At 40.8% G+C, this 121,896-nt stretch overlaps 1 protein-coding gene across 3 annotated transcripts; it reads left to right on the plus strand.

The window, feature by feature from the left end:
• Positions 1-51,991: 51,991 nt before the first annotated feature.
• NUDT14 (nudix hydrolase 14) lies at positions 51,992-114,929 on the plus strand. Of its 3 annotated transcripts, none has more exons than XM_056346141.1 (5): positions 51,992-52,196; positions 81,081-81,124; positions 96,009-96,073; positions 100,929-101,166; positions 113,011-114,929. In XM_056346141.1, exons 1-5 carry the CDS (start codon positions 52,116-52,118, stop codon positions 113,249-113,251), a joined length of 669 nt encoding a protein of 222 aa, XP_056202116.1. In that variant the 5' UTR covers positions 51,992-52,115; the 3' UTR covers positions 113,252-114,929. The 3 variants fall into 3 exon arrangements, with proteins under 3 accessions (XP_056202116.1, XP_056202118.1, XP_056202117.1); XM_056346143.1 differs by lacking the exon at positions 51,992-52,196 and adding an exon at positions 52,645-52,959; XM_056346142.1 differs by lacking the exon at positions 51,992-52,196 and adding an exon at positions 77,489-77,554.
• Positions 114,930-121,896: the final 6,967 nt, after the last annotated feature.

Genomic DNA, 121,896 nt, shown 5'->3' on the forward strand with positions numbered 1-121,896 from the left:
CATATTTGAGTTCCTACCTATCACAGACAAAACAGACATTTTGTTCTTCCTGCAGCTGCATCCCGTATACTCAGAGGTGCCCCATGCTTTCTCAGATTTTCCCTTCTTTTCTCTTTATTGGCACCATTTTCCTCATTGAAGAACTACAGCAACATTTTGTTTGCATAGGAAAAAATGACATATACCAGAGCTACTATGAACATCCTGTTATCTGTAAGCAACACTCCCTATGCTTGTTTTTCACAAAGAATATTTCAAAATTGCTTGAAATAGCTTGAAAACTCATTAGTTAGCATGAAGCTGTCCAGTCTTTATCAGGCCTTATATTCTGAATACAATAAGGCTCTCAAATCCATCCTCAGCAAATTATCCCTACAGGGCATCGAGGGCCCTGTAGGGAGAGAGGAAAGTTTACTGTACCTCACAGCTCATGATTTAGGCAGGGACACCTGTACCAAGTGCCCTGACTGGAAAGCAGAGGCCAGTCAGGCAGCATAAAGCACTCCATTCCTTGTGTACATCTGTTACATGCACAGTTGTTTCAGTGATGCCCCAGGTTCAGCACATTTTCTGCAAAGGACAGCTAGTGGAGAATACACTTCTGACACCTACACAGACTCCAAATCTTTAAAACCACGATCTTTTCAGTACGAGATGAGAAAGGGCATCTTAACGGATGTATGACTTGTGCCCAGCTTCTTGACACTATCAGTCTTTGGATGCCAAGTTAAGAAGTACACAGGTTAGGAAGACATGTCCATCTTCAGGTCCTACAGACACCCTGAGTCCGGGCAATGGCAAGTTGTCTGAGTTGAACACGTTACAGACAGAGCATCTGTTCCTGGGACTTACTCAGGGCAGACCTAAGCAGGGGTTGGCACCAAACACAATTGCTCTGAGAGGTTTGCTCAAGAAGCAAATCCTGGTCTTTCATACCACAAGCAAGTTTTGCCCCAGACAGTGCTTTAAAAAGCTCAGATCCACCTGTGTGGCTGGTGCCTCCTGGACAGGCTTGGTATAGCCCACTGCACATGGGCTTGTGCACACCACTGTCATCACTCAAGCTGTCCAAGAAGTTTGTCCATGAATTTCTGCATGCCAACTAATAAGAATCCACTGGATGGTTGCAGGTGATGAGTGCATTTGCTCAGAGTACAGCACTCAGAGGGTGACCTGCATCACCCTTTCAGCAGTGTGCTATTATGGGAATACTGTAAAACACTTTGGCAAATATGAGTGTGCCGTGTGTGAATGTTATAACCGCCAAATGTGTTCTGGGTCCCTGTGGCTAGCCAGAGCTCTGAGATTTCAGCCCGGACTGAATTTTGTAGCATGTCTCAGGGAAATGTGGGAAAGTAATTCTTGGGGTGAACCGAGACCTGTGTAGGTATTAACCCTAGGTAATTATTCTACAGGATTTTGCCACAAGAAGGTACAGAGATTTGATACTTGAGCACTCTAGGGCTAAGGAGAGCTAGGATTAATGCCCAGTCTTTCACAGACTCTGTTGCATGGGTCACGTAGATGGGCTGGGGACTGCTGCGTGACAGACACCATCTCTTCTCTTGTTATACCCCGGGAAACTGGCAGGATTTACATGGCATCCCTTGTCTGCCCGTCCCCTCATTCTTCTCCCTATCCTCCACCTTTCCAGCCCGGTTCTTGCTCTGTGGCCGGCAGTCCCAGGACCTGCGGCACAGCCTGCGTACTTCATGGCTGTACTCCTGGCCGTGCGCCTGGGTTTAGATGGCATGCCTGTAAAACACTGCTCTACCAAATTCATGTCACTTGCAGTCTTCCTCTCTGGCTGTGCCTTTTCCAAGGCACAGAGATAAGTTTATTAACACTGTGCTAGCTACCATGATTTTTTAAAATTCACACCTTTTGCCTTGTGCTGGGAAATCTGTGGGCGTTGGAGTGAGATATATATATATACACATACACACATATGTTTGTATGTATCTATGTAATATATATTCTGCATATCTATGTGTATCTATATCTCGTATCTACTTACATATATGTCGATATGTATAGCTTAAGCCTAGAAGCAGGCTAATATGCCCCTTTTTTTGAAAAACAAACATTTATTGCTGACTTGTCAGGCATATTCCTTTTTGTTGTTTTTTTAACTTGGCCAGTTCTTAGAGTACAATAGTACATTGGCCATCTGTGCAGAGGAGAAGAGGGGTTTAATGAATAGACAAAGCAGGGAATGATTGACTGATTGGGACTGTTTCCCAGTCTCATTCATACCAGCCATACAATGGAATCACTCCCCATTTACACTGCCAGAAGTGAAAGGAGAATCACGTCTGTTTTGAGTTCATTCCTCAGAAGCTCAGATCATCCTCCTGGGCAAAAGACTTAAAAGCACGTGCTGCTGAAACCAGGCTATCTAGTTTATTCAGAACATGTCCAAGCCTTTTATATGTGCTAGTAAAATTAGCTTCTCTTCAGCCCCTCTGATGGTGTCACGCAGCAGACGTGGCCTTTGTATAGGGCTAGGACAGTTTGTGTCCGGACAAACTTGTTTATGCAACCCGGTATGCCCCTTCCTTTTTTTGTCCCCATGTATAATGACAACGTTCTAGGCATGTGGGCAGATCACTTTCTTTCCCCTTTTGTCAGAGTACAAATTTACAACAGCCTGTTTGCACACCGTGCGCTGGATTTTAATCAAGTTCACTGTAAGGAGAGATAATAAAAATGAGAACCATGATTACTTCACAGTTGATTTCATTTGAATAAAGAGCTGCTCAATGACAGATGGTTTCTAGAGCTGCTCTATATGTGAGCTGCCATGATGTTGAATAGTAAGAAGAACAAGAAAGTATGCTGCTGTGGTCTTTGGGTTCTTACTTTGTCTTATCTATATTCATGTTTTATTCAGAGAGGAAATTAGATTCCACAGCATTTTTTATTCAGAAGAGAAGGTTGGAAAGGGATAATACCCAGTATGCAAACTTGCCAGCTTCTCTCAGATCAGGTCCACATCCCTGTACTCTGCCAACACAACTTTTAACAGTATTCTCCACCAGCAAAATGCCTTATTGTGAATGTAGCTTATATCAGGAAAACTGCGCTTTTGGCAGTGTGACTTGCTTCATGTCCACCCTCAGCCCACAGGCAAATGTGTTATCCCAGAAGAGCAAAGCAAGAAGGTTTGTCTGTAAGACCTGTGTGAGGAAGGGACACGTCTGTGCCCTGCCTGATGTGGCTATACCAGCAGACCTTTGCAGTGCAGACATGAGCTCTGAGTCTATTTCCACTGCCTTTGCATTTGGTTACTTCTGTTGGTTACTTTTACCATATTGCTACAGTATTACACAAAACTGTTGAGAAATTTATTTTCAGAGGTTTATTCTGTGGCAGCATTGCCCCTCTGGCATATATTGAGGGAGTATATAATCTACTCAAAACAAAGATACTTGCAAACTTTTCCTTGCCTGCAAAACCAGAGGTCTGCTGGTCACACTACCATTTTTTACCTGATCTTGTGACATCTTGATGACATATCCTTGTTGGAATAAGTAATTTTTTTTCTTCTTAAACAGAATGTTGTTTGTCCTCCCCCACCTTTTCTGATCTCTCCCTGATTGCATGCTTACCTGATCCCAGCTACATTATTCTGATAGACTGTCTTCTGAGCTGCAATAGAAAATCATTGACTTGACAAATTAAAATATTAGGCTTGCTTTGCATTTTGAACAAGTTTTCCAGAAAAGGAAAAATATCCACAATTTCTAAGCATCCAATAAATAGTTGGGAAGGACGATATTTGCAAGGAGAAGGCATAGCTTTTATGAGACCAGCTGTTGTGCTTGGAAGGGTTAGACAAGTTTTTAAGCACACCACCAAACTTCAGTTCAGACAGTACCAATCTTGAAAACTAGGTACAGGTTGAAAACTATGGCTCTGAATTCAGTTAATACATCAGGAAGCACTATCGCTTAAGGTGAAAGGTAGTTGGTGCCTGTGGGTTGTTGGTGTCAGAAGGGATTGTACTAACAGTGGAGTCCAGAAGGGCATTAGCCCATGTGGTTCAGAGGGAAAGAGGTGTGTAATTTATCACCTGAGGAACTGAGGAACACAGAGGTATTTGCTGAGAATTGTTACTGAGGGATTAGAACATGCCATAAACACCATCTTTATTCCATCCACAAATTTTGCATCCAATAATGATTAAAACCAAGAGGTAGATATTTCAGCTCCTCACCCCTCATTAATGTGAGTCTTTCCAGTGGCTTTAAAATGTTTTGAATTGTGTTCACATAGAGCACATTCATCTTGTAAGCTTTTGGACTAAACTTTTTTTGGCTGTTCAATCATGGGTTCAGCTAGTGACCACCTGTGACTCTTGAGACCACTGTGATTATTAGCTTAGGCAAATGCACTTGTTTTCCATTCCTCCTTCCTGTCTCCATTTATCCTACCGGGTTATTCACCTGTTGTGTACTGTCTAAATCCTTGATTAGGAGGTCTCCGGGTCAGGGCTTGTCTTTGTGTCCTTTGTTAGATCTCTTCAATATTAATCCCTTTCACATTGGCAGTATATGAAAGGTGGATTCATCACAAATTCTTATTAAGTGCCCAATTAATAAGAGCAAGAGCATGTTAAAAGCACAGCACAGAGACAATGCTCCATTCAGATGCTGCATGAAATCCTGATGCTGATACTGTCATTTGAGTGAAGTCTGTCTAGGACTGGGGATGAATTCCATGATGAACACTAGGAAAGGATTATTAACAGAGCTGAACATTATTTATTTATTTATTTTGAATTTGGTGTGTGCATGATGAAATAAAAAAATTATTCCTTTGTTTTTCACTATGTACCATTTATACAGATTTTATTTCAGAAATTCAGACATAATTCAAACCTGGGAAAAAGATAAATTGATCTAAATATTAGCCTTCAAACCTGAGCATAATCAGGGGCTTCATTCTGCTTTACACCTCCTCTCTTTACACCTCTTATTACAACACAGAGCCTTCTATGGCCATTTGAAGGAACTAGCATCCTCTTCTGGGATATGCCTGTGTTTCTAAGGGACTCATCAGTTCCCCTGTGCCAAAAGATTAATGAAGTTCAGGCATCACACACAAAATCTGAGTAGAGCAGAATGCCTAAGAGCATCAGTGGGAACCTTGTGGCAGGTAGGCACTGAATAAAAAGGGGGTTGTATTAGTCTGAGAGGAGGGCTGGGAGCGAGTTGACTCTTTGGGGTCAGTGACAACAGAGGATTGGCAAGGGCCAGCTGGCCATAAGGGAAAGCAAGATGAAGAAAAAGGTTCTGGTAGTCCTGGCTGGGACTGGAGATTGAGAGAAAACCCTAGATTTGACCTGAAACACCAAACTAAACAAGGTGCCAATATTTGCTTTCAGAATAGATGGCACTAAATTTCTGTAAGGAGGCTCACATCTGAGGTTTCCAGCGGGTCCATATTGAGAGGTGCTGAGCTCGGAAACCTGCTCTGCTTCCAGTCTCCTTCCCCTCACAGGGATTCAGACTTGCTTCTTCCCTCACTCCAAGCCTCCACAAATACAAATATCAGAAGGCATGGGCACACACCAAGTGCCTTGAGTTTCTGACCCTACCATAGCAGTGCCTTGAAAAAACATTCCCACGGTGCACCTCCGGTTGTGGATGTGAGGTGATAAAGACAGGCTTCTGTATGCTCCCAAAGATACTGGGTGCTCGTTTTGTCATTCATTGCCCTATAGAGCAGCCTTTAGGCTGCTCTGAATGGTAACAGGTGCTTCTGGCCCCATTGTGCTGCCCCAGCTGTCAGGGATTTCTGGGGACCAGTGAGTGAGATTGTGTAGGAGTTGCTTTAGTGGCTCTTTGCCATTCAGGAATTCTTTTGCGCCAAGGGAATCCTCCAACAGCTGTTTGGGCTGGCTTGGTGACAGCTTTGTGCTGCTGGAGCTGGGCAAAGCAACCCCAGCTGGGCCAAGGTTCTGGCTCCTTGTGTGTAACTTGCTTATTTAGGCCTGTCGCCCTGTTTTGTAGGTAATCTCTGCTACTGTTAGTGAATGCAGAAAGCTGCTGAAGTTGGTGGCCTCTGCCAAAGAGTGAAATACCAACTGATGTAATTGGAATGTGAGATCTGCAACGCTTGAAAATTCTGCCAGAAACTAGTTAAATGGAGATGGCATCTCATTAAAGGGAAGAATGGGGTCTCTGTGCATGTTTTCTGTTCTTAGTCTGGGCAATGGATCTCCAGCAAGTCTTCTCTGCAAAAGATGAGCATTTGAAAAAGAGGATGTAGAAGAGCTGGATCTGTGAGTGAAATGGGTAGATGCGGGCCTACTGTATTCAAGGATATGACATCCAGGTGCAACATATGAAGACCTGGCTGAGCGCTACACATCCCTTATGAACAAAGATGTACTTTGCCACGCCATACTTTTGGTTTGTGCATGTGCCCTGAATGTCTTTCCTCATCCCTTTGTGCTATAGCCTATTCAGTAGCCACAAGGAGCATATCATAAGGCCAGCTAGCGACAGTGTCTCCATATCTACTGAGTCACGACTGGCAATGCACGCTTCGAGGATCAGCTGTTTGATTATCCAGAGAACATGTGGCTTTACTCAGCTGCTCCAAGCAAAAAAAGCCAAGAAGGACAACTGACTGATTGTAAAGAAGTGTGGACAATGAGGCGGGACTAGGAATCCATGTGACTGGTTTCTGAGTATGGTCCTTCAGTATCCAGTCAAAACAGAATGGGCTTGAGCTGTCTGATGACCTGCATATGTAAAAATATTTGTCCTTATTCAAAAGGGAGTGGGACACCATATACTGTGAATGGAACAATGCATGCAAGCATTTTGAAATCCAAGATGTGCCTTGTAGCTAATTCATACAAAATGACATTTTTTCCCCAGTGCATTGTTCATGGGCAATCAGGTCCCAACAAAGCTGTGAGGAAAATAAAAATGGCACTAAACAAACTCCTTGCTGATGAGCAAGCCCATTATTTGTTTGCTGTTAAATACGTAAATACTGAAATAAGTTAAGCAACAGTAGCTTAAAAAGAGGTCTTTTTCTGTTCATTTTTCTGTATTTTGTAACCTAATAGATTAAAGTGCAAAGCTGACAGGGTGCTTTAAAGAGATATTCCTTGTGGGACATTAAAAAGTCTTCACACATTACACTAGACAAAACAGACAACCACATCACGATCTTTGATCTGAGTGAAAATGGGGCTGCTTTTTATATTCAGTGCTACCAAAGGATATGCTTTATTCCGGTAACTGGACAGAGGAAGGATATGCAATAGAGATAGAGATCATCTAGAAATTACAGTATTTGCCATTATTTGAAATACATCTCTCTTGGGAGGATGGTAAGAGCATTCACTCACTTCCCTCACCTCTGTTAGAAACACAGTTACGGAATTATGTCGCCTGGGTTCATCCACAGAAGTAATGCCTTGAAGGGACCTTCCCAAGGGAAGAGAGGTAAATGTGATCCCATGTTTCCCAAGTATTTCCTTCTGGACCGTAGTGAAGACATTGCCTGCAGATGGTTCCCCTATGGGATGCCAGGCTGGATGGGCCAAGGCAGGGCCACCAAGTGGTTCTGTCCCCAGAACAGCCTTCCAAAGCTTATCTGGAAAAGCCAGAAAAGACTAAAGCCCCACCACATCTCCTGCTCTGTCTCCAGGCTCTCTGCTGGGGAGCAGGGGGGGAGTCGTGGGGTGTCCAGCCCCTGTGGATGGGCTTAACTTTCTGCAGATCCTCTAGGATTTGTGATATCCTTGGAAACCTCTCAGATGTGAACTGCCCACCTGTCTTCTTTCTCCAGCCCCAGTAGTGAGGCTTCACCACATTGACCACATGATGGATGGGGGCCTGGGCTTGGATTACGGGCACCCTCCAGATGCTCACTTGCCTGGAGGCTTTGGCACCCCCTTTTCCTGCTATGGGGGAAGCCAGTGCCCACATCCAGGGAGCCGAGCTGGGGGGCAATTTCCCACAGGAGACGAGAGAGGCTGGGTGTGTTTGGAGCCAGGGCTTGCAGCTATTTGAATGCAGAGGTAAACTTCATCTGCACCCGGAGCCAGCATGTGTGGGGGTTGGAGGGAGGGAGGTTTGGACTCTGCCTGAGGTGATATCCTCCCTGCAAGGGACTCTCCAGGGTTTTTTAAGCGTAGGCTGCAGTAATCTCTTTGATTCATAGATACATGTTGAAAGAAACTGCCCCCCCTCCTCCTCCCCTGGGTTGCTTTAAAATCTTCTGCTCCCATGAGGACTTTATCCAAAGAGAGAATACTCCTCATTGTATTAAAAAGAGTCCTGCTGGGTGTGAGCCAATGCACCAAAATCAAAATAAACCTGGAAAATATTGCAAATAATAATAATAATAATAATAGAACCTGCGTGGTGTGAGAAAACATTTTGCGACCAAATTAAAATAGGAAAGCAAGGGGAAGCTTTCCTGAAGTGGAGCCCAGAGGATCTCTGAGGGCAAAGTCTGAACATTGCTGACCCAGCTTCTGCCCTTCCACTCCTGTTCTCATGCTACACAGTCCTCCACAGTCCTCCCAGACCTCCTGGCTCTCTGCCATCACACACAGTGCCTCTTTTGCCACAGGAACCAGCACGCCGGATCCATCCCACTGCCCTCATTGCCCCACACCAGAAAATGTGACAGCTCTGTGCATGAAACTCAGTGCTGACTACCCTGCTCCAAAGTTAAAGCATAGCACAGATTAGGAAGAAAAGCTTCACGCTCATCCAAAAGTCTAAGTTTGTGTCATTGCAACCTGCTAATGCAGGAAGAGGGCCAGCTATTATCTTTTCATGCAGTGCTTTTTGTCAGCTTGAGCATGAGTAATGTCAATTCACTGGTATTTTTCATGCTTTAATAAAATGCAAGCAACACTTTGGAACAGCATGCATCTACATTTTCTTCCTCAGTCTCAACCACCTTAAAACCCAGCAGTACCAAATGCTAGGCAGTTACCACGACCAACTTACAGTCACTGGTGATGATGGACCAGATAGGAGAGAGAATACTGTTTTCTCAACACCACTTTTATCTCTTTATACTTTAAAACCCCATCAAAGAATTTCATACATATTTCTCTACATCTTGCAACTTGTTGTAGGGGCTGGACTTGGATTGTCTTTTTGGTTAATTGCTACTTCACTTTATATTTTATTTAAAATACATCAGCTATAAGACGCTCTGCTAGGAGGTCAAAGTCTCCGGTACTGCATAAATGTCAGCTATGTTTTCATTTGTTCCTTTATTTCCTTTTTTTTTTTTTTTTCTTTTTTTTCCCCTATGATTTCCCTCCAGGCCATACCCTGTTGAGGTTCAGAGTCCTTGAGCCTCTGTTCCAGCTCCTTTACTTTCCAGCTCAGCATCCTACTGCTGTTAGTGATGCAGTTCCAAAATGTGCACATTTCTTACCACTGAGATAAGAATCTTCAGGGGTTTTTTTGAGTAGTCTTTGTGAAATTGTTGCCCTTCATAGGCAACTAATTTGCAATGCTTTGATTCACAAATTCATCTCCCCTGTCCTTGTGGACCTAATCCTGTAATTGGATCCAGGCACAGAAGCTGCATGTACATTGGTAAATTATACATGCCCAGCAGTGTTCCTGGGCGCTGTGGCCAGTTGGCATGTAAAAGGCAGTGTCTGTGCTAGTGAACTGCCTGGTTAAAAGTGTTCACATGGTAACAGCTTACTGGAAATGGTCCCTGGACTGGTCCAAGTGCTGTGCCCAGGAACAGAGAACGGGCCAAATTCATGTCAGGGATACTCTAATAGTCTGCTAGTGCATGCAGTCACAGCCCAGCACGTGGAGATGCTACTGCCATACCTGAATTTACTAGCACAGCTGTTGCTGCCTGAGTATCTTGCTACAGAAATGGTGCTGTGGGAGTAGGCCGTAAGGATGAGCCCCCTGCTTTATCTGGGCAGGTTGCTAGTACCATGGTGCAATCCGCAGCTGCTTTGTATGACAGCATACTACTGGGGGCTCAACTGCATGTCAAGGTACATTTGTCTTAATTACTATAAGATACACCATGTAGATTAAGCCTTTGCTAAATGATACACACTATCTGGATGGATGGATGGATAGATAGATAGGCAGGTAGGTAGATAGATCAGGATTTTTCATCCTTTGGCTTTTCTTCTCCAATGTTTAATTAGAGAAGATGAGGTGGAAGGGGCCTCAAAGGGATCTCAATTCTCACTGCAGAGTATCGACATAAAAATTCTTACACAAGGTCACCCACAAGTCCAGGTCCCCCAGGACCCTGTTTCTGACTGACCTGCAGCAGGTTTGTACAGAGTCCAAAGTAGGGCATGATACAGTAATCCTTCTGTGGGCATAGCCTCCTCCCAGCTTTTGGTAACCAACAGCTTCCTAAGCCTTTGTATTTAATAGACACTAAAGGAATTTTTCATCATGAATTCCTTTTCTGAAACTAGTTATATTCTTGGCCTTCATAACACCCTGGGCAAGGAGTTCCACAAATCCATTAGATGTGGTATGAAACAGTATTTCTTCTTATTTGAGTTTGTTGCTTTAACATTTCTTTGCATGTCTCCCAGTTCTTCTATCGCAAAGAACAGCTGTCTTTATTTACCTTTTCTATGCCATTTGGGATTTAAAACATTTTTTCCCAGATGTTGCCTTTCATCAGTGTTTTTTTCCATAAGGAAGATTCCAATCTATTTGTTCAGTCTTTGCATAGAAATTATTCTTCCATAACTATCATACCCTATTCTATAGTTACAGATCTAGTCTAGTTCTGCTCTGTGCTTTTTTGATGAGAGGACCAGGCTGTTTGAATGTATTTGGACTTAAGTAATGGCTTAATAACTCTTTCCCCGCCCACCCCACCCCCCACCCCCCATATTCTTTTTCCAATAATTACTAACATGCCATTTGCTTTTTTGATCACTACTGAGCACTGGTGGTGTGATAGTTTCATATCTCTGTCCCCAGTGGCTCGTTTCCCTTTCCTGATTGGCAATAGGTATATTAGAAGCCTTCATTACATATGTAATATTCATATGGGTTTTCTCTGAAATGCATTACTTTGCACTTTCCAACACTGAGTTCCATTTTCTGTTCTATCATCCAGTCACTCAGTAATGCCAACCTCTTCTGCAACTCTTTGCTGTCAGCTCTAGTTTTGACAGCCAGGTCTTACCAGATTCGGTGGAAACCCTCTATGCTGACGTTTTAATCCACTTTTGGTTCCTTTAATGAGAGGACTCTTAAAAAAAGTCAGTTCAGAGAAGCCCATCCATTTCTTTGCAGACTCTTTGCAACCTACATGCTGTTCCTGTTGTCCAGAAGAAGTCTTGTCATAGACTTGCCATTCCTCTCCAATTGAGTTTGAACTAATGAATTAAATCTCTTATGCATGGTGCTGGGAATAACATTGGACTTCTGCTACTCTATAAGTGATATACTCTGTTCCATTGGCCCTGCAGCAGTTTTCAGCTCCATGTATCAAAGTACTTGCAAAGATGAGGGAGTATCAATGTCTCCAGGTGACAGCCAGGGAAACTGATACCCCTTTTAGCAGTAACAGTATGCAGTGTTCTAGAGTGGCCTGAATGCTATTTGTTGAATAAATTAGTTAATGAGTAACAGCAATAGTTGCTAATTAACATACTCAATGAATATTTATGCTGGCATCTCGCCAGTTGTACATCTTATACAATGTGTCTTTCACTCTCACTTTCCCCTTATTTTATTTCATACCATGAGCTCCCATCGGAAACGACCTATCCTGGCTCTGCCTCCCCAGCATCTGTTGCAAGGAAAGCCAACTTCTTCTCACCCTGCAACAGCCAATCGTAATCAAATGTAAATTCAAAAATCGTCCCCAGCCTCACTGTGTCCCTACCTCCCAAGGCAGCAGTCAATCAGTGGGCCTTCCACAGCACCCCGAGGACCTACAGTCAAACTGGTATAGGGGAAAGAAGATCCCAGCTTACAGGATGACACAGAATCGACAAGTAACCTGTGGGATTCAAGGTTATACCTGCACATGTTTTGCACACCAGCATCAGAAGAGGTGTGCCTTCAAAATATAAGTGTTCTGGGATGTTTAAAGCTTTATAAAGAAAATCAATAGCTTAATTTCAACTCGCATAGCTCCAGGCCCATCACAGTACCCCACAGCCTGGATTAGCTCCAGTGCCTGGAATAGCCCCAAGCATGTGCATACGCTCATCTCACTCATCAGGCATTTCAACTCTTGGTACTCCCTGTAGTATGATGAGGTAAGGATTGGTGTTTTTAATTCAAGAAATGAGGGAGTCTGTTGGTGTCATCTATCCTTTTGAGATGTCCAACACAATTTTGGTCCAGAGAAGAGCATCATACAGGCACAAAACCCAAAGCCTGATGACTTGTGTCCAATACTACCCTTAGGGATGAGACTCTAAGCATTAGCCCTGTATTACTCTTGTCCAGGTGTTGTTAACTGTGAACAGTATAACAACTAATGCTGGTTGTGGTGAGCTGCAGGAAATCTCACTCTGCCGGTGACTGCAATCTCACATTAGTCAATGATAAAACAGCAAATAAAAATTTCATAATAGCAACTGCAAACTCATGCTTACAGGGAAAAACCCCACCCTAACAATGTCTATACAGTAATGGACATTACATTAGCTATTACCACTCAGGAAAGACACCCTGTAACCACTGTGGATAGTGCTGTTAAGTATATAACTCAGGGTCCAGCAGCACTCAGAAAGAAAAACTGAACATCAGGAACTGTTAGGAAAGAAACTGAGAAAAGAAAAAGATGCCTGTTCTCATCCCTGCATTGCTGTGTACACTGATGGTGTGTGCCCTCTTCACCACTGCAGGCAGGGCTGTTTGCTGTGCCTAGGAAAAACAGCAGGACCAGAAAGGTTCAGAAGAGATCAACAAGGATAATCAAAGCGATGGAAAGCCTCCAAAATAAAGAACTATCTTTGGGGCTAGGACTGTTCAGCTGGAAAAGAGACCACTGGGACAGCAGATGAGAAGTATGTGAAATCAGGAATGGCCTGGAGAATGTGATAAAAACGTGTCTCTCATAGTGTGAGGACTGGGGAGCCTTTATGTGATTAAGCATCAGGTTTAAAACAAGCACACCCAAGGCATAACCACATTGTGACACCAGTGGCCGCAGGATGTTGTGGAGGCCAAAAGTGTAAATGGGTTCCAAAAGCAATTAGAAAGTTCTTGAAAGAAAACTCCATCAAAGGCGCCTTGACTTCAGAGATGAAGATACAGCCCTGGCTCAGGAAGTCCCTAAACTCCAGATTTCCAGAACCTGAAGGATGAAGTGGAGGAAACATCACTGTACTTGCCCTACTCTTGTGCTTTTTTGCTAAGCATCCGCTACGGGCTGGTCAGAGACAGGATATGGTCTAGGTGACCCCTCAGTCTGACTCAGCACTGCTGTTCCTCCAGCCTGGCTCTTTTCCAGCTGGGCTAATTCACGTGATGGCTGCTTGGAGGCTCTATTTCTTCGATGTCCTGCTGTTGTTGTTATTCAGGTTATCCAGAAGAGAGGATTGTCTCTGTCAGTGGGGGCAGACCCTCTTTGGGATCAAGTCAAAGGGGCATAAGTTCTCACACACAATGACCAGACCTGAGGATCTTGGTACTATGAGGTCAAGGGTCCTGACATAGCTGCAAAGGAAAAGCGAGAGACCCTGTGCCTGCCATGGCCAGATCAGTAGTGGCTACATCACTCAGCGGGACCTCATTGAGCTGTAGGAAATCATTTGGATCCATTTCTTCTGAGACAGGCTCTGTTTCCAACCTCTGCCACACAAGTTGGGAATATGGATGTGTAAGGAATTTTGGATCCACACCATGCCCAGCACCTACTTTCTGCCAACTTCACCTTCTACCAGGGTATAACAGCTCTGGGTTTTGCACTGCAGTTCCTCACTAAACAAAAAAGGGGGTGAGTGTTGCTCTGGGCTTCTGCCAGGCTCTCCTCTGAGACTTCCTGGTCTTCCCATGGCAGATGCACAGAGCAGAGCTGCAGGAGGTTCAGATAAGGCCTCAATCCAAAAAAAACCCAAAAAACAAACTCAAAAAAACAAACCACTTGAGCACCCAGGTAATGAGCAGCACCTGTGCACCTCTAGGCACATGGCGCTTCCCAGTGGAGCCTGTGGAGCTGCTCCACATGCTGGAAATTATGCCTGCACTTCAGCATTTTGCTGTATCAGGCTGTAAAATTGTGCAGAAAAGGCCTCCTCTGCCTCACTTTGCAAAGCTACAGGATTTGTGAACATATTGCTGCAGATAAGTAGTTTAAGGGCATTGTAGCAGCATGGCTGTTTTTGAATTACTAAAAATTTCAGCACTACGAGCTTTGTCTGTGATAAGCCTAATCTTCTCTTCTCATCACTATCATGCTAGAAATCACGCTGGAGGCCTCTATAACCTGACTTCATTTTGTATTAACCATAATTGTGAGAACTTGCTTTCTACATGCGTGTTTGGGCAGAGATTGTTTGCCAATGACTTTATACAATTATTTTACTCCCAGAAGTATGCCAGAATTACTTTCTTCTGCTTGATTTAAAAAATAAAAAAGGAATTGGCCCAGGGGAAAAAGTAAAAGAGAAGAAAAGAAAGTTTCTGTATAGCATGACTCTGAAGTCCACAGTAACAGCCTTAGTGGCACAAATTACAAAGTTAGACATACAAAATAAAAAGGCTTTGCCAGTCAGGTTGGTGTACATTGCTTCGGTGAACATTGCTGTGATAGATGAAGTCCCAACACACCAGCTCTCAGTGTGGGAAATATGTAATGACATGTATTGCAGATGTATCATCACCTTTGTTTCTCTCTGATTAATACAGATACAGTGTTGGGTTTGGACATCCTTTTTTTTTTTTTTTCTTTTCTTTTTTTTCTTTTTTTTTCTTCCAGTTTCACCAAAATCCACACTGCCTGTTCGCTCATTACCTTTTCTCTCACAGACTGTCAAGAGTTTTCCTCAGGACCAATCCTATTCTTATTAAACCATCAAGAGAACTCACATGAGGTGTGGGACAGGGGTAGGGGTTGGAATGGGAGCTGCTGAGGAAGCTGTGCACTGCAGAGGGTGTGGAGGCTGAGCACAGGCTCACAGCTCTCCGAAGACAGTCAGGAGCTACAGGGCTCAAAGAGCAGAGCCAATATTTGCAGCTGCAAAACAGACCTGATGCTGATCCCAATCCTTTTAGATCCCAGTCTGATATGAGAAAAAAACCTATTTCATAGTCTTTCCATTAAACACCTTATCAGTGATGTTAAAGCATTTGGAGTGACTGAGTGCTAAGGAGGAGACACTCATCATGAGAGAGGTTTATAAAGAGGAACACCTAAGAACATGAAACCAAAGATATTGTTATGGCTAATGAAACAAAAGCATTTGATTAATTACTGACATTGCAGAAATACATTTTTAAAAGTGATTACTATAACTAGAGATTTCAAACATGATAATATGCACTAAACAACATACAATAGGGCTGGAGAAGATTTATAAGATTCCCCTCAACCTTGGCTGCGAGGTTAGTAAGGGTGAGTTCCTCAAGTTCCAGGAGTTCACAGGAAGAGACCCAAAGAGCTGTGAGTCTTCTCTGAGCCCCTGGAGAGCCCCATGAACTAACCCAGCCTGTCAGTGATACAGAAAATATACTGAGTCACTTAGGAGGGGGAGAAGGTGCTGAGGCTGCTTGGCCTATGGCCTGTTCCCAGTACAGGGAGCACAGTGGTTTGGCCCTGACCAGAATGCCCAGGGAATTGTCTAATGGGGGTCACATGGGGCAGTCATGTTCCTCATGCTTTGGTGAGCCACTTCTTCCCGGTAGTTCCCATGGAGCGGTTTGGACACAGCAGGGCACTCTGCCATGGAGGGGCAAACCTGAGTTTTCCAGAAAGGCTTCACCAGGTGAAAACATCCTGCACGCATGAACCTACCTGCCTGCTGGTGCTTTCAACCATCCTGGACAAGGCATGGTGGAGTCATATGGCCTCCCTCTTTCACATTGCCTTCCATCATTCGGCCCTGCGCAGTGTCCTCAGGGAACACAATTACACACGAGCCTCATCCGCTGCAGAGGAGGGAATGCATCCCACCTCTATTTGCTGCTGCAACCCTGCAGAGATGGGCAAAAACTGGCCTAGGGAGGGGAAGCCCTTTGGAGAAGGGCTTTTGCAGCTTCCTTCTTGTAGATCAAGATGCCTCCAAATGCTGAGGGCCATCATTTGCATTATAGATATGTGTTGGAAAATGAGTAATTTTTCATCAACATCTTATATATTACCAGTTGCTGCACCTGGGTCAGATTAGTCACTGGTGGTTAGCAGAGCAGTCTGGAGAAATACCACTATCTGCTGCCCTGTTATTATCCTCTTCCACAGACACCAGTCCCTGGCTGCTCTCAGAGAGCACCAACACATAGCCAAAGCTCAGGTTACACATTGGATGTTAATTTGTAAGCTAATTTTGCTTTCTTTGCTCTGTTTGTGCTCTGGCTCTGAGTTCCTGTTCACAGTTAGAACTAGCCATGCATATTTAGAGAGTGATGGTAAGGAGAGGAGAGTTCAGGACAGGCAGGCAGCTGAGTCTTTAACATTTCCACTTGCATTGAAGTTGAGGATGGTACCTAGAAACACTGCTCCTCTCTGCATTCTGCATGGAAATACGGCTTGATTGATTACAGGTAGGGCTGCAAAGCATTTCTGAAATGGCAGGAGAATGGTGATCACAGAAAGAAAAACAAGTTGTTTTTTTTAAAAAAAGAAGAAGAATCAGATACAAGAAGGCAAGTTGCAACAGTGAACAGTGGGGGTTTGTCTAAAGGCCAAAAACTAACCCATGTTGGTAGGTGCTCTTGGACAACTGCAATGCAAAGATTTGGATCCTTACTCTGGCAGGGTAAGCAAGCAACGAAGTAAATTGCAAGTAATTTGATTTACAGCAACAGAGACTTTCTGCCATTAAAAGCATAGATCCCTCCAGAAGAGCAAGGGGCATCTTTTATATTTATAAATTGCATGACAGTAATTCCTTACACACTGGAGAAATATCTCAATGATTTCACTGGCAGACGCAAGCCCGTAGGGATGTTTCAAAAGGTGAAAAAAATAACAATACCCTTAAGCTACCTGTAACAATTGCTAATTTCCAGCTACCTTCTTTTTTAATCATCGAGACTGGCGTATGTTGACATTCCTTTATCGTTGCTATTAATCAGATTTGACTATCTGTGTTTAACTACCACCTTCATATGCCCCATGGCATTTTTTGCATTTGTAGCTCCATACCAGCTCCCTAACCTTAACTGTGTTGCCCTGCACTAACGACATCAAGTGTAACAGGGTAGGTTCAGATAAAGGTGCTAATAAGATATGCTTGCAGATGTGCTCAACATCGCGCTGTTGAAGGCAGGTTACAGGTCCTGCCCTTGCCAGCAGAGGCCACTGCAGATGGATGTGTGAGCATTCACCTAGAAACCATTTTAAGTCAAATACGCAAAATGAGGAACTCAAGCACGTTATGCCTTTTTTAAAAAAAAAAAATTACACTTATGGAGATCTGAATCCAAAGAGTGCCAAAGCCTCCAGGTAGCACAGTGGATCTCCCCAGAGCTCAAGCGACCAGACGATTTCTAACACTCACCTCTCCCAGTAGGCCAGACCATGCTGGTTTTAGGCAAGGGTACCCACTACAACCAAAAGCAATACAACATTTCCTCAAAATAGCAATATATTTTAACACGATTACTAGCAAGTTGGTTACTTTTGATAGCAGACCTATTGTGTGAAAAAAAGGGGGGCTATTTTTTGTTATTATTGTTCTTTATCTCTGTTTCTGAGGCTCTGATGTTGAATGCTGTAATCTCAGTGAGATTTCATTCTTATTACCCAGTATGGAAACATTTCTCTCATTCATCTCTCTGGGGTATAGAAACACAATGTGAAAACGGACCATATGGATTTCCCAGTGCAATCAGGGTCACACAAAGGTTATCAGAATAAGGACTAAAGGGGATTGGCATGGAAGATCAACTCTGTTGTACATTCAGTTTTGTCTTGGGAGCTTTCATGATGATCATCTGATCTGCATATAACCCTGATATAAAAATCATTTCTCATGGACTCTTCTCCATCTTCAGATGTTGCAGACGAGATCCACCCTTGATTTAAAGAGAAACTGAGTATCCAACTTTATTCTTGTAAGTAGTGGTTAATTACCTTCAATTTTTTTTACTTGACTTCTCTTCTGGATGTCTAGCATTCACAACCAAACACTGGATTTTGTTATGGGTTTATTTTCTGCTTGAAACCTCTGTTGCATTTTCCCCATGCTCATACTTGAAGACCACAAGCAAGTCACCCCTTAGCCTTTTTTCAAACAGTTGAATTCCACTGATTTCTCAGTCTCCTACTGTAAAGTTTTCTAGATCTCAGATTGCTCATATACCTTTCCCTGATGTCTTTCCAACCTGTCAACATCTTTTCTGAAGTGTGGACTTGAAAACAAGACAGAGTGTTCCCGTGGTAGCCCCATGCTTCTGTGCACAGAAATAAATCCACGTCATGGCTCCTCCTGTGAGTGTTCAGGATGTTCTGCACAGCAGCACCACACAAGGATCTGACGTTTATCTGGTTATTTCCCATCACCCCTACATCTTTACAGCTCCCTTATAGTGCAAGGAACTGAGTCCTCTTCTTTTTGGAGGGTTCCTTAACCCCCTCAGCTTCATACACTGCAATGAAAGGCCAGCCCTCAGCTTGGAGAAGAACATGGCTCCCCTGATCCTTGGACCATTTGGCTTAGGACCAACCCCAGGTTTAAGTTAGAGCCTCAAGGGAGACTCCCCAGCTGCAGCAGCACAAAAAGGACGGAGCTGGGAGCAAGGGTGGAGCGTGCATTCCTCAATCTAAAGGGAGACTTTTAGTCTCTTCCTCACCTCCTTTTCTTTGAAATGTCTCTCAAGAGATGGTTAGAGAACAAAGGCAAGGAATGAATGAAATACACATTATCAGCACTTTGCATGAGTCCTGCAGGGAAAGGTGGCAAGCTCTCTCCTTTTCTCCTCCCTTTCTTCTTCCTCCCTTGCCATAGTGACTCTCCCAGCTCCAGCTGGCTTGGCATCCTCCTTGGAATTCATTACAGATCTCCCCTTGGAGTCACAGGAGATGCTGCTTCCCTTCTCTGAGGGTCTCACTGCTTTGCTGCTGCTTATTAGCATCCCAGTTAAAAATGCCCCAACTGAAATGACACAAGTGGCAGTAGTGAAGGAAAACACACAAGAATGGGAACAAAATGCTGCACAATGATAAATGAAAAGACATCACTGTTGGGGGTGGTGCACACCACTGACTCACTGGGGAGCAAAACAGAGCCATATCACTCACCACCATCAGGAAAAACTGGAAGGACTAATGTTACATCCTAGAACAATGACATTTTAAAAATCAATATATTCTTTCTTTTCTGTCTCTTGAAGCATACTTTTGAAAATTACATCATCCAGTACTGCACCATACATTTTTTATTTTTTTTTTTTACATAGGATTTTAATAGCAGTTACTTCCTTTCCAATCCATGGAGCTTTACACAGGGTTTTTCCAAGAGTAACTCCATTAGTGCCATGCAATGCAAACCCAAGGCCTACATCTTATTCTAATTGGTTGGTTATTTGTATAGGCCAGAAAACCTTTTGAATGCATTTCTTTATTAGCTATTAAGGGTTTTGTGCCTTTTCCAAGCAAGATCTGCAGATGATGAGCATTTGCTAGCCTGGAATATGTCAGGATGGCTCCATTAATGATGTAAAGCCAAATCAGAATTATGTCATTGGTGATAATTTGCATGATCACTTAATCTAGTCACAAAAAAGGTGGATAGGGGTGAATTGTCCTTTTTTTTTTTTTTCTTCTTCTTTTTTTTTCTGTACGTGAACTGGGTTAAAACTAAACAAGATGTGGTAGTTTTTCATGCAATAGATAGCAGATCTATGGAATTGCTTGTGAAAGGATGTTGTGGGTGATAAAAAATTTGTAAGTGTTCAAGCAGTGACTGGATAAGTGTGCAGTAGAGAAACGCACTGAAGTTACTAAGCATACAGAACACACCTTGCTCTGGGAGCCCCTGCCCTGAGAACAGCCGAATGCTAGAAGAGTATCAGGGGAACGTATCTTATAGGTTTGTCCTTTCCTTTCTCTTCCTAAGGCATCTGCTTACGATTACAGTCCAAAACTGGGTGCCAGGGTAGATGGACCTTGGTGTGACCTGGTATGGCTACTCTCCTGGTTTTATGTTTGTGGTACAGATAGTGATAAGGAGACTGGAGTTGTGAATCAGTTTGTATTTCCTGAAGTGTTTAATTCTTATGAGAAAAATGACTTCGATATTTGTATTTATTTCTACCATTACATTATGTTTTGGGTTATGCATAGCTTTCAAGAAGCAGTGTTGGTTAGTGGCAATATTACATTTTCAGTGGATGAGTTATGTCTTCTTTATTCACAATTTCACAAGAAATTCAGGACAGTAAAAAAAAAAGGGGGGGGGGGGGGAGAACTAAAAACAAAGAAATTGAGTACACGTGCTATTTTGACCCAAAACAAGTCCATGACAGCTTAGTACACACAGACATTTCAACAGGCACGTTGGCTTTATAATCCCCTTTTTTTGGCGTCAGCATAAGTGATGAAAGGTAGCCATGTGTCCAGATAACTCCATATGAGTGATTAGAAAACCTGGTCATTTTTCCTATGGCACAGGCCCCTACCTGCCTTTTTAAAGACAGCCTTCAACCAAGTGCTTGATGAATGCCAGCTTGTTGCGGTATTATCAGTAATGTCATATACCTGTGAACATGTAGCCCAGCCCTGAAAGAAGCAAGTGCCAGGGAAGAAGATGAAAAGCAGCCCCTAAAAGCTTAAATACTCCAGATGGGCAGCCTGTCCCCAGGGAAGAGCTCTTCTCTTGTTTCTATCAGCAAGCAGAGGGAAACAGTTAAGAGAGACAGGCCTTGTTTGCGTTAATATTTAGAGTGTTTTGGCCAAAACGTAGCTAAATAATGAATCTGAAGGTACTAAACACTGTGGTGTAAAGCTGGAGCTCAGACCAAACAGAGGAAGAGAAGTGGCAGGAAGGCATGCTGGGGAAGCAGAGGCTCTGCTTGGCCCTGTGTGCCATCAAGCTTCTCTCTGAAGGACTCCACAGAGATCGGTCTGTAAAACCATGATGAACCTGACAGCAACCTCAGGAGGAAACACCAGTGCCAAATTAATGGCCAGTGGAGAGCTCTTTTTGAAACAGCCAAGGACTGCAGCTTAGCTGAGAAAATCCAGCGAAGGCTTGCCTATCCAGCAAGCCAGAACCACCTTGGCTGAATTAACCAGTGAAAGCAGGAGAGGCCTTGCTTCCCTGAAGGGCCAGAGATCATCCAAACTTCCTCAATGGCAGCCAACAGGAGCCGTGAAGGAGCAACAAGCACTCAATGAACACTGCCGTATGGGATGTTCAAACTACAGGTGGAGAACTGAGCTCTAAAACTACTGCCAAAATGCTGCTGGGGGTGGGAAACGGTGAATCTCACTTAGCAGTCATAGATTAGATCTAGATGCAGACAAAGATATTGTTGGTTTATTAATGCACCTATTCTCAAACTGGGTGGCATGTCCCCCTGGGGGGCTGGAATGCATAGGGTTGAATAGTTTACTTCTGTAAGGGAGAAAGCAAGTCTGAAGCAAATCCCCCACACTGCTTCCCTCTGTGTTACTGCTCAGATCAACCAGACTTGCTCTTCCAGGATGCCAAGACCCACAGGCCGCACCTGATGTCCAAGTGGAGCCCCCACCTCTGCATCCCCTGTCCTCCCCGGGCCAGGGATGTGCCCAGCTGCTCTCACCATGGCCTCACCATGGTCCTGGCCCTGCACCAAAACCAATCCCCGGCAATTCCTCCTGCTCCCTCAGATCAGGATATTTTCCCTGGGGACTGCTGTCTGTCAGTTTTTCCAAGTTTAGGCTATGCCAGCTTTTCATTTCCTTTCCTTTCCTCGTACACTTAAGCTTTGTCTGTGGGGAATTTTGTCTACTAAAAGCCCCTGGTGAAGCCCCTGGATTTCCTAGGCCTCCAGGCTAGGGCTCAGGCTGCTGGCAGCCATCACAGCAGATGAAATCACCAGGCATCTAAACCCATCTCTGCAGCTGCCAGTGGCAGCTCACAGGGGGTTGCAATAGCAGGGTACACAATAGCAATTTATAATAAATGAAGAATGTATAAAAATGACCAAAGATGCCTGAATCGCATAGTTGGTCCCACTGCCAAGAAAGTCAGTCTACACTGACGAGAAATCCTGGCCTCTTGTCATTCACTGCCCCACATTTTACTTCTGTTCATGCAAGTATTTTAGTTCATTCCTCTGCTTCTTGCACCACAGTGCAAGTTGGTCCTGGCTCTTGCTCAGGAGGATGTGCTGCCGTGGTGGTCTCCTCATCTTTGTGAGCTAGCCCTCACCACCTGGGCACTTTAGTCCCACATGAAGATCACGGACACCCACCTGCCCGTGCTGCTTTAGTCATTGGTGTTCAAACACCTCCTTCAGCTCCTGGGTCATCTGGGAGCAGTGTCAGTGCAGAAGAGGTGTCATGGTGGGTCAGAAAAACGTTCTTTGGTTTCCAGTAACTTGACGCTGGCTGAGTTCCTGTCAGAGCCCATGGGTCTTTTATCACAGCCTAATGGTTAAGCAGAAGCTGCTGCTGGGATTTTCTGATGGGAAACTGAGGCCAGAAGTGGATTTAGTGACCAATCACCGTATCAGCTCACCAGGGTCATAGTAGTGGAAGTGCGTAAGTCATATAATAAGAAAAATCACCCGATGCTGTGTAAAAGGGAGGAAGCTATTGATTTGGTGTCTCCTGAGGAACACCACGAGCTTAACTCCTGAGTGTATGTTCAAGAAAGCTCTTAATTTTGTGCTGAGAAATGCAGAGATTTGATTTGATGCTGGAGACCTCAATACCGGAGAGCTGGTGACTTTCAACAAACACCCCCTATCAGCAGAGCCTGACACAGCTCCACAAAAACCTGAATTTCATTCTAAACAGAAATACTTGTTTTGGAAAGGTGTCCATAAAGCCGAATGTGGTGCAAGTATGCTGCTAGCAGAGAATTTTCTGGCAGAGTCCCTCTTGGCATGCAGCAAAGCTACTAGTCTAGTCCCGTCATTCACACTGGGCCTGAATCATCAGCATGTTGCTGTAGCTTTGTGCTGGTACCGTTCCAGAGAAAAGACCGAGGGGCTCCAGAGAGCCCCCGAGCCGTGCCCTGCTCCCACCTCCAAGGCAAGGACAGTGACAAAGCTGCCTGCCAGCAGCTGGCTTTGTGCAGGAATGCCCCTCTGGCCACTTAAGGATTCTCTCGGTGTCATTTGCCAACTGCCCATCTGTGCCTTGTTTCTTCTCCTGGTCCTACACTAGTCTGGGTGGGCAGGGAGCAGCCCAGTGAAAGGAGTAAGTGGCTGTTGTGTCTCCTGCAAATAGTAAGAACGGTGTCCCAGCTGTGTTGCAGAGTGATGATGACAGGGATGCTACAGTGGAAATTAAGGGGAGAGTCACAAAATCCCAGTGAGGCTTGTATCTATGCTCAAGGTGAGTAGAGCCTTGCTTTACTGGGGGAGAGTCAACTGCCTTAGAGTCAGATGTATGCCTTGTGCGTATGGCAAAGAAATATTTTGATGGTAAGACCCTCAACAAGGACTTGAAATAATAGGATTTAGTTCTTACTGCTGTCATGACTCTCTTGTGTTGCCAAAGAATGTTATTTCTCCGGGTTTCCCTTCCTTCCCTGTGGAATTGGGGATTTCACTTTCCTTCTCCCATCCTTTGCTGCTTCTGCCTATTTAAACTACAAGTTATTTAGATGAAGCATTGTTTCTCATAAGGTGTACATACAGTGTGTACATCTAGCAACAAAAATGGAAACTTAGGACTCCTAGAAAACTGACAAGTCCTGATAAGGAACCCGCTCACCCTGCAGGCTATGTCTACTAAGTGGCAGCATATGTGGTCAGCGCTTTGGGAGGTATTAATCTGATGTTTCCTCGTGCTCTCAGTCCCTTTGACCCCGTGTGCTGCCAGACATCCAGGGCTACAGCCACTCTCCCTAATCACTAGCTGCTGGCAAATACACAATCAGCCACCAGCCACTTTTGAAGCGTGCCAGACACATAGTGGAATATGTGCTCCTCTCAACCCATCTGCACAACAGGCTACAGATGCCAGCTGCCTTCCTTGGAGTGACATGGATGAGAGAGAAAGAAGGGAAAAGGAGAAAACAGAGCAACTGAAAACCATATTCTCCATGCTTCTTTTACTCATTTCTTTCTCACCTGCATACTATTGTCTTGCTGTTGCACCATGTTTTTATCTCTTTTTCATTTTTCCATTGACCGATTAGGCTATCATTGAATTAATGAGGTTAGTGAGTTTTTATTGCATGACAATAAATCATGAGATGTTCCTAAAGTGCCTTCATATTGGTCTTTCAAAACATAGGACTTAAATATATTCAACATATCTCCTACTTGATGGCTTAGATCATTTGAATATGCTAACAAAAGCAGCCAGTTCTGAGAACCTCTCAGTGTAATTCACCCTTCCTTCCCAAAGAAAACTGATGTTGTCATTTTCCTTGGGAATATTCCTGATTTACGGAAGGGTGAGATACAAAAGAGCACTGGGGATAATAAGCCTAACCTTGTTCTCTGTTATACTTCCCTGGCACTGCTCTGACTCCACTGACAATAACCAAAGTAGGCCTGGTTGATGCTGGCCAGCAGTAGCTGAAATGGAAGTTGGGCAGTTTGAAATGCAGTCTAGCTGGTCTACAGCAAGTACACATGAAAATGCGAGTATGCCAGTTCTGCAGCATGCTGGTATGGCAAACTGTTGTCAACAAGGCTATGAGGTAAGTAGCCAGTCATCATGTTGCAATGATATTAACAGGGTAATGAGGTTGCCATGACTTGTGCAGGACCATACATGTTTTGTGCCAGTATTTTAGGAAGAAAATTTACTTCTTAAATTTTTCATCCTCCTGGTGCAAATTTTCTTCTTTTAAAATAAATGTAGATGGGTATGATTTTGCACGTGAAGGCACATGAGGATGGCTGCATCACCCGAATTAATTCCAGTTCAATGGGATTGAACTAGTAATACAAAACAGAGTGCAATGGATCACTTGGAAATAGGAAAAAAGAGGAAAGAGATCCCTACTGTGTGCAACTTTTCCTTTTGAAAACAAATGAAAGCAAGCAAAGGTTAAACATTCCATGTGCCCTCAGATGAAAGGTGATTGATGAAGACAAGAAGCTGTTCTGGAAGTTTGATTTTTTTATCACAAATTTTTTTTGCAAAATTCTGAATTCACTCAGCATCTACCACATCAAGCTCCCCAGCTTATTTGGGAACCCTACAGACCTTCCCTACGTGTGTAATGAATAAATAAATAAAGATTGCGAACAGCAGAAGCCACATCTCTTCTGAGTGAAGTCTGTCTGCACAGACACACCATATGAATGAAACCATTTTCAATTCACAACTCTTATTAATTTGGTGACAGAAGGGGGGAACACAAGACTGGTGGGTACAATGAGCTAATTGGATAAAAGGCATGTGAAAAACTATACCTATAATGTACCTTGTTAGCATATGCAAATAAGATAATTTCACAGGCTGATAGCAGTTAGGCACAGTAATACAAAGTCCATGTGAACTGTCCACAAATACTTTTGAGATCAAGAAACGAAAGTAAATTCTTTAAACATCCTAATTGGTTGCCAAAAGGAAATTCATTCCAGCTAGAACTTAATTCAGTGTAAAGTAACGTAACTCATTTGATCTCAGTGAAGATCAAAAAACACAACCGTATCCAGACAATCTTGGATTAGGACACATTGTTTGTATATATTTACTACATGAAGTTATTATGCAAAACCAACCTAAATGAGATGAAGGCTCTGTGAAATCATTCATTACTATTTCTCATGTGCTATTAGTGAGCTGAACACTGTCCTGTTCATGCAGGAGGACACCAGATCTTCCTATAGCCTGGGTTTGCATACAGGATTTTTACAAATCAAATGGATAGTCAGATGTTTCTCATTCCCTCAATTGCACTCAGTGATTTTGCACTTCAAGTTTTGGCCAGCCTCTCACCTCTCAAACTATTAATATACCTCAGAGACATTTTCTAGGGAATTATTCAGGTAGACAACATCTTTTTCTACTTGATTTGCTATGAAATGACAAGCACTGTTAAACCAAAGGTTAATCATTGATTAAGTTTAATGACACTAAAAGAAACAGGTCATGTGAGAAAGCAATTGCACTTTCATTTTTGCTGTCACAGGTCATTTATAGCTTTTGATTCAAATTCCACCCCACGCAAAGAGTTGCTAACAACATCCTACTTCAAATTCTAATGTACTACAACTGCAGAGCAAGCATGTGAGCTGGCAGTAATCAGGCCATTTGTAAAGCATACACAGATTCTTTCATTCATCCTGACCATTAAACTGTTTGAAAAGATTATTTTACTGCTCCACATTAAGAGGCACTGTTTTTGACAACTTGTTTTACAGATAAGTGCTCTGTTTTATTTGTATGCCAGACTGTCCCATTTTCGTGCATTTAAGAACCTCAAACACATCATTACCTGCAGTTCTTCCTACTTTGGTATGCACTGAAAACAAAAAACAACAAAAAAGGAAATCAGCTTGAAAAGAGAACATTTCTTTTCTCTGTGACCAATAGCTCTTGTGCCCCATACACGTGAGAAGCTGAAAAGTCATCCGTAAGTCCCTATGCTTCTTTCAAGGACGGCTACATCAGCAGGGAGCTGCTCATAGTAGTAGCAGAGCTTGCTTCTGATCTCATCCTCCTTTGTACCATGGTGCATCCATTTGGTTCCAGGATGTAACTCTTCCTTTACACCAGCATCAAGCAGATCAGAATCAAATCTTCCACCTGCTGAGGGAGAGTTAATGGGCATTGTTAATCCAATATGCATCTATGCTTTGGCCTACTGGCCAAAATAATTAGCCCTCTAACAAAGAAAGGACCTTTGAAAACTTAGACGCAGGCAGGAAATAAGCAATAGAAGTAGATGATGAGGCTTATAAGGCTATATAAAGCTTCTGTAAGCTTTCTTTTCTTCCTTTTCATCCACATAATATGGAAAAGAAGGGCCTACTGCTCTAAGTTTTTGGGCACTCACATCAGGACCCACATATTTTATACACAAATGTCAAAGAATTTTCAAAACTGACCTTGTCTGAAAAAAAAAAAAAAACACCATAAAGATGGTGATACTGGCTTGACCTAAAAAGTCAGGGTTACAAAGAGTACTTAAAGGCAAAGGGGAACTGTGCTTTCAAAAAACTAATGGTGGGACAAAAGAGATGAGACTGCCTTTATTCGTAGATTGAGCATGAATTCAGGGATCAGCCTGGCTCTTTGGAACTAGACGGTTGCCAGATGCAAAGCTGCAGAGAACGGCTTGTCTCTGAAGCACAGCACTGAATCTTCATGCAATGGGCAAACCCACATAAGGTGTGATTTGATGAAAATGGGCTGTTGGTATAGATCAATTCCAGAGAATCACCAGAGCTGATATCAAGAAATTGGCTTTGAAATGGTAGTAGAACTGATACAACGAAAGGAATGCCTTGAAGCATTAAGGTATTTCTCCTTTCAAATAATGCAGTGAGCATTAGTCAAATATATAAAACATGAAGAGAGCTCTAGTTCTGCAATATTGACGTGATTTTTTTCCCCTCAAATCTAATGCAGGAATGTTCATAAAAAGGTCTGCATTAAAAATTCTCATTTTCAGTGCTGCAGCACTGGAGCATTGCCATGGGCTTTTTGAAGAGTCATTCCACATCCACATCTATTTTCATCCTTTCAACCTGATTTTATATTGTTACTGCTGAGTGGTGGAGCTGCCTTTGAAAACATACAAAGCAGGTGATTTTCAATTGTGTAAAACTATGTTTGGCTTTAGGCATTTGAGTTCATGGGAATAGCCTTTCAAAATGCCTGGTCCAAAGCACAGTGAAGTCAATGGAAAATCTCCAGGTGACTTCACTGGGCCTTGGATCCAGTCCAAACTCTGGAGCCTCAAAGTCTGGAAGTCTCAACTGGGCTTGAAGTTAGTTCTAATTGTTCAAAAACAGAATAAGAATTTTGCAAGGTCAACCTTATCCACACATGCTGTGTCCTATTTTGGAGACTTGAGAGTCTCCACCGAGGCTGCAAGCATTCAGCACGTCGCAAAAAAGCCCCATCTTAGAACAAACCTTTTTACAAAAGTCACAGCAGCAGATGTGCAGTGGATTCATTACATTGTCTCAATCTTTCTCTGCCAAAATTCATCCAGCTGTGCAGTTTAGTTGTCTCAGTTTAGTCGTCTTTAGCCACAAGTTGTGGTTGCGGCTTATCTGCTGAACTTAGAAAGTCACGTGGAAATTCACTTCTAGGAGACTATTCCCTCCAGGAATCAGCCAAGAAAAATAAATAAATACAAACAAACATACAAAAATTTAAATGAAAAGTGTGATCTGATCTCCCAAACAATTCTTTATCCGTAAAGTTCCCACCCAAGGAACCAGTTATATGTGTGTTTCAAGGAACTATATTGTTTAAAGAAACTGTAAATGTCACACAGTTAAAAGAGAGAGATGCAGCTAGATTTAGTTAAACAATCGACTAATAACTCAGTCAACAATATTCTTATCCTAGTAGTAGTTATCAGCTTAGACAGCTGTTATAGTCTTTCACTGTAATACTTAAAAGACAAACCACCAAATTCAATACCATATTGTTTGTGTAGTAGTGTTTGTTTAAAGGTAAATCACTCATAAAAGTGTAATTTCCTGCTGATACATAATGGCGGAGAGCAGCAGGAAGCCAGCCCCAGCAGACTGAGACCCTGAGATATGCAGTGCTAAATCGCCAGCAGTACTTTACCCCAGCTCTAAAATGATTGTGTTTTTACACCCAGTCACACCTAAATTAGCACAGCATATTAGGCCTTCTTGCAGACGCCTCTTTTCTCTTTGTGCAACAGCACAAGATAAGAAAAAGGGCTGCAACTGACACAATGAAGTCGTGTTTCTCCAAATAAAGATTCCCTTCCTGGCGGGGAGACCCTGCTGGGCAAAGTTCCCTCCCCAGTCTATTTTTCCTACTGATTTGTTACAGAATCATACTTATATTTTGGGTTTCCTTCTGCTTGCTTTTGGCTGACACCCTACCTCATAGGATTTCATCATTTTTAGAACTGCTAATTGAAGCTCCCAAATTCACAGCGTTTCATTCACTGGTTTCTGAGTGTCAGCAGCATAAACAGAGAGCAACTGCTGCTGGCTTTGGAAGAGCTGCTCTAGATCCGTGTCAGTATAACCAAAACCCCAATTAACTTGCAAGCACACACTAACTCTTCATCCCATGGCCCCCCAGCCTACATGGGGGATGGCGGTATGGAAGCAATGGGTATGCTCCCAGGGGTTAAGCTTGAGGCACTGATGCTGTATCAAGCATAGGATGAAATGTGCCCCAAGAGAAATGATCTTATTGTTTCCATCTTGGTCCTTTGAGCTGAATGCTTTTTGCCCAACTTTATCTGCCTAAACCTCAGGTTGTTGAGTCCAAGCCAGACCTCTATGTGACACATTTTAAATTACAGTCAATGAAAAGAGAGGCAGAAGGCAATTCATGCTGTGCACTTTGTGTACCTTTTTTGGGCAGAATGAATCAGCATCCATCTTTCAGATGGCCCTTAGTGCCCAGGGCAGGTGGATATGTATTTTACTTCCCTGCATTTCTCTAAAGGGATATCCTGGGATGCCATCAGTGTGCCTTGATGGCCTGATGCTGGAGCACTCCCCATGCACCATGAGAATGCACTGGATAAAATCTTACAGCCTATAGCTCAAGCCCATGCAGAGCAGGGAGGAAAGTACTTGCACTGCATCTCTCACCCTTTCTCTGCCAAGAGCCTAATTGCTTAGCCAGCTTAAGAGAGGAAGAACAACTTGTGTCCTCTCCTCTCTTACCCATCTGTACCTGAAAAGCAGGATCCAGCCAGATCTGGATCTGAGTCACAGTGTTCAGAGGAAGTTTTGACAGAATGAGGATGTTAAGACTCATTTGGTAGGAAGGGCAGTTGCTGTGGAATTTGTACTGGGACTTTCTTGTTCTTTTGGACGAGAGACTTCTGATATGTGTATATGTAGATATTTTTTACAGAATTCCTTTTAGCAGTCCACAGAAAGGAAATAGGAGCCCTGCAAAGATTATAGAACACAGAACTACTCTGCTAAATTTAAAATCATAAAACATTAATAGAAGGCTAAATTGGAAATCAGTTCCATCTTCCTCCCTCTGCCAAGCTCTGCTTTCTCAGCAGCAAAGCACGTAGCTCAGGGAAATTCTCCCATCTCTTCATTAGGGTTTGATGTTATCAGCTTTTTCCTGTCACATACAAAAAATTACCTTTAATTAGCTCAGTTTACAGCTATACTACCCAGCCTTGGAAACTTGTTTTGGGATGTGAGGAACCACTTGCCTTCTCAAGTGTTTTATGAATCATCAGCAGCAATAAATACATCAAAGTCCTGCAGCTCAGGAGGGCTGTCTGACATAACTGAGGTCAATACTTAGTCCTGGAGATGGAGCTCCATTGAACATGCTATTCCTTGTGCACGGTCCCACATTCAGACCAGTGCAGCCATCACTGCCTCTAGGCTATCTCGGCACTGAGGAACAAGAGAAAAAACCTACCTTGCCTTCCTATGTCAGCAAATGTATCCCAAATTATGACCTAGATAGAAGACTTGCTTGCCTAAAAATGCTTTCCTGCTCCCCCCTCCCCACCCCCAGTTGTTTTGTTGTTTTGCTGTTTTAACACAAATGTATTTAGGAACATGAGTTTCCAGTGTGGTGTGACCTGCTCACATTCCCTGAAGTTCAAGTTGTTAGAAATGAAAGGGGATTAATTTCCTGGTAAGTTGGGTAAAGTCCTTTTGCAGGTTGCATAGTTCACAACTAAATATAGCATTTGTCAATGCTTTACTCGCCTGGAGGAAGACAATATTGTCTATTGGTTTCCTCTTCATTAAACAGTTGCTAAAATAAAATGTCTTTGTTTAATTGAATGCCTCTGCAGACTTAGTCAGGTGCAATTCCTATTTCTTCAAACAAAAGGATAACAAAGGAAACATGCGACTGCCATAAAGCCTTGTCATTTGTTTTGAGGACAGGAAGAGTTACACACCAGTCATATGTTTCCCTCAGTGCTCCAAGGACAGAAGGAACAGCTGCAGTCTGGGGGCAGCAGGATGGAGGATGATCACACACTATATAAAAGCAGAATAGGATTTGGAGTTAAACTGCGATCAGCAGAGAATGGTTTTAAGAAGGCTATGAGGGACACAGTTTGGTCATGGTAATTGTCTCTGCTGGACCATCAGGTTTCTGCCACAGTAGGTGGTTCCTCATCCAAAGAGTTCTCCTTGAAGCCAAGTAAGATTTTACAATGACCCTGGTGTGAGTGAAGATGCTGTAATTTGGCATCACTTGTGTAAAATGGACCTCTTTGGAATGAGGATCGAGCTACTGGCCTGAGTCAAGGATTGGGTAAAAGTCTGCCCTTTTTTTAATAAAAACTATTATTGCTTGCACTGCAACCCTGACTGAGAACAAGACCGCTTCATACTTACAGAGGCAGGCTCTGCCCCTCCAGACTTGCATTTGAAATGAGAGAGAGAGACGTGGTATGACAAAGATAACAGAAATGGAAAGGAAAGAACTAGGATGTCAGAAATCACACAAGAGGTTAGTGGCAGTGCCTGAATGCTGATTTTAGAATGCTAATGTTAAAATGCAGGAATATGGTGAAATAATTAAGCAGATCTCCCAAGAGCTCATCCCTTAGTTGATAATAAAATTCAGGGCTTCTGAAAACCATTCTCTTTTATTCATAACAACAACATTCATAAAATTCAGAATAACATACTCTGTCAATAACATACATAGACCTATGTTTTTCCAGTTTATACCCAAAATAACTATAGGGATCTCAGGCTTTTCTTTTGTAAATTGATCAGGTCTGTTTTTTCTTCGGTTACACCAGGGGTGACTTTGTGGAAAACCACTGAGTTATACCAGAATGGAATTCAGCAGAAAGCAGAAAAACAGCTAGTCGCCTGCCTTGCAGTCGCAGTGAGACCCTGCCTGCATTACTGTTGTAAGATATTTTTGCTAGCATGTAAACTACTTCCATGTGAATCTGAATCTGCCCCTTCTTCCCTTTCTCCCCATCTTAAAGGGTACAGCACAGGCGAAGCTCCACGCTGGTGTCTGGCTGTGGCAGCCTGTGCACTCACCGTTCCCCAGGCCTGACTGCCTTCTCTAGCAGCAGAATAAATCCAGGCAATGACTGCAATTCACACGGATTTGTAATCATACAGGTTTTAAGGCCAGAGAGTCTGTCATGGTCTCGTGATCTGTTAGTCTGACCTTTGGCATAACCCAGGGCAGGGAAATTCATGCAGAAGCTCCTGCACAACTCTGTGGTCTCAGTCTGTGGTTTTTGGTGGTTTAGGAACTATGGCTTGCTCCGGTCTTCTGATGGTGGAGAATCACCACATCCCCGGTCAGGTACTGCAGTGGTTTGCTACACTCAGTGAGTCATTTTAAGACAAATCCTCTTTAGCCTCACAGGCATCCTACCTACTTGCAAACCTCGAAACCAAGACATTTTGTGGATTCTGTTTCAGTACAACGCAAAGAAAAACCTCCTGTTTGGTCTACTGCTCAGCCTAAAGCATCCAACAGAAATCAGAGCTGGTGCTCAGAATACATATATATTCCCTATAAAGTGTCACCGAAGAGAGGAAAACCTACTTTCTACCTACATCACAAATTTACAAGCTGGTGTATTATCCAGCCCAGACATTCATTTAAGCCAGTCTTGGCCTCAGAGAGAAGGTCTGATTTTGCCAAGAGGCTCCTAAGGACATTGAAACTGATTTTCTCTTCCTACTTGAAAACATCTCTTACTGAAATACTCTGAGGGAAATCACAAATGCAGGAAACAGCAGCTACAGTGCCACATATTTGTCCGTATCGAAAGAATGTGATGATATCATTGTGGAATGTGCTTTCTTTCTCAGGTTTTTGTTTTGGTGGTAGGAATGTCACTTTCTTAAAAAGTAAAGCACATTCTTGGCCATTCTCTCCCTCCCCCTCCTTCCAAATATTGCCCACAAATCAATATTCTCATCTCCTGCCATGTGTTTTTCCCAACCTGTCAGATACCATTCTCATGTTACTAGTACAACCATCTGATGTCAGGCATCCCATCAGGCAATTATAAATAGTCAATTACTTTTAGCTAAAGGGCTTATTTCTATAGATATGTTTCAAGATGTTATTTGCTATTTTAACATGAAAGCATTATTTATTTGTATTTGGCATAGAGGATTTGACCATTTAAAACATGTCTACTTCCATCATGCTGTGGTAAAACCCCAAGTGAAAACTTAGCCCTCTGAAATGAACTATAAATACCTCACGTTACCCATTTTCAGAGGAACCCAAAGGCATGTAATGTCCTGTTCTCCATGAATCTGACTGGTCAGCTCTCTTTTACAGTTCTGCTGGAGAGTGCCCATTTCCCAATGGACATATCTTTATAGCCAGATAACATTTGCCATTGAAGATGAAGCTGGCCGAGACATGGTGATCTCCTTTGCCATGCTCTCCTGTGCAACTGTCTCTTTTTCCCCCGTTTAAACCTAACCCATGTGTTATGCACTTCCACTACAACCCCTATTACATCATGCTTTTATGCTTCTACTTCCAGTTGTTAAGACTAACTTAAGGTTCTGCAATACCCTAAACTGGTCCCACAAGGCCCCCCAAGGACTAATACCTCAAAGGGACCGAGACACTGGAGAATGCATCTGCACTTGCAAGAGGCAAACCCTATCTCGTCATGGTCACGCCAGGTTGTTGTCTCACCTTCTGTCTCATGGAGGAATGAAAATTCAAAATTGTCCAGGAAACAAACCTTCAGACAGAAGAATCTGAGAGTTTAACACTCTTTTTCTCATCTGAAGTGGCTTCCTGCTGTGGATCTTGGTGTGCTTTGACGATCAGGACAGAAATGATCCTTCCAGGAAATGACACTGAGGAAACTCCACACTGTTGGAAGGTTCCCTTGTCCACATGGGGAAGATGAATGTGGACAATGAATTTCCCAAAAGACAACACTGGTGCCTCAGGAGCTCATCCTGCAGCAGTCTGCGACCCCTTCAAATGGCAAGTGGATCCCTGCTGGTTGGAAGGACAAAAGGAGCTTCTCGTTCACCCTAGCAGCCAGGCTCATGCTGTTCACATTTTGATATTGAGAAGGCCAATCTGTATCAAAACAGCGGGTTACAAAAATCCTACTGATCCCTCAAAACAACAGGTTTTCTAAGTGTGTGCTTCAGCAAGGAACATCTGGTAAAGCATACAGTAGAAGAGCAGCAGGGCATTGCCAACGTGGTTGTCAATTCAAATGCAAAAATGATTCCTGTGTAAATGAAAGCTGACTCCTGAAAGCCGAGTTGTCCTATTCTAGTATATCCCATGTCTCAGAGGTGATATGCTGTGTCTACTGGGTTTTTATTCTCAGAGAACAGCAACATTAACATCAGACTGCAATTCCTGATCAGGATAATCATGTCTACAGTAATGAATGCAGCACTAGTGAAACATAGCGATGGCTGTCCTTGATCTAATGATCTGTCTGATCTCCAGGGTCATTTCCAATGAATGCTACTGCAGTTTTTTACCATAAAAGCCTTTCCTTTTATTGAAGAATGTTTGACAAAATGCTAAGTATCTGTAATTGGACAAAGAATCAAAATTATCTAATATCATCAAGGACACTGCAAGATCAAACATTGACTTTGCACCAGCAAAGCCATCACTAGAAAAGAATTAAGAAGCCTGGCTAGGCAGATATAATCCTGCAAGCATCAGCTATAACACTTTCTCAAGTCTTCTACACTGGCTAAAAAAATGATTATGCAAAAACAGAGGCTTCCTACTGACTTAAATCAGGATTGTGTGTGGGTGTAAGGGTGTGCCTTCGCTGGAGCAGTTTACATGTCAGGGGCCAGAAACTCAACTCAACAAGTCCCTGTATTTTTTAACAATTAGATAAACCAATAATAAGTTCATAATTGCAATTCCACAAGGTAATTTTGTGTGCCTGGGAGATGACAATATACATACAATTAAAAAAAAAAAAAAACCAACAAAAAAAGCTTTTCATCCCTGAAAACTCTGTTACTGAATACTCCAGTATTTTCTATTTGTAGCATGCAAGCAGAAGGGAGGGCAAGGGTCACCCTGAGCAGTGTGCAGGTACCAAGAGGGGAAGAGGGACTCCTCAAGGCTGCAAATTCACTGAGTTCAGCTCAACAGAAAATATGGAAACGCAGATCTCTGACATGCTACCTCTTCTTAGCAATTTCCAGCTTTTTGGTTGTGTGCAAGAGGAAATGTCTTGGGATAAGGCCCTTAGTTCTAGTATAACAAATAGGGTATGAAAAATCCCTCATACTCTGACCATCTTTGAAATAACAAAGCGGCTCAATTTCTGAATTATTATATTTAAGCTGTCTTTCAACTTTCCTTTTTCCCCCGACAGCTTTAAATCTCTGTGGGTGGAGGTCTAACGTCGGCGCATGCAATTCTATACTTTAATCATTTTTTAACTACAAGATCAAAGCAAGTAGGTTTTTATTACTCCAGTGTCTGATACTTCATACCTTAACTATTGAATGTCAGGCAACAGCTCTTCTCAATGCACTGCATTAAAATAAATCTTTGCAGCTACACTCCCCTTCCACCGAGAAATGTATTAAAAAAAAAAAAAAAAAGACTATTTTATTAATCTCATGAAAATTACTAGTAGGACATGTAAAATACAACAAATTTGTTTCTACACTTACTCTGGGGCTGTGCGAGCAGTGCAACTGCCCAAGAAGAAACCCTATGGCAGGCATCATTAACACCTTCATCTCATTGTGATTTTTAACACTTTTCTTCACTTTCCCTGCTCCCACACAGGAACTCAGAGAAATTAATACCTGGCTCGTAGCCAGACTGGGTGAGTAGCACCCTGGAGTATTATTCCTCTGGCCACGGCAGTGCAGCGCCATCGCACCAGAAGAATAAAGGCATCTTTTACTCCCCTGGTGTCAATCCCTCGCTAACTGTGCCTGGATCCTGTCTATGTTGCTGGTCTCTCTCCACTGCCCTGTCCATGGGAATTCGTCCCATCCATTTGTCAGTGTCTCACTCTCATGGCTGGGTATCACAGGAATAAAGTTTTTTTCACACTTAGGTTGTTTTTGTGTTGACACCATTGGCTTTGAGTTTGGGATGCTAATTGCAATACAGGGCAAAATTTTGTTCAATCCCTTATATTTCTGGAGAAAAGATATTACTTACAATTATACATGATCTGTTAACATGTTTGCTACCGCTTACAGGGAAGTGACAGGCTGTTTTAGTAGTCCAGAGGAATCTTAACAGTGCCTTGTGACCACATTCTAAGCTCTGAGCTAACTTTTCCACACATGACTCACTTTGGGCACCTGGGCAGTCCCACTGACCTTTGCCATTCAGCAGCTCCACGTGCACAGGGATTTGCCGGGCAGCACTTCCAACCGAGCGGAGCAAACACAATGTGTGCACTTTGTTGTCAGGTTGAAATCCTCCCAAGTACTTCTCTGTCACAAGCTGTTCCAATTAAGAAGGCATGCAATAATATCCCTAATTACATTTTACTTTGATGAGAGATCTAGGCATTTTTTTAAAAAATGTATGTTGTATGGGGTTAGGAGAATCTTCATTTCAATTCTTTGCATATTTTGGCATGAGCCGTGTCTCCGCCCTTTGGCGGGCTCCAGGCCTTGCTGGGGCACGTGCATCAATTCTGCTACTGCAAACCAGGCTCTGGATGCCAGACGCCAGCAGAGCGACATGCAGTTATTTTTTGCTGACTCACCCCAATACTAAATCAGCGAGCTCTGACAGCTCCAATGCAAGAAGAAAAAAGACCCTGAGCAGGCCAGGGGCTCGGGTGGAAAGGTTCTGCTGTAAAATGTTCCCTTAGAGCTGTCAGGTTCAAGCGAGCACTTAGGAGATTTATATTTTGTTGATTACAATGGTAATAAGCCACAAACACAAATTCAAAGAGTAAGAGTCAACCAAACCCATGTTCTCTTTGAGTGAGATAAAATCTCTACCTTTTACACGCCTATCTATTGATGTGTACTTGGATAAAATGTTTAATTTTAATTAACTGAAAGTACCTGCCTTTTATATTGAACTTGGTGCTAAAAACAAAGAATATCATACAGCAAAAATGCCATGTTGACTAAGTGCATCTGTCTCTGGTTCTGAGAAATTGTGTGCACTGCTTTTCTCTCAATCAATAAGCATTAGTGTGTAATTGGTGACTATAAAAATATCCACATCACTTGCTAATTCTCTTGTCAAATAGGCACAAACATTTTTTACATGTGAAGCTTCTCTGATGCAGGTTATACAAACAGATAAATTTCTTTCTATTAGTGAAGCAGCTATGGGGAATGGAATTATCCCTAAAATAAGGAAGGAAAAGAAGAAAACCTAAAAATAAATATGTCAATACAGAACTAATGTTAAGCACAAGGAAATTAGATTCTTCACTGTAATTGTTTAATACCATTCCAGTATGAAATATTTGCGTCTATTACTCAAACTATTATGTCAAAAACATCTCCATTTAACGAACATATATGTAAGTATGGATGGAGATATACGTATTACATTTATTTATGTATACATCAAGAATTCTGTGTTTTTCTTGAATCTCTCAGGCTTATTTGGTCAGTACCCTTGATCATACTAAAGAAGAATTTTAGGTCAAGAATTTATGTTTACATTGAACCAAAAATCTGAGCAAATGGACATTTCATTAGAGCCAACTTTTAATCTCTATCCAGACTCAAATCTCAAACACCCCTTCCTGGATATCCTCTGTTGTCTCTGCCTAGGGGTTTTGCCATCCCACTCTCTCTTTCGACACAACCCTGTTGTTTGGTTAGTGACACACGTTGTTTCGCTAACTAGATCAAGGATTTTGCCAAGTCCTGTTGCTTCCACTTCTGTAGCATATTTAGAATTCCTCCAGCCCTCTCTATCTCGGAATTCTTGGCCCTGCACAACTGTTTTATTTTGGCTGCTGGAAGCCCACACTAACCTAACCAGATTTTGGCTGGCAACACAGATCTTTTTAACCATGTCTGTTTTTCCCTGGGCACATCCTTGTTTACTGAGTCTGGTGGTGGTGGAACCAGTACAGTAAAACTCAGCATATAAAGAGACTGAAGAAAATCCATGCTGAGTCTTTAAAAGAAATAAAAGTGCCACAAAACAGAGCTGAGGACATGGCTTAGCCTAAGACTCGGTTTTTCTTTGTGTGTGTTTTGGGGTTTTGTAGGATACCTGTATCTGTCTACTGACTGCAGCTTCTTTTTACTGTTTCCAAAATGTAAGCATATGATGCACAATGTTAATTCTTCCTGCCCAGTTTGCACACAGGTGAATGCCCACAAGCAACTCTTTCTGGGTAATGGCAAATATGATGCAGAGATTCTGCGATTCTCCCATTAAAGCTGACCGAATTGGGCTATTACAGCTAATAATGCCTGTTAATATATTGGTGGATTGCTGATTTAAGGTACACTTGTAGATAAATGTAGATGTTAGTATTGGTGATGGCAGAGATAAAAATGTAACAGTATAAACACACTGTCTTCTGCTGCAAATTACTTCTTCCTCTATTACCTCCTGCAGTGTTTTAAGTAAAAATCAGCTTAGATTTTAGTAGCAAACCTTTAAGCAAAGCTCAGATAACCTTTATTCCATGACCATTTTTATCAGTATTATCTTCCTCCTCTGGTAGGTTAGAGAACTAATTTCAGCAGATTTCCTATATACAAGATGCTCAATATTGCTTTCTTATAAGAGTTGCCTCAGTGGTTTACTAGAAGACAAAGTTAATCTTTCTACTTTCTTTTTTTTAGAGCTTTTTATAAAATCCATTTTGGCTGAACTTGGAAAATGTGACTATACAATGGGAAAGGGCAGGTCCTCCTTCTTTTTTTTTTTTGTCTGAACACAATGGCAGGATAAGGGAGGCACCGCTCATTACAAGGAATACACTTTAATCAAGTTGCCCAGCACCAAGTATTTGTCTTCCACCACTCTAGATGCCAATGTTTGTTTTCTGTCTGGGAGAAGAAAACACTTTTCAATTTAATAAAAGTCTTTCAGAATGAAGCAGATGATCTGATTTGGAGTATACTTCTTTACTTGGCTTGCAAGTGACTTAGGAGGTAAAGATGACATCGGGTGTCCCATTACAGCATTGCTGGAAGAGATTTAACACTTTCCTGCTCAGTTTGGTAGCTGAGAAGTGAGAGATTGATTGTGATAGTGTTTGATTTGACACTCTCTGCTTCAGCAACATTGCCATTACTATCACACACAGCTTGGCTTGAGTGCGAACTGCAAAATGTGCTGCTATGACTAAAACTGCAATTGGAAAGGTGGAAATCTGGTTTTATTAAATACATGTGGGTGCCTGTTAAAATTAGATCTGCAACGAAACCTAGGACTTCATCTTCAGTCTCACAACAGTCCCATTCTCTGGTATAATAGCATCCAGTGTTGCTAGTTTTAAGGATACCATCGCAAGTCTTCTGGTAAGTTTCTTTATCCTGGAGTACTGACTGTCTATGGTTATGAAGGCAAGAAGTCATAATCATAAGAAAGACTAATCTGTCACCTAAATATATAAATTTAATATAAATATGTATGTGAGAAACGATCCCCACTGTTGGAAACTCACATCTTATTTCTCATTTAAACTTGCCTCACTATAGCTTCCTACTGCTAATTCTTGCTATCACAGTGCCAAACAGCACCTCCCTGCAAAGGTGAATTAAGCAAAAGTGAGGCACACAAAGATACTGCAATTTTTTTTCATTGTTTTTGTGTGTGTGTGTGAGCAGAAGCTGGGACCTGCTCTTCTGCCTGCTTGCACTAGAGAATACAGCAGGTATTACTGACAGCATGGAGCTGCTTTTGATGCCCAGACTACCTGTGCAATGTAGCTAATGTACAAAAATAAATGGTCGATTGTAAGGATCTTGCAGTAGTATTTAGCAAAACACATACTGGACACTGTACACCTGGAAGGGGGCATTGGCTAGTAACAACCATAGGATTCAATCTTTGTCCCAGATTCATCCATGAATGGGTCAGTCCTCATTTTCATAAAATGATTGTTCATTCTACTGGCCCACTAATTACCACTATTAAAGCAAATGGTACCATGTATGGTCTTGCATGTGCATTAAGAGCATCAAGAACCTAGAGCTGCCAGTCACCTAGGTGTGTTGCAGGGTGCTTCATGCAAACATCTACAACCATCAGATGGGCATTTCCTTGATTATCCCTCTATTTTACCTTTGCTATCTCTTAGGGCAGTTGCCCTCCACGGGCACTGTCCACAGTGATATCTGCTGCCTACTTGCTTTAGCCATCAACAGTTGCCAGCTCTGCGCTACTCATTTGGCAGAACTCTCACTCCTGAGTAGGTTGTTATGGATCTGGGCATTTTCCTGTGTTGGAGGGACCAGGAGGTCACAGGCTTTTGGCCTACATCACCTCTGTGGCCCATGGAATATCCAGCTTCCTGAAACCTCATCCCCTGCTCACTGCTGACATTGGGAATTCATCTGGAGTCAAAGGTACAAGATTTAATTTAATATGCACTTTTGCTCCCAAACACTTGGTATTTTTTCTTGGCCATTTCAGAGGTGACATCCAGGACAATGTAGGATTAATTTTCCTCTACTAAAACCTGCAACACTATGTCAGCAGAGAATTTCACCCATAAACTGGATTGGAGCTGCACATGCAGCACTCCTGGTGACATGAACAATGGATTATTCTGGAGAACAAATCATAGAAATCCTGCAAAATCTCATCCACAGAGAGGTGCCTCTGAGCTGGGGCAAAGGAGTAACCCTGTGGCACCCAGAACGACAGATTCCTGAAGACATCACTACACATAAAGCAGCCACTAAGCTTATCAGCTCCAACACAAGAGTTTCATATAGATCAAAACAGTTCAAATCAAACATCTCATCATTCATTAGTCATGTTTTTTTCTCTTTTTTTCTTGTTGTGAGAATTTTTTTTTCTTCCACCCAGAGCTTTTAAAACAGTTTTCATTTAGTAGTCTGTTGTCCCTGCTTGGGAAGTGCAGAAAACAAGTGGAGAAATATAAACCTATTTTCTATAGATTGGAAATCTTTTCTTCTTGTCAGCTTCATTACCGAGTCAGGAATCTGTGTGCATTGTCAAAGGAAGCAATGGAAGATGTCCATACAAAACAGGGGGAGCACAAATCAACAGGAGAGGAAATTTGGTTTCCCTTGAGCCACTGGCAAAAACAAAACTATCAGTGATGTAGAACGAGACAGGGTTCACTGTGGACTTGCAGATCCCTGTACTGTATTGGTGGTATCTAAGTTGCATGACTGCTTCGCAGCTCCTTTTCCTTTAATCCAAATAGCATCAGCCTTCAGACTGCTTCTCAGCATCTGTCTGCTTGCAGACACTACTGCATTGATTTCCATCTGGTGCATGTTTTCAACGTTTTCCACACAACCTTAATGATTAACTGCCCTTTTCTTTTTCACATAAGTTTAGATTCTGAAGCACATTGAAGAAAAAAATTATTGCAAAGAAGCCACAATTCTCTTGCAAACTCCCTTGATCACTGGGATTTCGAAGATCTGCCAGCAGCTGTTAATGTAACGTTATGGATGTTTAGCAGGACTTCCTGTATCTAATGAACATAGCCCTTTCAGTGAGGAGACAAAGTGCAAGGCTGTCCCAAGAAAATAAAAACGATGTAACATTCAGTCTGGAATGCACTTACTACACGGCCCAGAATGGTGAATTGATCTCATGCTTCTGTAACAAAGATCTCGTCTGTAGCCCCCATGCACTGCAGGCATTGGCGTGACTTCAGGACAAACGTGATGATCCTGCTCCCAAAAGGATCTGATTAGGAGGGATGTTCCAGGAGTTATTTGATACAGGCAGCACAACCCAGAATGCCATTTATAAAGTAAAAAAATATAAATAATAAAATTACAGCAATCTTAAATATTTTTACCTCTAAAAATGCCATCAGCATCATCTAGCTGACAGTGAAAATAAAGGCTTTTTAAGCACTCCTATAAACATGGTGTTCCTGGATTTGGAGCAGGCAGAGTGGATGGACAGATGTTTTGGTGTGAGCACGGCATGTAACAGAAAGGTTCAGTTTATTTTCTGTTGCTTTCCTCTTGATTTTACCAGGAATTGCACATGTGTATCTATTCAAAATCCTACTGCTCATTTCTCTATTCTTGTTGCACACAGAATGTATCCAGGATATGTGAAGCAAAATGTAAAGTGGTGAGACAACCCAGTGACATTGTAAACGAGGATGATGTAAATATCACAGCCAATTTGTAAGAAAGGCTTTTAGCATCTTTTGCCAACTATCCAACTTGTGGCAACAGTGCAAGCAAGGGAGTGAAAAGGTACTTGGAGTTTTGCTTTGTCAATACTATAAAATAAACCCAAGTTAAAATGGGTGTTGCCCAATCCAATTGTCAAACACTGCTCCTGCAAAACAAAGACAAATGTTTATTGGCTTAACTTTGAAATTGCAGTAAATGCTTTTCTATTCAATTAGATAAACAAATACAGTACTGAGTATATAATAGGGTCCTTTCAAGTAAATTATGCTTTCTAACTCATGTGTAAAAGAAAAATTACTTTTAATGTTTATATTCCTGTAAAATAAGAAACCATCAAGGCTCTCCTGTTTTACTCAAAATATTAAAAAAAATAAAGCAGGTTTAAAAGATGTCCATTTTATGACAATGTGAGAAAAGTAGAGAAGTATAACCAGGCTAACATTCCAGCCTTTCTTCTCACTACTATGAGAGAGAGGAAGAAAAAAATTCTCTGTTCTGTTCTCATTGACAGTAGCACAAATCCCCAGGAACTGCACTGACTTCAGTTGGTTATTTTGGATTTACAGCAGACTGAAAGAGATTAGAATTTGGTCACACATGAATGAAGAACAGAACATCCACATTCACTCTAAATGTATTTTCCTTTCTTACGTACACAAAATAGCAACGCTGTCCTTAGCAATGACAGATTATGTGCTATTGGTTTACGTGATTGCCCAGAGATATTTATACAGGTAACAAGCGGGATGCCTCATTGAAGGAAGTAATTAGTTACCTTCTCCAGCAAATGCATCCACATCTATGCCCAGAGACAACCGCATTTTCTACAGGAGCAGGGTGTTAGGCAAAAGGCTAAAATGCATACATACAGCATTATGCATCCAGTGATGAGAACCACCTGTTTGTGAGTCTGCTCTATTGTTTCTGCCAAAGATGACCATCTCTCATGCAGTTATATTAGCACACATGGATTGTATATCTTTAAAATACCAAGTAGAAACCTGTAGTAGTTAATGTAGAACACTATGGTTAAAAATATATATATAATTCCTGATCTGGATGAAGGAGAGCATTTTCTTCATACTAGAATCTCAGACCTAGTCTCAGCAAAAAAGCAATGCAGTGAATAGCTCCCTATCAGTTTAAATCTTGCACAGCACAAATCAACTTCAGATCCTAATGCCTTGTCCATCTTGTTCAGCTGAAGTGCAACATCCTTATGCACAAGCAGGTAGCAAAACAAACAGCACCTTTCCTTTGGTCTTGACACGTATGAACATTAAAAACATCCGCCTCTTCCATTCTGCAGGCTTTCAAATGAAGTGGCTGCAGGCAAGGAAGAGACATTAAGAGAGGGAGCACTGCAAAAGTAAAGTGAAAATAGGCTGCTGCAGGAGATCAACAGAGATTAGGGTTGGATATCCCTGGGCTCAGTTTTACTGTGAGCATACTAATGCCCAAATCTCCAATTGAAATGCTCTGGAAACTTTCTCTGCTGCCTCCAAGAACACAGTGCAAAATAATAAACCCAGCAAAATGGTTCACAAATAGGAAAGGCAGGGAAGAGTTGATTTATGTGTTTGGGACTTTTTGGTTGTGTGTTTTTTGTTGTTGGTTTTTTTTTTTCCCCTGAACTATAACCAAAGAATTTAAAATGTATAAATATGCGGAACATTTACTTAGAAAAAAGTAATTGCCAAGGTTTGAAAGTCAAGCACTCAAAAACTAGGAAATGTCAGTGCCAACAGTTTTGAGAGTTCAATGCAAGATGCTTAGGATTTTATTTTTCAGAACTTTGTTTCTTACGGAGATCCAGTCTCTTAAAGACCCAAACTAACTTTCCAGCAAGCTTGCAACAACAGGTCAGCTCTACTGCTTGCAGGTTACTTGCTAAATCACCTCAGCTCAATCAGTTCAACCCCTATATATGCTTCTTGACTTCAACTCTCCTATACTGAAATCCTGCTGCCCTGTACCTCCAGCCCATGTTCTGCACTGCCATAGCACTCCCAGGCTCCATTCTCCATGCTGTCCTTCATGATGCTCTCTGATGAAAAGTTATACCCCCTCAAACTAAGTTGTGGAGAGCTTATCCTGTCCTTCTTCAGAGCCTTCCTCCAACTCACTTCTTCTAATCACAAGAATCTCACAAAAGTATTTAGGCTGGTTTGTTCTGTGTTTTGATACCAATGAGCACAATAAAGTTCTGGATTCCTAAGCACTGTTGCAATACAAATAAATATGAAAATAATACAGTATGCCTAATGAAACAGTGGCAGAAACATGGCCAGTTGTGTCTCCTTACCTTTCTATCTCATGAATCACATATAATTGTATTTATATTTAAGTATGTCAAAATAGAAGCCAGGTACCTGCTCCCTACATCTGGTGAAAAAACCCCCACCTTCCAACTATTTTTTTTCCTGGAATTTCTCAATTTACCAAACCCAGAAACATTTCATACAGGCAAGTATTCAATTAAATTTCTCTGGAAAACAGGCAAGCTACCACTGGAGCTACGCCAACCCCAGCTTCTGAGCAGCCCAGCTGGTAGCCTCCTGAGGATCAGGGCTTCCAGCTCCCACAGCTTCAACAAATCTGGGTAGGCAAACTGCCTGAAGATTAAGGACCCTTGGGCTTATGATGCCTGCAGTCCAGGGCAGGCTACCAGCACCGTGTCACGGCAATTGGAGACCTCAGAGATACCAGGGTCATGGCTAGAGCCATGGCCAACATTCAACTATCCAACGACTCAGGCTCCAGTCCTTTTTACAGACAATTTCAAACTATCGGAACATCAAGGTTCCCTGAGAAATCAAAATACTTTTCTCCTTCCAGCTCTGCTGCATACATATGGGGCAAACAAAAAGCAGATTCTTTTTATTCCTTTACTCTACTTCAGCTGTTCCTTATTACTGTATGCTAGTCTTGTTTGTTCCTTTGTATGAATTTGTTTGCAGGTCTTTTGGGAAAGACACTATTTCTCTACCTGTATTTGAACAGTTTCTAGCATAATGAGACCCAGATTATTGCTGTACATGGTACTGTAATACAAACAAGGTGTTATCATTTTCTTTTTTCCCTCATTAGAGAGGAGTTTATTGAAAAACCGAAGTCTTCCCTCTAATTATTTTCACTGTTAGCTGTAGGCAACATTTGTTGGATAGTAATTAAAATAAAAGTATCTAAATTTTGCATGCATATTGTTTATTTTTTCACAGACTATGTGTTTGTTCTTCCCTCGGCTGGAAAACTAAGAAATCAGAATTTGCTTCCCGTGTTCTCACCTCCCTCCTTCTCCATTATACTATATTGCAACTTGCCATACATTATGGATATCTTATGAACTGTCTAATTGACATATTAGTTATATATGAAGAGTTTTCCTCCACTATTTTTAGAGATTGATTTTACATGTCATGATACCCATATCGGTATTTATACTGAATATATTTCAATTGTTTTTTTCTTACCATATTTAATTCAAGGATTTTAATGATATGCATAGAAAAAAAGCGCTTTGTATCAGCCATTCAATTCACGAGGCCGATGGATAAATTTCAGCTCTTCTGGGAAATCAAACTATTCTACTAGACATAGGTGAGTTTTCCACTACAGTCACGAGACAGGACTTGACTTTGCAAAGTAAAGACCAAGATGGTTGCTTCTCATTAAAGGAGTCTTTGGTTTTCTGAAAGCAAGGAGGAGCTAATGAAAACATCTAAGGGAAACAAACTGAAATATTCCTCTAACTCACTGTGGTGCACATCAGCAATACCACACACCATTCTTTTCTTGCTCATGCTGTCAGTCCTTATGAACAAAATTCTGTAAACCCATACATGAATAATTACTCTGAGTTCTTCAGACTGAGGCTATTCATAAGATTAAAGCAGCTCTGAACCAATTGATGGTTAATAAAATTGTTGGAATATAATGTACTGCAGCACAGATCTCTAATTTTATATTTCATAATAGAAATGTAAATAATTTAAAAAAAAACCCACCAAGTTGTCTCTCAGAAAAGTTACTACTAAAATAAAAACAAATTTCTCTAGGGCTCTATTTACAATGCCAGCAGAATTGCATAAGCACAATTCCTGACCTTCATGAATGTAACCAGGGTGGTTATGCCCCAGAACTGAATAATAATTAAAAGCTAGATATTGGCAGCTTCAGGCTTGCTTTTCCACAGGAGCCTAAGGGGTAAACTTTAGAAGGCAAACTTCACAACAGCGACTTCATTATGGAAAGAACCTACATCTGATCCCCAGAAAGGCACTCCAAATTAACGTCTCTGTGGCAATGCAAGGATGGCCCCCATGAAGAAAATAAGCTCTCATGCTGCTAACCCTAAGGATTCCCAATATGTGATTACAAAATATACTGGATTTTGGACATTTTCATCCATCCTTCTCATTAAGTCTGTACAGCAAAGGTGTCCAACCTTCCTGATACCGTTATGTGACCTTATCAAAACTGCATGTGACCCAGGGAGCTGAGGAGGAGGAGGAAGTTCTGATAGGAGTTTCCAGGCAGAGAGACAATGGCTTTGCTGACACCCCAGCCGTCTGCTGCTGGATGGGGCTGAACCGGCCATGCAGCTGCATCCTGGGTCAGCCAGCGTTTATGGGCTTCAGCAGCCTCTGCTGGCTTTCTTCTGCCCAGAGCTGGGGATTCAGGTTATCTATCACCCCAACATCAAAGCTTTTCTGCCAAACACATGGCACCATCTTGGTGCAGGACCTGTGCTTAACAGCTCACAAACCATAGGTTTGCCATCATGTGCATTTCCTGGCTTTTCTTCTGCAACCATGAGAGTTAGAAATCATTCATAAAAAATTAAAACTGAGAATTGTAAGTCAGCATACCTCTAGCTGCTGAGGCTTTCACGCTCACAGTATCTTAGTAACTACAGTACTCACAAATATCAAAAGAAGTATGAGAAAGCAGTGATAGTCTGCAACATATTAAGGAGCCCTCTGGAGATAAGAAGGGCTCAGGATGTGATGATTTTTGCTCATGAGCAATGGCATGTCAAAGAGCAGAGCGAGCCTGGTAAGGGTTGGCTGAATTCAAAAGCACATGCAGACCCACACACAAATCACTACGGAAAATGCACTGCCTTACTGCGCGCGAATGAGCGCAGCAGCTCGGGCACTTTGCTAAGCTCCAGCAGGAAGAGAGCACGGGACATTCCTGGGTGGCCACCCATGGTAAGCAGTGAGCCATGCCAGATGGGCCAGGACAGGTGGCAAGGGACCGTCCTGACGCCCTGCACATCCACACCTGAGCATGCAGGTGGAGGTGAGAGGGTGTGCTAGGCTCCCAGAGCGGGAGAAGGGAGTACCGCCAGGCTGCGCAGGAAACATACCCATTGTGTCCCAAAGCAAAGAGCAATAAAACAAATTACTAATGAGGATGCAACCTGACCCTCTGCAGAGTACATGCCCAAGGACAGTGTGTCTGTAAGGGGAAGGGAAGGACTGTTATTGGAAGAAACTTCAAGCTCAAGGGGATATTTTTTTTAAAAAAACAGTAAGAAAAAAATGATTTAGGTATTTTGCTGATGATAAAAGTTACAAAGTAACATAGAGAAAACTCTGCTTTGAAGGAAACAGAAGTCTGTTAAACAACGAACTTTACTTTGTGGAAAGAATTCCTTTTTAATGCTAATGTTAGTATTTCATCCTTTATAAGAAATCCCACTGAATCTTCCCTTAAGACTCTTCAGCTCCAGACAGGAGGACAGTTCTCATTTTTCCTCTCTGCCTGCTGACCTAATCTGCTGATCTTTCTTTCCAGGAAAGAAACACACTTTTACTCATGTTTTTTGCTTTTCTTTATTAGGCTGTTATCACATCATTACCCTTAGAGCCCATGCAGGCAAAATATCTAGATTTTAGTATTTTACAACAGGAGGCCAGCAGCTCCAGAAAACTAAAGAACCCAGGAGGAAACCACTCATGACAACTTTCACAACTTTTTATCTGTTACTTTAAAAGGCAAGAAAACAACATACGATACAGAAACCACTTCTAAGGAAGATAAAAGAATGTATTTAATGTAGAGAAAGGCAACCTGTCATTCTGACACCTTTCTGGTTTTTGCGAGTCAAATTAACAGTAACACTTAGCAAGGAAGATGTGATGGCACAAGGCAGTTGGTTTGTGGAAGCATATCACTGGTAGCTATTTCAATTAGGAGTGTAATGGCTCGTGCTCTGCAAAGGAACTGTGATAGCCAAGAGTAATCCAGCGTGCAAGAAGTTTGGGAACTGATCATCTAGGTACAGTATCACAGAAACTTAAATGATCCTTTATGGAGTAATGCTACTCAAAACCAAAAGATTTTTGCAAGCAATTAAACATGGGCTTAGACTTACTTAGACCTATGTATCAGAATCACCTTACTGAAGCTAATAGACATGAACACAGTCCTTTGAACACTCTGGAATTATGAGTGTCTATTTTCACAAGTTTCTGGTGGAACACCACCACTACTACTTCTGCTTTAAAAAAGGAGCAGACACACAGGGATGTCAAGTAACACACAACACAGTAGTTCAGACATCTGCAAGCTGATTGTTATCTGAGGTTATAAAACCATACTGGGCAACGCTCTGTCTGAGCAAACACACCTGGGCTCTCAATGTCCTTTGGAAACAAGTCACTCCAGCAAAGCAGTGAGCACAAGGTGGCATGTCCCATGGTGGGACGTGTGAACAGAGCTCCCCTGACCACTCAGCCGAGCTGCTGAGTAGCCTCCCTGCATTGTAACCTCTTGTTATTCTTGCTATGAAACCAGAGCATTTAGAGTCAGGTCGGAGTCACTGTGCCAGTCAACAAGGGCAAGCCACAGAAGTAGTGCAAGGGAACAGGAAAGCCGGAGTGCATCTCACCCACCCAAAAGTAAGTTGTCCCCTTGGATATTGTCCATTGGAATAAGTGGGAGCTGAGGGGCATTTCCTTCTCAGGATTGTTCCTGGACTACCAAAGGCAAAGACACTTGCTGCACGGGGTACCTAGGCCTTAATGAAGAATAGTAACAAAATTCAGGTCCAGCTGCTCTATGTTAGTCCCACTATGCAGGGCATATTTTTCCTATTTATTCTCTCACTCAGATTTCACCTGTGAAACTGTAACACTAAATCAGCTCCTCAATCTCAGCCTGTTACATCCTTAGTTCAGCTAGCATATTCACAAAGAACATTTTCCGACAAAGAAGTCTACAACTTTCAACTGCAACTGTAAGACTAGAGCACCCTGAAATGTGTTTTCCTGCCACGCTGCACTCAACTGTTCCAGGTACATTAGCAAGATAGGTCTGTGACACATCACAACCCTGAAAGCTTCTCACCTAAGACTAAGAATGGAATAAGCAATCCATCAGGCACTATGACACGTTCCCCAAAACACACACACACTCAAAACCTTAAAGTGGTGTCAGAATGTTTACTGAAGAGGGCAATCTAACTGGCTGAACCGACCTGGGTAGCCAGTAACTTTTAACATAAGCAAACAGAGATATTGTAAACGTGCTGTGCATGGAAACTCTGTTTATACTTAAATTAGACTTGGATGACTGAAATAATTTAATAGAAAAAAACCCCAGCTTAAGTTCCCAGGAGCTTTGAATGACCTCAACATCCTTCTGAAAAAAACAGAAATATAGGGACATATCCAATGATGCAAATAAGACTTGCACAAATATTTTCAGTCAGCTAATCAAACACATTTAGTTGCCTATTGTTATGATAGCTTTGCAAATACACTTTTAAAAAACACACTTTTCAGTTCCACCAAGCATGTTTTTGTCACTTGCGTTATCAAAACTGATGGTAAGCATTCTGCAATGTAAGTGCTGCCTCATTTACTTCTTAGCGAGTTTTGCAGTTACTGGATCTGTTCTTCTTAGCCATACTGCTAAGATTCTTAATGCCACATGACACGATAATAAACTTTCATAGTGATGCAGTGGAAGTAGATTAGGATTAGAAGAGAAAAAAGAAACAGATGCAAGAAATTTCAGATTATTCTCAGTGTGGTTGATATATTGACAAAATAATTTGCTTTATATAGCAACTAAATCTGTACACTGGGAAATCTGCATGGAAAGTAAACACAAACAAGAGATAATGAGCACTACGAATTGTGAACTCACAAATCTAGAAAATCATTAGCAGGAATATTAAAACATCAAGGGGAATCTAACCTAAGGTTGCATAACAATGATCAAACTCCTACGAAAATCAGGAAATCATTAAATCTAATAGTGATTTGTTTTAAAAAAAGAGACTAAAAGGGAAGAGGGTAATTTTTTTGTAACTTTGTTGCTGAAGCAGCCAGATGAGTTTACTGAAGCTGCATTTATTGCTCTGCCACGGGCTGGGTCGCTGCTGGAAGCTGACGCTGAGAGGGAAAGTTTAAGAAGCACCAAATGACTGACGCATCGCAGGCTACCAATGAATAAAACTCATGTTGTTGACATGAAAACACCACGCAGTCAGAAGAGATTGTGCTTTTGACACAAAGGTCCTTCTCCTGCAAAATCTGACCTACGTCCAGGTTCAGGACGACTTGTAGCAAAATCCAGTAAGCAGGTTGTATCAAGTCCTCAGAGGGAGACCAATTTCTAGGAGTGCAGCAGCACCCCGTGAATTTTGGCGTAATGTGTGGAAGTAACTGCCCCCCCCCGCCCCCCCGCCCGACAACCTTCGCCAAACTTTTGAGAAAACTCCATCACAAATGAGCGTTTTTGCGGCGTAAAGACGACAAAGCCCCTCCGTGCTGCAGCTGTGGCGTCCCCGTGTTCGGGGTGAAACCCAGCTCCCGGCTCTGCGAGGGAGGAGGGCGCCGCAGCCCCGGGCTGTCAGCGTGCGCCGGCCGGCCGGGCAAGGGGCTGCCGGGCCCCGTACCGCGCCGGGAGCCCGACCCTGCGCAGCAGCCGGCGGCCGCCCGCCCGCGGTGCACCGGGGCCCTGCCGCGCCCTGCCCGGCCCTGCTCTGCCCTGCCCTGCCCGGCGCCCAGGGCCCTGCCCGGCCCGGCCCTGCTCTGCCCGGCCCGGCCCTGCTCTGCCCGGCCCTGCTCTGCTCTGCCCGGCCCGGCCCGGCCCTGCTCTGCCCGGCCCGGCCCTGCTCTGCCCGGCCCGGCCCTGCTCTGCCCGGCCCGGCCCTGCTCTGCCCGGCCCGGCCCTGCTCTGCCCGGCCCGGCCCTGCTCTGCCCGGCCCGGCCCTGCTCTGCCCGGCCCGGCCCTGCTCTGCCCGGCCCGGCCCTGCTCTGCTCGCCGCCCAGGGCCCGGCCGCCGGCGGCTGCGCGCGCCTCTCCCCTTCCTCCTCCTTCCTCCTCCTGGCGGCCGCTGACCCCCGCAGGGATGGAGGCCATCGAGGAGCTGGCGCTCAAACCCTGCACCTCCTCCCTCTACCTGCGGCCTTTCCGCCTCTGTTACCGGCAGGTGAGTGGCGCCGGCAGCTCGCCCCTTGGCGCCCGCCCAGCCCCTTCCCTCACGGCCGGGCCATCCCACGCGCCCGCCCCTTCCCTCCGCCGCGGCCGGGCGGCGGGGCCTCCCCCGCTGCGGTGCGGCACGGGGGGCGGGAGGCTGAAGGAGAAGGGCCGGCCGGCCCGCGGGCCCTTCTGGTGACCTGGCACCCCCCGCCCCCCCGCCTCCGCCATTTTGGGACAGTGGCGGTGTCGCCGGAGCAGTGTGGGCCTCAGCTTCATGGCGCCCTCCCGGCCCGCACCGCCTGGAACCGCCCCTCGGGTGGCTGCTTCGTCCCTGCCCGCCCGCCTCAGCCTCCCCTGGCGGCGGGGAAGGTGGGCTCGGGGTGGGCAGTGCAGGTAGCCCGACAGACCGGTTCCAGTGGAGGGCACTGCTTCGTGGTGTGCCACCGCTCCAGTTCCTCTGTGGGTGCGCCGTGCCCCCGGGTGCCCGTCACCTCGCCGGGGTCCGGGGCTGTCTCCTTAACCCAGTTCTGGTTTTTCAGTTCGCCTTTGAGCGTGCCATCTCTTGATTTGGGTCTTGTTTTGGTGCTGGTAGGCTGCAGGTCGAGCTCCTCGCTGGCTAGCTCTGGGCGCGGCAGGTTGTTACATGGACAAGTGACGCCGCTGCTGTGCCAGGCCAGCCTCAGTGCCGGCAGGTGGGAGGTGGGGAAGGAAATCCCTGTCCTTATCGTGCTTCTGTCAGTGTGAGTCACCTTTCACCGGAGCCCAGGGAACAGGTACCTCCAACAGTGGCAGGAGTGCAAGATGTGGAAGGAAAGTTGCTTATCGCAGCGTAATGTGCCGCATGTTCCTTGAATGTTTTCTGCGGATGAGGTCGTGCACCACACGGGTTGTTTCTCTAGCTGGCAATGCAGCATTAGCTGGTCCAGGGTGAGCTTCTACCCAGGTAGAGGGGTGGAAATGGAAATGGAAATGCAGAATTCAGACAGCCCTAGAAGTGCATGCTGCAGACCACGTCTTCTCATATTCCTTCTGTGCTTTGCTTCTAAACACATTGGTTGAAAAGGCAGAAGAGGGAATGTATATGGAGGAGGTGTATCTAAGTCAAGCAGTGGGATAAGATACAGAAAAGGAAAAGCAAGGGTTCAGATAGCTTGCATCAAAGCAGATGAATGGATTTTTTAACCTTTTTTGATAGATTTTGTACATGACTTTCCTGAAGAAAGCTCTCTCCCCATTGGTTGGGATAAGCAAAACATTTTGATTCGTGAACAGTTAAAACCTTTACACTGAATTATTTCTTTTTAGTTATCAGAAGAAAACCTGAAGAACATTCTTTCATGTACTGATTTTTTGCTGGCTTAGTTTATAAGTGACAAGTCTTACTTCTTAATTTCATTTTCATTTCTGAGTCATGCTTTACATGAAAAATGGGATTTAAACTGCACAAAACAGTATTAGAAAATTACACCTACTTGAATACAGGTGCCTTAAATGTGATGGGTATGGTAAAGATGAAATAAGGATGCGTTTGGTCACGTGCTGTGATTTGACAGAGACTAGCATTGCCACCAAAAGAAGTAGCTTTGACCCTTCTGCACATCTTGCTACTTCCTCTCCTTGTGCACGTGTTTGTGCGGCAACATAGTGCTCTGGATCAAGGATCTGGTCCAGGTCAAACCTAATCTGGCCAAAAAAAGAAGTTAGTTTTAATCTAAACAGGGTGTCTTGGTTCGATTCAAATGCTTATGCTGGCAGAGAGGAGGTGGTAATGTGGTGGTTAGGGATGAGTGTTTGGGGGCTGGCTGAGGGCAGAGATTGTTTCTCTTGGCTGTAGTACTGTCTTAGAATGAACGTGAAAATATAGTTTATATGGCATCTGTACAGAAGCTGGCTTGGGTCCAGCCTACTGAGAGCATACGCTCAACGAGTGCACAACTGTCTGCACCTGACCTGAGAGACAGGCCCTAAGTTTATTAAAAAACATATTTTGCATTTGAAAACTGACTTACTAACCAGAGGATGTACTAAATAGTTTTAGTCATTTGACTTACTGTTGCAAAGGTATTTAGGCCTGCTGAAAACCCCACTAAATACCGGAACAGTTAAGTGTCTAAAATCTGAGTGTTAGGTGCCTGATATGCTTAAGAATTTTTGAAAATTCCGCCAGTCATCTAAAACTGAGAACTATTTCCAAAATCTAGCCCTTGATCTTAATGGTTTTATGCTGAGTAGGTCTTCCCCTAGTCCAAAGTTTTTTTTTATTCACTAGCTGGAGAAAGAAAAGAAACTTCTTCTCAGTTCCTAATTGGTGCTTATCTTGGTGTATCTTAGAGTAAAATTAGTTTCCCCCTTCCACAAATTCCCTGCACCTGCTTGCTGAACTAAACCCAAATCTAGTAAAAAAGTCTTTCTGAGTAACAGAACAATCTGAATGAGGAAAACTTAAATAATGGCATTTGTTGCATTGTGAAAACTGAAACTATTTTGGGTAATTTATGCAGTATGTGGCATCATGCTGTAACTGGAAGGCTTGGGGTGATCTTACAGATACATTTTGTGAAACTATAACATGTTCCCTATAATTCATTGTAGTCTGAATAAGATTCATTGATGCATTTTTTTGTGTGTTTTATAATATTGATGAAGGATAATTTGGGCCTTGAAGATTGAAATCTTCAAAGCTATTTTCAAAAAGATCCATTCCTATAAATAGACACTGATAGTCAACATAAATCCTCTGTCCAAGGACTTCTACAGAGTAAGAGGTTTTTATTTTATTAGTTTGGTTTTTTACAACTACTGTTTTTCTGTACAAACAGGAAATTGAAAGAATTCTTGCATACAACATGATTTTAAGATTATTTCTAAGCATTCATGAACACTTACATTACAGCATTGATTTCTAGACATTTCATCATGAGTACATATGTTACAACATTGATTCCTAGACATTTCATGTAAAAATTATGCTACTTGAATGGAGGTAATTTGGATCCCATTGCTATCGCTAAAACAGTTAGGTCTTCAGCAGTTAAACATTAATTAGATACAGATGATTTATATCAGTTTGCTAGTCTGATTTTATCCATTCAGCCTGCTGCCCCCCTGACTTGTAAACCACTGCTGTTCTAGCAGGTTTATGGACCACCAGAAATCTGCAAGACCTCAGAACAGGATCCATTTGAGGGGCAAAATATAAACAAAATGCTGAATAAATACTGTTGTAAACCCACACAGATTAATCATCTGAAGAAGATTGTGGTCACACCTGATCAAGAGTGGAGCCAGAGACTCATGGTTGTCTACCTGTTCTCAGAGGCACTTCACACATTCAAAATTTCAGGCTGAAAGATTGGATTACTGTTTTGGCCAGTAGAGTGTTTTTCTTGGGTATCTGGATGTTCAGACAGGGAGTTGTGAACACATGCAGGGCAGAGGTGTATGTGCTTAGGTGATGTCAGGCGCTTGCTATCATGTTAGAAAACTCCAGCAGTGTCTGAGGTTTGTGCTCAAGTCTCAAGTTCCCTGTGTTCGAAGAGCTTGAGTTGTCCTTTGGATTGAACCTGTTATATTTGGTTACATATAGAAATACTCTTCCAAAAGACTGAGAAAAATGCATGTTTCTGGCTATTTAGCTGTAGTGAGGATTGTTGGAAATCATAGAAGCCCCTGAAGTTAGAACAGTTTGTGTCCGTGGTGGATCTGCTCTTCCATGAAAGGGTCATGAGATCCTTTCATATGAGGTCTTTCATCATCCTCTGCCTTTACCCACTCATATTTTAAATGTAAGTGATGAGCTCTGAATGGTTCCTATAGAGCATAAAAGTAAGTGTACACCCTTCTAAAAGAATTCTAGGTTTTGAACCATGTGGATTGAGGCAACATGCAGCTTGGTGTTAGGCATCCAAGCTATGGAGAATAGCCTGGCTCACCAGACAAATCACTGGATCAATAACTTTTTTAAATTATTGATTCTGTCATTGTACAGTGCAAAGGTAGAAATGGAAGTGCAGTAAAGGAGTCATGGAATTCACCAAGCTATAGGCAGATGTGGTTAGGGTCAATATAGAGGGGTAAGATACAGTTTAAAACTATGTTCTTCAAAATAGGCATCTAACGGCTCCTCAAAATGGACCTAACTTTCTACTTGGGCTTTTCAGCTATCAACTCTTTTCTCCAGGTGGGACACTCAGTCAAGTAAGCCATGTTGTTTTATATGTGGTGGCCTGAGGGTGAGAGATAGATAAGGTACCTTGCTTAGTTTGATGAATATTCTCCTAATTTTGTCAGTAGGAACGCTGTTTACAAACTTTTGTTCTGTTTGGTACTGAAAGAAGAAAATTAATTTTGCTCACATATAGGATAGCATCTGGCTAGTTTTAATGTGTACTTGCCCCCAAAGTGCAAATTGGTTTGTTATCTAAAGTGGCTTGCTTTTTCTTTTGAAATATGTGTCACCTCCTGAAGGAATGGCTTCTTTACCAGGAACTCCTTGGTAAATCTCTTTTCACTTTTTCCTACTGAAGTTTTTCTGCTTTTCATAAATAATTTATTCAAGAGACCAGAGGGATGGCTAATGAGAGATTAACTCAATGCCCAAGGGCTAGGGCATTTCCCTGGGATGTGGTAGAGTCAGGCTGCAAGATCTTGCTTCAATTAATGCTGCTTCCCACATCACAGCAGAGTGTGCTCACTGCTGGGAAGCACATTTGTGTGTAAATCTTCAGCTCTCTTTTGTGTGTGTTAGCCAGGCACTGGCCTGTATATTAGACACAAAAAAACCAACAACAGGTTTAATAATTCTGCTGGGTCTAAGTCATGAAGTAGACTCTGAGTCGTAGTAGTTGAGCAGAGTTAGGATTTTGGGCATCATTAAGTACCCAAATGGGAATTTGGATTCAATGTAGTCTTCTGAAGAAATCAGCACCTGAGCAGGGATTTCAGGGGTTCTGCATGTTGGCTTTGGATCCTCAGACAGGTCTTTGACAGGCAGAGCTCTGGTGAATCTTGTAGTAATTTGAGAAGTTATTGCATACAATTGTTTGTCCCTGTGCTAGCAATTATTACCCTCTGAGGATCAGCAGAAAGGAAAGTCATTTTGCTCCAGCTCTTACTCTGCTGTTCCAGTTCAAACCCACCTCCATCTGCCCTTTAATCGAAATTACTGGGCTTTGTATAGAACTGAGCGAATTGCCTTTGCGTATTCTTTTTGGTGACCTCTGTGCTGGGGATGGTATCCTTCAAGGGGAGGCAGAGCATCAGCTGGGGTAAGCATCTAGCTGGGGGAATAATGTCTGGGAGCTGTTACAGAAACTTTTGCCCAGAAATCACATATCAAAGCCTTTGTGGATCTAGCCCAGACTCCTATAGCTTTGTTTTTGAAGGTGGTTCTGGCTAGGGAGCTATTGCCACTGTTTCCTTGCATTTTGTAACATATATTCTGCCCAGAACTTTGCTACTAGACTAATATCAACTGTCAGTAGTGTTCCCAGTATGTCTGCAAGTTTGTATTCCGAATCTGTGGAATGGTGAATGAGTATCTGTTTCAGTGATGTGGGATAAACCTCAAAAACTCCATGCATATCAACTGAATGTTACAGTCAGTAGTGGTAAATTTGAATTATTTGGTCTTTTGTGAACTTCACATTCCTTGCGCAATTCAGAGTAGTAGTCCAGTGCCTATGCATCACATTTCCTCTATTGATTTAATGTTTAGAATCATTCATTAAATAAAAAACATGAAAAATGCGCTATTCAATTTCATTTTAATGTATGTTTTCATTCAGTGTTAAGGGAATTCAATTATAATCTCTTGAGTTTTACAGTCATTCTAAAGTATTTTTTAAGACTATCGTAGATTTTAACACATCATGAACTTTGTAATGGGTAGAAAATGTACTTCAGGAGTAGCGTGCTATTCATCAGTGAAGAAGGAATTTCGTATTTCTAATCTTAGATTTGCTACTGTTTTCTTTTGTGACTATGAGCAACCACTGTTTCTGTGCCTTAAAATTTAACTGTCTTGGAGATGTCATGAAGATTAAAATATGTATACATGCAGAAAGAAGTGAGGTCTGTATCATTAATGTCATGAAAACTTTGAAGACAAAAAAGCAAAGCAGTGCAGCGTTACAATAATATTAACAATCTGATTTTGCATTCAGAATTTTTTTAATATGGTAATGGCAACATTAATGTGCCCAGCTGCCTGAAATATTCTCTGGAGCTACCGTCTACTTTTTTACAAACATAGAACATTCTTTTCTATTTTGGCAGTTAAAAATGATGCTGTTGAGGGAGTAAACAGATTTTTAAGTTACCTGTTCAAACAAGTTAAGTCTTCTGTTGAATCTTCAAAAGTCTGCAGTAGTAGGAAATATGCTACTGAGTAATATATTTGCAGTTCGTTTTTTCAAAGCAGTAGTGCAATAAAAAGAGATGCTGCTTTTGCTGCAAAATTTGTCTCATTTTCTTCAACTTGTCAAGTCTGTTATGTCAGTACATAGTATTAATCTTAAATGCAAACGTACCACTTCTAGCTCAGGAAGTCACTTGAGCTGCAGATTGCAGGACGCTGAGAGTATTTGAGCAATATATTCTTCCTTAAGCATGTTGGCTTCTGTCAGATGAAGGATCCTGAATGAGACAGATTTTTGATCTGACTGCTGCTGTGTTAATTGGGAACTGAAGTGCAATAGAATTCTTTTATATGGGTGAAAAAAAAGAAACTTGAAGTTTTTGCAATGACAGCATTTGGGAGTCAAATACCAAACGGTGTTCTTTGCAATTAGAGCACAGTTTTAAGAAAAGAAATTAAGGAATCTAGGCATATCTGTTTCTGGCTCTGCCACATACCTTGGATTCAACTCTGGAAATTTGTACAGGTTGTTTTTATGTGAGACATGAATTACTAAAGGGGGAAACGAAAAGAATTAGTAAGAGTAGTAGTTGAAAAGAACTGTAGTACTTGGTTTTGTTTCAGTGAATATTACATTGTATTAGTCTTAATTTCTTTATCCAGCATGCTTTGACAAGGGAATGTAGGGTTCTTTGAAGTAAATACATGAAAAGTAGTTGGCACTGACAAAACTTCATAATTTTAAGTCATTCATCATTTAACAAACTTATGACAGCAAATGTCACTTACTGGAAAGAATTAGGCTCTGTCAACCATCTTTTGTAGCATCCTTGCACAGGGCTGAAATGTGTCTACACTTGCATAGATGAACATCAAAGTCTCATTTAATGTCATCAATGGCTAGACTACTTGAGTTACAAGTAACTACGTTAAGTTGTAGTTATCTTAAACCAGTATTTTTCAAGTTCTGATACATAGCTCATTGAGGGCCATTGGATGACTTATAGGTCCTCCACGTGAGTCAACTAAGAAAGGCAGATCAATTATCAGCAGATTTTAGTGTGCTCCCAAGGTCTGCAGCCTCACTGGAAGATGTTTCCAGCTCTGCAGATGAAGAGGTTGCAAACCATTGGCTTTGACAATACCACTCCAGTAGCCTCATCTGCAAGGGCTTGTCTACACAGGACTTTCCTGATTAACTCCATGTCTCATTGTACAACAAAGAGTCTGGTTCTGTTTATGTTAAACCATTTTCAAAGTACGATTGCACTTTGAATTCATACCCTACCTTAATCCATGTTAACTTTCCAGTGCATGCCCTAAGGGAGCAGTAAACTAAACTGAATGACTGTGTCCACACAGGGGTTTAATGGAGTTTAACTAGCAGAATTCAGGTTCATCAAGGTACTTACCTTCAGATTCATTTTCTAGATGGCCTGGTATGGACAAGCCCTAAGAATAAAAGTGGTTTAGTTCTAGGTGGATGAACCATGTTATAAAATCCATCACTGGGATTTTATTTTATATTTTGTGTGTGAAATACAACTACTGTGGGGTATAAAGTAGGCTTTTTTGACTTGTTTGCGATTGTCTCTTTTGTGGTAATTGCAGTTAGATTTGAGAAGTAAAATAGTGTTCATGTTTTTCAACAACTAAAGTGCTTTATTTGTTTTTCAGTTTGGATCAAAATACATATGTTTGCTTAAATAGCAGAAACTTATTTTTCCCAGTAAAAAAAATAATCTGTCATCTGAATCAGAATTTCAGCTATGATATGAAATTATGTGTATTTGGTGTGTTTTAAAGCAGGTGAACACTGTAACATTTTAAGTGTTTATAGCAAATCTGAATGTTATGGAAATTAGACATTTTCTGTAAATGGGAATATTCTTTAAAATCTGGTGTTTACGGTCTATATGGGATGGAACTATACTTTTATTATATTCCTGAAAATACGAGTGTGTTTAAAATAACAATTTTACCTCAACTGCTGCCATATGTAAAAGATTTGTATTTTCAGCTGTAACTCATAAAAGGTCAGCTCCTGTGCTTTGAAAACTCTACACAAGCTGATGTTGCATAAATAAACATGTTTTACACAGCAGGCATATAAAGTTAACTGCCCCTCTGACTTGCATTCAGATTAATTATTCTTCATTATTTTTAACTAAAACAAGTTAAAGAACTTGGCTTTTTAGTACTGTCCTTCAGACACTGATCAAAATCTTGTTAATACAGTAACAGCAAAGTTTACTGAGGTTTAAACAAATTAAAGCCCAGTTTTTCTTAGTGGTCAGCTCATGTCACCCTAAAGCCCTGATCACTGATCAAAACAGCATTAATTATTTGTTTCACATTGTGGTTGCTGTGTCAAAATCCTTTAAATACCTCTTGGAGCTGAGAGGGAATCTTAGGGCCTGTGACAGAGCAGCTGGTCTGGACATGGGCTGATGCCCCAGTTGACAGGTTGTTGGATTAGAAAGAATATCAAAGGCAGTGAGTAAGATTAGGGATAAGTGAACATCTGACAGCAGTTTGCAGCAGGGAAGAACAGATGATAAACAATGGGAGCGGGGTGCGTGGGGGGGGAGAGAGGTGAGAAGGCCATGGGAAAAGTGTGGCGGCAATCACTAAAGCTCCAGGTTGCTGAGCCTCATGAATAGAACAGGAAATGGGATTTGCTGGGACAGATGTGCTGAGCGGTGATGAATACATTATAGGGAAATGAGGCTAAACTCCTAAAGGTGAGAGATGTTCTTTCTCTGAAAATAGAAAATAGAGGAAAAGTTTACCCTCCTGGAGAAGTAAGCATTAATACTTGAAAACTAATACAGCAAGAAGTAATGCTAATGATATTTTTTTATTAAATGGGTATTCCAGAGTAGCATTCATGGCGAACTCTAGGTCATGTATTTAACAATCTTATGGTGCTATTACATAAACAGTATGCAAGTATTTAGTTTAAACCTAAAAACTGCACCAATGGTAGAACATTGAATTTGAATGATGGAACAGCCTGAATGGAGGCTCTGACTGGATAATTCTTAGGCACATATTCTGTATCTGGTGTGTATTACATAGCACTCACGTCACATACGTTTGATCCCGCCACCGTTAAGAAAGTTGTACTGAGTGATCTTGCGAGGTCCTTCTAGCCTTACATTTTTTCAGTTCTGTAAAGTGATTGTATGCATGTAGTAAATTATATATAACCGTTCCTTAGGATATTTCTGTACTTCTCAAACTTCTTTAGTTTATATTCTTGATGGATGCTTTTCCAATATTTGGAATCATTATCTCAGAAAGCAAATAGAAACTTTTTGTGTGTTTACTGGTAGGACTGTGTGTTAGAATTTTTAATTTAAATTTTAATTTAAATTTTTTAATTTAAATTTTTAAAGAAAATCTCATGAAAAAAGCAGGTCTCACATTAACATTTTCATTAACATTTTAATAGCGTGTTACTTCAGCAGAAGGGGGAGATACAGAAAGTGTGATTGTTTGTGCTGCTCTGAGAAAGTATCGATGAGATTTGTTCTTAGACATCTAGAAGTTTATTCCACAATGTATTATTCCGCTTTGTTTTACAAATAGGAGCTTGCTAAAATAAAGTAGAAACACAAACTGTGAGAGTCACTAACTGGAAAACATAAAGCTCAATGGTGTAAGGACAAGAGGTGACTTAGCTGTAACGCGAATGCCCACCATCTGTCTTTCCTGACCACAGATCTCCTGTATGTACTGCCCCTGTTCGTCAGGACAAGGAGACATGTATCTGGCCTCCTTTAGTCCCCATTTGCTCCTAGCATGTGTACTGTAACTCTAGCTGTAGTTTTCAAAAGAACAAGGGATTGCAGCTAGAATCTGGGATGAATAGGTGTATGTCCTATAACCCTGCTTCAGGAAGTAGCTGTTCACTTTGCAGAAATGCCATGTGTGGTATTTGGACCACAGCAGCATCGCTTGAATGTAGCAACTGAAGAGTCCATTGAGCTCTGGAGTTCCAGAAGTTCCCCAAAATTAGCCATCGACAAAGATTGTCTTTCAAGTGGCCATAATAATAGAGAAATAAAATGGTGGCGAGCACAGCAAAACATAGATTTTAAAAGTGTGCTTTAGTGATTCTGATCAGCATAAGTACTATCCTGTTAGCTCTGTTTTCCATAAAACTTTGATTTCTACATTTCTATGAAACTGTAACCAAAGAACTTAACATTTATTACAGGCAGTTCCCATTTTAAAGAGTGATTGAAGACTATTTGCAGTTGGCCTGCATAGTTCTTTACTTTCTGTCCCAAGATTTAAACTGCTGCAGGGTCACTGTCATTATGAAGGGTTCAGAAATACTGCAGTAAAACACAGAACTGTATATGTGTCACTAATCAATTAATCATTAATTCATTCAATTAATCGAATACCAGTTGTATATGACTTTTAAGCAACAGGTTAATTTCTCTGTACCAGTGCTCTCTTTGGAATAGATGATGGTTTTGGTGTTCCCAAATTACTTCTTGAATCATTCTGTGTATTATTTTTCCCAAACAGGAAGATGATGAGGAGATGACACTACTAAGGGAATCGGATTTAAGTTGAGTAAATAAAAATTGAGAGGTAAAAGTGAAATTAAGAACAGATCAGAACCTGGAGCTAGTTGCATTTGTCACTTCGAAATGATATTGGGGGGGGTGGGGTTGTGGAGAAGGGAGAGGATGAAAAGCCCTGATAATCTTTGTGAGGAGGGTCTGTGAGAAAGTCTTAGGAGAAAAATCTAAAGATTGTTACTAAGCCTTGGCTTCTGTTAGCCCCCTGCTGCTGTTCTTCATCAAGTTGTTTTAATGGCTTTCAAAGCAAGTGAGTGGAAAATGATTTCTCTGGAAGTTTAAGGAGACTGAACTGAAAACTGTCATTGCTCTATAAGTAAAACACATCAAAGATTGATGGAAGAATTGCTTGTTAAACACATTGTCGATTTTAATTAAAAAAGTTGGGATTTATCATAAAAGAGATATCAGATCATCATAACTACCTAAAGGTGAAAGTTTAATGCCTTGTCATCTGGTCTGGAACCTGTGCTAAGTATCTCTTTCACAGCTTTTGTGACTCTCTGCATGTGTGCAAGATTATTTTTTTTTCCAAGGGTTTTGGGTTTTTTTTTCATAATGCACAGAGGGAAAAGTACACAAGCATAAAAATGTAGGTGGTTACTGTGCTTTTTAATTTTCTTTCCCCTGTATTTAGGGATGCTTTTTTTCTGGTATTTTTAATTACCTAGGGTTACAAATTCATGTCTCTTTCTGAAATAGTTCTTTTTCTTTGTGTTGGAGTATGTAAGATTTATTCTGTGTTCAGTGTGTGCAAAGTGCATTTATATATCACCTAGTAATTGTGTGTTTTTTCTAGAACCTGGTCCTCTCACTTTCCTCTTCTCTCCCCACCTTCTTTTCCTTCCACAGTCCTGCCAGTCAGTAAATAGTACAGTTTTTGATTGTGTAGTAATCTAATTAAAAAAACAATAGTGAAAAAAAACCAACCCAGAGTGTGCATTGAAAACATTTCCACTGAGGCTTCATTCTTTTAAGGCAAATGCTTGTTCTGATGTCTTTCATGCTGCATACGATCCAGGTGCATATTTAGTAAGCAAATACAAACAATTATTTTAAAAGACTAGAATTCCTCAGCAAGCTGATAACACACGGCATGCATTATTCACTATCTTAAGATTTCAGAAATGTTCAATGTTGTAGTTTCAGTTTTAATTCACAAATTCTTTCTACAGTTAAATAGCTACATTTATGCATAATTCTGACCCTAGATCTGATTGTTATGTAGAACATTGTTTTTTGCAAGAGCTTATTATGCAATGACTGCAGTTACCGGATTTTGTGCTCGTAATATGCCTAGAAATGGTATATTGTGATCAAAAAGCATAACGCTGAGTGATTCTGTAAGATTTTCATGACATACAAGATGATTTAGGTGGGTAGAAATACTCATTATGCAAGCAACAACACAGAATTTCAGAACTTGGTGTTAGTGTTTTAAGGATTCTTTTCAATGATATTTGTCATATTAGCTGATGTTTTAATTAGCTATACTAGTTATTTGTGAAATTGGAATGGATGTACCGTTTTGATTTGCTGCATAAAAAGGTTCTATGCTATAAATGGGTCTGGCCAGACACTAAGATCCTTAGCATGTATTTTTATAAACTGTTGAACTTCAGCCTTGCTGAATAAAACTGTATTTTTCCTGCTCTCATTGGTGAGGCCAGGTCTTCACTTGCATCGTTTCTTCTTAATCCTAGTTTAGGCAAAGACTAAAGTAATTTGACTAATGGATTTTTTTATTTTTTTTTTTTGCTTGGAAAGTAAGGTGATTGGAGTCTCAGAAGTTCAGTGATTTTTGACCAGAAATTACATGCTTTGACATACAGAGCTGGAAATCAAGATATGGAAAAAATAGGGAAAACAGGTAAATTTGTTTATTAGGTACAACATGGTAAATAATGTATAAATTTGTTCAGGATATGAACCTATATAGCTTTCGTATATGTCCTTGAACTGCTGAAATAACTCACTGTTGGCTTCATTCAGTTTAGTTTTGGCTTTAAGACCTACCTTTGTTATTATTTGGCCACTTGAGCTTGTTGAGCTTTTGAAGCAGCAGGATTAGAAGAGAGGGCTATCAAATCTTTTGGCAAATCTGTTCTAGAATTTCATATGTATGTCTACACTTAGCACTCTGCTTTCAGCGTTGTAACATTTCTGACGCTTTAAAATACTGGACATAGGTAGACAGTTTCTGTCTTCCTTTGTCTGAAAGGCTTGTGTCGCTCTTCAGTGACATTTCCATAGCACTGCAGTTTATACAGTCTAAAATTTGGTCTGTAACTCGCCTGATTTGTACCACTCAGGTAAGTTAAAGGATAACATGGCCTCCTATTCAGTGAAACCAGTCAGGAATCGTTAGTACAGAAATTATTACTATGGTACTTTATGGGATAGTTCCTCCAAATTTGAAACCTGATTGTCTCCCTGGTTGTTTTGGTGAACCGTCGTTTTTTCTTGTTGAGGAGAGGTGGTTGACCTGTCAGTCTAGAGAACCCTGTTTCTTTTTATCTCATTACTTTCTCTTTGATCTGTATAGGAGTTAAAACCTCTTGGCAGAACTCTCACAAGATTCACGGGAACATACAAGCCTCCCTAGAGCATTATGGTGCACTCCATAGAGAAAGATTAATTTGTAAAAGTAATCATATAAATTACAAGATTTAAGTGTAAGAATTGTGTTGGGGGTGTGTGTGTGTGAAGAATAGAGATGTAATCACACCCAGGGGCTGAAAAAAAAGTTACTCAGGGAAACTATTTCACTAAACTGAAAAACTGTTGGAGTATTTGCTTTTGAAGTATTTCTCAAAAAGCCCAGCTGAATGCCAGTTGGCACTGTGTCTTCCCTCCCCTCTTGTCTGTACATTCTTCTGCAGCCCTTATGATAGAGCAGTGGCATTCCTTCCAGTACTGCACTAAGTGGGATGACAAACCACACCTAACAGTTGTGCCTTGGGGAGAGGATGAAAGAGAAAAGAAACAGCTTTCTGGGTGCTGTGTTTTGTAAACTTTCTGGTCAGAAATGTGTGTCTTGCTCTTGCAAGGGAACGTGTGTAATTGTCTGTAGCGCTTGGTGGAAGTTAATTCCTCATTCTCAGACCAGCCCTGATGAGTCTGGGAAGTGAATTTTGACCTTCATTCTTTGCCCAAGATTTTAGGCTCTTCCGTGTATGGAGGGTTCATGCCATTGCACGCTCAGGATAAAGTCTTGGAGCTCAAGGGGTCTTGGTATTCTGATGAAGGAGCAAGAAGAAACAGCAATAAATGGTTTTAACGTGCTCACGGTATTCAGTACAGAGGAGACATGCTCAGAACCCTGTGATCTAGTCTAGGGAAACACTTGAAGTAAGCAGTAACCTTGAGTTCCTGTGAGACCTGGTGTGTAGGAGGCGTCCTTTCCCACTCTTACTTCACCATGGAGACACCGTGGTGCATCTGGCTTTGTTCCCAACTTTGTTGAAACTTAGGGTCTCCCAGGTGCTGCTTGCTGACCTTGGTCAATCTTGTTAATGCTGGTTCTTTGCTGGCATGTACCAGACTGGTGTGTGATGCGAGGTGTACAGTTCATGGAGCTGTATTGTTCCTGCATTGAACTCTGCATCAGAAATATTTTGTCCTTCCTAAGTTCTAAATAAATAAATAGATTTGCTAATTACTTTTAAAAATCATACTTATGTGATCCATGCTATTGCTTTACAGGTGCATTTGCAAAACCAAGTAACTTTGAAGTTAATGCATGACAGATTGTTTACTGTCTTGGGTTTTTTTAAATCCAGTTTTAATGATACAAAAATCTATACACAAGCTTTTTCTTACCAGTGTTCTGCTTCAGGTGACGTAGTCAGCCCAGCCTTCATCAGCTGCATGGTGTCTGAATGCAGCTTGATTATTTATATAAAAATGGAGTGGTCCAGTGCTGTGGTAGAAGAGGGGTAGTTGCTTTTTTTCTGCTGGCTCTTTGTCAACCTGGGAAGATTTTAAACAGACCCTGTATAAGTTGCAATGGAATTTGTTAGAATTACTAAAGAGGTAATGAGAAGTATTAGGTAATTGATGGTGGTGATTAGCATTTGGCTGAAATACCAGTGGCATCTTAAACTGTGGTTTTATAGTGTTGTCAGTGTTGTTTTCCTGAATGGCATAGCAAAATTAATGATGAAAGGACAGTTTCTTTCCTTCCTCTTTGGGATGAGGGTCATGACCTAGGGTAGCAGAGAAGAAGAAATTATGCTTGTAGGCGTAGTGGTTGCCTTGGGACTGATGATTTTAAGATTTCATTTTCTCCTACTTACTATACTTATGTTTGCTTCTCTCCCTGCTGTGCCTGCAGAGATGAGGTTAAAGCCCTAAATCCTGACAGTCAGTGGGGTCCCTGTCTCTTCAAGTCAGAGATTCTACACGAGGTTGTCTTCAGCAGTCCCAAATTCTTCGGGATGCTATGCCAGTAAGTGGTCAGGGGAAGCACAAGTTATGGGAATGTGATTTGGACCAAAGCAGCATTTGTCCTGTATGTATAATTTGGAGAGTCCCCTTCCTAAGGGGTTGAAAGGATATTTTGACTAATGAGCACAGAGGATGGGTACAGAATGGAGTTAAAGAATATTAAGTGAGATTTCTCATCCACTATGGGGTCTTGGACTCACAACAGATACTTTATGTTGAATATCATTCTACGTTGAAACAGCTACTACAGACATAATTGATCTAGATACGTTATGACAAGTGCAGAACTATTTCCCCTGCCTGTCATTAAATATCAGTAGTCTGAAATTTCACAGTCAGGTGCTTTATCTTGGTAACTCGGTGGTCAAAAGGTGTCCCTTCCATGCAACACCTCCCAAAGTGTCCCTTCCATTAAATTAAAAAAGACCAATTGCAAGGACCTGCACATGAGTTGGGGCAACCCCCAGTATCATTACAGGCTGGAGAATGGGTTGAGATCAGTCCTGAGCAGAGGGACTTGGGGCTGCTGGTGAACAAAAAACTCAACATGGCCTGAAAGTATGCACTTGCAGCCCAGAAAGCCAACCATATCCTGGGCTGCATCAAAAGAAGTGTGGCCAGCAGGTCAAGGGGGGTGATTCTCCCCCTCTACTCTGCTCTCATAATACCGCATGTGGAGCACTGCTTTCAGCTCTGGGGCCCCCAACATAAAAAAGACATGGACCTGTTGGAACAACTCCAGAGGAGGGCCGTGAAGATGATCAGAGGGCTGGAGCACCTCTCCTATGAAGGCAGGTTGAGAGAGTTGGGGTTGTTCAGCCTGGAGAAGAGAAGACTTTGGGTAGACCTTACAGCACCTGCCAGTACCTAAAGGGAGCTTATAATAAAGATGGGGAGAGACTATTTACAAGGGCCTGTAGCAACAGGACAAGGGGTAATGGCTTTAAACTAAAACAGAGTAGATTTAAAGTGCCTTACTGTGAGGTTGTTGAGGCGCTGGCACAGGTTGCCCAGAGCAGCTGTGGATGCCCCATCCCTGGAAGTGCTCAGGGCCAGGCTGGATGGGGCTTGGAGCAACCTGGTCTAGTGGAAGGTGTCCTTGCCCATGGCAGGGGGGTGGAACTAGATGATCTTTAAGGTTCCTTCCAACCCAAACCATTCTATGATTCTAAAAGAAGCAGCTGGCAACAGACTAGGAGAGATGAAAATGGGGTTCCTGGAGACGTTTTTCATTCTTTTGGTCTCTTTAAAAAAAAAAAGAAAACAAAGTTTATTTTCCTTATAGTTAGCTGTGTCTCAGTAAAATTTAGTAGTTTGGAAAATGTTGTCGTTAGTGACTTAGGAGTGTGTCATTTCCCAAATTTGCAGGAATCAGTCTCACTGAATTTCACTAAGGCTCCATCAGGTAGCAAAACAGAAATAGTTTTGTAATCTTAATACAAATATTGCAGTTTAAATCTTACCACAGAATATGACATGGTTAAATAAGTATGTTTAGACGTTATTTGGGGGATCTGGCATTTACCTGAAATGACAGTGGTTCAGAGTGAAGTCTCAATTCAGATCTTACATCTTTCCAGTGAGTGCCTTAGAAGTTAAGGTTATTGAATGCTACAGAGTGTTTTCTTAAATCTCATCTTTTAGAGTTGTTCATAAATTGTTATAAATTGGAGCAGGGATATGAACCCATGCCTTTTTTTCCCTGGATTCATTTATTACTGAACTACAAAGATCATGTTTGTTTCTTTGTTTCTAACTCAATGAATATGTGACAATTTATACAAATAAAGAAAACTCCAGAAAAAGAAATGAAATGCAGAATACCTAGGAGTTCTCAGCAGCCCTCTTATTGAGGTATTTCCCTGGCTGTTGTTCTCTGAGCTGGAGCCAGCTGATGTGCCTCCTGCATCTTTGTTTCTCAGCCTCTTAGTTTGTTCAGGGAATTTATTATTTCCCTTAATGTTCAGTGGATGGGTAATGTGTACAATAAACTAAAAAAATAAAATTAAATTAAAAAAATGCAATGCTCCTTTTTCACAGGGATGTGATTTTAATCTTAGGATCACTTCTGCTTGTCCTGATATAGAATTCAGAAGACAAAACATTGCAATTTCTGATCATGCTTTACCCAGGACAATTGTCTCAATTGCTTCTAGCTTCTGATCTTCAAAGATACGTGTGTTAATCCCATTGAACATCATCAAGTCTAGCATGTCCTTAATTATTTGGCAGATTAGAATTGTAGAACGTGAGTCATGAAATTACAGGTACAGTTGTCCCCTCTTTTGCGTGGCACATCCCTTTACTCAGTGGCAAGATGACTGCAATGGGTAATTTTTTTTGTGCTGAGTTGGTTTAGTCACTAGATGACATCTTCAGTGTGGTTCTGTGTGACTGCAGAAATCCTTGTGTTGTTAGCACACAGGAGGCTATGCAGGAAGCAGGGAAAGGGTGATAGGATTTTGATGGAAGTGCCGATACAGATTAAGCAGAAAGTATGGCAGAATAAATCTTAATGGTTTAAATTTCCTGAGGTTTTGTCATTTTGATAGTAATTTTGCAAATAAATAGGTTTTTTCAAATTGTGTGAGATTTTTTCTTTAACAGTAACAAACATACTGGGAAAAGATTACAAAAATGGCCCTTGCTGTGCAGGTTTTCAGCAAGTATGGATATAAGTAGCTGCATAAGGTGTGTAATGCATTTGTTTGAAGGCACAGCAAAATACTTTTCTGTAAATGTCAGCTGAATGCACAGCTTGCAAATAATATTACCTCTGTTAAAAAAAAATCTTTCATTATTAAGAGATATTCCTTAACTATATCCAGTCAAAGTTTCAGGTTTCATGTTTTACTATGACTTTACGGAAAAAGTGGTGTTAGTAATTTTGTAAATATGGAAAGTGTATGTTCCTTTTATCCCTGCAAAATAAGAAAGTGTGCCAGACTTCAAAGGGAAAACACAGTTTAGTGAAAACGGGAAAATACATGCAGCAAAATTCAATAATGTGACAGGAATTTAAGTAAAAGACAAAGCAGTTGAATACTTAAATTTTATCCTTTATATACAAGAACACTAGAATCTGAAATCTCTTTAACTATTAGCAATTGGTTCCTTTCAACAGAGTTGGAGTTAACTGAGTTCTAGGAAAGCCCCATCTGTGTATCAGTTTATAACCTTAAATTATATGCTGACCTGGCAGTACAGTGATGTGAGAAAAGTCATAAATTTGACCTTTGTGCATATCATGTTTCCTAACGCAAGCACCGTATCTTTATTCTTTGTAGTATAGATTTTGGTATGCTACTATGTATTTGCCTTGGAATAAAGCATGTTTGATATGTATATGCAATTGTTCTTAATAGTGGTGTATATTAAAACCAGAAAAGGCAAGAAAGGAGATTTAACTTAATTTAGTGTATTTATATACACTTAATTGTCATGTTTTATAAATTTCATTCAAAGGTAAGTGATCTTACTGATAGCTGAATGCCAAGCTAAACTGCAACAGCTCCATTGTTGAAAAGTACACACAAAAAACAAACTGTGACTTGAAAAGTAAACTTCCAGAGGATTATACAAGAAAGTTTACTTACACATCAAGTATCTTAGTTGTAATTGTTCTGGCAGTTGATGTACATAAAATGAACAAAGTGGCTTGGCCCAGTATTACATTAACAGTTGAATAAATTAATGTGTTCTCCATTGTTTATTTTACCTCCTAAAGTGTGAAAAAATTGCACCTTTGAACAGTAAACTCTATTGCCATAACCATCTGTTTGCAGTTTCATTACAAACTCCTACCAGAATAACCCTCACTTTGAAGAGAAAATTGATATGGGTTGTAAAAATTAGTCTATGACCTTTGGTTTTATGTCTCTTGAGGTATCCCTGGTGTGGTCTCCACTGGTATACATTACAGTTTCTTCAAGAAGTACCTTTATGCCTTCCAGCTAATTTCAAATAAGAAGTCAAGTCCATGTCTTACAGAGTTTGCTGTCACACAGAGCTGAGCACCTCTGCCTCTTGTTCAAGATCCTTGTACATAAAATTAGTGTAGTGGACAACTTTGTCCTGCCCTGCCCAGAACTGTGGTGTCAGCTGGAGCTGGCATGTTGTTCTTTAGCATATAGAACGATTTGTCCCCATGAACTTTGCTCACTTAGTCGTACTTCTGAAATTGTTAATACTATCAATTAAAGCCAATTAGCAGCAGTGGTATTTGTGCTTCAGACAGAATGTGCATTTTTAATATTGTTGAAAAGTCATCAGCTTGTGTAATTTTGGATGCAGATTCCACAAAGGCACTAAAACCAATCATTTCTAACTGAAACATTTGAATATGGGTAAGTTAAAAACTGAAAATGTCATTATTTGTAATCATGATGCTTTTAAAATAAATATTCTGGATAGTTTAGTAATGAAATCTTACAAGCTTTGTTTAAAAAACAAACACTCCCCTCCCCTTCCTCTTGAGCTTAAACAGTGGCTTGTTTAAAAAAACAGTAAAATTCCATAACACTTACATTCTTTTGAAGTAGTTCTTCAACATCAGCAAGTAATTCTGCAAATTGCTTTTGAAGATGAGGCTTCATTTACTCCAGCGTGTGCAGTCTGATGGAGTGGATTAGCGGGTGTGGACTGAAATTGTAATTTAGGCTGTTTTTGTGTGTTTGTGTCTTTCTGTAGAATGCTCCTTATCAGGTACATCTCTGTCTTCTTGGAGTCATTTTGAATAGACCAAGGCTGTTCTGTTTAATAGTCATCGGTGCAAACTTGGTATGTATGTAATGGCGTTACATTCACGTTGACTACTAAAAATCAAATTTTTCATCAGGTTTTATTGTAGAGCACTTTTTTTTTTTTTTTCTTTTTTTCCCCACATCAGTTCCCAGAACCAGCTTGCTGTGTAGTTACAGGAATCTCAGGGATGGGGTAGGGGTAGAGCGGTGATATGCAGCTGGGGTAGAAAAAGGGCAGCCTGGCTTTCCATCGACTTACACTGTTATAGGACTGCACACCAGTACTGAGTGAGTTTTAAGACCAACACTTTGCATTTAAATTAGTAGTTATGTAATATGATAGCCAAGGATAAGACAGTTCCCTAATACTGATGTATGAGCTCAGAAGAAAAGAAAGAAAAAAGGGCCAGGCACTCAACTAATGCAAATTAGAATGATTTTATTGATTTTATTATTGTTTTTTAATTGAGTTGCATGGTTTTATGCCAGCTGAAAGTGCTTCCTTTCATTATGAAAGATATGTAATACTTTCTGTGAAATCCGTAATTACATAAAAATAAGACAGCTTTTGCCCTGGTTACCACAAATCAAACCTTTAAAGTAGACAAAACCCCTTTGGTAATTCATTATTTCAAACGGATTTCATATGCAAAATAGTCTGTTCAGGACAGGGTTTTTCTTTTAGATGAAAAAGTTGAATATTAATTGCCCTTGAATTTTTAACTGTTCCTTTGCCCTGGTTTTTTGTGCTTCAAGAAGATTTTTAAGTACAGCATGGCAGCTCTCTAGCGTGTGTAAACAAAAACCAGCCACTAACTTAGTAATACAATAAAAATATTAAACAGGAGGCAATGGAACTTTTAAAGTGTATAGAACAGGTATTTTACTTTATTCTTATCTGGAAAACTTCACAAGTCCAAACTTGCTTTAGCTGTCTTTCTCTGTTCTTCATACAGGTTTAACAGTATAATGTTAATTATTAATGCTTTATTTCCTAAAAAAAATCCCGAACTATGGATTTTTTTGGGTCAAACCTGGTGGTTTATTTACATAATTTTTGTATGTGGCAAAGTGCTGAAAATACTGTGAAAAATATTCAGACAGTGTAAGGTAATTTGGCCACTAATTGTACAATGGGAAGGTGAAAAGTGTAAAGTGTTCAGTCTTGAGTTTGTCCTGGCAGTACAGCTTCTGTGGGCACATCACTGTGGATGCTGGAAACATTATGTATCGATTATATATAACAAAGAGTTATAGCATTAATAATTCAGCTGGCAAGCAATGGTTTATATTAGATTATAAATCCTCATATGTTTCCACTGGAAACTGCTACAGATGTGACATCAGATTCCATTAAACTGAAAAAAGAAATGTAACAAGGAAATCTCAACTGATAGGAGCACTTCTGCTCTAGTGGGTGGAGAAAGGAAGGGAAAGGTTCATTTACAGAGGGATGAGGGTGTAACTTTTAGCATCGAGTATCTCCTGCCTTGCTGCATTTACCATAGGGGAAGTCCACTCTGTTTAGCCCAAGAACCGTGACTCAAGGGGAAGCAGCAGCTAATGCACATCTTCAGGGCATATTTTCCCATTGTAGGAGTGTAAATTTCATAAACCAAACAGTACTGAATTATTGAGTTGTTTTTACTGTGAATTTACCTGTTGGCAGCTTTTATTGGTCATAAAAAGGTGAATATGACTGAAAAGCATTTAGCTAAGACCACTTAAGTAAATAAATGTGGCTGGAGGCTGCAGGAGGTGGCTGCATTGGTGCAGGTTTTTGTCTGTCTTCATGAGTCAGTTACTTGATTCCCCAAGCATGCTGCTCTTTTGGATTAATCTGAGAAAAATCCATCTAATAAAGTGACAAGTTTGATGTTTTCTTGCCATGCGGTTCTGGGCAACAAGTAGACATCTCAACAATAGAATGCATAGTGCATCTCCAGATAGAGGCATTGCTGTGCATGTCGTTATTAAACTGTGTAGATAAATTTATAGATTGGTTGAATGTGAAAGTGAGTGCAATAGAAAAACAAAATTGACATGTGTTTTGAAAGAAAAACATACCCTCATAGCTTATAAAAATTCTTTTGAGGACAGAAAAAAGGAAAATCTGATTATTCCTCTAGGAAGTTTTACTGCCATTTTACATGTAAATCATTAAACAGGGACCACACACTTGTTTGGCTTTGCTGACTCTGGTTTAAGACCGTTATTTGCCAATTAATTCTCTTATCTGTTTTTCTTTACCTATAGTGTTATTATTTTATTGCATGAAGAATGGTCATAATCCCTTTGCGTTAAGGACATTAATTGTTTTATTTTCTTAGGAGTGTGAAAAAAGAGTAAAGGGAGCAATGAGGACAGAGTTATTTTTATGTTATAATTGCTTCAGCTTCTCAAGTTTGCTTTTTTTCACAATCATGGAACATGTACTTCTTGGATGACTGCTTTAAACCCAGTCCAACTGGTAGAGGCTAGGGGATCATGCCTGTTGTTTGTCATTTTAACCCTCATAACTTGTGCCTGTAGCTTATCTATACCATAATGTATTTGTTGTCTTTCCTTAACTGCCTCAGCTTGTTTACACCAACTTTTGTCTGGACTCTTAACTGAATTGTAAGATCATTGAACAGGAACTGTTCCCACTACATATGTTTAGTGCCTATCACAATGGGTCACCAAACGTCATGCTGTCTCTCCTGTAATGTAAACAGTAAGAAGTTAATCATTGTCACGGACAGATTTTTTTTTTTCTCTCTCTTAGTGGCATATGTGAAGTTAGTTTGCTTATTTTGGACATATGTCTTCAGCATGTTAAGTGATTTGCCTGCAGGACCTGCTACCAGTCTCCTCAAAAATCCATAATACACAGTATGAACCCTCTTTCGGAGGTGGCTTTGGTGTGACTTTACCGTTCTTGGCTGTTTGGCTTTGTCTGTCCAAGCAGAAGTTTTCTGTTGATAAAATGGGAGATGACACAGGACAGTGTCTTTAATTTGGTTGTTTTTTGTAATACTTAAATAAAGCAAATAAGATAGGAGAACCTTTCAGTAAATTTTGGGTAAAGGTAATTTCTGCTTCAGGCGCGTGTTGTTGGTCCAGAGCTTATTACAAGAAGTCATGTAAATCGGTGCAAATCCAGTGTAAATTTTGATTTGTTGAATGGTCTGAACTCCCAACAGAGTAACTACAGGAAATCTGTGGCTGTAAACCTGTGTATTGACGATTTATTTTAGACACCCTGGTCTGATGGTGTGAAACAATCGTTATGTAGAGATAAAGGAAGCATTTAAAGAGGTTTTGTGAGTGTTCTTGTATGTGTTACACTAACATGTTTTCCGTTTACTCTTCAGAATAAAACTTATTAAAATGTAAGAAGTATAAATCTTTAATTACATGTATTTAAAACATATATGTAATACAGCTTGCATGTAGGTGTTTCAGAAGCTATTTGTTAATTGTTTTATGCATAAAACAAGCAAGGAAAACTACTGGTTCCTTGAAAAGAGACAGATCAGCGCTCAGATAAACCTTAGCCTTGGTCCTCAGGTAGCCAGCTATGACATGGTGCTTCTATATTATGAGAAATTGTGAATAACTGTTTCACATTCACCATCTCCATGTCATTCATAATTTTACAGACTTCTGCTATGTCAGCCCTTAGTGTGGCACTGTCCTGAGGTGACACACTACTATTAGCAGCATGGCAGGCCTACTGCACCACTATCCCTTTCTCTTCCTCATCTCAAAACTCTTTGGCTGTTTTTCCAATTTTTTTCCAATTTTTTAAATTTTTTTTTCCAAAAAACATTGGAAAGGTGCAGGTCTGCTTGTTTGTAACTGGGGCACCACAGCTTTAATTCACTTCTATCATTTACAAACATACCCCATTCTTTGGGAGGGGTCCTTGAGGGAAGGCTTGCTCTCTAAAACAATGTTTAAAAACTTATTCCCACCATTGGAAAAGCTGAATCTACTGAGGAATTGTTGTGAATCCCAGGAGGGCTGTGTTGGTTGGTTTGGGCCGTGTTTTTTTTGAAGGCCCAGGGTGGTATCAGTGTAACACCGAGCTGAGTGTTGGTGGGTGTGGAGACACTTTTACCTGATGTATGAGCTGGTTCAGGAGCTTCTCAGGTGGCAGACCGTATCTGGGTGCTGCCCTCAGGGAAAAAAGGAAGGCATTCAAGCTCTCCCAAATGAAGAGTAGAGGGAAACTCCCAGGTGACTTGAGTCACATCATGTCCAAGGTCTGTCACATGGGGAGCACACCCAGTATCACCATACGATCAGTGCCAGTGGATGTTTCTTCCTACATTATTAGCATAGCATGTCCTTTTTGTCTTTTATATTGGCTAGCTTGGGCTAAGTCTTGAGTGAGTTTCTCTAGGAAGCAGAAATTATCCTTTGCGTAGGTATCCTGACAGAAATTTGACCATGTTGTTCAAACATTATATTGCCTAAGGTAGTGGAGGAAAGCAGAGGACAGCAATATCCCTGGTGCAGTGATTCTAAGGCATTTTAGTCACAGGCGGAGCGTAGGCGGGAAAAAGAACAGTATTTTGATTATAGGCTGCAGACAAGTCCAACTTACCCGTAACAGACAGTGTGAGCAGGCTCCTGCCTGTAATTATGGCAATGAGCAGGTGCAGGACGAGTCTTAGGAAAATGATTCGAAGGATCGAAGCAGGACAGAGAATGTGGAGATCAAGTATGGGTGGCGTCATAAACAGGGCTCTGCTGGTAGGAGTCACATCTGCTGAATTTGCATCCATTGTCAGCAGTTGTCTAGCAGAGAGCTCTTTGCAGCGCGTAGTTGTCCTGGAATCACTTGAACCAAAGGGGTTGAGTTCTCCCTGTGCACACTGTCAAGCTGGTAGCATACTGTTGTAATTCTAAGTTGTCAATGCCATTATCAAGTCAGTGTTACAGACAGGATGCGCAGGACTTGTGACAAACTACTGCACATTCAGATAGTATAGAAAAGGCTGTTTCTGCTTGCTTTTGGGGATTGGGGGAGGACTCTGTTTAATTTGGATGCTTTTTTGAGGGATTATCTTTTGACACCCTTCAGCTGGCTTTTGTTAAAGGCTTGGAAGAGTATTGCCCTATATTTCCTGTGTCCTTAAATTTTCCTTTTACTGTTAGAGACAGGATACTGGGCAAGATGGACATTTCATCTGACCTGATACGTCTTTCTTATGCAATTTGTACTTATGTAAGTAATCTGTCTTGTGTGTCATGTGAAACGAAGCTGTCTCACATACTGCCTCTCCTGGAATACATGTTTATTAATTTACACATACTATATGCACTAGTTCAGCATTGCAACATCAGAGAACCTGAACATTGAGCACAGAACTACAGTGTGATTACTTTATGATTAAAGATTTACCAAATTAAATGTCTGTTATACAAGGTTGTTGCAGTATCAAAACTGCTGTTCTGAACAGATAAATACTAATATAAATACTTTTGACATACTTGTCTTTATAAAACATCACAGGACACATTTCCTATTTGAAGAATAATTCTTTAAATCATTCTCAAATGTAGTAATACACTCCTTTCTCCTTCCCATTGTCAGTGTTTAGATCTCCCAGCAATCAGTTACACTATTTCTCTTGCTTCATTGAGAGATACCTGGATTGTTCCTTATTAGACATTGGAGAATGGAATATTTTATAATAATGCAAATATATAAGTTTATTAAAATGAAGAGTGTTAAGGGTTTGGGAAAGCTTTTGTATTTTACAAAGGTACTTCTCCTTTTTGGGAGTGATGTTGGCCCCTGACACCTTTAATTCTTTCCAACTATCTGTAACTGTGGTGATAAAAGAACATTGTCAAAGGCTAAGATATATTTCGTATGGGACTGCTTAACAGTAATCATGGCTACTTGACTTTTAAAAGTGTGAATTTGATCAGTTCCAACAATTAATATTTTTGTCTTAAAGATAAGATAGAGATATTACATACAGCTTGATATAGTTGGTTAGAAACTGGTTAGAATTAATGTTCTGTAAAGTATGTAAAGCAGCATAAGAACCATTGGTAACTGTTTACATGCTATTAATAATTAGCAACCTTCATACTAGTCTGTTAGGAAAGAACCACGCGTTGGGTACAATAGAAACTCAGTTCTGTACGGTTGGGTTCAAATTACATTTGACTTGGACAATAGGGCGCGAATGGGGCTAATTTGGGTTTCTGCCATTGTAAACAATAAGATGTTGGAATGTTTCATTTATTTATTTATTGATTTATTTGTTTGAACAGGTGCAGGTTGATCATATGAAATATTTTTTATTCAAATATAGTAAAAAAAATACTGTCCAGTCAGAGTGTGTGATGATAACCAATATCTCAAATGAACAGACTCAAATTAATTTCACCTGTGGCTGGTTTTGAGTTTGGATCTTAAACTAATCAAATCATGTTCTAGAGAAAGTGCTTTATGTGCTGTCCAGCCACTTAGAAAACAGAAAATACAGATTTTATCTTCTGATTAGGTTTTTTTTAGGTACTAAGTCCCTTTTACTTTCTGTTAAAAATTATGTGCACGTCTGTGAGGTAGATTCTCTTATTGCTAATGGAGCTCATCCTTGAGAAGAGGTCATTCAAATCTGATGGATCCCATCTGGATGGGGATGATTCTCTGGGGTGTAATTTTCCTCAGCTATTTGAAACCCTTTCGTGATTGCTCCAAAGCAATCAGGTTCTGTAATTTGCAAAATGATGGCAAGAGGAAAGAGCCAAGAAGATTGTTGCTGGGATCATACATCAGGAAGTAGTATCACAGGACTAATAGCCTAAATTAATGCATGGAGAGCCTTGATTCAGGCTTTTTGTCTCCTCCATCAGCTGGACACATACATTTCTCCCAAGTGGACACTCCAACAGGAGAATGGATGATGGTAGCACACCTTTCCATTTGGGGCAGGCAAAGGTTGAAGCTGGGGAAGTGATATGAAGGTACCTGCAGAAGACATTATCCTTGGTCCACAGTTTCCTGGCTCACTCATGTCAAATGGAAAATTGCACAGCAGTGTGCCATTGAGTGGACCGTACACATTTAATACCTTAAATTGTCTTACCACACAGCATAGCTCATGCTATTACATTCAAGTGTTCCAGCTGTGTGTCATAGTCCTTTCAAAGTTGTTCCTCTATCTCACCAGGTGGAACAGATTGGATGCACACTCAGCTTGATAAAAAATGGCTTTAATATTTCAAGTTCACACTGCAGATTTGCTGCCATTATTTCTCTTTCAACTTTATATTGCATTTAAACAATGTCAGGGCTCCTCTTTTAATGTACACGTTTGATTCCTGTCAATGCTAACAGAAAGTATGTGCAGACACCAATGGAAGAGTAGACTAGAGTTTCTTTTGAGGCGAACAACTGTTATAATTAAGAGTTGTGGGAATGAAGGAGAACCCAGCTAGCAAGCAAGTAGTCACTCTTCCAAAAGCTTGGTAAACTCATAAAGCTCAGGAGCTTAATCTCTGAACCAGAGTGCTTGTTACCTAATCCCCACCAGCTGTTGTGTACTTGGTAGCCATGACATCTGTAATAGAGCTGAAGAGCCCGTCTATATTGGTTGGCACCTTTACCCACCAACTGAACTTGATTCTTCTTTCATTCCTCACATTGACCTGCTTTAAATGATTAACCAATTGCTTAGGGTTTGATCATCCATTTAACCATACTTTATAATAGAGAGCTTGTGCTCCTTTTCACATTAAGCCTATTTTAGGTATGTGGGTTTTCAGCAGGTCTAGTTTTTGCCTTGCTGATAAGAGAAAGGTATCAACCAAAAGAATTTCATCTGGTGGCATGCTGATCCCTTATATAGACTTAAAACTGACCTAGGAGTGAAATATCTTGATTTGTATTTCAGATACAAATTCAGATTATTTGTGTAACGTCTCTGTTAACTGCTGTGCATGAATTGGCACAGGTAATTATAGCAAATAGAATATAAATGTAAGCAAGTGCGTACATGTTCATTATAACTGTGAAGAATGCTTGTTTTCAGGGATCAGTTTCAGCTGTGCTGCAGTGGATGTCATTCTTCTTAAGATAGCAGAGGACAGGAGTTGGCCCAACTTGAGAAAATAATGCATTTTATGTCTTCCAGTTCTTAGATGAGTGCTGTGACTTCAAGCCTACTGTTTGTATCCTCACCACCAAAAGCAGTGCAGAATAACAGCTGTTGTGTAGAACGGAGTGCGATCTCTTCGTGTTAGGCGTGTCATGGACAGAACTGCTATTTTGGGCCTTGTAAGGGATTAGAGGGAGGGATGTCTTGTTCCTGGATCCCAAAGGAGTTTAGTTAGGAGGTAAGTGCTGACCAGTCCTCCTAAGTTAAGGCCCTTTCTGGACATGGAAGAATATAGATCTGTGGGTTATTTTACTGGTTAAAACTTAGCAGCTTATAGCTTCCTACCACCTTGATTAGATTGGGCATCTGAAGTTGGTACTGCGGCCAAAATTGGGCCTGAAGACTACCATAGCCTTAAGTTAGCTGTCAGCATAGTATTGTGGATCTAAGATTTTGAACTGTCCTAAGGCAGTTCTCAGCATCTTTAATTCTTACTGTCAAAATCCAGAATAATAGTCTCATAAATACAACCAGCTATACCAAGTTTTTAAAGAAATGCCTGTTTAAATTTCATTAAAGTAATTTTTCACTTGGAACTAATTTTACTGATGGATTTGTTTATTTTTTTCCCCCCAGAATGGCACTAAGAAGTTTTGGGATTTTATGAGGACACACGACAGGTAACAGATGGAATCACATTATTTCCTTTTGTTTTTATGTTGTATTTATTTCATTACTGTATTCTCTTCCATTGGTCAGATCTTGTTGATGTGGAGTCACTTCTTTTTCCTCCAGTTTTCTCTTCAGTTCTCACTTCTTATGTAATACTTGCAAATAGTTCTGTACCATGTTAGACAGAATTAGCAGAAATTTTAAAATCTCCTCATGGATGATTATGTGTTCAGTAGGTTTTGTCTGTGCTTTTATTTTCCAGTGTTAAAATTTTGGCACATGATGTATTGTAAATTTTAATGATTACATAGAAAATGGAACTGAAAGTGTGGATTGTCTGAAATTTTCTTTTTTGAGTGTGAATATATCACCTGAAGGAAAAACACTGCACCCCACATACATAACCCTGTTCTTAGTTGTGCCATTAAATGATCTAGTCCCAGGTATGTGACCATACTCTCTCACCTGTGAATATACAGTCCCAGGTATTGCACTAGTATAAAGACTGTTAAAAAGCAATCTAAAGTTATGGTCATACTGTTTTATTTTTTTCACTGGCAATTACTTGGAATAAGCTAGAGATTCTGTTTTATGTTTGAGTAAATCCTAGTATTACGCTAACTTTTTTAATTTTAATCCTCTTCATCACTACTGTATAAAGATATTTTAGGCAAAGCCAAATTCAAGTAACTTTACAAATGCTGAAACCTTTCAGGCCCTCCATTCCAAACACCAAACCCTCTCCTAAGCACATGAAAAGAAATGGATGGTCAGCAATTTTGTCCTGTCTTTCCAATTGTAATGCTCCTATTAAGGAAGAAAAGCAGTTAACTCCTGACCTCAAAGATCAGTTCATGCAAAATTATAACAAATAGGGTATATATGAAACAGACCCAGTCTTGAGAGTTATTAAATACTTCACATGTCTTTCTTTAAAGTATAAATGTTTAATTTAGTCACTAAAAATTCAGGTACTAGAAGATAAAATAAAAAGCAAAGGTAACAACTTTTCCCTAGAGAAAGCTTTTTCTAAATCTATTAAACGTAAAAAAATAGCAAAACACTTAATGGCAAAAGAAATTGTGACTTGTAACCAGAACCACGTTGAGAGATGTATTCTTCTTGTGCATGACGTAAGTAGGTAAAATCAATTGCATTTTTGGAAATTCTTCTCTGCTGGAGCCCTCTGAATCCTTACAGTGAATCTTTCTGTGTGTAGGTACCTGGGATGGACATAAAGTGATAGCAATGCCTTTTATCAATATAAAGATTACGAAGGTAAAAGTTCTGGGAAAATATTGGATAGATTAAAATGCCTGTACTGCTTGAGAATGAGACAGAAAAGGCAGTGATACTTCGATACTGAACTTCACACTTGCTTTTGGAATTTGCCTGGAAGACGGTTCTGTCTTTGCACTTTCTCTATCCATATGAGCATGTGCCTGAATTTATGAGCGCAGATACAAAGGCTGAAATGATAATCGATTGCTGGAAATTTAATACGTGCCGTGTACTTTCAAGCAAGTGAATCCAGCCTCAAGTCACAGTGCTAAGAACATGACTTCCAGACGAATAATTTGTAGTACTATTTTTGTTTAAACTTTAGTTTATAGCTCTGTGATAATGTGTGAATATATGCAACTAACTGAGTGGGGCAAATATTAAAGGATCAGTTTTCCATGAACTTCTCTGGAGCAGTATTTCTGAAGGACTTTTGTGGACATTTTTTAAATAGTTGAGACCATAACTGTATAAAAAAGCTGTGGCCACATGTCATGCCAGTCATCTCTGGTCACATAACATTTGTTAGATTCAGATGTACAACAGCTGCCATCCTAACTTATTAGTGACTACTGTTGAACTGTAGAATCTCTAACACTCTTTCACAAGTAAATTCAATGCAACTTCTGACACCAAAGGTAATAATGTGAAAGTTCTGTATAGGAAATCCACGGGTTTATATAAATCCTATTTGTCATTAAGAAGCCAATTGTTATCAGATAAATTACTCAGGTTCAAAATTCCTTAGAATGCATTCAAGTGCTACATTTTACTGTATTTTAATAGGAAAGCTATGATGCTAGTTATATGGAAAATCACGTTGTCTAGTTGCTGAAGATTATACAGGATTTCACGTTTAGATGGCTTTTAGAGGTCCATTACTCTTAATGAACGATAAAATCTGGAAGAAGAGGAGGGGTTTCTGGACACATGTCCTGTTGGTCAGGATTTCCTAGTGTGTATGTCATCTTCAGGAAGACTGTAGGTGTTTTCCATAATTAAGATCCCTTTTCCGTAATAGTTTTTCAAAACTATTTGAACTTACTTTACATCTGAAAATGCTGTAACACTGTTAAATGCTCCAAGGTTTTTTAATAAGGCTGTTTACCTAAATTGCACATACAGATTGGAATGCCAGATCTGTAAAATACACCTATGTATATATTATCTATTTACATATCATTGATATGTATAATTAATTTAATGATGCTGAATAAATAAACGCAGCTGTGTTAATCATTTAAAACCAGACATTGCACCTAACTCACGTCTTTATCTGTCATCCTCTTTTATCAGCACAAGTAGATGTGTGCTTAAGACTGACTTTTTTGCTGTATGACAGTGAACTGAGAGCTTGTGTGCAAGGTTCTTTTGGGACCCCAGTGTTCTTTCTTATTTCAGATGAAGGTAACATAAGCCGATATTCAATAAATTTGTATGAGAATATGGATTTGATAAAGGAAAATATTTAATAAGAGAAACTTAAGTTATTTTTGTATAAATTTATCCTTTCCAACTGTTCAGATGAACAGGTGATTAAATTATACAAAGACAAAAACATGAGTTTTGACATGCAGTAGTCATTTCATTTGCCTTAAGTGTGAGTCATCTTTTAAAATCTTACTTTATATTGCAGTAGTACAAGATCATTTAACCGTGTGCAAGCTGGCATAACACTAGCACAAGCTGAAAATAACATAATTTTTATTGGATAGTACTTTTTTTTCTTTCTTTCTTTCTTCTTGGTTATTGCAGATCTGGGCTTGAGTCTAGTGTGTGTAGGTCCTGAGCTTTCTTAAGATCAAGACCATTCAGCTAGAGTATCAGTCCTGGAGTCACCTCTGCTTTACATAGTTTGTAAATTATGCTGAACAAATAATTGCTTACTCATGATCCCTCCATGCCATTTAAATAGAAAAATAAAAAAGTTCTGTGCAAAAATATTATTGATGACACTATAAACTGTTACCAAAGCAAACCTTCAAAACCTGGCTGTGAAAAGTCAACTGAGTGTCAGTATAGACAAAAGAAGCAGCATTTCTTACCAAATTTAGGTTTAAATTTTAACAGAAGGAAGACCCAAGACACAAAGACATACCTGTGGAGAGTAATTAAGTCCTGGAATGCTTTGCCCAGAGAGGCTGAGGAACCTCCATCCTCAGAGAAATTCAAATCCTGACTGGACAAGGCTTTGAGAAATCAGACCTAACTTAGAAGTTAGCCTGATTTTGAGCAGGAGGTTGGATCAGATGATCTCCAGAAGTCTCTTACAACTTTAAGGTTTCTGTGATTTTCTAAGTAGATTAAATGCTTAATGAATTTACAGTTCCCATCTGACAACTGTCAACAATTTGTAAATTTGCCAAGATACCAGTCAAGTTATAAGCCATTTTTCTATTGGAAAATAATATTCTTGTCCTGTGGAGATACATTTAAGTTCACCTTTGTTTGAAACATGCAGATGAACATTATCAGAGCTCAATGCAAGGTTTTATGACATTAGAAACAACAGTAAAGACTACTAAAAATGAATGAAGAAATATAAAAATCCTTGATTACCTCTTTTTGGTTATAATTATTGAACAAGTTTATTGAAATGGTGTTTTCGTTACATGATTCTGGCCTGTTGTGTTAAGCAGTGACCCACATCAAAAGATGCTTTCTGCAGTTATTTTATGCACTGCTTGCTTTTCTGATGAAGTTTGCTTTCCCTCTGAATAGTCAGTGGATGTGTTTGCTCATTATTAAACATATCCTTATGAAAATCAAGCAGACTGCAAGTGCTGAAAATTTAAATGCAAGGTGTATTTCAAGATACTTCTTAGACTTGGGTCTATCAGAACTAGTTAGCAATATGTGGTGGTGTGATTTGCAAGGCAAGGAGTTGTTAATTTTTTTTTAAGGTCACTGCTTTAAAAAATAAAAAACTTGATCAGGAGGACATTTTCCATCTGCAAATGTTTGGTGGTTTTCTGTCAGAAATAGAAATGTACCAAATATTATAAAGTAATCATTAATGCCTGTAACAAAAAATTATTCTCTAAAGCCAGGCTCATGTTCCAGTTATATTCTCCCTTGTCCTAATTTTGCTATATTTAGTAGAGTAAGAGTCTGAAATGTAATACTTAAGTTTTACGTTCATCTACTTTATAAAGCAATAGACTAACTTAGTTTCAGGTTTCAGCAACTCCCCTTAAACAGATTCAAGGCTTTTAAAAGACATAATTTGGGAACAGATGAAGGTCAGTGTACAGTCATGTGCTCACTTTTGTACAAGCTTTGAGTAATAATGTTCAAGAACAGGAACGTAACCGTACCTTTTACTAGTTGGCAAGTAAAAGGACACCTTTCCAATTGCATTGTGAATGGATATAAAGCAAAATTATAGCCACTCCTCTATTTAAAAGTATGAAAAATTCACTGTGAAGTACACTACTTTTAAAAGAAAACAAATTTGAGGAGACTGAATTGCATTCAAGTTTATGTGAGTTCCTCTCAAGTCTGAAAATATCATGTGACAGGGAAGAGGCATTTGGACTAAAAAACCGTACAACTGTGCATGTGTTTTGCACCCTTCTTATGCTGTGGTTTTGCCTGCAAAAACATATCACAGTGGCTCAGTAACAGTTCCTGACTTAAAAATTCTTGATAGAAAAAACTTTTCGGTCTTTTCTTATCTTTCTCAAAAAGAGGAGGAAATAATATTCCTGCCTTATGAGATTGGCTTCTTTTAAGTAAAGAGATTAATTTATTTCACATTTAAAACAAATTAATTCCTAATTTAATTTGTTTGCCGAGAAAAGAGGCTTTATCTATGGCAAAGCCAATTGAAAAGTGTAGTTTTCCGTCAGGAGGGAATTTGCAGGGTGAAGGAAACCAAGGCAATCTGCACTTGGGCGTGCTGTCTCCTGCAGGTGCCAGTGCTGGAGGTAAATATAAAAAGGTTCGCAAGGCAAGTTAAAAATGAGCATCGCTCAGCACAGGAAGATGAATATGCTTGAGCAGTCACTCTGTGCTCTGACGTTATGTGGCTGCATGCTGCTTTCTGCACGCTGCCAAAATTGGGGAGCATGGCTGCGCAGTGGGCAGTGCAGAACGTGGTCACCCAAAAGCTGCACCAGGAACCTGCTGCATCCCAGCCCAGGCCAGGAGGGCTGGCCAGGTGGTGGGTCCTTAGAGCCACGCCAGGGGCCTGGAGGAACCAGGGTGGCTATTCTGGCTTGGTGGCTGTAGCAGGCAGCTATGGAGACAGGGTGGAAGTCATGTGCCCTGACCACATTATAGAAGTGGATTAAATTCCTTCTCCTATTTCATATGCCAGATCATTTGGGCTTTATGGAAACTTAATCCTGTATGTATTTTTCTGGTTTATGTCCTAGTGTATTATAAGACACCATGAAATTTAAATCAGATGCTTCCTTTATGCAAGAATTATCACAGAAGCTTTAAAATAGGTAAAACAAAGATTTTTAATATCTTTATAGGTTAAAAAAAAGTTTCTTGGGTGGCATTTGCCTTTTATGTGCAATGATGTGCTGTTGTGCTGTAAACCTTCTCTGTCTTTATAACAGCTCCTGCAGGGTGTCAATGGTGTGGGATTTTCTTGATTATCTTCAAAGATAGTGCAGAAGATATGCACTGGATGCAGTTCAACAAACAACAAAAATGATGAAAAGTTTAGGGAAATTAGAGCTGAGAGAGGGTAATGATGGCTGGGCATGTTCATGCAAAGAATAACACAACTGAGGAGAAGAAATACTATCACAAAAATTTAAAGAAATGTTATGAAGTAGGCTGGTATAATTTAATTTTATCAGTAGTCAATGACAGAACAAGAGATGTGTCTCATGTAGAATGTATTTTTTAAATTAAACACTAAGGAACCATTTTTACCAATAGGCAGTAAGACAAGCTAGGAAGGCATGTTTTGTAGTCACTGTCATTGAAAACACTCGGGTCTAGACTTGGTAACTGTCTATCAAGGATGCTATCTGGATGATGAAAATTTTCCTGGTATTAGAAGGAAAAACCAAAGTAGCCTATTAGTTTTCTTCAGTCCAAGTAATTACACGATTTGTTTGCATATGATATTTGCAAATAAAATTCACTTAATGCTTTTGGTTTTTTGTTTTTCGTTCTTGGGTTCTTTTTAAAGTGAAGACTTGACAGATCCTCTGCTTACATGCCAGGAATTGTGCAGGCATATTTTCTGTCTTTTAAGATGTCTTATTATGCTACCTTAGGATCTGATTTAAATAAAATCATAGCAATAAGGCAAAAATAAATTTATTTGATGCTATAAAGTTATCAGAGAAAAACATAAAATCAAAACCCAAATTTTAAGATTCTCATTTCACCTTTTTAAGTATGTGATATGAAAGCACCATATAGCATATGAGCTCTTCTCTGCTGTATCACTGAAGTAGACTAAAATGGCAATAAAGTGTTTATTGAGGGCATTGCTTCACTGGGAATTTAAATGTTTGCCTAATTTTGAGAATGTAACCCATAAAAATTCTTAAAACTAACAGGTACAGGAGAGTTTTGGCTGATTAGTTATAAATTCCTAAATAAAGGAATCTGGTATCCAGATCAGAGGCATCTTGTCTTTACAACTTCTAGGGATTTCATTTTATAGTATTTGCAGTAATACACAAAATAAGTGAATGTGTTTACTCTCTCACAGTCACTGAAATCAAGTAGAGTCTTCCCTCTGCTTCCAGGTGGTTTTAAAATAAATGAGTTCTCTCTGAAGAGTGCCAAAGGTTTTTACATGGTCTAAAGACAGCAGCATGGTCATGGTCTGCACTTGGGATTGGTAAAAACAATCTTAGGAAAGCTAGAAAACGTTCTATAATTTGAGTTGCCACTATTTTTAGAATTGTATCTGAAAATACCTCTTGGAAAAGAGGGAACTATTGAAATCGTTACTCTAGAAATGGGAAAACTGGGTAAAATGTGAACAACTGCCAGTTTCTCAGTCTATGTTTCTCACTAATAACAGTGAGACTATACTTTTATACTTGGCAAAAGGTTGTGTTATTCACTCCATATTTGGCTTTTGCTAGGCAAGAAGAAAACTTGCTGGTTTGTTCCTTACCTTAACTAGGGCAGAACACTGAGTTTTTTGTTTTGTGAGTTGTCCTCAAAACCTGATATTGTTTTAAAACTTCTGATTTTTGCCATTTTAGAATGGAGTCATACTATGCCTTTTAGATGGATTATTTATTGGTCTTACTATGTGATGGTATTTATAAATGGCAGTTTCACAAATAATTAGGAATTGGAACAAAAGCCCATCAGGCTCTGACATCTGTTGTGCATAATGCCCACAAAGCTTTATTTAATCAAATAAGTTAGCTTAAAACCTGAATTTATTGATTAAAATATTTTGTTGAAAGAATCCCACTGAGATGCAATGTTTCATTTCTAAGGGTATCCTGGGATACCGGCCAAGATATGACACTTCAAGAATGTTATTGAGAGCGACGTGCTTTGATGTCTCATTTATTTTGCAGTTGAATTTACTTTCTATTTTTTTCTTTGTTATATGAAAACAGGGTGCTGGGAGGATTGTTTATTCCAAAGAAATTGTCCTGCATCATATTCTCTGGTTTGGGTACAAATCACTACTTTACAAGGAGATTATATTTTAAAAATGTATGTATATGGATTTGTTAGCACTTCTTAATTCATTCTTCCACAAGTCCGATGATTAACCAAACATATGCTTCCTCCTTTATGGTGTCACGAACAACTTCCTGATGCAGTTCAGTTTACTGAAACCAATCTTCCTTTTGATTTTTTCCACAGTAAAGTTCATTTTTTTTAGGCATACGTGTCCCACCACTTTATTCTGGTTTTACTTAGTATTAAATATTTATGTTATATTGGAGAAAGCATTCAAATTTCATCAGAATACAGAAGTCTTCTAGACTTCTCTAATTATCTTTTGCCAAATCCACTTTATCTGTCATTAGTATGAAAGGCTGAATGTTTTTGTCAGGAGCTTATAGCTTTGCTTTTGTAATAGGTTGCATTTTAAGCAGCCAATTGGATTGGTGTTGGCCTTTGAAAAATGTAAAACGCTTTGAAGGAAGACTTAAATGAACCAGTAAAGACTGTGTAAGCACACACATTTAATCTCAGGACTATCTGCATTATAGTTAAAGCTCTGGGAAACTAAAGGAATTGCAGTGGAGAATAATCAAGGGGTACAGCTTTACTACATGTCTGTTCTGAAAACGAAGGGACTGTTTTCTCTGGCTTAAGATACTAGGTGCTGCTCTGAGAAAAGGAAGATGAGAGCACTTTAGATAGCACGTCAGAAGTTTTCAGGGACATGTCCAGCTGTGAAATGGGTGGTTAATTTGAGTACACAAGTGACATAGTGGTTAGATGCAATTCTTTCTCATGGCCACCACCAATAATTTTGAAATAACTAAAGATGAAGTAGACCTTTCTGAAGGATGAATCCTCCCAAAGAATTACTTTTGATTGTTAGCTCTCAAACAAGTTTGAGGGTTTCTTTTATTATCACTTTAAAATTGAAAGTGCAGTCATTTCGGATTTGAACAAGAAAAGGACACGTACACTAACAAGCTTTAATCCTGATCTGAGGTGTTTTGCAACCATATTTTAAAAAGGCTAGATGGAATTATAGTCTTGACATGGAAAACAGTATGAAAGATTAGTTTTTCAACACTGTATGAACAAAGCAAGCCAAATTTCTATAACTTCAAGAAGAAAAAGAAATTTATATTTTAAAGCTAAACTAATTACAGGACTTCTAAATGATTTATTTCTTTTCTTCCTAACTTTTCTTCTAGTATGATTCGTAAGTTTTGACATTTTCTCCCTTATGAAGTGTAATAGGCAAAAATATTACACGTATGTTATATATTCACGTGCTCTCCAGCTGAGATGAATACATCCTTAAACACTTCTGTGGTTGTGCGCTACATTTGATTATTTTCTTCTGTTTGTATCAAAGGGATTTTTAATATCAAATATATGTTGAGAGTCAAGAGGACTGATTAAATTAATTACTTGCTTTTATTCTGGCATGTCATTTTTCTGTTTCTTTTTTGGAATCTGCCATTCTTTTTTCATTGTCATCTTTGGGAATGGTAACTGAAGTCTCGCAGGTTCTGATAGTGTTGTGGGGGTTTTGGTGTTTTGGTTTGGTTTGAATGTATGTGCATACATTACTAAATATTTTACATACATATAGAATTGTATGTATTTATATATACATATGCAAGACTCAGTAGGTTGCTGAGCTATGATTTGCCACAGAATTTGTTGCTTTTTTAAAAATAACATTACTTCCTAAAGTCTCCAATATGGAGCCGAGGTTACCATTTGTAAGCAGCGCAAACAATATTACAGGTCTTAAACTCATTTGGAGATAATTTCTAGCCTTTAAAATTAGGTGGAAGTGGCTGAGGTTAAGTGGCTGAGTGGGAAGCCCTGGCTTTCAATGTTAATGTCAATCTTTTTTTTAGGTGCTTTATTTTCCATTATTCAATTCTGATCACAGTTTGTGTGTGACACACACATACCCATGCTAGATGCAAGGAGATCCTGAGTTGCTCTTACAGTGATTAAAGAGAGGTCAGTTTCTTTGCCTGTATTACCTCATCAATTGCTTAGCATACTATAGTATTAGCACAAGATTATCATCAAAAGCCCTCATCTCCAGTCTTCAGTCTTATGTCACAAGGGAATCTTGTCCTTTTCTTTGCTATTACTGTACTGTGATTATTTTAAATATTATTTTTAGTTTTGCAAATTTACACTTGTAAAGTATGCATTAAGTTCACATCTAAGAATAATGAAAGACTGAATCAATTAAATTTTTAAAATCCTTTAATAAATACGTCTCGTGAAAAGCAATTAGTAAGTGTTAGCAGTTGCTTGTGGATTAACTGTAGCCCAGGTCAACAACTGACAAATCATCAAGATAGATTGCCAAACCAATGACTACAAGGTGAAATTACATTTCTACCTAAAAAAAACCCCCAATAACAACAAGAAAAAAACCTAAAAAAACCTCAACCCAACACAAAAAAAAACCCCACCCCAGCAAACCAGAACTAAAAAAACCCCAAACCCCTAACCCCCACCCCCCCAAACCTTCCTTCAAGTATTGGAGCTGCAGAAGTGCATGTTCTTGTAGCTTTAGCAAAGCTGATTTGCTGATCTTAATTGCTAGGATGTATTTCAAAAGAATTAACTTTCTGTGCATCCATATGTGTGTGCACATTTTAACAGGATGTCAGTTTGCATCTGTCCCCAACCTTGCAACTGCTGTGGTCAAATACTGTGTTTGTTACATTTCTCCAAGAAGCACCACCTTCCTTTCTGGGGTTTGAGTGTGTGAAGCTGCAGTATTTCTATATAAATGTCTGCTGTGCTGGAATGTCATAAAGCATCAGTTACTGTGAGTTCAATAAATACACAGCTGTGCTATGCTGGGGGAAGGAAAAAATATGGAAATTGGTTTTTAGGCCAATGGTACACAATGGAGCCATTTTCTAAACTCTTCTAAGAGGTGTTTTCAACTGTGAAGGTTGTATTCAGGTAGATGTCTTCTCTTTCAGTGAGACCTCTAAAGGTGGAAGAGGAATTAAAATTCTAGACTCCTGTGTTGTAGATGTCCATGGGTCAGTTGTATGTAATTTTTCCACATTGACTTTGACATTTCAGGGAAGCCAAATATCCACTGGAGAATCCTAATACTTGCCTATTTCAGTCAGCCTTTTCTTTGAAGTTTAATTGGTTAAATGCTACCTGAGATCCTTGACTGAATAGTTGGGAATCCCTTTTAAGAAAACATTGTGTTAGATACCAAGACCAGGCACACTAACTGCAAACTTGAGTACAAGAAAAGCTCAGGTGCAGGGTAGCTGGTCTTTTGAGGTACGTCTTGCTGATGCTTCAAGTACTGACCTTTCTTAAAATATTTTAAGGCTGCCCTAATTGTTCCTACATTTACAGAAAGAACAGTATCCTACCTCATTGCACAGTAACCTATTTACATGCATGCTTTCTTTGGGAAAAAGAAAATGAATTAATTTTAATAGACTATTGATTTATTGTATGTATAAAGCGAGCAGGAGCTACTGCAGGGGGAAGCTGAGAAGGGGTTGGGCTGAAGTCTGAGCAGCCTTGTGGTCTTCACCAGCCCTGGAAGACACTGTGCAAACCTGCATCATCTCTTAATATGTTGTCTTTCCGTTTTGGTCATAAACCAACCACCGACAAACGCAAGTGTGAAGGAGCCAAGTCTCCTTCCTTGGTTCAAGGTGATTTACGTCTTTAGAGAAGCAAATGATAGCTCCAGATTGACACATAGAGCACATTTCTAAGGGTTTTCTTCTCAGCCATCTCTTGCCTACAGCGTTGGCAAGCCCACTGGCCATAGCAGGTACTGACCATGATGCTTGTGTGCAGCAGTTATGCTGTGTGCTCTTTGTGTCCCAGGTGCAGGTCGGGGGCTCAGTGGCATTGCATTTGCATTAATGACCTCTCCTTTTACACCGGCAGTCTCCTGGAGCGTCAGCTGCTGGAGAAATGGCCAGCGAAGATGTACAGCTGTGGAACATGGTAAAAAGTAATCATTTGCCACCCAAAATGAAAAGGTTGGCAGGTCTAAGCTGAGACAGTGCTTTGCTTGTGCAGACATGTTAATAGCTTGTTTTTAAGGTGTGGAGGCAAGTTTTGGATCCATCGTGATCCTTTCACATCTGAGTATTCTTTTCCTTTGTAAAAGATAGCAAGAAAGTGGTCTTGTGCTCCTCTCTGGGACATGGACAATGAAACCGGCTGCTACATTCGGACCTCTGATGTCCATTTCAGATTAAATCCTTGTCTAGGATTCCTGCCTTTTTTAGGAAATATGGCTGGGGTATTTTTTTCCCCTTCTAGTGGCTCTTTGTGATTTTTCTGGTAACATACAGCCTGGGCTTTGTTTGTCTTCTGTATCTTTTTATTTGTGAAGATATTCCCAGAAGTCATTGTGAATGTTTTAAATTTTTATTTTATATGCTTAGTCTTTATTTATCACTTTAAAGCTTGCAGATGCATATGTAATATTCTGAAATAGGTTTGGCTATAATATTTTAAAGGGAATTGCCTTGAAACATCAAATACCCTTGTGGTATGATACCAGTGAAAGATGTATTTGGAATTCTGCTTTTGTAGTAATCCTTTTTGGTAGCCTGTATCATCTGTAAGAATAGTAATCTTGAAATACTGTAGTGAATTCTTTGTATAATGATTTAAAACTCTAGAAGATAAATACTTTCCTTATAGCTGAACCCACACATTTGGGTCATTGCAGCAATAAGGAAACCCATTGAAAGCAGTGGCTCAGGGCATCCTCCATTTAAATCAGTTGAAGAGTCTTGCCATAACTTTCTATAGTATGCAAATAACTGTCCCTAATGCGGCTTCAGATGGGTTTTCAGAAGTAATATACCTCGTGACCTGTGGAAATATTTCACATTATATTGTTTCTTGCGGAATAAAAAATACCAAATGCATTTGTAATGTCACACTCCTCCTAAGAAGGTGTAATTCTGAACTTTCTCCTCCATGGCTCTCCAAGTCTGACAAGAAATATTAGAACTTGTGTGTTGTGGTTTGTTAAAAAATGTAAATTTATGTTCAAAATTGTTTGTCAGTCTCTCAGAAAATTAGAAGTAATTAAATAGAAAGTTCTACAGATTTGTGCCATTTCTGTCCCCTTTCATCTCAAGATGGTGTGAGAAGCAGACAATTGTAATAACTTGCTGCTACTCCTTTCCAGCTTAATTTGATCTTGTTCCTTAATTCTGACAGATTGTTTTTAATTTTCCCATCTGTTCCATAAAAATCTCAAGTGATTGACTCTTAGGAAAAAAATAATGTCTAATAGCTGAGCCATTTTTAATGAGTTGGTATGAGTTATTTAATGAGACGTGCTGAAGAAGGCAAGCCAAGTGAAAAATTGGGCCTGGAGTGGTGGATGTAAAGAAAGGTAAAGGGCAACCGTATGCTTCAGGAAGTCTCCACTCTTTTGTTTAACCTCAGATTTAGACTGCTGCTCTCTCCAATTTCAAGCACCCCACATCCTTAAACCCGTGGACAAAAAACAAAGGCTCAGTAGCAGTAATTCTTTTCCCCCCCTTTTTTTAGCACAATGTCTACCCTCAGACAGTACTGCTTTGGGGAGAGGAACAGTCATGCGAAGGAAAAAAAAATAAAATCAAAGAATAATACTTAAGTAAATGTAAAAACGTGCTAGGCTGTGGTTTAACTTCATTTCTTCTAGCGCCCTACCCTGTAACTCCCAGATACTCTAGTGCTAGGTCAGAAAGAACCCCCATGCCAGTAAACAGAGTGAATGTTCTCCTCCAGCATCTCTAAAGGCTAAAACTTTTACTTTAAAATTGCCTGTAAGTGACATCTGGGGCAGGAAGCCATCAATATGCAGTACGGGTCTTTGAGAATAGCAACTATGAATATAAATGTTAACATCTGGACTTCTCCCTTATGTTTTGGGGTTTATATATTATTATAATAAACATTAACATTATTTTTAATAATCATCAAATAGCAGTTTCTCTGGCAGCTTGAGACTTCATTATTAAATCAAATAGTGAAAATAAATATACAGCTCTTTTACATGGAAAGTTGAAAGTTTGACTCAACACTGCAAATATTCCATTGTTATTCTGATCTATTGTAGAATTCATAGAATAATGAATTAACTTTCCAACTGCATACAAAGAGGCATAACAAAAGAAAGAATGCTACCATGGTAATAAGCAAAATATATGCATGTTTTTGCAGGTTTTAATGGGCTACCAGCTAAGGAGACAGACTTCTGTCTGCATTTTTTTAAACTAGTAAAATCTGAGTAATTTAAAGGTGAGCAGAGAACATCAGTACTTCACACTTTCAGAGCATCTTCAAATAACTCGGGCTCTCAGGCTTCCCTGTGACATACATTTCAAACAACCAAAGAGAGGACAGGGGAAAGATTAAAATGTGACTTTGAAACCATTGAATGTAGTAGAAGTGGAAACTGCTTCTGGTTTAAATTTGTACAAAATTGGACTTGGATGGTGTCCGTTTTAAGGCCCAAGCTCAACAAGTAGCCACAGATAGAAGATGCTCTGTGCTTATGCAGATGCCTCTGGCTTTGAATGAGACTAGGCTGTGCCTAAGAGTTAGACTGCCCTAATGTGGGACCGATATAAGGTAAGCAAGTATTTTTATTTTTAAGGACTTTTTTCCTTGTTATTGCTATCTAGTAGCAATGTTTCTGTGGTTGGACTTTTGTTTTTTTGCTTTGGGGAGAAGGAATTGATCGTTGTCTTACATTGCATGACAGGAGAAAAAAATGACTTAATTTTGGGTAAATTCCCATGGGCTTTAGAGACATTACCCATTATCTATCCCTCTTGATGGATTTTGGACAAGGATCTGGTTGCATTGTGGCTTTAGTAATAAATCTGTGTATTTATGTAGTTAACATTAAATTCACAGGATGTAAGTTTAATAGTTCTGCATTAATCCTTCATAAAGCATTGATCTTTTGTTTTTTATCTTTTTCCTCAGTGTGTCAATCCTGATCTTTAATACTTCTCGGCAGTGCTTTGTTGTAGTGAAGCAGTTCCGCCCAGGTAATCCTCTTTTTTTAGATTTACTTTTGCTCTCTAGTGAAGCAAGCTTTTCAGGGTTTAGCAGTTAAAAGTTGGTGCATCTGTGGTGATAAAATCTTTGTTCTATATTCTGTTTCTTTGTATGATAGCCCACTATTCAACCACTTTTCAGTTGGTCAGAATTTTCTCACCAGGGAAATTGCCATTACAGATGAAACCAATGATCAGGGTAGCCTTACATTCTGCTATTGGGTTAGTCACTGTCATCTTTTGGATGCAATTACAAACAGCTCTACAATGATCATGCAATAGATTGCTTTTATTTGAAGTTCCTACTAGACCTATGTAGTATTTAGTAGGCAGCTTCTGTGCAGAAGCACATTTCTTTTTTTTTCTTTTGTTCTTAAATATTTATTTCTTTCTTTAATGTGTTATTGTGTCTTGTATACTTCGGAATTTAAACTGAGGGAAATTCAGGACTGCATGCTTTTTCATAAATACATGGACAGCTTCATTGTACCAGTTACTATGAATTTAGGTTAATATACTATTTTTTTCTGAATTTTTGTGTTAGTTATTGTAATTCAAAGCAAGATTTACTTTCTGGAAGTTAAAAATGAAATGTATATTCTCTGCATGTTAATTAAAGAAAATCACAAGATTTTCCACTGTTGCTAAGAAACCATTTCAAGACTGTTCATGGTAGACTTTATAGGAAACTTTCTCGGGTGGTGTCGTGCTGTCCTTTCTTACTGACAGTGATTGACAGGCTCTTCAGTGTTGTGCAGCACTGTTATACTGACAGTACATACTTCTTATGAAGCCTTATATTGACTATTACAAAGACAAAGTGTTTGTTTATTTGTTTATTAATAATCCAGTGCTTTTTATTTGCCAGCCAAGTGAAATGGCTCATATAGCTGTTGCTCCCTTTGAGGCAATCTTAGGCAGAAGTGTTCATATTTATGCATATATATATGTACACACACGTACTGAACAGTGATGTGTTCATTACATCATCTGTACAGAGGTGTCATATCTGCCTCAGAAGACTAGACTGTTGTTGGAGTTAAACTGTTCCAGAGGTTGGAGCGGCTCAGAAACCTCGCCTTAGGGACAGTGGTCAGTCAGACACCCCATAGCAGTTCAGTGATCACAACCATGCCCTGACAGTACTCACATCACTTTAATTACGTTTCCATTGCACGGTTATTGTCTGCCTTGGTGCCTGAAAAGGCAGAAAATAAAGCAGACAAATAAAGCAGAAATAAAGGCTGGGACCTTTTTCATTGCTAGCTCCTACCAGGGTCCCACCGGGAAGGTGAGAGCACATTACTTTTGAGCAAACAGCTGCCTTGCACTCACCAGGCACGCTCCCTGCACGTGTGCTGGTTGACATATGTGCTTGCCTTCCTTTAGGGTGTGGTGTCGTGATCAGGTTTTCCCACTGATGTCTGTGCTTCTTTTAAAGGCAGTCATCACTCCCTGTACGTACATTCCCACCTCATTCCCTTTGGCAGCACCTGCCCTTATGCAGCCACAGCAGACATCTTAGGGCTGAAAAAAAAATGAAAATAATAAAAAAATGAGGATTAGGCATTTTATCTGACTGGCCTGAAAGAGTTCATGCAGGCTTGAGGGGTGGAAGGAGCACATAACCAGGGTGAGGCAGACATGGCCATAAATTTCAATGTATTGTGGACTTAGATCATCTTGAATGATCATAAAACACACATTTGGAAGGAGCAGAGAGAAAAAAAGTTACACATTTGTCTCAGTAGTTTCCATATTAGTTCCTCACACATGACTGACTGGCAATGGTCTTGGGCAATGCTCATTTTGGTAGCCAATTGACCACACATTTTCAAATATAATAAAATAATGTGTTGGTAGGAAAGGCTAGGATTAGTACCAATGAACATGTGCTCTGTTTTTCTCACTGTGAGTATAATGACCTTTCAATGAATTGTGATGTTTTTGCATTGATTTAAAATAAACAGAATCAAAGATTTGAATTGTAAGCTGTGTTCTGTTTTAGGAAGTAGGAAACACAGATGCAATCAAAGAGAAATCAGAAGTTGAAAGAAAAGCAAGCATGTTCCCCAGTCAGCTAGACCCCGCTAACCTCTCAGTCCATACTGTTGTTTTCTTCTTTTTAGGGATAGAAACAAGTCCCTGTATGAGTCATCTATTGAGGGTGCTTTTAATAACAGTTATGATCTTATTTGATGAGTTTGGTTGAGCCATCTATCCTTTGTCCCAGCTTTGCAGAAAGGTAGGCAAGTACATCAGTTTCCACTTTGAGACTTCTTACAGCTGAGTGGCTCCAGGGTAATTAGTCAAGATGCTTAATGAGCGCTAGATGGTTGGTTGAGTCCTTACTATGCTGCTGCTCATCACATGATGACGGAGGAGACTACCTGGTGATGATGAAGTGGCAGTTTCTGACCAAAGTAGCATAAGGCATCAGAAGACAAAAGAGCAGTCAGACACAGTACTAGTGAGTGGGTGACTGCTGAAAAAGAAGCTCTTGGTTCTGGTTTCTGCTCTCCCAAACTGTGTATGTGCAATAAGCTGACAAGCTGTAATGAGAAAGAGGAGAGTCACAGGTTACGCTCCAAAGAGTGTTCCCTAGCCTATAGGCCACAGGCTGCTTTCCCTCCGGTACTTCATCTCCCCTGGTACATCACTTGTGCAGTCAATTTTGCACCTTCAGAAGAGGTATGGGGGACTTCTCTGCTCCCTGATATTAGCAGGCAGCTTGGTGGTCAAGGCTTTGCTTATCTGTGAGAGATAAATTGAGTTTAAACCTTTGCGAGCCTGGTGATCCTGAATTCATACTCTGACTCCTTGGTGAATGCTCTAATATTTGGACTCTCTTACAGAAGTGGCTGGTACTGCTGCTTTTCTTCCTCATCTGCAGAGAAAAGCTGTTACTGGGCTTTAAGTGCTGGCATATTGCAGGACTTTGCTCTGAAGAGGACTGCTGGATTAGGTCCTTCTGGGAATGTAGGTTTTGATCTACATGGAGCCCAGTTGTGCTGAGGGAGAAGGAGAACAGCAGGTGCCTGCTGGAATGACAGGACGGGTTTCAGGGATTCAACAGACTTGTAACAGAGGGTTACTTTAATCACAGTTTCATATTTCCATACCCCACACTCTTACCTGCATCCTGTTTTGATGGCCAAGCCCTTTAGTGGGATGCATGTGTTGTTCCTTCTTGTAAATACTGATACGGGTATGTCAGCAGTAAAAAAGCAATAAAACCTTAAGAATATTTGGCTCATCTTGGAGAGATCTTAGATGTAGTTGTCATTTATGATAATTGTCATAGCTTTTAGAAGTTTTTGGAATAATGACAATAGACACCCTACAAGGATCTGTCCCTCAGAGTCTGCATGGAATATTTGTTTTGCTGCCTACATGCTGCATTTTAAAAAGAAAACTATGCTCCAGTTATGTTTCAAGTAGGAAATGGAGGCTCCTTTCCTTAACTGTTTGAATCTCAAAGGCCTAGATGTACCTACTGCAAACAGCTTTGAAAGTTTTAACTTTTGGAGAAAGATTAGGTTTTGACTGATCTAGACACCTCCCTTTCAAGTGCTGATCTTGCTATGCTACACTTCTGAGGTGTTGCAAGAAGCATTGCAGAAGGAGCCCTGGCACAAATCTCTGGGGTGTAGACTTCCTCAGAGACTAAGTGCTTGAGAGGTCATTGTGGTACTTTTATGTGACAACATTTCTGTGGAGACTTCATTGTATGTCAGAGTTTTAAGAAATAATAAGCTAAATCCAGTAACTGGAAGAATGCTGTCCATCAAACTTGAGCTCTTTTTTATACCAGTTCTGCAAGATTTAGAATGCAAGATGTAAGGTAAGCTCATTTGAAAACCGTGTTACGTGTATATGAAATATGCATGTAAAATACTTTAATGGAATAAAAATAATTTCAGATTTTAAAATAGTTTTATTCAGGGTGTTTGTAACACCCTCATGGTAACCTTTCATGAAAAGCAAGGAGATAGACATGAAGAAATTTCAAAGAAAAAACAAGTGAGGTTATACCTATAAATTAAAGTTACCATGATCTGAAATTGTCAACAGTGATTCTTTCTGTGTTCACATCCAGTCCTGCAGTTCTCACTCAGGCAAAATTTCTGTTGACATCAGTGAGAGGTTTTGCTTAAATAAGGTCTAAAATCTGGCATTTGCACTTTCTTTAGGAGTGCTTTACAGTGGCAGCTGTTTGTAGATTAGTTCAAGAAGTCTTTTTCAGATTCCACAGAGGAATCTGTGCAAGGAGCTATATGTTCAAAAGAGGATTATTTTTTTTTTTCAAACAAACATACATGCTTTTCATACCCTTTCTAAATAACAGCTGAGTTGACAGGCTGAAAGACTCATCATTGTGCACATGGTACATAATTTTGCAACCCAACTTCTCTGCAAGATAACTGCATAGTTTAAATTAAATCCTGATATCCGCACTGCCCAACAAATGGAAGCTGTATGGCACTTCTGGGACTTAGACTTCTTGGATAAACTATCTTCCTTTTTTTATTTCTTTTAAGGTGTGTATAGATTCATTCTGAATGATGTAAGCACAAATAGTTTAAAGAATAATTTTACAGAAATGGCAAGGAACTTTTGTTCTCTAAAATTCCAATTTCGGTGTGTCATAATTTTACACAGATAACACAGCTTGTTACTCTTAATACTTTGATGATCAAAAATTTCCGGGCAAAATTTGTGTACCATCTTTCTATTTAATATGAATACATTAACATATCCACCCCCCCCCCCCCCCTGTTTCTTTTTCTTTTGTGTTGTTTTTTGTTTGTTTGTTTGTTTGTCTTTTAAAAAAAAAAAAAAAAAGCTGTTTACATGTGTGAAGTAGAAAGGCAGCATCCTGAAGTCTTTCAGAATCAGGACAAGGAGAGCTTCTCTCGTCTAGAGGAACCCTTACCTGCCTTGGTCGGAGTGACCTATGAACTCTGTGCTGGCATCGTAGATAAACCAGACCTTTCTTTAGAAGAAATTGCCTGTGGGGAAGTCTTAGAAGAGTGTGGCTATCGTGTTCCTGTTACAGACCTACGGAGGATCACTTCTTACAGGTAAATAGCAGTGAGGTAGAACACTTTGGCGTGGTGGTGTTTCACAGATTGCTGAAGTGGCCTGAATGTAATGTAACATTCCCTGTTCCCTTGTTTAAGCAGTGTGTTGGGAGAAACACAGACATCTGAAAGTATATGAAAGGTGTAATTTTCAGCAAGTGAGAGGAGTATTTACAGAGACTTAAGGAATTAGAAACTCATAATTATGGGATTGAATTCCCAGTAAGAATGATACAGTTGTAATTTATTCCAAAGAGTATTCAAACTGGGAAAAGTTGCATTGGGCTTTACAGAGCAGTTTGTTAACAGCACTAGAAAACAGCTCATCTTTACTGTGTCAGGCAATTTCAATCTCTGATTTTATTATCCTGATTAGCAGTAGAAGCTGCCCAAGCTGGACTCTGATTTACCATTAAAACAATTTTGCAGAAGCCTAAGAACCCGTGCCATTAGATTTCTTCATAGTAGTTGAGCCGTAATTAAGTCATCTTGAAACTGGACAATAATTAATTTTATATATGAAGATTTTGTTGATTTGACTATGAAAATTTTTACATTGTATTTTTTTTTTTGCAGAATTTCAACTAGTTATTGAAATAGATTTAACGTGTTTTAAAACATATTTGGAGTAACAGGAAAACTATATGTAAGAGGAAAAATATAAAATGTGAGTTGTTAGAGGGGGGGGAAAACCCACCAAAACCACAAATCCTTCAAGAGAAACTTTGCACACAGCTTTAATCCCATTATATCTCCTCCCCAGCTTCTAGTATTGTGATCCAAAATGTATGTATGTTTGCATTTTACAGAGAAAGCAGCAGGTTTTTTACTTTCTTTATTTTGCTTGACATCTCCATTGAACTAGGCCCTGTCATTGGTTTTTAATTTGGGAATTGAATACAAATCCACAGCTGTCAATCCTGGCAAATGTTATTTCCTGCTGGATTAACAAGCAGTGCTTCTGTTGAGGGGAGGGGGTGAATCACAGGAGCTGTCTTTTACAACTCATTGAAACTAGATTAAGGGTTTGTTCTACTGAAAGAAAAAGCGCTTTCTAGATTTATGAGCAAAAGCTGTCTATAGAATTTCATAGATTGGGTGACACTGACAGGCTATATAGCATGCAGTTAGATGCATATGTGTATGTACGTATGCATGTGTATACAAACACAAAATAGGAAAAGCAGATTATAATTTCTGCAACTATAGAAGTTTGTAGCTTCAGTGTGGAAGTTTGACTCAACATTAACAATTTACATCTGGCTAAAACACCATATATTTTTTGGTCGATAAATACCTTTGTATCTTACAGGTGGTTGTTGGTTTTTTTGTCAGTTTCTTTTTTTTTTTTTTTTTTTTTTTAATTGCACTGACTTGTGGAGAAAGTATACAATTGGAGTTTTCTCTGTTAAGACCCATGCAAAGGGCACTTAATATGTTAATCCCCCAGTCCTGTTTTGTCTATGTGTGTACAGCTTTCTGCCGTGGAAATCCATGGAAGTCAGAAGGGCCTTATACTGTTTACTTTTTTAGATCAATATGAAAGGTTGAAGCCTCAAAGATGGTATTTTACAGTTTCTTTTGTTGGATTTCCTGTGCTCTGTATTAGAATTTTCTAGGTCTTCCTATTAGGAGTGTCCTGTTTTTCCTTCAGCCAAAGACTGGCGTTATCTGCCTGATCCTTGACAATTTGGTGCAAAGACAGGAATTAATTTGTTCTATGGTCTGCTAAGGATGTTTTTTCCATTATGGCTGTATTACAGATAAGAAATTCTCAGCTTTTTCTAAATGTAACAGGTTTTTCCAAATGACTTATGCCACTGTTCATGCTGTGACTGTCAATGCAAAGCACTGACATAAGGCATTACATCAATGCATATGCATGCCATTAATAATTACAGTACATCATGCACCACTCCTATTATCTGCCATCTCAGTGATCGATGTAATAGCTGCGCTATATTATTTATTGATCCAGTGCATCAGGTTAGAGAGGAGCCTTAGAAAACAGAATTGGAAGGAATTTTAGAGAATCTCATCTAGATTGCTCCTCTTCCAAAGATGAGGCTCAGCTAGATTTAAATCACTTCTGACAAATGTGCATCTGTGCTTTCTCTAAAATCTGATCATTTCATAGCCTCTCTTAGATGGTTTCAGCATTCTGTCTGAAGTGTCTTAACTATTTGTACGTATCTGACTAACTATCTAATTATCATGAGCAAGTTCTTCCTCATGTCTTGCCTAAATTTCCCTTTCTTTACTTCAAGTCTGAGACTGACCACCCTGTTCCTAGTGGACATGAAGTACTTCTGCACCTTCCACATACTTGTTTGAACGTCTCCTCTTTATTTTATTTTTGCTTATGCAAAACTATCTGAGTTGATTTACACTTTCTCTTTAGACCATGTTTTCTAGATGTCTGATTATTCCTTCTGCTGTCCTCTGCCTTCTTTCCATCTGGTCTGCAGATTTCTTAAAACCATAATGCCCAAAGTGAAGCACAGTATTTTAGCAGGGGCTTTACTAGTGTCACATAGAATGGAAGCATTATTTCCATAGTCTTACAGATAATTTTGTTTATATGATGTGGCCTTTTTTGAAAGGTCATTATGGTCTGCAATGCCTCCCCTATCTCAAAACTGTTTTCTGCAGCAGTACTGCACTGACATTCACCTCCTGTCTGTATTTGTGCTGTTCGTTATTGCTGCCTGAATGCAGAACCTTGAACTTGCCTTTACTGAATTGCATCCTATTTTTTCAGACTGTTTCTCAAGTTGTTGGGATGATTTTAAGTTCTAATATTAATATCTAGCTTCTTATAAATAATCTTTCTCAGCTTTGCTACCTTCAGTCTTTATTTCAACATACAGGTTCTAAAACAAAATATTGAATTACATTGAGTGGAGAATGGTCCCCAGTGGAATCTGATTTCATTTGTATTTCCAATTTGAAAATATCCATTCCATGCGTACCATCTTCATACTAGTTTTCCACCTATTTCACAGTTCCTTTGATTTCTAAGTATATCACGATCTCCCAACTTCTTAATGAAACTGTCATATTAGATAATGTTTAAAACCTTGGTAAACTGAAGTTGTATTGTTTGTGGTATTGTCCTTATCCACAAGACCTGTTAATCCTGTTATAGCTGACATTTGTTTGGGCGCACCTGATATATTCCTGACAAATCTGTTAGCTCTTGTTCCTTTCTTGATGCCAGTAAAACTGCCAATAAAATATAAAAATATTTAGATAACTGTAACTAATAATTACTGAGTTAAGTCTATCAGATTTTTGTAGATAAAACCTGAGAGTTGTGTGCACAGTGAAAAAGGCTTTCGGACAAAGAAGAGGTTTTGCGTTGTCACATCCTTTGGTCTGAAAGCAAGGAGTTGTCTTGTTTTTCTGACAACACCCCTTTCTGGAATCGTGGTCATGAGAAGGAAACTGCCTGACTGGAATGAAAGCAGGACTTGAGCTAGACCTGACAGAAGGATGTGGAAAGCAGAAGAGACACCAAATGTAAAGGCAGAAACAGTTTTGGCTAGGGAGGTCAGTACAGTACTGCGGCTAATGAATTAAGGGGAGGGCAGGGACAGTGCATAGGGAGGATTTAGGCTAGGGGAGAAAATCAAATAGCAAATCCTCGAGTAGAAAAAGAGGAAGAGGAGATGAAAGAACAATGCAGAGTAAAAAACATGGGCTGAGGACTAAATGGAGTTGGGGAAAGTACATTCATTGTGGCAGAGAAAAAAATCTCTTTATCAAAATGATAAAGTACTTAGACTGTATTCAAGCAGAACTTTGCTGTGTTCTTAGGCAGTGGGAGCAGTAAAGATTGGAGGTAATCTGAAGATAGGGTTTTTTTTCCTCATTTATTATCAGGGCCTGCAGCAGTTTTGAGGGATTTCTTTTTTTTTAATGTTTCTCAGCTAACCAGAAAAGGTTAACTACAATATTGCTACAGATATTTCAAAAGCACATACAAAGAAGCCATGGGACCCTGTTCTTAAGTTCTTTCAAAGCTCCAGTGACGTTATACTCATCACATAGAAGCCAGACACTGAATTAAGCAGATCTCAGACTTAACTACCTTGAATGATCCACAGAGTAGCTGCGGAGTCAATGAGAAATCAGGAAAGAAGCCAGGAGTTGGGGAATTTACGCTAGGTGAGTAAGAGTCTTTGGAACAAGTTGTTCCAGCAGCAGGACGGTATGGCATGGGTGAATGAAGGAGACTACCCGGTTGGGGCAGATAATGAGAAAGACAAACATATTAAGAGGGCCTTGACTGGAGGAGGTCAGAGAAATGACACTTTGAGGAATCAGAAATAGCTGTTCCTTTTATAGAAAATGCTAGCCAGAAGCTGAATTTAAATGCAAATTGTTCATTTTGCTGTGTAGCTAGAGGCAGGAATAATTCTGAAAAATACTTCTATTGTTTGCAACCTCTGTGATGAGTTTCCTCATAGTGGCTGCACAAATTGCTACTTTGTGCTTGGTGTACAATAAGTAACCCTGTGGTATTACAGAAAGTTTGTTTTCTATTTTGGGAGCACCTAATCCACTTTTGAAGGCTTCCTGAAAGTTTTGATGCCTGCTGGTGTGTTGAGTTCTTGTCAACTATGTGTATGGCCTCAGTCAAAAATAGAATAGATAGTAGATGCAATGGGTGTAAATGAACCATTTAGCTCAATAATAAAATGCAGCTAATAATATAGTACTATATAGTCAGTAGACTGAGGCTCCGTGAAAATGGTTGCCAGTTAAACTGTTCATTTTTCAAAGCTCTAAAAGAAATCTGTGAACTCCTTCGAGTTTGTTGGGGTTTTTTTTCCCCCTAAATGCAAAATGTTGCCAGTCAGAACAACTTCGAACTTACTCATATATCAGATATAACAGATATAACAGATTTTCTATCTGTCATGGTATCCCAGCAGTTTTCAGCTTGAATCCCATGTGAAATTCTGTTGTGAGTTAGTTTCTTATGTTGCAGTACTTCCGGCTATCTTCCTTGAGACTTGTTTTCTTAGAAGACAGGGGCAGGGAAATATGTTGTTGTTGCTATTAAAGATGTTATTATTGCCATTGCAACTTACAGTATTTTCTTTTAGTTCTTGAAAATTTTGGTGGTCTTGAAGAATATTTATAAAATTATTTGGAGTGAAATAACATCTCAAAGCATCAGGACAAAGCTGAACCAGAACTTTTCCCTTCATTCCATCTTTATTTTTTCCCAGAGGTTGTATCATAGCCAAGATTTATTACACTAGGAGCTGTAGCTTATCAGCCTGGTTGCAAAAATCAGGTGGATTAATTTAAGGGCTTAACTATATTAACATAGGTACTTACTTTAATCTTCCTACAGTTAACTTTTTTTTTGCCAAAAGTATACAACAAAGAAGAGCATTCAGAGAATTAATTTTGGATGTTCCAATTACTGTGCCATGGCTATTAGTCTCTGCGCAATGAGGTAAAAATGGTTTGTATTCATAGGTTTTTATGTAGAAAGAATAATAGCCTTGAAAATGTTGTAGTGCATTATAATTAGAAAGATCACCTGCTAGTACACCTGTCGGGTGGTGGCATAATGTAGTATAATTTTATGTTAATTACTTCTCTACTTTTTTTCCTGCACCTGCTGCATATAATGTCAGAACTCTACAGAAGTCCTAAGAAGTGACAATAGGAGGTGCATGTCACCGTTCATCAGTTTACATGTTGTGTGCCTGAATAGTTCTTGATTTCAGCAGAAATAACACAGATTTGTCGTATTTATTTATAAACATGAATTATGTATTCACTATATACCCAAACTCTGCATCCAGATGGCTTACGTCTTATAAAAGGATGTATTGCATTTAGGAATTTTCACATTAACTATGTCAGTTAAAACAAAAAAAAACATTTCTGTGTTGATAGGAACAGGTAGGTGTTGATTGCTTATAGATTTTATATTTGTTAAATATTAAGAAATTATGAAAAGTTTAGCTTTTAATTGCTGTCTATCAGAAATCTGAGTTAACTAAGAATTCTCCACAATGAAAGTCAATTTATTTGTTCCCCATGTTGTAGCAGAGGAGTATAATATACTGTTTATTTTCTCAAATGTGCATGTTCCTTCAAATTAAAAATATAATATTTATGAATGTAATGATTATGAATGTAAGAGTTTGTTGGTATAGGTGAGCACCCAGGCATGAGAAGGTGGCAAAGCTAATCTTAACTATATGCTTTGAATTTTGACCTTGTTTACAAATGTGCACGTGTGCGCACACGCTCAGTTTGAAGAAGGAACTCCCTGTTACTGAGCGTTGGCAAACATACAAGGTGGACTCGGTATCACTGGCGGCTTTTAGGCACTACTAAACTTCTTTCTTTTTTTAAAGCAATAAGATACTGTTGCCCACTTGTGATAAAACAACGTGTATGTATCTTTATGCTTACGCACTTAGATATGACAAGTGAAAAGTCTCATTTTGTGAGCTCTAGTTCATGTGCTAAGTATTTTCTTGTGCACTTAATAAAAGGGAAGAGCTAAACAAAGGCTTTGATAGCTGCTATTGCCATGTTTCAAAAACAGATTGGAGTAACAATCTGTCTCTTGTGTTTTTCCTGGTCTAAGAAGGAAGTAGATAGAAAATACTCTAGTTACAGCTTCATTCTGCCAGCCAGTCCCACCCCTGGGCAGGAGGTGAGGAGAAGCACTTTGCAGTCATTCTGCAGTCCTTCAGCTTCTCCACTGTGTTGTAGACTACAAGTGTGTTGCCTGTAGCTTTGAGAGCCATAGCATGATTTAATCACCGTGTTTGAGTGTTTTATTTAAAGTGAAATACGAAAATGCAGCATACAGTCTTGTTCTGATGTGTTAAACTTGCATTTAAATTACTGTTGTGATGAAAACCATACCACTTTTGTATCCTTACTTTGACATGCTTACATTCTTAGACTTGCTGTTGTCAAAGATAATGGAGATTTCTAACTGTCTGTGAAGGAGTGGTAGAAGTTTAGTGCTCACAGTTTGGTTCTAAAAATCTATCTCTGTTGAAGCGACAGGGTTTGTGAGCCTAAGCCCTAAAGATTTGACAAAGGGTATTTGTCAGCCATGTAGCTGTTAATTGAAACAAGTAAAGAGATGAGGAAAACAGAACTGTGTTGTGTATAGATCATTTGCATTTGTCCCACAATGGTAAATAAGAGTCAAGCACAGTAGAGACACATCCAAATACATCTGGAACAATCAGCTAGGTCAAGCCAGGCTTAGTAGGTCTGGGTCAGTATGAGCTGTGACCTGCCTGGTCTGGGCAACACAGTGCTAAACCCATGGAGTGAGGCTGAAGCCCAAAGTCTCACCGTGGGTGAGTGCTGTGAGTTTCAGACCCTGCCTGCCCTCCCCCAAACCAAGCCTCTCTTGTTCTGGGAAGGCACCTTGATCAGGAAGGTGGTTTTCCCAGGGTGAAACTCATCACTTGCAGTTCGGGTGTGCTGACCCCTGTGATTTCCACAGATGCAAAGCTAATGAATATAGCTGTAATCTGTTAATAGGTGACTCATTTCAGACCATGGCAAAAGCGTTTTATTTGTAATGTGAAATACTAGAGCAAAGAAAAGCATATGTTACGGACTTGGGATAGTGGAAGAAGGTAGCAGAAAAAAAGGAATGTAACCATAATTAAAGGCACATCGATATTCCTTAAACAGCATGCTCAGAAAGTGAAAGTGTGCAAAAGCCCAGGAAGTTTCTAGTGACAGGTAAGTGTGAAAGCATACTGAAAACATAGTAGCTGCCTGTTGCCAGTCAGACCCACCTTCTCCCTCTCTGCTGTCTTCCTCCTCTGGCCCCAGTACCCACAAGCACTGAAATATATCCACATTTTCCAAGGGTATGTGTTAAAACACTTCATTACTTCAATAAGTTGGAAGCTCAGGACAGCTTCAAAGAAACAAACCTGCTAACTTCAAATTTCTATAAAAATCAAAGGTACTAAAGACAAGCAAAATGTCGATTGCATTGATTTTTGGACAATTTTCTAAAGACAGGCAGGATACATTAGTATCTAAGAGCCTGGAAATGTTGTGAAAGACAGACAGCAGTAAGCAGTATTGGAGAATATTTAATTTAGTAAAGGACATTCCGTGTGGATCCATGCAAAAATGACCAGCTGGCAGAGTAAGCATTTAGAGGAAGAAATATCAAATTTAAAAAAGGTAAGAAATATGCCTTTTTAATTAGTTATATTTCTTTATCTTTCAACTTCTGTCTGAAACCACTGAAATGGACATTTAGTTAGACAATAGATAAAAGCGGTAATATGTTTATAAACAATGTCATGCAATAGTCTACAAAGTCACCCATCTAAATAGTAAGGGGATCGTAAGTAGTCTTAGAAATATTTAGGTTGCTGGTTTAGGGGGGGGAAGAGTAGAATCGAATAACGTGAGTATTAATACCAGCACACTCTGATTTTATTTATAGCTCATTTGGAAGTTTTTATTAGTTTTTAATGAATAACTCATGGCAAAATGGCACCAGAGAAAGATAAGTTAGGTAATTAAATAAGAAAAAATGAACATGTGGGTCTGTCCTCCTTTAAATATATATTGTTGCAAATTATTTTATTGGTTTCTGTGCCAAATTATATGCCAGTATACATGAAGAAATGCCATAAGTTTGGGCTTCATAATAAAGGAAAGACATTGATGCTCTGTGCTTTCATCTTTTAAAGTATATTCAGGCTAGTAGCCACTTTTGATGTATTTAGTTCATAAGAAGAGAAACACTGCTTTAATAGAAATGTCATATGAGTAAATACAATGAAATAACAGCATATTGAAATCACTCCGTGCAGTTTGAGCTGCATTGGCAAGAAACTGAATCTTGCCGTGTAGCACCTTGGGAAGGAATATTCCTTTATATTAAAAAAAAAAAAAAAAAAAAAGGTGTGGAAAATGAACTCCTGTGATGTCCACAGCTGCAGCTATTTCATATGTAGATGGTCACAGGTGGTATATAAGGAGATTATGCTGTAAATAAATAATCAAGCCAGACTGTTCTTATAGAAGGGCTCCTTAAATAAGATTCTGTTTTTCTAGATAGCATTTACATAGTATCAAGTGGTCATGGGTGTATTCAATTTAGGATAATTTTCATTCTGCAGGTGGGGCACCCCAGATGAAGCTCAGACTTGACACTTAACCAGGAATAGCAGAACATTAAATGTATAACACATAGTCCCGTGTTTTTTTCTGCCTGTGGAGACTAGCAAGCTGTATTCATTGTCTTGCAAATTTTACAGTATAAATTCACATGTGTTTTTTATTCTTATTATCTCTTACCAGAACCCAGTCTCTGAACCCTGGGCTTCCTATGTTTGTTTAATTACTAAAAATGCAATTCTTGCAGAAACAACTGAAGAATGAGTAACCACTGTATGGAGAGAAAAACAGATCTGGATCTCTGGCTGATTTAAAAAAAAAAAAAATCCTTTCTGCCGCCTCAGACAAGAAAAGAAGGAAAAGAGAAAACGAAAAATGAACAATCTACTATTCCATCACAAATATGTTCTCTCAGTGAGGCTCCTTCCAGTGGACGTAGCTATGACAGTGAGGAGCGGGTGGGTAGCACATGGGTCAGTGGTCAGTGACAGATGCCAAGGTGACTCACTTTTTTTTTTAAGCTGAGGGAGACTGCTCAGTGGATGATTAGAGCTTAAATAGCCAGGCGTGGTGGACTGTGAAATAGATCTGTTTGCTCTTAATCAGTATTTCATTTGCAGTGTTGCTTTTTAACATTATATATTATTGCTTGTTAATACCAAGAAAAATATATTGTCTTTTAACACAAAGGGCATCTAGTGAAGTGTGCCTTCATCCTCACGTCAGAAAAGGCGCTGGCTGAGAGCACATTAACCTTAAAAATGGCATTCCAACTTCTGCGAGCTTGTTGCTGATAGCAGCTTGATGAAAACTGGCCCTTACCTTCACAATGAGATGAGAATGATTCAGCTGGCACGGTGGGCCCAGCGTGCGACTCCCGCTGCTTTCAGACTGCGTTAGTGTTGTGCTGTCTGCTGGCTGGAGCCTCGCTTGAGGTGAGGTGAGCGGCAGCACGGCCAGCAAACGGCATTACCCTTCCCGGCAGCTCCCTTTCGGAGAAGGGAAAAGGGAGTTTGGCACAAGGAGTCCCGAGAAGACTTTGATCTGGTGCCAGTGGCACCTACAGTCTGTGGATGATTGTCAGCCCTGGGTGGCTCTTTTATTGGCAGACCATCTCTGGTGGTCATCAAACACTGTACAAATACCAAGGACAGTGGCTGCAGAAAAGAGGTCCTTAGGGGGAATAAATATTGAACCAGATTGACTGAGGAAGGAGGTCATGTGCTTTGGTGAAAGTGGAAGAGAAAATGGAAAACCATTAGTCTGGCATCTTCCTGTGTGCTAGTAGGTCCCATTTTCTTGGTTAAAATGGGTCTTAAAAAAAACTACTGACACTGAAATAAAGTGGTGAGCCCAGAATGAAAGGAATCCTGTAGCAGCATTCACCGCTCCTGGAAGTGCTGAAGATGGTTAAGTTTCTCTTCTTAGACATACAGGAATGATCCTGGAGGAGTAAAACATCTTGTCCAATGTTACAGAATGTATTAGAAGAAATTTTAGGAAAGAATTTGCAGGTCTGCTCCCTATTCTGTGTTTAAAAAAAAGTGTATATTCATGTAAGAAACCAATTTCAATAATCACTATTTATTCTCCAAACAAAATAATTACCAGTGTTCTTAGAAAATTGAGAGACAAATGATTAATTCCTGCTATAGGGTGTGATGTATGCTGGATTAACTGAAAGATTTAGTTGACTAATGGTTGGGTAAGTACGGATATACACTCTTAAGACCATAACACTGCTACAAACCTTAGAATCCTCTGCATGTATAATAATAATACGGAAGCTAATTTTTCAGCTTGCCCTAGTGCCTCATTCATAGTTGCAGTGAACTTTGGATCCAGATTCAATGTAAAAAGTTGCTTGTAATCATGTGGAAGGAGGAAGCTGTGATTACGATGTGAATATTTTCTTGGAAGGACTAAATGAGTGGATTATGTACTTATCCCTTATTTAATAATACCTAAATGAAATAGTCCTAAGGAAACAGGGGATTAACAAATAAGAAGTACAACACACAGCAAGCGGTCTAGCTGAAGAAAGACTGCATAATCTAAAATATCCTCAACTAAATCCACTGTAGCAAATTTAGCAGGGAGACTGAATTACTTCAGATAGATGCGTGCTTACAGTGGTCCATCCATTTGGGTCAAGGCTGAAGTTCAGGAGGGATAGAGAAAGACTCTCAGGCTGCCTTTCTGTTATTGTACCCATCTACTCCATGAGCAGAGGACTCCAGCTGTGTATGGGCATAATCTTCTTAAGAGTAAAAAATCTAAATATTTGTGTAAAAACAAGCAAACAAATGTGGCATGATAGCATACAGATACACTGAGGAGTTTCATTCTGTTGTTTGTAAATCTCTACAAATCATCACGCACTCCAGTTCTCACCAAGGTCAGCTGAAAAAACTTCTGTTTACTTCAGTATACATAGAACAACAGTCCCCCAATTCAAAACTTTTTTTTTTTCTCCCAAACTAACATCTTTCCAAAGTTGCAGCACATATTTGAAGACAAATCCATTTCATAAGCAATTGTATTTAAAGTGTTGGTATTTCTGCATGAAAGTTGCCATCGATTTCTCTGTTAACTTAGTGACACAGGTTGAGGACCCAGGTTTCCATTCTTAGTTCCTACCTGCCGCCTTTTTATCTAAAACAGAGTTTCTCCTCTGCTTTTTTCCAGGTCTGGAGTTGGTGTCACAGGTTCTAGGCAGACGTTATTTTATGCAGAAGTAACAGACCAGATGAGAACTGGTGAAGGAGGTGGCCAGCCTGAAGAAGGAGAGCTGATTGAAGTTGTAGAAATACCTTTAGAAGACTCAATGAAGTTTGCTTATGATGAGACTCTCCCAAAGACAATGGGTGTTATCTTCAGCTTCATGTGGTTCCAAAACAACATAGCACCCAAGCTACCAAAAAAATAAAATCAAAGTACCACGGTTTTAAGAAAAGCTTGCCTGCTCGTTCTGTGGATACAGAAAATTGCAAACCTTCCTGCCTTGATCGACTCAACTTTTCACAGAGCAAATCTTTCTTGAAATAAATCTGGAAGTAAAGTCTGAATTAAAATCCTGACCTAATTTCCATCATTAGCAAAACACTTACTGGCTTCACAGGGGCCAGGATTTGCCCCTGAGAGGCAAATGTTGATTTCTGCACAAAGGCTAAGTAAATGTGTCCACTTGTCTCTTTTCATGGCACTGCTCTACCACTATTTTGAAGAGTTGCTCAAGACCTCAGTGCAGCTGCCAGACGAGCCTGTCACTGTGGTCTGTATGTGCTGGCAGCTGTGTGTTCTGTGTGGATTCTGATATTTGGGGGGTGGGAAGGCAGCAAACCTTAATAGTCACAGATATCCTAACTATGTTCCTGGGTTCTGCACAGCTTTCAGGGAGCAGCTTTCTCTGTGGTGCACGGCTCCTGTACAGAGAACACGTTTGCATTTCTGAACATGCAGACCTGTATTTCATAAGCAAACCTGTCTGAAAACCCTTCTGCTAATGTGTCATTTTGACAATAGACCAGCTGTAAGATTATGTGCTTCTGTTTGTTCCCACTATAATGCTGAGCAGCAGTGATGGTGATAGAGGGATGAATGATGGGGGCTTCTACTGGAACACATGCTTCTTTGTTTGTTTTATGGGTAATACTTGATTAATTAGATCAAACTTTGTCCTCTAGAGTGGGACTTGAGGGGCTGAATTCTTTTAATTTGACTCTGAGGTGACTAATAGAAGTGATTTCTCTGAGGTGTTCTGTGGTCTGTTTCCTTATCACCCAAGTGGGAAAAATGGGACTTACCCCTCAAATAACACTCCCTGCAATCTAATGATTGGAAGTGCTTTATTGAGATTCTATCATCATTTGTGCAGTTTCCATTGAAGCCTGTGCAACCTGCACAGACGTACTGAGCAACACAATTTGATTTAATAAAGTGGTCTAATTAGAACTTCCATTATTTGTTCTGTCTGCATACTTTAGATGTGGACTGTTTGTCATGTGAAACTGTTAAAAGCATGAATGACAGAGAATCAAGCCTGGCAATTTAATTACACACTGGTTTATGTTATTTACTGTCTTAATTAACATGCCTACATTATATGTGCTTCTAGGCTTACTAAGGTGCTAAGTATGTTTGGAAGATGAGTACTGTGAATGTGCAGACTTTCATATAGCAACTGGAATAAATGCAGTACAGATGCCTGATGGTATCCAGTGGCTGACTTAAAATCACTGCATATCTAAAGAGGTGTATAAATAAATACTTTTTTTTAAAAAGGCTTTTAGAACTGGTACTTCCTACTGTTGGAGGGAAAAGGTCCTTGGAAAACCACCGGAGAAAGAACAGCCTTCGTCTGCAGGGGTCGGACACCTTTTGTGAAAGTTCAAACCCATTTACGTTGGACTGTGCCTGGTCTGGGGTGAGTCAAGGGCTGAGTTATGAAAAGCAAATAAATTCTGTCTGTCTGTTGTATATACATTGGAAGGTAGTTTAGGGTGGGGTCCCCACTGCTCTGCATCTTTATGGTGACTAGTGCAATGTGTCCTGATTGCTGCTAAGGCCTTTATGAACTATTATAATAAATTATGTCTTTTATTCCAGGCTGTAGTTGCCAAAGCATCTATCTGATTCCATCAAATTATTACACAGTAGCTTGTTAATCTCTTCAGTGTCAAACTAGTAAGTCTGTGTGTATACGTGTCAAAAACCTTTTTTGCTGTATAATGCAGTAATTCGGGAGAATAAACCAGTGTAGTGGAGGGGGGTCAAAGCGTGAAACTTTAAAAAGCATCATTTATGTATTTATACTGTTTGCCCCAGAATTACAAACGGCCAAAACTCCACTTCTAATGAGGCTCCTTGTGTGATGCTGAGAGCTTTTCCCCCGTCAGACATTCCCTCCCCTGCTGCATCCAGGACCGGCAGTCAGTGCTTCACGAGGTGCACTCGCGTGGCACTAACAGCCTTGGTGAGAGCCCGTGGCTTTGACCCAACCGTGTGGGTGACAAGCATTCAAGATATGATTCTTCAGACTACATACACATTTCACTGGTGAGTCTGGCTAGAAGTGCCTTCAAATCTCCAGACCATGCCGGGAGGAGGGAGAGCGGACAGTGCTGGATCTGTTGTGCCACTGCACAGCATGGGCATGGTGAGCTGCGGGGCGCCGGGCTGCTGGGGAGGGCACGGCCGTACCCCGCGAGGCAGGCGGTGAAGGTCCTGAAACCTCTGCGTGCATCCCGGCACCCCGCCACTGGAGTCAGCCGGTCGTGCCTTGCCTGCGCGTCTGAGCTGGACAGTTGGAAGTGCAGGTGTATTTTGCCCCCTCCAAGGCACTGCGGCTGTCCCTCTGACACCGTCCCTCCCCAGCAGCGTGTGCTGGGAGAGCACCAAGGGCAGTGCCAGACTTGCCAAAATCTGGCCCAAACTACTGCTGCTGGTCAGCGGAAGGCTGTTCACCATCACTGGGGGGGCAAGGTGGAGGGCTTGCAAGACATACGTTCCTGAGGCCTGCCTGCTTCACAGCCCAGCCCTGGGGGTGTGCAGGTGACACCGAGGAGCCACCACTGCCAGAGCAGCACCCGTGGTTTCCCAGGCGTGGGGTGACAGTGGGAAGTCACGGCATGGGCAGAGGGGCTGCACAGTGCTGGAGCACAGCAGGGCACGTGGGGAGGGAAGTCACAGCCCTTGCGAGGGGACAGGGACAGCCACGTGGCATCAGCCCTCTGCTGTGCTCTGAGGCAGCCCCGCCAGTCTGAGCCACGGGCTTCAGGCTTAACTTTTTTGTGCAATTGATGCTGCTCTTCCAGATGACCATGGGCCGTTGCGTGAGCTGAGCTGGGCAGTCCCTCAGCACTTGGCCATGATCCAGAAGGCTCTGCAAGAAGCTAAGCAGCGTTGTCCCCAGCACCCAGTGCATTCCTTCCCAGGGGTCTCCTGGGCAGACACCTACAACATCCCAGGGGACTGTGACGGCTCTGAAAACTTAGGGATGCTACACCCTATGCTCTGCCTGGCCGTCCCTGCAATCTGTAATTCTCAAATGGGAACAAAATGATCAAGGCATTTCTTTGGGTTCCTTCCAGAATTCGAGCATTTTCCACAGGAAAAGCAGTGATGCAATAATAGTGAAAGCTGTACATAAAGCAATGTTGTTACCTGGTGGTTGGCTTTGCAGTATAAATTATAAAAATATCTTCATCCTTTTCCATTTTCCCTGTTAGTTTTGGTGCAGAATTTTCTAAAGAATTAGGAAGGTTTGAAAACACAGGAGAAAGGGCTTGAACTTTTTTCAAAACAGTAGATGATTCATATTTATAAAAATAAAATGAGAGCAATGCAGATGCCACTTCTTTCTTCAGGGCTCATTTCAAAGATCATAATTAGAGTAAATCCGATATACATTGGCCAAGCCCAGGCAGGAAAAAAGTGCTTCTAATGGAATCTTGCAATCACGTCTGCATTTTAGACATCCTTTGGACATGCCACCACACATATGTCCATGGAGAGCAGAGAGTTCAGAGTAAAACAGGGTCCCCATTTGCTGCTAATGAATCCTGACTCCAGCCTGCAAAACTCTTATCTGACCTCATCCAGCTATCCTCATGAGATCAGCGTCTTTCTTCTATTGAATACAATTGAGTGGTCCACATTTAAAAAAAAATAATCTTAGCATCTCTCTCATCTTTATGATATGGCTTTGGGATATAGACATAATCTAATGAACCTGAAATTATGACTCAGGCTTCTAATGAAGCCTGAAATTATAAAATCTTGAACGTAATGTTGCTGTCAGGCTCCCTATTAGGTGGCAGAAGAGGTGTCCCAGCACCTTGCAATACATGGACCTTGTTTATGATTGTTGTTTATTACCCTGTTTGGAAAATACAAGCCCTGAGCTGCTCCCAGTCTCACAGTATTAAACACTGAACAGCAATGTGATTTAAAAACACCTTCTCTAGAAGGCTGACACTTTCAACGAATGAGCTGAATTACACCCCTGGGTAGGTGGGGGCTGGCGCAGGGATGGTGCGAGGGGTCCCTGGCCACCCTTGCTGCCCCGGTGTGCTGGGATGCTCCTCGCGCTGTGAAGTGGGCTCCCCTGGCAGGCGGCCGCTTGCCTTTTCGCTCCCTCATTACCATCCCTCCCTCCCAACGATAAAAGATGACTCCCCGCAGGGCGATGGCTGGGGCCAGGCCAAGGGCGAGTGATATAATTGCTCCTGAAATACGCATGCCGACCGAGCAGGGCGACCCACTGGACAAATAGGATTTTTGCTAAATTAGGACAATTGCCGAGCACGCTTCATCCCCTCGCCGGGGCTCTATACATAGATGAAAGGCACACCCAGTTGTGAAATCTGTTGAAATAGCACACCTGGTGCTGTCTGCAAGTCTATTCACAACCGTTAGCAGGTGCGACTTGCCCTTTGTGGCCATAAAAGCCTGGCTGCGCGGCTCCTGTTGTGCTCCCTGCGCCTTCGCCGCCCCGCGCACTCTGGCAGGGGAGGCAGGCGCAGATTAATACGGTTCTTTGAAGCTGTTAGGAGCCACCGCCTGAAACGTGTAGTGGCTTCAGAGGGATCAGAATAAGGCCTGTGCACACAGGATGGATTTGCAGCTTTGGTCTCGGTGGCTGCGCCAGGGTGGAGGTAACGGGCAGGGCAGGGCTGCTGCCTGTGCAGGGACACCGTACAGTGTGGTCCCCATCTCTGCAGTCCCAGGGATGCTGCCAAGTGACCCTGCATCTTTTGCCCCCTCAGGCACCAGCAATTTGCAAAACATCCCCTGTTTGGGCTCAGCCTCTCCAGAAAGGATTTTACTTGCTCTGCTTTGGGATGCTACATCTCAAAGAGCGCAGCAGTAAGGTGGAGCTCCAAAAACCCCAGCCCCAGTCCAGACTCAAATTTAATTTAAGGAAGGACACCGTGAACTTTAGAGCAGGTTTTCAACAGGAGTTTCCATTCCCACTGGTTTACACAGGATTTTGCTTGATATGAACAAAAAAAGGGATGCTCACACAAATCCTGCGCTACTGCAAAAGATACTCCTCATTTTGTCTAATCCTTCAGAGCCAGCCTTGCTCTTTAATTGGGAACACATTTTTACAAGGGCTTTAATTGCTCTCCAGATGAATCATGAGGGAGGATAAGAAGTCATAATGTAACTAAATGGCCCAGATTTGCAGCACTTGGAGCTCTCTGGCCTGCCTCAGGACTGGCTTCAGTGCATTTCTCGTAATTGGAAATACAATCAGATACGTATTAAACCCTGCCAACCGTGCACTGGATTGCTTTGCTGCTGAAGTACTCAATATCCTGTGCTGGCTTCGGTCTCTAATAAAACATTCAAAAGCAGCAGTGCTCCGAGAAACCCCTTTTGGACACTTGGTTACCATGAAAATGGGCTGGCAATGGGCAATGTGGGAATGGCTGCCAAATGTCATCAATTAATGGCTATACTCATGCCCCAGCCTCATTAACAGAAAAATCCCTGGGCTGTTCTTGTGCCCACCTGTGCTTCAGTGCTTGGGGTATGGGTGCAATGGGTAGAGCATTCAACAGGAAGCTAAACATGATTTTAGCATTTTACAAGAAGAAAATGTCGCTGTGATCACTACAGGCATGGTTGTGGCTGCCAGGAGCCAGCCCCGGCTCAGCCACCTCCACCCAGCTGTGGACAGACCAGGTGCTGTGTGAGCCCCGAGCATCACGTGTGCGCGGGGACCTCCTGGGGTCGAGGCCACCCGTGCGAGAGCCTGAACCCTCCAAACGATGCCATCCAAGTGCATGTCCATCACACTGTAAACACAGTCTGGCTTTATCCCTGTTCCCTTGGAGCTGTGGAGAGGGGCTTGGGGGAAAGAAGTAGTTAGTTGATGTCCCTGAAATAAGCCTAGGAGGGTAACATCCCACCTGGCTCCAGGTGCAATGGAAACAGGGGCGATGAGCTTTGCCCCACTGCTTCAGAGTGTCTGGCATGGTGCTGGTCCTGTCCCCAGCCCTTTCCAAAGCCCTCAACAGGTGCTGGTGGGCAGGGCTGGGTGCTCGCTGTGCCCTGTGGGTGGCACAGCCCAGCCACCACCTCCAGAGCCTCCCCAGGAGCTGCAGGCAGGGGCCAGGGCCATGGGAAACAGCATGCTACAGGCTGCTGTCCCCTCCAGAGCTGCAGCTGCTCCCGCAAGCCTGGGGATGGGGACAGGTTTCAGGGCCAGAGTCACTAATTGGGTCTCCAATGTGCCTGGCCAACAGAAGTGGTGGGGAATAAAACGTGAGCCCAGCTCCTGCCCACCGCGCGGGTCCCCCGGCAGCCCTGCCACGTGTATGTGGGGATGGGGTGCTTGGATAACACTTCTGCTCGTGGCAGCAATCACTAAAAGAACTGGACAAGGTTCAAGTACGTACTTGAGAGTGCTAGAAACAATTTAAGAAATGTTCTTGGTACAAACGGTGGGCGCTGTGCAAACAGCTCCCCAGCATTTGTGCAAGGGCCGCCTGGCCCCACAGGAATGCACTCACACAGATAACCCGCTCCGCTCCTTTCGTAACCTCCTTCATTCTGTACTTCAGGCTCCCCTCGCTCCCACCCTGGGGTTTCACTGTGCTGCTTTTGCAATAAAATCAGGAAAACAAACCAAGAGGTATTGAAAGCCTATGCCACGCTCTGTCCAGCTCCTCTTTTCTATTCAATATGAAAGCGAGGGACTTCGTAAGGACTTCAACACTCCCCACAGGTCTTCCCAGAGACATAACTTGGGGTTTGCCCCTCCACAGCTTCCTGATTTCAGCAGCCTTTCAGCTCACTGGCCTGGCTAGGTTTGTACAGCAGCCCCAGCACTGCTGACCCCAAAGCTGGCAGTGCAGCAGGGATGCGAGGGCTTGAGTTACAGCAATCCATCAGCTGCTAATCCACTCTGCCAGCCCCACCGCTCCGTGCTGCTATCAATCATGTGCAGAGCCCCAGGGCAGGTTTGCAGCATGCTTGCTCCCACTCTGGTGGGTCAGCAGGGTTGTGGCAGCACAGGGGAGCCCCAAGCGTGGGGGGGCTAAGTGCAGCCCCCAGAGCTGGGACCTTCCAGAGGCAACAGGAGAGGGAGGGGGACATCCACAAATGTCTCCTTGGTCTTGGAGACTGGTGTCAGGATCTGTCCTATCTTTTCCTATCATGGGTGGTGAAGTTGGAGAACCAGCATCTGCACACCTCAGGAACAAGCAAAGCAGCCGAGGTCACGTTCAAGATTTGTGCTTAGTCATGGAAGTGCTTCAGGAAACCCTATTTGCTGTGGTGAGCAACCTCTGCCTCCAATACTTCTGTCCAATATTTATGCAATATCTTTAAAGAGCAGGGAGGGGAGCTTGCAACAGGCTCCTAGTTCAAAGAGTCAGGCCAATGCTGGGCATGTATGGAAATGGCACGGCCTCACACTGGCCCTCCAAAGCAGCCACCATCCTTTGCATCCCCAAGCAGCTGGTTTTGTAAGGGTGGAGGCTGCCCCATGTGCAGCAGCCCCAGTCTGCAGCAGCAGTGTCACGCTCAGCAGCTTCTGAGCTGCACACAGCCCGAGCAATGCACAGGAGACACCTAAGTCAGGTACCAGCCTCGTACCCGATGTTCTTGTCTGCTGCATCTTCCCAGTCATGCTACCAGCATCATCTTTTCTAATGACTCTTTTACCTCTAATGCCTTTGTTTGGGGTTTTTTGTCTTCTATTTTTTTCTTGCTTTTATTGCTCTTCCATGCAATCTGATCCCAGTCTCTCAGATGAGCACAGTAAAAATAACACCAATACATCAAAATAATAAGATCTGATTCCAGGGGCTCTCACAGAGCCAAGGCACTGAGTGAAGTCTAACAGGTTTATTGATCACAGCAGAGTGACAGCTCTCTCTAGCACAGGATTTAATTCCTAGATGGACATGAGCGTGTAGGTTTGTTTTTTCTCACTGCCAAAGCAATGTGTAAATATTCTGCAGTTAACAATACAGGTCTGTTCCTAGTTCGATCAATGGGGAAGCAAAACAGTTGGAGCGAAGGTCTTGCCTTCTAAAGCTGCATGACTGATCCTAATGCCCTGTCCTTTTTCTATCAATCAAGGCTGATTGGCAAAGCTTTTTAATTCAAGTCTCTAAGCAGGATGATCAGCATTTACTTAGATAGTGTTTGTTTCCATTTGACCAGGCTGCTCTGGAGTAAGGTATCTTCTTATGGTGCAAACCCTCTTAACAAGGGATGAAGAAACTGAGACCACCTCAATCCTCCTGGTTAGCGCCTCAGGTCTAACAATCATCCCAAGCAAATCTTGGTGTGGGTCGGGGGGATGGGGGGGTTCCACAGGAGCTGGGATGGCACCCGATAGGACCACAGCTCTGGGGGAAGGGTGTCAGAGCGCAGGGCATGGCATTTGGCCCCAGCCCAGCTGTGGTGACGGCTTGTGGCTGTCCGGCCCCATGCCCCCAATGCCTGGCCCGTTGTGAATGGCTGGGGCCCAAGTCCCAACGCTGCTGCAATATAAAACAAACCTGGCACTGGGCACATAGACTGTGGTACGTCTCCCCTGGCATTTTTTAG

This window comes from Falco biarmicus, chromosome 7 (genome assembly GCF_023638135.1).
Source record: "Falco biarmicus isolate bFalBia1 chromosome 7, bFalBia1.pri, whole genome shotgun sequence".
Classification (NCBI taxonomy): Eukaryota; Metazoa; Chordata; class Aves; order Falconiformes; family Falconidae; genus Falco; species Falco biarmicus.

Coding starts and splice junctions, on each gene's coding strand:
- NUDT14 (XM_056346141.1), top strand. CDS start 52,116: ATGGAGGCCATCGAGGAGCTGGCGCTCAAACCCTGCACCTCCTCCCTC. Junction 52,197..81,080: donor TCCGCCTCTGTTACCGGCAG/GTGAGTGGCGCC, acceptor TTTTCCCCCCAG/AATGGCACTAAGAAGTTTTG. Junction 96,074..100,928: donor AGTGAAGCAGTTCCGCCCAG/GTAATCCTCTTT, acceptor AAAAAAAAAAAG/CTGTTTACATGTGTGAAGTA.